Source organism: Anoplopoma fimbria, chromosome 15 (genome assembly GCF_027596085.1).
Source record: "Anoplopoma fimbria isolate UVic2021 breed Golden Eagle Sablefish chromosome 15, Afim_UVic_2022, whole genome shotgun sequence".
NCBI lineage: Eukaryota > Metazoa > Chordata > Actinopteri > Perciformes > Anoplopomatidae > Anoplopoma > Anoplopoma fimbria.
Window position 1 is genome coordinate 21,862,695 of NC_072463.1, and position 124,876 is coordinate 21,987,570.

At 38.5% G+C, this 124,876-nt stretch overlaps 7 protein-coding genes across 10 annotated transcripts; 4 read left to right on the top strand and 3 right to left on the bottom strand.

Annotated features, from left to right (window-relative positions):
* Window positions 1-7,282: 7,282 nt before the first annotated feature.
* Window positions 7,283-15,210, top strand: LOC129103253 (14-3-3-like protein). The gene is made up of 6 exons (XM_054613617.1): window positions 7,283-7,392; window positions 7,888-8,294; window positions 11,669-11,792; window positions 12,789-12,952; window positions 13,044-13,139; window positions 14,126-15,210. Exons 2-6 carry the CDS (start codon window positions 8,001-8,003, stop codon window positions 14,198-14,200), a joined length of 753 nt encoding a protein of 250 aa, XP_054469592.1. The 5' UTR covers window positions 7,283-7,392; window positions 7,888-8,000; the 3' UTR covers window positions 14,201-15,210.
* A 678-nt stretch (window positions 15,211-15,888) lies between these two features.
* adam17a (ADAM metallopeptidase domain 17a) lies at window positions 15,889-30,210 on the top strand. Its single transcript, XM_054613616.1, has 19 exons — window positions 15,889-16,097; window positions 16,317-16,449; window positions 17,348-17,481; window positions 17,753-17,841; window positions 18,011-18,200; window positions 19,503-19,633; window positions 19,910-19,996; window positions 20,752-20,877; window positions 21,474-21,618; window positions 21,781-21,872; window positions 22,358-22,510; window positions 23,183-23,382; window positions 23,524-23,627; window positions 23,777-23,911; window positions 25,646-25,776; window positions 25,944-26,022; window positions 26,178-26,266; window positions 26,446-26,505; window positions 28,549-30,210. The coding sequence occupies exons 1-19, from the start codon at window positions 15,992-15,994 to the stop codon at window positions 28,954-28,956; spliced, it is 2,592 nt and encodes an 863-aa protein (XP_054469591.1). The 5' UTR covers window positions 15,889-15,991; the 3' UTR covers window positions 28,957-30,210.
* Window positions 30,211-30,278: 68 nt separating this feature from the next.
* On the bottom strand, window positions 30,279-48,827 carry iah1 (isoamyl acetate hydrolyzing esterase 1 (putative)). The gene is made up of 6 exons (XM_054613618.1): window positions 48,712-48,827; window positions 48,551-48,603; window positions 48,228-48,376; window positions 31,205-31,366; window positions 30,975-31,096; window positions 30,279-30,691 (listed from the first exon to the last, which is right to left on the bottom strand). Exons 1-6 carry the CDS (start codon window positions 48,772-48,774, stop codon window positions 30,515-30,517), a joined length of 726 nt encoding a protein of 241 aa, XP_054469593.1. The 5' UTR covers window positions 48,775-48,827; the 3' UTR covers window positions 30,279-30,514.
* Window positions 48,828-49,080: 253 nt separating this feature from the next.
* On the top strand, window positions 49,081-51,592 carry LOC129103257 (uncharacterized). Its single transcript, XM_054613620.1, has one exon. The coding sequence runs from the start codon at window positions 49,114-49,116 to the stop codon at window positions 50,116-50,118; it is 1,005 nt and encodes a 334-aa protein (XP_054469595.1). The 5' UTR covers window positions 49,081-49,113; the 3' UTR covers window positions 50,119-51,592.
* A 103-nt stretch (window positions 51,593-51,695) lies between these two features.
* On the bottom strand, window positions 51,696-56,516 carry LOC129103256 (cleavage and polyadenylation specificity factor subunit 3). The gene is made up of 18 exons (XM_054613619.1): window positions 56,379-56,516; window positions 56,192-56,255; window positions 55,783-55,880; window positions 55,503-55,631; window positions 55,231-55,408; window positions 55,042-55,131; window positions 54,803-54,953; window positions 54,430-54,605; window positions 54,178-54,336; window positions 53,849-53,995; window positions 53,576-53,728; window positions 53,277-53,385; window positions 52,824-52,922; window positions 52,584-52,678; window positions 52,377-52,464; window positions 52,132-52,198; window positions 51,911-52,007; window positions 51,696-51,797 (listed from the first exon to the last, which is right to left on the bottom strand). The coding sequence occupies exons 1-18, from the start codon at window positions 56,447-56,449 to the stop codon at window positions 51,696-51,698; spliced, it is 2,073 nt and encodes a 690-aa protein (XP_054469594.1). The 5' UTR covers window positions 56,450-56,516.
* A 314-nt stretch (window positions 56,517-56,830) lies between these two features.
* itgb1bp1 (integrin beta 1 binding protein 1) lies at window positions 56,831-62,368 on the top strand. Of its 4 annotated transcripts, XM_054613624.1 has the most exons (8): window positions 56,837-56,873; window positions 57,024-57,076; window positions 58,186-58,301; window positions 58,399-58,477; window positions 58,560-58,690; window positions 58,780-58,872; window positions 59,209-59,358; window positions 59,443-62,368. In XM_054613624.1, exons 3-8 carry the CDS (start codon window positions 58,230-58,232, stop codon window positions 59,512-59,514), a joined length of 597 nt encoding a protein of 198 aa, XP_054469599.1. In that variant the 5' UTR covers window positions 56,837-56,873; window positions 57,024-57,076; window positions 58,186-58,229; the 3' UTR covers window positions 59,515-62,368. The 4 variants fall into 4 exon arrangements, with proteins under 4 accessions (XP_054469596.1, XP_054469599.1, XP_054469597.1 ...); XM_054613621.1 differs by lacking the exon at window positions 57,024-57,076 and having other exon boundaries at window positions 56,831-56,873; XM_054613622.1 differs by lacking the exon at window positions 56,837-56,873 and having other exon boundaries at window positions 56,898-57,076.
* A 21-nt stretch (window positions 62,369-62,389) lies between these two features.
* Window positions 62,390-115,524, bottom strand: asap2a (ArfGAP with SH3 domain, ankyrin repeat and PH domain 2a). The gene is made up of 28 exons (XM_054613626.1): window positions 114,937-115,524; window positions 97,657-97,729; window positions 91,780-91,925; window positions 90,725-90,799; window positions 85,195-85,244; window positions 80,499-80,628; window positions 79,964-80,049; window positions 79,702-79,777; window positions 79,486-79,572; window positions 78,113-78,216; window positions 77,150-77,219; window positions 76,612-76,699; window positions 75,280-75,328; window positions 74,711-74,877; window positions 73,328-73,461; window positions 72,689-72,783; window positions 71,550-71,739; window positions 71,271-71,356; window positions 70,811-70,926; window positions 69,456-69,523; window positions 69,241-69,348; window positions 68,241-68,475; window positions 67,259-67,411; window positions 66,391-66,493; window positions 65,824-65,879; window positions 65,579-65,658; window positions 65,046-65,165; window positions 62,390-63,016 (listed from the first exon to the last, which is right to left on the bottom strand). Exons 1-28 carry the CDS (start codon window positions 115,060-115,062, stop codon window positions 62,942-62,944), a joined length of 2,946 nt encoding a protein of 981 aa, XP_054469601.1. The 5' UTR covers window positions 115,063-115,524; the 3' UTR covers window positions 62,390-62,941.
* Window positions 115,525-124,876: the final 9,352 nt, after the last annotated feature.

A 124,876-nucleotide genomic window follows, 5' to 3' on the forward strand; every position in this document is an offset into this window, starting at 1 on the left:
TCTCGGAGCAGCTTCATAAATCATTATTGTACAAACTGTTTGCAAGGTGGAGTCAGGACAGTTGGGTTTATTTTCCCTAGTAAGGTTCAAGAAAACAAAATACTGCAACTGAATTGAGTTATAGGGCCTCTAAAAGAGGTCAAGAACACATACTGTAACTAAACTGAAAAGTAAGGGAAGCAAAGCAAGAAGTTAACTCTTCTAAAAAATCTTACAGAGACCTAGGGGAAACATGTATACCGGCTAATCGAACCAATAAACAGTCGCAGGGGAGGACAGGCATATAACATAACTAACACTTGATAAAATGAAACCCAGATCCCCCCCATGCTGTCAGAGCTTTTGGTATGGTCCATGGCTTGGGCCTCTATTGCAGGCCCTCTGCCTAATCTTTTGTTTAGCCAGATAGAAGGACTCAGCAGATAAATTAATCAATATAACTAGCAGTGTGACAAAACCGTGTAAGCTACATGTGCATGCTTCATCCAGAAAACAGTGCATTGTTTAAAAGGTAATAAAAAGATTGTAAACCAAACAAATTGATTGTGATTTATGTAGATTTAACGTTAAAGTAATTTTCACAATTTGAACATGTGTCAATGATGTGGGTGAGTGCGAGAAACCTCAAACCTTCTATTGTGTGACTGTAGCCTCGGCCAACACACGTCATTGTTATGTACTAGAATGCACCAATGTACTGTTAACCCATCAGTTTGACACAAAGCTGTCGCTCATCATTCCTACTTTTGGATGCTATTTTTCTAATTCTCAAAGACATAACGTTATGTCTATCAGTGAGGAAAGCATGTGTCGAAGTACAAAAGACTGCTATTGTTAACAAGCCACCATGGTGACAAATCTGTCAGCCATCATCGCCATCCCGAAACTCCTCCACTGATCTAAATATAAACTGCAGAGGTCATTGGTGTTTACATTAACTGCTAATAGAAATGTGTGTGTTTTATTCTGAGGTCACATTTGCTGCAGATATTCCTTTCCCAACAGGACGGCAGAATTAAATGTAACGTGCAAATCTTGGTGTGTCAAGAAAAACATTCATGACTGAAAAATGTGAAGGTCCTCCTGACCCTCTGGGCATTCAAGCACGATTACTCATCCGTCTCAGGTTGCCACAATATAAGCTGCATTCGCTTCCCTACAAGATTGCGAGGTACCGCACAGATTAACTTTAAAGTGTTATTATTCTAATTTAAAGACAAGAGGAGAATTCAGCTGACTTTGATGAAGGTTGCGTTGAAGAGTCATGGCAGTAAGCATGTCCTATATAGGAGAGGCCTATATGTATAAGAACACATCCACATATATACATATATATATATAAAGCTTTGGTGTGGGGAATCTCTACAGCAATGTGCACTTTATTGAGCACAGGTGATGCATTATTCATATAAGCAGTCAAAGAATGAGAGAGGGAATGCAACCTGCATACCAAGCTAACTAATACACACATGCATTAGCCTACATTAGGTCTTAGCACATGACCTCTGTCTAAAAGCAGTGGATGCAAATGTGCAGAAGCTGATTTCGAGCGTAAAGACAGATAAGTGAGAGGAAGCTCAGCGCCACCGAAATCTGTGCAAGCCGCGGGGATAAAAAGCACACTGACTTCACTGAAATGCAGGAGGAGAGTCTAAATCCTACTTGATAATTCAATGACGCTCTCTGTTGGATTTAATTAGTGCCTAGAACCTATTGAAATCCTGGTGTGTGCTTGCATTTGTGCACGTATGTGTCTGTGATGGAGGCAGAGAATGAAATAAAGTGTTTTAATTACCTCTAATTAGAGCTGAGAGATGGGCTGTGAACTGGTGCAGAGAGGCCTAATTGCCATGAGACAACCTCCCACCACTGCGCGGTGTGGATGGGAGACCACCTTCTACTCTTACAGTCAGTCATTTGGCAGTCAAAAGCCACTAAATAAACACAATGAGGTTCACAATATAATATACAATTACAAAATATATGTATTATATAAAAAAACGCAATTACATCTCCATTTGCCACTAAATTCATCACAACTTCATATTCTAATCAGTTTCTGCTTTACCAATGAAATGAGCGAATTATTGTTAAGAAACTGATTATTAAAGAGGAAGTTGATGCTTCTTAAACAAAGAACAAGAATCTAATGAGGTTCAGAAAATAGCTTCATCTCTCATCTATTATTCAACCTCAATCTCTACCTCCATCAGCAGCTGTGTGTGTGTGTGTGTGTCACACACACACACACACACACACACACACACACACACACACACACACACACACACACACACACACACACACACACACACACACACACACACACACACACACACACAATGTCCATTTGCAGTAGCACATTGACAAATGAGAGGAAGTATTAGTTATTAAGTGCTCTGTGTCTGTGTGGGCAGAGCAATGGTTGTGCGTGTGCACAAATTGCATGCAATTTTAATGATATTCTTCGAGTGGATTGCCACAGAATATAATTTGACGTATCTCTAAAATCGATGCCTCTTTATCAGGAGTTTCAGGGGCGCATTTTCAAGAGTCGTGCATCTCAGGCTGACATAACTACAGCTTTGGAGAACTTCACCACTGGTTTAGGAGACTCCCTCACTGGTAGCTTTGCTGCAGCTCTTCATCTACGAAAATAAAAATGCGAGAGTGCTGAAAAACTAGCAGCACTGGTCAAGAGTGAAACAAATAACAACAAAAACAAATAAAAACAAAAGAAAAATTAAGAACACAATATCATTTTAGTTGTGTTTTCTTCTGGTGTCATGGTCAAAGGCATAAATATTAAACTATGAATGTGTGCATTAAGTACTACTCATTTTTGGCTCAGACGTATAAACCTTGAAACATTAACAGCTTGTAAGGTCTTCTGTCTCCATCTGTACCTAAAAAGTGGCCAAACCTTCTTCCAGAACGCATCATGCAGAACTTTCATACACTGCTATTAATATAAACATTTACATTCATTTAAGTTAGGGGTGGGTGATACGGATAAAATTCTCAAAAATCCAATGAAGACATTCCTTCTCACTGATTTGAAACATTACACACAAAGTTCTAATGTACCCATGGATTATTTATGGAATGGAAACCAATGGTATGAATAGAACTCGAAAAGTGTATATAGTCCACCACTGCATTTTATTCCGTTTTTCAAATCTGATATTTGGCTGCTCCACATATCCAAGGAAACAACTAGAAATGTGAACTTGAGTTATAGAAGCTGCCATGCTGCTGGCTGATATTCACACAAGCAGCTCAAAACTAGAGCTGATGCCATGGGATTTCCCAACCTATTAACCATTACTATTTATAGCCATGTGGCCTACTGTCGACAAGAGACTCTTCATCTAACAGCGCCATGTCTAATGACAGAAATAGATGTCTTAGTTCTTAGCCTATGTGGTGTAAGTAGTAAATCAAATATGGACTTTACAGTTGAGGACCTGGTTGTGCTGGAAAGTCAAAAAGCATTTTTCACTGAAGATATTGAATTTGGAAAGACATTTTAGTCATAATGCAGATCCACAGGGTAGTAGTAGTAATAGTAGAAGTATAATTGCATTACAACTATTTTTTGATTATTTTTTTCTCTCTTGATGCAGTTGCTCTTAAAATGTGAATGGAAACTATGTAAATGACTAGAAGGCTTGTGTGATTAGGTTTGGTTTTATACAGGGTGTTAATGTTCTTCTGCTGCTGAGAGCAATGATAGTTGTCGTTTTGTTTCCTGATCTGCACCGCTGGCAGTGAACAGGGTCCTCGTGCACTGTTTGTTGTCTGCGTTGATCCAGCACACGATCAGGTGCTGAATCTAACTCTTGATTAGCTCTTTTCAGAAAACAGCTGCATGGCTTTTCCCAGCATGAGCGAATACTTTTGATGCGAAATGACTGCTGGGAGAGAAAAAAAAAGAAAGATTGGAAAAACATTTGCAAAAATAATAACACAATAAACACAAAGAGTCAACCCTGAATCCAAAGTAAAGTAAAATATTAATTCTCTACTAGCATGGTTTGATTGGAGTTATTGAACACAGGGTTGGCGTCAAATGCTGTTGCACCTCACCATTGGGTGTAAGATTAGGGTAACAAATCCATGATAACCCGGCATACATGAGCAAAGCATTTATTCTCATGTGGAGCTATATATTATTAATATTTACTACACTGGATTTTGGATTCTCTCCAATCTGGAAGAAAAATTCCAGATATTTTTCAGAGCTGGACATTTTATATAGTGATTAAATTAATCCATAATGGATAATGTATTGCCAATATTGCTTGCCTTAACTCTTCGGGCAACTATTCACAAACAGCAGGCAGGTTTGAACAGTTTGTTTTATCAATTAATAGTATAATATGCAAAAGAAAGATTTAGGTCTTTTTACACTTTGAAAATAATAACAAATATGAATATGTATACTTCATAATTCTTGTAAAATATGTGCATCTATGATTTGCATGAAAACATTCATCAATAATTGCTTTTTATACAATGCTATAACTCTGAAGACAGAGAAAAATGCACCAAAGGATACCCGCAATATTATCCAGCTTAGCACAGAAACAGTCCACTGTATGATGGGTGTCTACATCTGGTGAAAATCACAGTTCAAGTCACCTGTATTATAGTCTTCAAATGATGTTGTTAAAGTGACCAAGATAACACTGTGATTCAGTGTGAATGTTTCCTTAAATCACATGTGAGTCCTCGCTGCCAACAAGTCACCAGACCGCATCAGACAGCTGGCTTCACCATCGGGGAGTCAGTGCAAGAAGAGGCCTGCAGTCAACCGTGAAGAGGAAACGAGTCAAAAAGTATTTATTAAATAGGACAACAGCTTTTTTATAAATTAATTTCTCCTTTCTCCTAAGCCTGTTGTCTGGGTGAGACTCTTGTGATTCTGTAGAGATGCAATCCAACCATTAACATAAGGGAGAAAAATAAAGACAGCTTGTTTTATTTGTATTCAATCATGTTCATCCCTTTAAATGTACTCACACAGAAACAGAAGTAACAGCTACGGACAAGGACATGAAGATGGACATACAAAAATATATAAAAAGCCCCAATGACCAACTAAACAAATGAAATATAATGTCTATATACAAGTCAAGTGTTCTGTAAGTTTTAAACTATACAAATAGTGCAGAGAAATAAATACTGAATACATGGAATTGATGATTATGTACAGCATGTAAAGTACGTATCACGTGTAGGATTTACACGTGTAGGATTTATATTTACAGTGACAGATGACATGTACAGATTTTTTTTTTAATTGTTAAAAACTGTAAATTTATAATCTATGATGGCGGATATTTTGGTGTTAGAGGGAATATACACAGAGAATGGTAAATAATGCATCTATGGTGGTTTCCTTGGTGACGTATGACTCAGCACACAGTGATACAATTAGCTACCAGTAAATGAGCAGAATTGAGGCTGTTATTTATTATTTGAATGGCATGTTAACCGCAGTAAAATATACATTAATTTATCAGTAATAGATTTTACATTTTATATATAATTCATATTATAGGTCAGTCGCATATTGTGTACATATCGGTCATCATATGGACCAAAAACAACTGAAGGAGAGTTGTCGCCAGGTAGAAAGGTATCAGCTGGATACAACCACCCATAGGGGTTTCCAAACATAACGTAAGGCCACGTCTTTTCAAGACCTCGGCAGCTTGTCACTCTGACTTCCTCTGTGACTGAGTGGTTTCAAACTAGCACAAAGGTCAGAGTGAGAAGGTTTGAATTGTGTAAGCGAAGGAACAGGCTCTCAAAAAGGCTTTGAAGAGGGTGGCTGATGGCAAACAAGATAAACATGCTACCTGATGTTTAAGCCACTGTAAGCTGTGCACTGAATGTGTCAGTTATTAGAGGGAAGTATCATACATGAGAAGGGCTGTTTGACACATTGACATATAATGTAAAGTCAATCCATGAATGCACATACAAGGTACATCTGTTGTTTTTACAGCAACACAAATGAAAGGTTATCTCTGATGATATTTTGTATTTACCCATAAAATGACCAAACCCATCAAGGAATTGCTCCTAACAAATGTTATCACTGTAGCCAGAGCCAAATGGCACTGGGTGGCATGTTGCTTTAATACATTAAACATGGGAAATGTAGTTGACAAAACAATCTCATCTGAAAGTTTCTTTTTAAACTATAATAGAGCTTTTGACAATATCCGTTGATCTTACATGACTTTGCTTGGTTGTCACGGTTTAGAAAAGTTTGTCCTGCTTCCATTAATACTCACTTGAGCACCAAATCCACAGCTGAAAAAATTCCCCACTTCTGTTTGAGTAACATTTATATAAAAAAAATACAGGGACAAGCTGTTTAAGAAAATGACTATTTTGTGAGCCATTTTTAAAGATTGAGATTTAGGCCTTACATAGGAAAAATGGAGATTTGGGGCTGAGAGCCATGGTAAGGAAGTTGAAAGTGCTGTCGGTTTTAGTCTTTCATGAGATTTGAAAATACAGAATAATGGCTGGCACACCATCATGTGTGAGCCAATCATTGTCTGCTACAGCCAAAACGTTTCATAATTTCAGTTGTCCAGGCTGGTGGGGGTCGTGATTGTTGCTGGTTGACATTCCAGCATGGAAACTGATCCTTCTCAGGGTGGACGCAGGGCCTTTTCAACCCCTACACACAGTGTCACTGAGATACCTGGAGTGTGTTCATCTGTGTTTCTCACCTGTAAGAAATGCTACATACAAATATATGTTTTATTTAACAGTTTTTGTACAACATTGGAGGTCTAAGGCGCAGACAATTAAGCTGTACATTGAGACATTCATTATGAAACACTCATTATGATACATTCATTGTTGATGTTGTGACTGGTGTTTTTTTTAATCGAATTTGTTGTCTTGTTGGATATAAAACATATAAAACACTAGCAGATAATCCTCAAATGAACATTTAAGAAAGAGTAATGTCTAGTGTAGTGAGTGCCACACCCGCCCACAGTGCCAACAGCGTGTGAAGGCAGGGAGTGATTGGATGAGCATCACCATGGCAATGCGATGACGTCTTCATCCCTTGCTCTAATTGGAGGAAACCCCGTGGCCCCAGCCGCTGCAGCGTTCCGGTCAGTCAAACTATCCCCGAAGGACCGCCCCTTTCACCGCGCCAAACAACTACTGGTTTACGCCGCCAAAGCTTTCTGTCAATCAAGTGAGATCACGATTTATGATTGGACCGTCGTCGTTCGGATGAACCACACTTTATAGCACGTTGGGTTGAATTCTCACTGCTACTGCCGTTATTTGCCTTTCTGACCATCCTTCTCGAATCTGATCAATTTGTGGAGCATATTTGGACCTCCTTAGGTCAGAAACGATGAGTACTTTACATTTTTATCACTTAAGTAGGCTTTATGGTCGCTTGTGGATCGCTAAACGGAAGATTGTAGTCCGTTCGTGTTTAGTAGGAGTAGCGCTAACGTGACATTTTTTACTGAAAGGAGTGGCCGAGGTAGCTGAAGCCATTTAGCTTAATGCTAACTCCTAGCTAGCCGCAGCAGACAGCTTTGTGGCGGGTTGTCGAGCGAAACGGGCTCTGCCGTCACGTTAACCCGCAGTGTAAAGCAACTGTGTACGCCTAGTGCGGTGAACGCGGCCTGCCGACAGCCACGACGTTTATGTAGCCATTTAAGGTTTATTGGCCTTTTCTTTTTTTTTGCCTCGACCGTGTTAATCTCTGCTGTTTCTTAAATGGTTTCACTTTCCAGCTCAGACCAGGCGGATGCATGTTGTTTTCTCCTCCCGTCCGTGCTGTTGGGTGGTTGATCCACATCTAACCCTCTGACGTGCTTCTCTCCGCAGCTCGTCGCCGTGGGGAGCCCGTCGTCTACTCACTTCTTCAGCTCCACAGTCCTCATCGACACATAACCCCCCCCCCGGATATCCAGTGTATCGGTCCCCAAATAATATAAACTATGGCAAGAGCGGATCTTATTCAGAGGGCCAAGCTGGCGGAGCAGGCTGAGCGTTACGACGACATGGCGGAGAGCATGAAGGAGGTCACGGAGAAGGGAGAGGAGCTGACAAACGAGGAGAGGAACCTGCTGTCCGTCGCCTACAAAAACGTGGTTGGGGCGAGGCGCTCCGCATGGAGGGTGTTGTCCAGCATCGGGGTGAAGGCCGAGGGGTGCGATACGAAGCAGAAGATGGTGACTGAGTATCGGGAGAAGGTGGAGCAGGAGCTCCAGGATATCTGCGGCAACGTCCTGGTAAATCATTTTGTTTCCCCCCAGATGTGTTAAAGTCTGCAGCACAGATCAACGACGCCTGGACGCCATGATCACCTTCCCTGGAGGGGAAAAAAAAATCCAATCAAAACAGAGCTATCCTTATTATTTAACCGACATCAGTGGTGGCTATAACCGCAGTTTGGTTTAATTAATAATGATGATTGACTCGGATCCACCCTTGCTCCTGATGCAGGTGGTAGATGAGTGTTTAATTATAATAAAATAATGGTTTAACGTGAGCATAAAGGTAGACTTTGCTCTCCGGGCGCTTCTTAGCAGCCCACTGCTCCTCAGGGATGGGTTAAATGCAGAGGTTACATTTCTGTATGTATGTATGTATGTACATGACCAGTAAAGCTGATTATTATTATTATAATACACTTAGAACATGGTTGAAGAAACTACGTTTGCTCAACACTTTTCCCAGATGCTTGTCTTCATGACATCTGTAGTCACAAAATTTACACATGACACATGGTTTATTTTAGTCACATATTGTATGTGTGAAAATGGCATCTGCCCTGTTTCCTGTGAGCTCTGCTGTTGCACAAATATGGCCGAAGAGGACAAGGAAGTAATATGTAGTCCTCCCACTGCTCCTGCCTTTTGGGAATCTGGATTTAGAACAATAGGCTTGAAACCTTGTGAGGGCGTGAACTGACAAAAGGTCATAGTGAATATACCATCAAGGTGTGTCTGAATGGGTGGAGAGAGGACTCGGGGCACACACAGAAAAGATAAGCGGTATACTCTGTGTTCTATAAATCTCTGCTATGTTCAGTATCCACGTCGTCCCATCTGGCAGATAGAAGCCTAATGTGGTTAGCCAAGTGCAAGAATTTACATGCCTAAATGACTCACACTTTCTAAAGCCCAGTTTGTACAGATCATCATCATATAGAGCCACTTTCTATAACCAACAGGGCTGTGCTCGACAGTTAAGCTAAATGCATTCTCAGACATTACACTCCACATTTAAAAGCTTTACTGGAATACTAGGGGGGGGTAATACTTTCACCTCTTGTTTAATCTAATGCAACAGCACAGATTGGTGCTTTGCATTATTTCAAGCCTGCCTTGATAATGGATTAGAGGAGATCCGGGTGGAAGCTTAGCTGTAAGATTGAGATAATTTTCCTGAGCCGCACTGCAAAGTTGCAGGAGGCATTCATTTTCAACTAGCCTTCCATATGTTTTCCCAAGAATATGCATTTGCATAACAGCTGTGACTCAGCTTTCAGCATCTCTGATCATGAGAGCTGTCTAAGGGTTTGGCCGCAGAGGAGGGTGTGTCAGTCCTCAGGCCTTGACTTGTCTGCAGACACCTGTCAGGTTAGTGATGCACCCACAAAGGCAGAAGCACAGAGACTGCAATATACTAGTAGGCTGCTTGTGTTCACTCTGTCTAGATTTCCTGCACTGCGGACTTGGGTCTCTGCTAAAAGCAGGTCTGGAGGAAGCAGGGGCTTGTGGATGTTTGGGCTCCAGTTTCCACACAGGATGTAAATGTATGCCTTGTAGGCCAGACGGGGAGCCAGCTGAGCAAATTCAGGCTATTCACACTTGTAATAATATAGTTATCAGCTTTATTGGTCATTGCATATATACATGGAATGTCTTTACTGCATTTAACCCATCCCTGAGGAGCTGTGGGCTGCTAAGAAGCACCCGGGGAGTCACTTGGGGTTAAGTGTCTTGCTCAAGGAAACCTCGGCATGTGGACTGTAGAGGCCAGGGCTCAAACCACCAACCTTGTTGTTGCATGAGCCACAGCTTCTTCAGGACGCAACACTGCAGAGTTAACCTTGACATTTGGAGCTTCGAAACAGATAAAATACTACAAAGATGTGAATGGGGTTTGATTTGCCACCTTGGGCTTGTCAGATATGTTAGTGTTGGGACATTTCAAAATCAAACTCTTGTCACAGTTGACAGTCATGTGATTTTCCTGTTCCCTAATCCTCTTTGATCATCACATTTGCCTCTGATTCTTTGGTGGCACCTATGGCCATAAGAAGTAACTGCAGGTGTGTTTTTGGATCTCACTTCTCAGAGCTCCAAACAGTGTCGCCTTTCCTGGGAATGTCGCCACTGACACCTAGTTTGTGATACAGTAAATGTGAGGGCTTTCATCAGTGGGCTAGAGGCCCGATCACCATTTTGTTTCCTCATACGTTGATAAGTATTGCCTTAATAGACATTTATTTAAATCCTAATAACAACTAAGAACTCGCACACATAACCAGTCAGGCTTTAATCCAGAAACACTGTGCTTTCTTGTCTTTACTGGTGACTGAAATCAGAGCTTTGTGTGAAAGCACTGAAAGCGGAGCTACTGCTCTTCTTGTCTATTGTGCAGAGCATGCAGTGCAAAAGGAATGCTTGAGACATGCGCGTGTTTAGGCTGAGCCAATCTTTGTGTCAGTGGCTGCTGGGATGGGTTTGGCTCAGACATGGGCAGCTTCTTTCTCCCAAGGGTTATGAGGGGAGAGCTTTTTTCTTCAAAAAAATATGTATTTAAGGTAAAGTCAAAGAGGATGTTTATATCTAGACCAAACACCATATTGCCTCTCAGTCTGGACTGTCATTGGGGTTAAGGTTTTGCAAAGCATTTTTCAGCGGTTAATATTTCCTCTAAATCGTTTAATTTGCACATAATCCACCGTTTCACTGACACAGATTAGCTCTGGTAATCTTCACATGTAAATTCTAAAACGGATGATTTAATCACAGGATGTGATTTGTTTTATATTTGAGCTATTTTACTACGATTACTATACTCTTTAAATCCTGCAGCCTTTTCAGTGGGACAGATCACAATTATTTGTTTACAATGGAAGGTTGTTAAAATTAATATTTAATACCACTGTTCTGCTATATATTATGTGATTAAGTTCAAAATGTATGGGTGATCTAACAGAAATGGGGGCCAGCCGTTGCAGTAGTAAACGGTATATTTAACATCTAAGCTAAAATTTTCCCTCCAGCTGAAGCTGACACAGAGCAAAATGTTCCATCTTAATGACACTGGTTGAGCATGTGTGTACTTGGCTCCTGTTAATGCAGAACTGTACTCATTAGTCATCGAGCTGAGCCTCTATGCAGGGCAAAGGGAGTAGTGCTCTCTGGTGGATGGAGGCTAATGGGACACTTAAAATGGATGAGCCACACCTATTTTAAGTTTTGTAACATGACACTTAATTTGTGCTCAATTTGATACAGTTGGTAACTATTTTCTCTACATCTAGCATGTCTGCTGTTTCAGTGAATGCTTTTGTTAATATCATCCCTGTTCAACTGTTTTATATTTGCTCAGTGCACCTAATTTAATTGATCTAACATTTTCTTGGCAGAAACTGCTGGAGAATCATTTGATTCCAGGATCCACAACTTCTGAGAGCAAAGTCTTCTACCTAAAGATGAAGGGGGACTACTTTAGATACCTTGCTGAAGTTGCCAATGTAGATAATAAATCTGGTGAGTTCATAGTTGTACTCCATTTAATGTATTCATTTTTGGGTTTTTTTATCATACCAAAACGTAACATCTACAAACAAATCCCAATTCATAGACAGAGTGTGGGAAAAAAAAGTATTGTATTTCATCCTGGAAGGAAAGCTTTCATGTGAAATGTTCAGTGATTGTTTTTTGTGTTCTTACTACTTTACTTTTCTATGTAATGATGTAAGTTGCAGTGGGGGTACTTGAGATCTAGAGTTGTCCTTTTTATTTGCACGCATAAACTAAACCCCGCTTGTTAGAAGAACAAATAAAGATGGGCACTTTTTTCTTGAGGGATATGAGTCACGGCCTTGTGACCACAGGCCAACATCTCACAAGACGGTATAATATACATGGAAGCTCTCCAACATGGAAAATGTTTTTTGTCTTCATTAATGTCTACAATATTCAAGTTCCCAAAATAATTTCTTTCTGATGACCCCACCCTGGCTGTAGCTCTCAGCCCCAAACCATTGGGTTCTGATAGTAATCTTCAAAAACAAAATGCATATTTTAATAATTTAATGTAAAGAGAAGGCCTCATAAATAGTTTTTAGTTTAGTTAGTTAGTTAGTTAGTTAGTTTAGTTTTAGCTACATTTGCTAAAACAGGAGTAGTAGTACATTTTTGGGGACTATATCAAGCCCTGATAATTAGACATTTGGTGCTATAGTGACTTATCTCAAAATAAAGTGTGTGCCATAATCTGACACGTAACTGCCCAGAAACTCATAGATTAGTAATTTTTTTTCTCTTGAGTTTTTGTACAGTTGGACTATTGCTTTATTGTCATGTTTGATCCAATGTGTAGCTTTGACTTGAAATTGTAAAATGTTCCAAAACCATGTTAGTACTATATTGCCATATTTGGAAAAATTCTGGTTAAATCAAACCTTAAATGATTTAGGTAGACTTCTACCTCATCCTTGACATGCATACATTGACTGTTGTGATTCCTTCCTCTGTCTGCAGCCACCATTGCAAGCTCACAGAGTGCATACCAGGAAGCATTTGAAATCAGCAAGACTGATATGGACTCCACACATCCCATCCGCTTGGGCTTGGCGCTTAACTTCTCTGTCTTCTACTACGAGATCCTTAACTCCCCACCAAAAGCCTGTGAATTGGCTAAAGGGGTCTGCAGTCTTTCTTACATAAGTCTGTCACTTTCCCATGTCTGCAGTTGTACTATGTTGCAACTGCTAATTCTTTCTTTTTTGCTTACAGGCATTCGATGATGCCATTGCAGAGCTTGACCAGCTAAATGAGGAGTCCTACAAAGACAGCACTCTTATCATGCAGCTCCTCAGAGACAACCTGACAGTGAGTGCTCTTCTCTCACATGGCACAAAAATAAGCTTCACTGTGTAAGAAACAGGACTATGTTTGCCACAGCGTCTGTTTGATGCATACTCAGACCAGAAGACAAATTTGTTGAAATGGCCTCACTTGAAGCCGAGGACAAAAGCATGCTGATTTAGTAACTGGTGAGATGCGATGACCCACACAAATGGGTATAACTTCGCACACATCTGGACAGTCTCGTCATGGAGGCATTCATTCTGGTTAATGCGGTATTGAAAAACTTGAGGCATGTACCTGTATTCCAAAAGATGTGGTTGACACCCAATTTCATTCAAACTTTACACAGTATTCATGGAATGTTATCCTATTACACTACTATGGTTGTCAGATTGCCTTTTGCGGAAAGTCATCCCTGTGATTCCGCTGTCGGAAAGGGGGTTTAAATGCTGTTTAAAAACCTGACCAGGACTTTGTTTTAAGAATACCAAGTTGCTTCAGTATTTATTTACTGTCCAATGACCAAGCTTCTTTGTTTGCAGGATTCATTTTAAAAGAGAGGTTTAGTATTTGCCCTTCAAATTAGGGTTTTAAGATTTGGTAATTCTCTAATTAGGATTTTTATTTTTTCTTGATATGGCGATATGATTTGGGATATTGGTGGGAATGAAAACTGTTATATCATTATACTCCTTTATATTGAAAGACATATTTAAATGATCATGGTGTGATTCTTGCTGGGATCTGTACCACCAAACACAGCTATTTTCTAGCTCCACTTCAAATGTCTACATTGTTGGGTTAAACAACTTATAACAATGTGTAAACAGAGATGTGTCTAAAGTTGTTTTGCTCACCATGTTTTACATTGATTATGGGATTGTGCGCATTACGATAGAAAGTCAATTTGAACTATAATTCACCAAGATTCAGAAATGTTGAAGGAGTCTGGATATGTGCCTGTATGCCACTTTATTTTTAACAAATATCTGTGTTTCTATCTTCAGTTATGGACATCAGACACCACTGCTGAGGAGGGCGAGGGTGGAGACGGAGGAGAGCAAGGCGAGAATGAGAACTAAAAAAACAAAAACAAAAAAAAAAACAAGTCCTCAATGTTGGGGTCCTCTCCAAAAACAACAAAAGGAAGAAAAAAAAACTTTTTACACATCCTTCATTCCTTATTGCTCCACTCAAACATTCTACCAATGAAACCCATTGCTGAAAAGAGTCATGTAAGAAAATAATAATAATTAAGAAAAAATAAATTCTTTTCACAATGTTTATTTGGACAACTGTAGAAAAAAAGAAACCCTCTATTCGTTTGGTTTAGGTTTGTCCTGGCCTTCCCATTTGTGCAGTTTCAGCTGTAGAAAAGTGATCGATAGCTTGACATGGTATCAGACCTCCAACTCAATTTAGACACGAGGAAACGTGAGTCACAACGTTGGACAACTGTTATCTCAAATCCCACCTATTGAAACAGTTTGGCTAATTTTCCAACAATTATAAAAAGTAGTTTCCCCCATATGTTTTTTTGAGTGCATCTGTCTACACAGTTACGTGGTACGGTTACAGCAGCTTAAGTCCAACTTCAAACAGATGAAATTTTCATACTGCAGGGAAAGCTTGTGCACTTTACATGCTGGCAACAAATACTATAATACAGCCAAGTAGTGCCAATTGGTTTAACCCTCACTTTCTGCCCTGGTTATGATGCCACTCTTTCACTGAAGCATGCCTGTTATTTGGGGGGTGGGGATGGTGGGGCTTGTCTGACCAAATGCAGGGACCTTTTCAATGGGAAGAAGACAATTCTGTCATGCATGTCTCTTGAGATATTACACTGGAATGGGAACAAATGCTGTAACACACACAAGTCCAAGTGTCGAGTTTAGTGATTTTAAATGCAGGTTTGTACACATCCTACAAGTGGGGGTGATTTGTTAGTCTGTCCAGTGATTGTCATTAGAGATTTGGACCACTATTGTTTTGCTATTCATTCAATTGTTGTCCCCGAAAGCCTTGTGGAACTGTTTGAATCCCTATGTATCAGCTATGTTAACATGAATAAAACATTTTATAAACCAAGGCCAAGTTTGTCTTTCTGTTTATTTTATTTGCTTAATGTTCTGTGGATGTTTGTAAATTATCTTTATCTAGTTTGAGTTTACTGTAGTTAAGAAACCTTAGACAGGAATGAGATCGATAAATACATATACCTTTTTATTGTAAGGAATTCAACGTAATTTAACATGTCATTCTGCTTATATCGTTTGTATTAAAAATCTAGGTTTTTTTATGTTATTATTCTGCAGGGATATTTGACTATTAAAACATGTACTACTGGCTTTACTTAAAGTTGTAAAAGTACATTTATTTTAGATTATGCTTTTGCAATTTGAGTCTTTTTAATGCTACTATCACTACATTTCAGAGGAAGCTATTGTAGTTGAAACAGCAATAGACACTGGTCACTTTGCAGGTTAAGATTTTACATTAAATATATTTTGCATTATTTTATATTAAACTGCACACCTCCACCAATTACCATATCCAATAATGTGGGCTTTTATTTTGAAGGCAGGACAAAGTAACCCAGTCTATTTTTTACTTAGAGGAAGGGTCTCAGTAACCGAACTACTTCAACCACTGTCATACATGAACTATCTGTGTGTAGTATGGGTGTGTACCAGTGTGTGTAGAGTCTGAAAACATAAAATAAGCGGAAACTCAAAACTCAAAGCTCCCCTAAAAAGCGGATGTTAGCCACACGGTGCACTTCCGGGTAGCTCGGCTAGCTTAGCTGTCCAGAGAAACCGACTGAATGGTGACAATGACAGCACCAGCATAGCTGACTGAGCGGCCTGGACATGAGGAGCTTACTGCTGTTGGCCTTTCTGGCTCCTTGTTGGGTCAACGCTGCAATAAAGTCAAGAGTCATGAGGGAAGAAGAGCCCGAAGAAAACCCGGAATACGGTCAGTAACTCAGCGAGCTAACGCTAACTCAAGCTAGCGTTAGCCTACAATGCTACATGTGTTGTGTGTGTTTACTGTGATATCTGGTCATCTGCTGAACAAAACCACGTCATCAGGCGGGTTGTCAGCTCCAGGGTGTTGTTACTGGGGGTTTAAATGAACACAAAGGCACATTCTGCTCAGTAGTTCACCACTGTTGTCCTCCTCAATGTCTCCCAGATGCTCTGAACTCCATCCTGTCAGATTTCGAGGTGCTGCCACTGTCAGGCCTCCAGCTGCACTCTGTGAGGAAGAGGGACCTCCACGCCCAGTCCCACCTGGAGCGCCTGGTGAGCTTCAGAGCCCTGCACAGGTAATGTTACAGAAGCATCCTAATATCTGACACACTCATACCTCAAATACACATTTTATTATCTTGGGAGTGATGGTGTTGCTTCTCTCCAAATGCCTCTGACTAAGCTGCAGTCTGATGCATTCAGTGTGGGTACTAGTTTAAGAGACAAATACAGATACAAGTCTCAGAAACACACAGCTGGTGTGCAGTCAGCACAGTTTATGTTCAACTGAATAGTGAAATGCACAGTGACAGGATATGGCCATTCAAGGACATAGACTGTGCTGTGGTTGTGCCGCTCAGACCAATGGGGCATCGATCCTATCACAGCTGGCTAGTACCTTTTTGAGACAGGAGAAGTCCTCTTGGGTAAAAACCCTTAGTCTTTTGCACTCCAAAATTCAGATTACAGCCAAATCTAATATGATGGTTTTGCAGTTAGTCAGTGTGAATGGGTATTTCGAAAAATGTGTGTTTTTAGTAGAACATTCCCTCTTTTTCTTACTCCCTGTCCACTGCAACTTAGCAAGAAATACTATCAATGTAAACAAACAAAGATGTTTTATGCAACAGCAACTGTAACTTTGGAAGATAACCTCTTGAAGAATTGCGAATCATATTATCCTCAGCTGATCTTTGGGATGCATTTCACCCTCTCCACTTACATTGAAGTCAAGCTATGAACGGATTGCTTCAAAATCAGTATGGACAGGACAACAAAATAAACTTACCCAAAGCTCCAATCAAGTATTGTATAGAGATATAGGATTGAAACATTCAACGATCAGACTACAGCATATGATCAAATGATAGACATTAACGTTTTCATCCCATGTGACTCCTCACAGTATTGAAAGCAGCCATGTAATCATGTTTGGATTAATGTAAATATTGTGTGTCGTTTTATCTCTTTCAGACAATTCAAGCTTTACTTGACCACCAACACAGACCTTTTCACTGAAAACTTTAAAGCTGTCTTTGTTGATAAACACGGGAGGGAGGAAAACTACAATGTTAATCTTCAGAACTATTTCACTGGACATGTTGTTGGTAAGTGATATTCTAGGATTAGGTATTCAATAATGTTTTTGTGAATACGATTTTTTTTTTTTTTCCTGATCTTGCATTTCACAGGAGTCTTTGTTTGAGTCAGCAAGTAAATCTTAAGACACAAATGATTGATTTTTGAGACCTATTTGCCAAATATGAGCAAAAACTATAATGTTGGTCTGACGCAGAAACTGCGTCGTGAAGATTATATTGACTGACAGCATATGTCAATCTTTTAATACGAGTTACCTTATTTGTGTCGTGTTCGCAGGAGAGGAGAATTCACGTGTGCAGGCACACATAGAAGGAGATGAATTTTCCGCTCACATTCTAACTGATGAAGCTGAGTACAATGTAGAGGTAAGAAGTGACTGTAAAATCTTCTTGTCTGTGTAGAATCCATTGCCAATATCTTTATATATTCTTTCTCTTTGTTTGCACATTTCCCCCCATCCTCTCTTCTCCCTGTGACCCTCTCTGATTCCTCCTTTTGTTCTCTAATGCCACTTGTCTTCCTCTTGCCATTTAGCCTCTGTGGAGGTTTACAGATTCCCCAGTTGATGGCAGGTTGCTTGTTTATCGCTCAGACGACATCAAGAATCTGAGCCGTATCGTCTCTCCGAAAGTGTGTGGTTACATCCACGCAGAGTCTTCGGACTTTCTGCCAAAGACTTCAAACATGGATGGGGACGGGCAGGAGGAGGTGGACAAAGAAAAGGGTGAGCTCCGCTGTCTGTTTTCCTCACTTGGAGTGGAGAGTCTTGCAAATGTGTGTGTGGTCATATTTGTAGTGGAAATGTGTAGGAAGAGGATGGTATATAAAGGTATGGTGGAGCCCAGGCTCTGTGCTCTTGTTTGTGGATGGTAAAGAGTAGATTAAAAAAAAGAGTAGGAGGATAACAAATGTTTTAGATAGAGAGGAGGAGGCTCTAGTAGTGAGACAAAGGATGTGGGTGTTAAGATCTGTAACAGTCACTTTAATAAAATCCTTTTTATCTGTTACACCTATCCACAGTTATGCACATTCAGTACACACTGCTGACAAGTGGGTATTATGTAACATCCAAATGCCGTTTGATTTTTTTGTGCTCGAAATGTAAAGCATATAGCAGTGATACTGTGCCAGAGATATCTTTAGCACCTCTCACTGGCAGCTGGGTAAAAACACTCATTGGGGATATAAGTTGAGGTGAAGGTTCTCATGGAGGAGGCATTAAAATTCATGGAGGCTCTGCTGCCCAATGAGATGACTCTGCTTCGTCACTGGTCTCCCACTGCTTGTTGTAGAAGCCAGGGCAGCGCACACCCACACTTCTCAACAGTGTACAGCCATGTGTATGATGTAATGCTCTAATGGGGAGTCTTCCTGTTCTCCTTTTCTGTCATTCTTCAAGTAGTTCCTGTTTGAAGAGTTTTGTTGTATGAGGTTATAAGGCATCTCTCCAGATTTCCTCTATGCTTTTCTGTGTCAGATAACAGATCTTTACTTTCAAACTTTTAAAATGTAAGGATTTGCTGCTTAATCTATTTCTAAACAACTCAATTAGCATTTTTATGACCTCACCATGGGCTCTGCATATATAACCACAATTTCTCTTTATAGTGTAGTCGTGATAGTTACTGTGAAATATATATATATATATATATATATTTCACAGTAACTATCACGACTACACTATAAAGAGAAATTGTATATATATATATATTTCACAGTAACTATCACGACTACACTATAAAGAGAAATTGTGGTTTAATTTTCTATAAATTGACTTGAAGAACAGAAGCAGCTCTTAATCAGTTCACAGCCAAACAAAAAAGAAGACGTGCTGCTAAATGTGAAAATGAGGGCAATTAACAATGGGATACTGGAGCATGGCCTCATTATTTCTTTCTTCATGCATCCATCTTTGTTGAAGTTTACCCTTGTCAGTTTGAATACGGTAATGCTTTAAAAATGACCATTTTTCTTTATCTTCCCTGTTCCTGTCTCTCTCACTACTCCTGCTGATCCTTCCTCGTAGGTTACCACCACAGAGAAAAGAGAAATGTTCACGATCACAAGAAGAATACCTGCCCCCTGTTGCTGGTTGCAGATTACCGTTTCTTTAAACACATGGGCCGCGGACAAGAGAGCGTCACTCTCAACTACCTGGTGTGTCTTTATGATGCTATGTACAAAAGCAGTGCCGAGAGAATACACCATATCAATATTTAACAAGCATCCATAGGGTATTACATTTAACGGGACTAGAGCAGAATGTATGTTTTTGTTTCCAACAGTTTAGTTTTACATCAGATTGACACACGTATGATACCATTGCTTCGGTACCCTTGAAAAAAGTCAAAATAAGTGTGTGCTGTTGTCAATATATTTCTGTACATTAACAATTCTTGCTATATGCTTTTTGCTTTCCTTCTCTCACTAAAGATTGAGCTGATTGATCGAGTTGATGACATTTACAGGAACACAACCTGGGATGATGAATACAAAGGCTATGGGGTCCAGATCCATCAGGTGTGTTTGACCGGCTGGGTGTTGTAATTCACTGTAATATGATTCAATTCTAATTTATGGAACGATTTGTGGCGTTAAAGCATTAGACATCACTGCTCTTAGAAGCCCGATAGCTTTGTTTTACATCAAGTCACTCCCGGAAGTGGAGCTGAGAACAACACTGTCCCTTAGTGTGTTGAGAACTGAACTTTTAGGAGGAACTGAAAGCTTTTGTGTGTGCCCTGTGTGGGTAATTTAATTTGTTCCACAGGCTCTGGGAATGAATAGAGACACTGTTTGTCATACTGTGAGTCTCGTTTTTCTCACTGAAAAGATATGCACTCATTTAGCTGCTCTGAGTTATTGTCCAATTTTCCTCACCACATGTCAAGAAGAACTTGTAATGTACCGCTTTTAATCCCAATATCTTTGTAGGAGAAAAAATGATGACTTGAAACGCAAACCCCAAAACAGGATGCTGACTAAGAGTCACATGGTCCACTCAAACTATGATTTAAAGCTTTGTTTAAGCTATTACAGATTGAGGTCCATTCCTGAAAAACTATTATGCAGCTCAATGTATAATAATTCCTGTAATAGTTTATTTGTGATTTGAGGGAGAAAAATTAATCTTAAATACGTTTGTTAAACATCCTAAAATCTGGACTATGAAGTGTTTCACACAACATTAATTATGAGCCAGTACAAAGATTAGTTTAAATTCTTTGAATACAATTAAAAAAAAATGTTCATATGTCTTTGGTAACCTTTCTCAGATCATCATTAACAAGGAGCCTACAAAGCCTTCCCGTGGCCATGCTGGCACAGGATGGGTCCACTATAACATGGAGAACGGCCCTGTGAAAGGAAAAGAGGTCTGGGACGTGAAGAGACTTCTGGAGGTAGGAAAGGGAGACCAAGAAAAAAGATGTACGTTTGGGAAATACTATGGGTCCTTTTTCAGTCAAAACCACGGGACTGTCATTGAATATGATTTGGTGAAAATTATATTATATTGTCAACCAACTGAACATTACATGTTTTCAAAACAATGTGTAAAATGTACAAATGCACTGGACCTACAGAAACTTATCAAAGATATATCCATATATTTTGTTGATGAGTAACAAGAAAGGCCAGTTTAAAAAGGTCAACGATATGTTCAAGGTTATTTGTAAAACAAATAATTAATAAGCAAATATTTAAAAGTCCCGCTCAGTACAAACCTTGCTCAAAAACCTTTTGCCATAACACTGCAGTTCATCCTTAAAGTTTCAGAGTTAAGAAGTCTGATGTGTAGATGTGATAAAGGAGACTTGCAATGATGGTATTACAAATGGTTTCATATCTGAATGTTAATGTCCTTGTCTTAATGAGTTCATAAAGTTTTGAAAAGGGTGCGTTCTACATTGTTGCGAGTTCTTGTGAGAAACGGAATAAAACTTGTACTGACAAATACATATGTTGGTATATAATAAACTTGTCTTTTGTCCTTCAGCAATTCAGCTCAGACATAGCTGACAACGCCTCCACTGTGTGTCTGGCCCACCTCTTCACCTACCAGGATTTCGATGAGGGCACCCTGGGGCTGGCCTATGTGGCCCCCTCCAAACCTCAGGCCCTGGGCGGCCTCTGCCCAAAAGGTAAGGACACATCCCTCAGTGACAAATGGCTTTGTTTTGATAAGCTAATCAATTTATTTTTGATAATTTTCTCTTACATTACCAAGTGTTTAGTGGTGCCCTGGGCTTTTGTAAAGCAAAAGAGATCCTGACATTTTGCTGTGACTTTTGTCCTTTTTAAAGCGTACTACCCATCTCACTCTGTAAAGAAGCCAAGTTACCTCAACACAGGCCTGACCAGCACCAAGAACTATGGCAAAACTATCCTAACAAAGGTCAGATTTTTACCTTGTTTGTCAATCAATATCTTTGATAAAACTAATTACTAAGTACATTCAGTTTCAGTGTTATGCAACATTTCACCCTGCCAAATGTTGACTCTAAGAAGAGCAGACACACCTTTTTGTGTGGGTGTTATGAGTAATGATTTTGACACTCTTGCATTTTGACACATCAGTTCTCAGTATGTTGCTTGCTCCTCAGCACAGTTTACAGTTAAGATTCAAAACATTAATGTGAGCTGGGATGAAGTTTTGGGATTTGTATCTATAGTCTCTACAATAATATGAATGTTTTTTTATCAGTGAAATAAGTGTTATGATTGCGTAACATAACAGTATTTGTGAATGTGCAACAAGACAGTGTCAGTCCGGCATTTGTTGCTTGATAGAGTTGAGTTTTGTGTGATTTGTTCTTGATTGAAACAATAGTTCACTATATGTTTCTAACAAATAACTCTGGTTTGTTTGTGTCCCATCAGGAGGCAGACTTGGTGACCACTCACGAGCTGGGCCACAACTTTGGAGCAGAGCATGATCCTGACAACATCCCTTACTGTGCTCCCAGTGACGACCACGGGGGGAAGTTTGTCATGTACCCTATTGCTGTGAGCGGAGACCATGTCAACAACAAGGTACCCTCTCAAATAGTGAACAAGTAAAAAGTGGTATTCAAACTTAAACATACCATCTTACTGCTAGATATACAAACAACAATGTTGACAAGTTTGAAGATGAGGCTATGAGGATTCTCTGGGTTCATTCTGCATAGTGGGTTATGAAGTGTGAATTTGAGTTGCTTGATCTACAGGGTTGTGTAGATGTGAGGCACAGTTGTTCCTGTGAAATATAATGTACTGTACCTCCTCCGCACTGGCCTTTTACAGCTTATATGCATATGAGCTTTTTTTTAAGTGAAAGGTTCTGCTGTTTATTTGTTGTGACTTGTTCTGCACTTGAAACTAGGCCCTCTTAAAGATATCTGTGATGGCTAAAACAACATTTTGAATCACATCAGTATGCATTAGTGAAAAGGCATGCAATGGCAATAAAACTGTTTGTGTGGCTGTAAATTCATGCTACGCTTTGTCAAGATAAGAATCATAATTGTTTCACTTACTTTGCATTTTTTGTATGTAAATATATATTTAAGAAAATATCTTTTGATTTATTTTGAATCAGGAAGAGATTGACATCTGTTTTCATTCTTTAGCTTCATAGCAGTCCTTTGTCATACCGCTTTCACAGTTGAGCATAAAGCATCCACTCCTAGTTAATATCTAACCCTCATCTACTTCCTCCTAAAGCGCTTCTCCAACTGCAGCAAGATCTCCGTAGGAAAGACGTTACGTTTCAAGGCTCCCGAGTGCTTCAAGGAGAGGAACAGTAAGGTGTGTGGGAACTCCAGAGTTGAGGAAGGGGAGGAGTGCGACCCCGGGCTACTCCACCTCAACGACGACCCCTGCTGCTCAGCCGACTGCAAATTCAAACCTAGAGCACAGTGCAGGTATGAGATCAGAAAGACGCATAAACACTCTTCAAGTCTAAAAATAAGCTCAAACATTGGATTAATTTTAAGATGGCAGGAAATCTGTGTGGTACTAGTTTAAATCACACTTGCATTCCTATGTCTCTGTTCTCTCCCCAGCGACAGAAACAGCCCTTGCTGTAGGGGTTGCATGTATGATCTTGCAGGAAGGAGATGCCAGGAACCCATCAGTGCTACCTGTAAAGGCATATCATCTTGCACAGGTGGGCGCCTCCTGCTGGCCTAACACAAGATCTGCAGTGAACACTGGAAGGCTGCTTTCTTTGATGTTGGGTCCCTTTTTTTAAATTGATACAGTAAATTAAAAATATTTTTAAAAACTAGATATCTCTACCTTTCCCTCACATGTTAGGCAACAGCAGTCAGTGTCCTCCTCCAGAAAATGCTGATGACAACACTGTGTGTGTTGACAACGGCCGGTGTCACAATGGAGAGTGCAATCCTTTCTGTGAAGCCATGCAGAACCGTCAGTCCTGTGCCTGCAACGGTAAAGAACAGTTCATTTCTCACAAGATCAGGAAAAAATGATAAAGTTGTATGTAGATGCGGCAAATCTGAACTGTAAAACAGCAGATTACAAATGATAAAGGTGGTCCCAGAGAATATCAGACAGGCAAAATCAAGAAATTTGAATGACAAATTTAAACACATCTGTAATCAGCTTAAAACAATACATAGCCAACAAGACATACCATTGGTACACCAAATATCCATACCTGGAAACATTTTGTTATCACAAGCTAATAAAATGTAATAGTTTAATTTATGTCTTCAGGAAAATGTTGACAGTAATACACAAAGATAAACTCACAGGAAGACACTTTTCTATATTATGAAAATACTACAATGTGACAGCATACTCTACTATGACCTTTGTAAATGACTTTTTTATGACAAACTATATAGTATAAAAAAAATGTATTGTATGTGTATGCATACTATACTATGATGCTTTTTTTATGAGAAATATACTATACCATTTACCATATACCATGACTATATTATGACATTATTTATGACATACTATACTATGAGATATTTTATTGCGTTTCAGATGACTTTCTTTTACCATGACATTTTTTCTTTTATATTTGACATGCTATGCTTTAACATTTTTTGTAACTTTTATAACTTTTTGTATGGCATACTATTTTATTGCACTTTTATGACAATTATAAAATTATGAATTTTACCACTTTTATTATTTCAAACTAGACTGTGACATTTTTTTATGACATACCATGCTATGATATTTATAAAGACATATTTATGACACACTATACTATGACATTTTAATTATATTTTCATGATAAACTATAACCTTTTTTATGGTATACTATGACATTTTCATGACATGCTATACTATGACATTTTTATTTCCTTTTGATGACACTATACTAGGACTTTCTTTTTATGAACTATTTATTGCATACTATACCGTGACCTTACATACTATTTTATGATATATTTTATGACATACTTAACTTTAATATTTTTTATGACATGCAATACTATGACATTTTTAAGACACTTTTATGTCATACAATAATATTGCATATTCATGAAATGTTATGATGTACTATTATATGTCATTTTTTATGGGTATTTAATTCATACTATACTATATTTTTTATGATTTTTTTTTCTTATGGCATACAATAATATTCAATTTTTCAGGATATTGTTATGACTTGCTATACCATGTCATCTTTTAGGACTTATTTTAAATATGATTTTTTTTTCATCCAAAAGTATGGCATTTTTTATGAGATACTTTACTGTAACATTTTTTTGTGATATTTCTATATAGTTGTGACATGTTTATGTCAAACTAATCTATGACATTTTATGGTATTCAATAAAATGCCATTTTTCATGATAATTAGATATTCTATAAGATTTACATGGCATACTTTACTTTGATATTTTTACAATATTGTTATGATATACTATCACCCTTTTTAGGGTATACCATACTATGACAGTGTTCAATTTTATAACATGCTAGACTATGACATTTTTTTTTTCTTCTATCTATGATACATTATACAGGATTTTTTAGATGGCAGTGGCTTAATTCATTTTTTTTAAGGGATTGCTCATAGGTTTAGATGAATGTCTTACTCTCTGCTGTGTTTATGCAGTGCCAATGTTAATTAAGGGTATAGTTATTACAATTTTGCAAACCTATTAAACCGTTTATCCGCTCTTATCTTTGCAGAGACGGAGGACTCCTGTAAAGTATGCTGCAGGGGAAAAGGTGGCGCCTGCTCTCCTTTCATCCAGGCCAATGGCAGTTTTCTTTTTCTTCGCAAAGGGAAACCCTGCACTGTGGGCTTCTGTGACGAAGGCGTGAGTCATCAGTCTTTTATCTATTCACTCTGATCCTACCATGTTTCCACCATGCTTAGTATTTTGTTTTTATTCCATAACACAGTCCAACTCTGAAAGGTCTACAATGAGTTTGATTATGCTTTATTTGGCTTTGTGTCGAGTGTCAACTTTCTCTTATTAAACAGGGGAAGTGCATGAAGCAGGTGCAGGATGTGATAGAGAGGTTGTGGGATTTTATCGACAAGCTGGACATTAACACATTTGGTAAGTTGATTACAACATGCCACTTTGAAATCTCATCGTCTGTTTTTTTTTTTCTTCTAGTGGATGATTGTAGTAGCTGAGTCTTGTCACCCTCCTTACCTTTATCTTTCTGTTCTGTGTCTCTACCATCATCATAAATGCCACCTGTCCATCAGGGAAGTTCCTGGCTGATAACATAGTGGGCTCTGTCGTGGTGTTTTCACTCGTCTTCTGGATTCCTCTCAGTATCCTCGTTCACTGTGTGGTAAGAATATGCTGCATATTAATTTACACTAGTTCCCATTGTCTTTAGTGTGCCAGTAACTGCTCCTTTTTGGATTCTGGGTTCTGTTTGAAAGTACATCTCGTCTTTACAGTAATTACCTAAATTATTTTACTTTTTCAAATGCTGACAATCCTGTCCTTTTTGTATTTCTTACGCAGGACAAACGACTTGACCAGCAGTATGAAGATAACACAAAGTGCTTCTTCTACCCTCCAAGCGTAAGTTTCTCATCTCTCATGCCTATGTATGATCATGTGCCTTGCTTCCACACTAACCAAACTAATACAGTCCCACATTGCTTTTTTTAAGAAACTGTCATCTTAAATGAGGGAGGGAGGGAGAAGAAAGTATGAAGGTTTATTGTTCAGGTGGAGGCTTTTGCTTTTTTTCTGAATGTATGTCTAGATCCCTGCATCATTTGTCACCATTAAAAGAGGTGCTACAAAATGTGTTCAACATTCAACAAAAATAATAAATAGGTTTCAATTAATACCAATAAAATAAGGATTTACTTCTTGCATTTTTACCATCAAATGTTCTTCTGGTAAAAAAAAAAAAACCTTTAAAAATGGAGAACTGCGAAAATCAAGAATATTTACTATGAGCTAATATATGGCTTTTACAATCCTTTTTTTTTTTTTTTTTTTTTTTTTTAATTAAATTACCCTGAAAACATATTTTGTCAGTGTTTTACTCAGAGGGGAGGAGTAATACATGAACTTCTCATAATGTGCTGAAGTTAAGACGGTTCACATGATAAATCTTCACTTCAAACCGGTGAAAAGACAACAGAAATGAAAACAAGTACAGAGCTCAATTGGAAAAATATTTTGCGTACTTTTTGCGCGCCAATCAGGCTTAAGCATTATCGATAACAGTTATGGGGTTGTTTGCTTGTGCTGCATGATCAAACCTAATGCACACAGTACTAATAATTAGATAAGCTGAGCCTTTGAGTGTTAAAACCTTGATAATATCTAAGGATGTCTCTTTCAAAAACATAAGCTTGATTGTTGCTTATTTAATTATGAATATTTGATGCTACTGAGAAAGATATAAGGGGCTTAAGGAAATGCTTTTTGTGGCATCACAAGAGCATAATGCCTTACTTTTGTAATTTGACATCATTTATTGTCTGTTGGCTTAGTCTTATAAATACAGAGCAGTGAGTGAGTGAGAGCACAACGCCAATTCATTCAGAATCCGTAAGTGAGGGCCTCACTGCCAGGTTCACACTGCGAATGACCTGTACATCACTCTTTGCCTTGGCCCTTTCCATTCTCATTGGAACTGCAGCAGATGGTGGAAATTTGTAGTAGAGCTCCCGCCATAGGTGAGTGCGTGTGCCATGGCTTGGTGTTGCGTTGCCATTGAGTCAATGACGATGCATGGTCAGTGGCCCACGTTTGGAATACTCCTGCAGTCACTTACTCCTCGATGTAATCACTGATCAGGTTTCACATTTCCAGCCCTCAAACTCTCCTACTCCTTTAACCTAAAGAGATGAAGTGAGATTAATCTAAAGCTAATTATTGTGACTGGATATCTTTAAGTGTGCTCCTCTGCACAGAGTCATATCTGATCAGAAATTACCTCAAGAAAGCAAGATTGCATTGTAGGAGTATTCAAACAGAGAGGACTGAAAAGGTTGCACATTGTTGTCTGTTGTGAAATCGGATGCTGTGTGTGTCAGCGTTTTAAGTTTGCATCTGCTGCTGTTTAACGCCACAACAAGAAGAGGGTAATATCGTTCAGGTGTTTGTTATTTTGATTTACCTTTTCTTTTTCTTTTTGTAATGGCTGTGTGCAGTTTTTGTAGGTTTGATTGGGAACACGTGGAGACTGAGGGTACATTCCTCCTTAGACCTTTGTCATGGCAAACATTTTGACTTATAATAGCAGGAAAAAGCACAGGAGCAACTAATCACATTAATAAGGGCTTAGTTCCATTTAGGGGTGACACTAAGTCCTCAAAGTGAGCCAGCATGCACAGTATCAGGGCCCATGTGCTCCGAAATGGACTGCAGGCATTATAATTAGTTACACTTCTGTTTGACAACATAAAGTGTCCACTAAACTAAATGTCTGTTAGTATAATGGGCTTTGAGGTTTCCATTATTAATGTTTCACCATCATGAAATAGTTAATTATGAAGATTTGAGCAGAACGGAGTAAAAAGGGAATAGATCTAGTCAGTCAGTCAGTCAGTCAGTTTTGATGGGCTTTGGTTTTACATGTTTGTTTGTTTTTTTGCTCTTCAGAGTCAAGAAATGCTGAACAACCTCGAGTCAGCGTCCATACTCATCGTCAAGCCTCCTCAGCCTCCATCCTCCTACGCCGGTCAGATCGCGCCCTCCTACCTGCCCCCACAGCAAAGCCAGCTAGGGGACTCTCCCGCGGCCAGCACCAGTACCCATGCCCCCGACCCGAGCTGCGGCCCCACCCCGGACAGCGCAGGGGGGCCGCGGATGGCCACCATCCAGGAGGACACCAGCAGCGACTCTCACCTGGGAGAGGAAAGCCTGTCGGACGATTTCCCAACCGCAGGAGCCTCCTCGTCGGTTACGAAATCCTCCTACGAGGATCTGACAGAGCAGAACCCGTCAGCCAAGGATCGACGGCGCCTCAAGAGGCAGGAATGCATTGACACAAAAGAGACAGAGTGCTGAGAGTAAATCACAAGTACATTTTTGTTTTTTTGTTTAGTACCAGCTAGGCACCAACACATTCATGACGCCGGATATGTGGTTTAGGGAACATGCGAATACATGCAGCATCAAATGCATTTTTCTTATCGCTTATTGGGCCGCAACTGTTGCAAGCTAATGATAATCATGATGTGGATATTATTCAGGCAGCTTCAACCTGGATTGAACCACCACACAGATAATATATGAGTAGTCACAAATCCCGATGAAACAAAATATTTACAGAGTGAATCCATGTTTTTTCTTTGCCTGTGGTGAAATATTCCTGTGTCTTTTCTCAGTAAGATTGGGGTCCCTGTTTAGATCTGTGGAAATAAATCTACTGCGGGCTGGTTGCCCAAACATGTCATGAAGTTTGATTATCTTTTTTTTGTCTTAACCCACTGGCTAGATGGTTTGGGAATATGTACCTAAATGCTGGTACACAAAGTACTCTCTTCATGGCAATGCAGCCTCACTGGTTTGTTCCACTAACAGATGAACAGGTGAATGATTTAACATATCATTGATGATTGTTATGCATATTTTACTGTTGAAAGAAATTTTTCACACTCATGTTAAGCAGCAAACTTTGACTACAAAATCAGTTTTATCTTTAATCTGTCATAACTGCACTTTTGAGTATTTTTCCACATCACTGGAGAATTTAAATGTGTTTTACACCTGTTTTTACTTTGCTGTGTCATTAGTTGTTTATTTTAAAGATGTGCAGGCCTCTGAACATTTCCACCCCTTTGCACTGAGAATGCAACATTTGAATACTGTACTGGGATAAGTGTTGGTCTCTTCTCTAGTACACTTGTTTATCCAGCTGTTATGGAAGTTTAACTAAGAGAAGTCTATATTGTCCATATAAGGCAACATGTTGCCTTTTCTGATTTTGTGCCTAACCGTCCGACTTCCATTTAATGAACATGAATCTGAACAATCCTGAATTTAATTTTAAAATAACTTTGTGTGAGGTGCTCAAATGTTATTTTTCCGTTTGGTTTTCTGTCCTTATGCCAATGTGAGTTCTGCATCTTTTTATTTTTTGCCGTCTCGCCACTGTTGCCTATTGTATCACATGTTAAAACTGTAAAACATGTACTTACTGTAAGTCAAGGAGAAAGAAATAGTCTGTGTAGCCAACATTGACTACTGGATTGATTTAAGATGTTGTACTAGCAGATGTCATGTCATATATCTTTAATATTTCTATGTTTATGAAAGTCACCTTGAGTTCCTTTTTCTTTTTTTTTCTTTTTTTATAACGTTTCTTGCTTGGATTTCCTACACGCATCTCAAAATAAAAATCTTTATTGTGCATTTTAAACATGAATACATGGTCCCACATGTGACATACCGTTCAAAACAAATCACAGCTACTTCATTGTTTTGTAGCAGAGATGCAGTTCAGTGTTCAATGCCTGGACATTTCCAACAAATGCCACAAGAGTGCTGGTGCGTGCTTTATTCTCTACAGAAGATCCAGCCCTTTAGGATTTGAAGATGTCTCTCAAAGCCAACGTCCTCTTCTTCACTGGTCACAGAGTAGACTGCTCTCGGGGCTCTTTGCATCCACATCTCCCCAATAAGGCAGGATGAAGGGCAGGTCAGCCAAACGACTCTCCAGCAGCTCCCACAGGTGCTGGGCTACAAACTGGTTTCCCTTCTGTGAGAGATGCAGCCCATCTGACAGATAGACTCTGTAGTCCTGCGTAGCAGTGGACAAAACATTGAGACTTTTGTTAAATTAGGAATTTAAAAGAAGATATTGGGGCATTAAGAAAATATAAATACTAGGTTTAGTCACTTATTCAGTGCTTTCAGTTTATTTCATATTGAGACATTTAGGAACACCATATTGACAATAATAAAATTCTTAATATCCCCCCCCAGAAGAAAATGCTTACATCCTTCCCACCAATTTATCGGCTGATTCAAAATTCTACAGTGGCCTCTAACAACACGCAGCAGTGACCGTAACAATTACCCACCTGTCCATCTTTCTGCATGAGTGTCCAGAGGTCCAGGACAACCGCACCACACTGACTGGCAACCTGGACACACGCCTGAGCATACTGCCCCGCTGCAGAGTTGTGGCGATTGAGTGGACATCCTGAAATAAAGACCAAATTGGACTTATGATCTCTGTAGGTGTGGAATGTAATATTGGCCCATGTGACGTTACAAAAACAAGAGAGGAAAAATTGTGCCTGAGTGATACCTTTCAGAATGCACTCCTTCTCCCAGGCCGGCTCATCGACAGGTGGAGGGGTGATGAATATAACTCTGTCTGCTGGCACTCCAGCTGAAGCCAGAAGCCTGTTGATTTCCCTCAGGTTCTCTGAATACTCCTTCAGAGGGATGTGCTGTTGTGGATTTTTATCTGCATGACAGGAACAATCAAAAGAAGGAACAATCATACAGAAACAATAAAAAGCAATGATTCATTATTAGTACAATATTTTTTTTGAAGTTAAAACATTGTTTTAATTAGTCATTTTGGATAATCCTTAGTATTGCACTTCGATAGTTTAAGCGCTGTGCCTGGTAAATATTTTCATGTTCTAAGCCAGTTTGGAACATGTTTTATGTTTACATAGGGAACGTGTCAAATGTAGTATACAAAAAGATGTGCCATTTATGGACTTTATTGTCCCACAATTCAATGCACAAAAAAATAAAGTTTCTTTGTTGGTCATATAAAATTACCTGTGGGGTTTACAAGCAATTCTTGATCTAACGGCGCAAATATTGTGGTATATTTTGTTAAAATACGATACATTATGTAAAAAACAAAAAGTATAGTATAGTGATTCATAAAAAAGTCATAGCATAGTATGACATTAAATTTACGTCACACAAATTTACTAAAAATGTCATTGTAAAGTTTGTCATAGAAATGCATTAAAAAATGTGATAGTATTGTTTGTAATAAAAATGCAATACAAAAGATCATAATATAATACGCCTTCAAAAAGTTTTTTTAAAGTATGGTATAATCTTTAATGAATGGTCAAGAAAATGTCCTAGTACAGTATGCAATAAAAGAAAATCATAATACAGTATTTCATCATACAGTGAGTCATACAAAAGTAAAAGTTCATTATTCCATAAAAATGTCAAAAAATGTCATAATATAGTTTGCCATAAAAATGCCAAGGTATTGCATGTCACACAAAATGGCATAGAATAGTATGTCATAATAAAGTATGTCGCAAAAATGCATAAAAGAATGTCATAGTATAGTATGTGATTAAAATGCAATAATAAATATCATGGTGTAGTATGTCATAAAAAGTAAAAAAAAAGCATGGTATAATTTTTCATGAAATGTCAAAGAATTGTCATAGTAGATGATACTAATTACTTTTTGATGACATACTATACTATGACATGTTTTATGCATTTTGTGACATGCTATTCTATTCTATTTTCATGACATTTTTTATGGTTCACTGTTCTATGACATATTTCCTTCATAGAGTCATACAAAAGTAGAAGTTCATTATTCCATAAAAATCAGAAAAATAAATATGTCATAGAACAGTAAACCATAAAAATGTCAGGAAAATATAATATAATAGTATGTCACAAAAATGCATAAAAATGTCATAGAAAAGTATGTCATCAAAAAGTTAAATAAAGTAGTTCATTATTCCATAAAAAACATCATATAAGGTATACCATGAAAAGTAAAATAAGTCATAGTATAGCATGTCGAAATAATTCATAAAAAGTCATAGTATAGCAGAAATAATTCATAAAAAAGTCATAGTATAGCATGTCGAAATAATTCATAAAAAAGTCATAGTATAACATGTGGAAAAAAGTCATAAAAAAGTTATAGTATAGCATGTGGCGTAGTGGAGAGCAAGGTCAGAGGATCTCCAATCAGAGGATCGGTGGTTCAATACCCGGCTTCGGCAGTCGATGTGTCCTTGGGCAAGATACTTAACCCCAATATTTAAAGGCAGTATAGTATGGATGAGAAATGTTTAAAGTCTGATAGTAGTATGTCATAAAGCTCTGTCATAGTATAGTATGTAAAAAAAATGTATAGTATGTTGAAAAGTAAAAAAGTCATACTAAATATGTAAAAAATTTGTAAAAAAGTCATAGTATGCATTTCGAAAAAGTCATAAAAAAGTCATAGTATGTGATAAATTAATGGGTAAAAAAGTCATAGTATAGCATGTCGAAATAATTCATAAAAATGTCATAGTATAGTATGTCATCAAGTATAGTATGTCTGAAAATTTCATAATAGTATGAAAAAAGTCATGTATAGTATGTCGTAAAAATGAAAAAAAAGTTACTATTATTGTAATAGTATTGTATGCCATGAAAAGTAAAAAAGTCATAGTATATGTCGATAAAATAAAAATGTCATAAAAAAGTCATAGTATAGCATGTCGAAAAAATAAGTCATAAAAAAGTCATATAGTATAGCATGTTAAAAAAAGTCATAAAAAAAGTCATAGTATAGCATGTCGAAAAAAGTCATAAAAAAGTCATAGTATAGCATGTGAAAAATTCATAAAAAAGTCATAGTATAGTATGTCAAAAAAGTTAGTATGTGGAAAAAAGTCATACTAATAGTATTTTTGAAAAAAAGTCATAGTATTGTATGTCGAGAAAATTTGTCATAATATAGTATGTCGATAAAAGTAATGTATAGTATGTCATTATAGTATAGTATCGAAAAAAACATCATAGTATAGTATGTCATGAAAAAAAAAGTAATTGTGTAGGAAAATAAGTCCATAAAAAAGTCATAGTATAGCATGTGGAAAAAGTCATAAAAAGTCATAGTATAATGTCGAAAAAATAAAAAAGTCATAGTATAGCATGTCGAAAAAATTCATAAAAAAGTCATAGTATAGCATGTCGAAAAAGTCATAAAAAAGTCATAGTATAGTATGTTGAGAAAAGTCATAAAAAAGTCATTATAGTATAGCATGTCGTAGTGGAGAGCAAGGTCAGAAAATCAGAGGATAGTGGTTAATATCGGCAGTCGATATCCTTGGGCAAGAACTTAACCCCAAGTTGCTCCCGAAGGCTTGTCGGTGTGGACTGGATGATGAATGTTAGTTAGAGTCTGATGGTGGCAAAGCTCTGTCATAGTGTGTGAATGTGATAAATGTAATATACTAATGATTGTAAGTCGTTTGGATAAAAGCGTCTGAAAAACTGTAATAGTATAGTATGTCGAAAAAAGTCATAGTATCATGTGAAAAAAGTTCAAAAAAGTCATAGTATAGCATGTCGTCCATAAAAAGTCAAGTCATAAAAAGTCATAGTATAGTATGTCATCAAAAAGTCATAAAAAAGTCATAGTATGATATGATATGTCATGAAATCGTAAAAATGTTGAAATTAATTATTCCGTAAAAAACATCATAGTAAGGTATGCCATGAAAAAGTAAAAAAAAAGTATGCCATAAAAGTCATAGTATAGTATGTTATAATAGTATAGTATGTGAAAATAGTCATGTATGAAAAAAATAAAAAAGTCATAGTATAGCATGTCGAAAAAGTCATAAAAAGAGTCACAGTATAACATGTGGAAAAAAGTCATAGTATAGTATGTCGAAAAAAAAAAAGTCATACTATTGCATGTCGAGAAAATTTAAAACAGTCATAATATAGTAGTAAAGTAATAGTATAGTATGTCATAAAAATAGTATAGTATGTCATAAAAAAGTCATAGTATAGTATGTCATAGTATATAGTATGTCGAAAAAAGTCATAGTATAGTATGTTGAAAAAAAAAAAGTTGAAAAAAAAAAGTAATTGTGTAGGATGTGGAAAACCGTCCATAAAAAGCCATAGCTCCGTATGTGGAAAAAGACACAGTATAGTATGTCGGAAAAAGTCGAAAAAAAGTCATAGTATAGCATGTCGAAATAATTCATAAAAAAGTCATAGTATAGCATGTCGAAATAAGTTAAAAAAGTCATAAGTATAAAATGTCATGAAAAAGTCACAGTAATGTCGAAATGTCATAAAAAAGTCATAGTATAGCATGTCGAAATAATTCATGAAAAAGTCATAGTATAGCATGTCGAAAAAGTCATAAAAAAGTCATAGTATAACATGTGGAAAAAAGTCATAAAAAAGTCATAGCATGTCGAAATAATTCATAAAAAAGTCATAGTATAGTATGTCATCAAAAAGTAAAATAATAGTATGATATGATATGTCATGAAATCGTAAAAATGCTGAAATTAATTATTCCGTAAAAAACATCATAGTAAGGTATGCCATGAAAAAATGAAAAAAGTCAAAGTAAAGTATGCCATGAAAATGCCATAAAAAATATCATAGTATAGTATGTCATGATAATATCATAGTATAGTATGTCGAAAAAAGTCATAAAAAAGTCATAGTATAACATGTGGAAAAAATTCATAAAAAAGTCATAGTATAGCATGTCGAAAAAGTCATAGTATAGTATGTCAAAAAAGTCATAGTATAGCATGTCGAAAAAATCATGAAAAAGTCATAGTATAGTATGTCGAAAAAAGTCATAGTATAGTATGTCGAAAAAATTGAAAAAAGTCATACTATTGTATGTCGAATTTTTTTTGAAAAAAGTCATACTATTGCATGTCGAGAAAATTTAAAACAGTCATAATATAGTATGTCGAGTAAAGTAATAGTATAGTATGTCATAAAAAGTTATAGTATAGTTTGTCGAAAAAATTAAAAAAAAAAAGTATGAAAAAAGTCATAGTATAGTATGTCGAAAAAAGTCATAGTATAGTATGTCGAAAAAAGTTAAAAAAAAGTAATTGTGTAGGATGTGGAAAACCGTCCATAAAAAGCCATAGCTCCGTATGTGGAAAAAGACATAGTATAGTATGTCGGAAAAAGTCGAAAAAAAGTCATACTATTGTATGTCGAAAAAACTTTGAAAAAAGTCATAGTATTGTATGTCGAGAAAAGTTAAAAAAGTCATAATATAGTATGTCGATAAAAGTAATAGTATAGTATGTCATAAAAAGTCATAGTATAGTATGTCGAAAAAAATCGAAAAAAGTCATAGTATAGTATGTGAAAAAAGTTGAAAAAAGTCATAGTATAGTATGTTGAAAAAAGTTGAAAAAAGTCATAGTATAGGATGTGGAAAAAAGTCATAAAAAAGTCATAGTATAGTATGTCGGAAAAAATTGAAAAAAGTCATAGTATAGTATGTCGATCAAAAAGTAAAACAATAGTATGAGTGATATGTCGAAAAAAAGTCACACTATTGTATGTCGAAATTTTTATTTGAAAAAAGTCATAGTATTGTATGTCGAAAAAGTCATAATATAGTAAAAAAGTCATAGTATAGTATGTCATAAAAAAATAGTATAGTATGTAAAAAAGTCATAGTATAGTATGTCGAAAAAATTCATAAAAAAGTCATAGTATAACCACCGTGACTCAGTCGTAGTATAGCATGTCGAAAAAAATAAGTCAGTGAAATAAGTCATAAAAAAGTCATAGTATAGCATGTCGAAAAAGTCATGAAAAAAGTCATAGTATAGCATGTCGAAATAATTCATAAAAAAGTCATAGTATAGCATGTCGAAATAAAAGTCATAAAATGTCGAAATAATTCATAAAAAAGTCATAGTATAGCATGTAATGAAAAAAGTGATAAAAAAAGTCATAGTATTGTATGTCGAAAAAAGTTAAAAAAAAAAGTCATACTATTGTATGTCGAATTTTTTGAAAAAGTCATTCTATTGCATGTCAGAAAATTTAAAACAGTCATAATATAGTATGTCGAATGTCGAAAAAAAGTCATAGTATAGTATGTAAAAAAAGTTGCAAAAAAGTCATAGTATAATCATAGGATGTGGAAAAGAAGTCAAAAAAGTCATAGTATAGTATGTGGGAAAAAGCCCTTAAATAGTATAGTATGTCGGAAAAAGTCGAAAAAAAGTCATACTATTGTATGTCGAAAAATGTTTGAAAAAAGTCATAGTATTGTATGTCGAGAAAAGTTAAAAAAGTCATAATATAGTATGTCGATAAAAGTAATAGTATAGTATGTCATAAAAAGTCATAGTATAGTATGTCGAAAAAAATCGAAAAAAGTCATAGTATAAAATAAAAAAGTCATAGTATAGTATGTCGAAAAAATATAAGTCATGAAAAAAGTCATAGTATAGCATGTCGAAAAAATCATAAAAGTATAAATGTCATAAAAAAGTCATAGTATAGTATGTGGAAAAAAGTCATAAAAAAGTCATAGTATAGCATGTCGAAAAAGTCATAGTATAAGTCATAAAAAAAAGTCATGTATGTATGTCGAAAAATTTTTTAAAAAAAAGTCATACTATTGTATGTCGATTTTTTTTTGAAAAAAGTCATAAAATTTAAAACAGTCATAATATAGTATGTCGAGTAAAGTAATAGTATAGTATGTCATAAAAAGTCATAGTATAGTATGTCGAAAAAAATTGAAAAAAGTCATAGTATAGTATGTCGAAAAAAGTCATAGTATAGTATGTTGAAAAAGTTAAAAAAAGTAATTGTGTAGGATGTGGAAAACCGTCCATAAAAAGCCATAGCTCCGTATGTGGAAAAAGACACAGTATAGTATGTCGTAAAAAAAGTCGAAAAAAAGTCATACTATTGTATGTCGAAAAAACTTTGAAAAAAGTCATAGTATTGTATGTCGAGAAAAGTTAAAAAAGTCATAATATAGTATGTCGATAAAAGTAATAGTATAGTATGTCATAAAAAGTCATAGTATAGTATGTCGAAAAAAAGTTGAAAAAAAGTCATAGTATAGTCATGTCGAAAAAGTCATAAAAAGTCATAGTATAGTATGTCAGTGAAAAAATTGAAAAAGTCATAGTATAGTATGTCGATAAAAGTCATAGTATAGTATGTTGATAAAAAGTTATAGTATAGTATATGTCGAAAAAGTCAAAAAAGTCATAGTATAGTATGTCGAAATAATTCATAAAAAAGTCATAGTATAGTATGTCGAAAATAAAAAGTCATAATAAGTAGTATAAATGTATGTCATAGATGTCGAAAAAGTCATAGTAAAGTTAATTATTCGAAAAAACATCATAGTAAGTATGCCATGAAAAAGTAAAAAAAGTCATAGTATGTATGCCATAAAAAAGTCATAGCCGTAAAAAAGTCATAGTATAGTATGTCGAAAAAAGTCATAAAAAAGTCATAGTATAGCATGTCGAAATAAGTCATAGTATAGCATGTCGAAAAAGTCATAAAAAAGTCATAGTATAACATGTGGAAAAAAGTCATAGTATAGTATGTCGAAAAAGTCATAAAAAAAAAGTCATACTATTGTATGTCGATTTTTTTTTGAAAAAGTCATACTATTGTATGTCGAGAAAATTTAAAACAGTCATAATATAGTATGTCGATAAAAAGTAATAGTATAGTATGTCATAAAAAGTCATAGTATAGTATGTCGAAAAAAAAAAAAAAAGTCATAGTATAGTATGTCGAAAAAAGTCATAGTATAGTATGTTGAAAAAAGTTGAAAAAAAGTAATTGTGTAGGATGTGGAAAACCGTCCATAAAAAGCCATAGCTATAGTATGTGGAAAAAGACACATATATATGTATGTGAAAAAAAGTCATAAAAAAGTCATAGCATGTAAAATTTTTTTGAAATAGTCATACTATTGTATGTCATAAAAAAGTCATAGTATAGTATGTCGATAAAAAAATTATAGTATGTCAAAAAAGTCATAGTATAGTATGTCGAAAAATCGAAAAAGTCAAGTATAGTATGTAAAAAAGTCATAGTATAGCATGTCGAAAAAGTCAAGTGATAAAAAAGTAATAGTATAGCATGTCGAAAAATAAAAAAAGTCATGAAAAGTATAGTATGTCGAAAAAAAAATCGAAAAAAAGTCATAGTATAGTATGTCGATAAAAGTTTTTTGTCAAAAAAGTCATAGTATAGTATGTCGAAAAAAATCATAAAAAAAGTCATAGTATAGTATGTGTCATAAAAAAAAGTCATAGTATAGTATGTTGAAAAAAGTTAGTAAAAAAAGTAATTGTGTAGGATGTGGAAAACCGTCCATAAAAAGTCATAGCTATAGTATGTGGAAAAAGTCATAGTATAGTATGTCGAAAAAGTCGATAAAAGTCAAAAAAAGTCATAGTATTGTATGTCGAAAAAACTTTGAAAAAAGTCATAGTATTGTATGTCGAGAAAAGTTAAAAAAGTCATAATATAGTATGTCGATAAAAGTAATAGTATAGTATGTCATAAAAAGTCATAGTATAGTATGTCGAAAAAAGTCGATAAAAAGTCATAGTATAGTATGTTAAAATTCAAAAAAAGTTAAAGGAAGTCATGTCATAAAGAAGGTTGTCGATAAAAAGTAATCCTGTATAGACATGTCTAAAAAACCGTGTCATAAAAAAAAGTCATAGTATAGTCATGTCGATAAAAAATAGTATAGTATGTGATAAAAAAGTGATAGTATAGTATGTCGAAAAAGTCGAAAAAAAGTCATACTATTGTATGTCGAAATTTTTTGAAAAAAGTCATACTATTGCATGTCGAGAAAATTTAAAACAGTCATAATATAGTATGTCGAGTAAAGTAATAGTATAGTATGTCATAAAAAGTCATAGTATAGTATGTCATGAAAAAAGTCATAGTATAGTATGTCGAAAAAAAAAAGTGTATAAAAAAGTCATAGTATAGTATGTTGAAAAAAGTTAAAAAAAAGTAATTGTGTAGGATGTGGAAAACCGTCCATAAAAAGCCATAGCTCCGTATGTGGAAAAAGACACAGTATAGTATGTCGAAAAAGTCGAAAAAAAGTCATAAAAAAGTCATATTGTATGTCGAAAAATTTAAAAAAGTCATAATATAGTATGTCGAGAAAAGTAAAGTAATAGTCATAATATAGATATGTCGATAAAAGTAATAGTATAGTATGTCAAAAAAGTCATAGTATAGTATGTCGAAAATGTGAAAAAAGTCATAGTATAGTATGTATGTCGAAAAAAGTCATAGTATAGTATGTAATGAAAAAAGTCATAGTATAGTATCATTCGAAAAAAAAGTCATAAAAAAGTCATAGTATAGTATGTCGATAAAACTAAAGCCATTCTTCATAAAAAAGTCATAGTATAACCATACGAAAAAGTCAGTATAGTAGTCATGTCGATAAAAGTCATAGTATAGTATGTCGAAATAATTCATAAAAAAGTCGAAGTATAGCATGTCGAAAAAGTCATAGTATAGCATGTGATAAAAAAGTCATAGTATAGTATGTCGAAAAAAGTCGAAAAAAAGTCATACTATTGTATGTCGAATTTTTTTTGAAAAAAGTCATACTATTGCATGTCGAGAAAATTTAAAACAGTCATAATATAGTATGTCGAGTAAAGTAATAGTATAGTATGTCATAAAAAGTCATAGTATAGTATGTCGAAAAAAAAATTAAAAAAGTCATAGTATAGTATGTCGAAAAAGTCATAGTATAGTATGTCGAAAAAAAAGTATAAAAAAAGTAATTGTGTAGGATGTGGAAAACCGTCCATAAAAAGCCATAGCTCCGTATGTGGAAAAAGACACAGTATAGTATGTCGAAAAAAGTCGAAAAAAAGTCATACTATTGTATGTCGAAAAAACTTTGAAAAAAGTCATAGTATTGTATGTCGAGAAAAGTTAAAAAAGTCATAATATAGTATGTCGATAAAAGTAATAGTATAGTATGTCATAAAAAGTCATAGTATAGTATGTCGAAAAAAGTCATAGTATAGTATGTCGAAAAAAGTCATAGTATAATATGTGGAAAAAGTCATGAAAAAAGTCATTGTATAGTATGTGGAAAAACCGTTGAAAAAAGTCATAGTATAGTATGTCGATAAAAGTAAAAGTATAGTATGTCAAAAAAGTCATAGTATAGTATGTCGAAAAAAGTCGAAAAAAAGTCATACTATTGTATGTCGAAATAAGTCAAAAAAAGTCATAGTATAGTATGTTGAAAAAGTTAAAAAAGTCATAATATTGTATGTCAAAAAAGTATAGTAAGTATGTCATAAAAAGAAATAATAGTATGTCAAAAAAAGTCATAGTATAGTATGTATGTTTTTTTAAAAAAAGTCATAGTATAGTATGTCGAAAAATGTCAAAAAAGTCATAGTATAGTATGTTGAAAAAAGTTGAAAAAAGTCATAGTATTCATGTGGAAAATCCAAGTCATAGTATAGTATGTCGATAAAAAAAAGTCATGAAAAAAGTCATAGTATAGTATGTCGAAAAAAGTAATAGTATAGTATGTCGAAAAAAGTCATAAAAAAAAAAAGTCATACTATTGTATGTCGAAAAACTTTAAAAAAGTCATAATATAGTATGTCGAGAAAAGTTAAAAAAGTCATAGTATAGTATGTCGAAAAAAAATAAAAAAAGTCATAGTATAGTATCATAGTATAGTAAAAAAAGTCAAAAAAGTCATAGTATAGTATGTCGAAAAAAGTCATAGTATAGTATGTTGAAAAAAGTTGAAAAAAAAGTAATTGTGTAGGATGTGGAAAACCGTCCATAAAAAGCCATAGCTCCGTATGTGGAAAAAGTCATAGTATAGCATGTGGAAAAAAGTCATAAAAAAGTCATAGTATAGCATGTCGAAAAAATTCATAAAAAGTCATAAAAAAGTCATAGTATAGCATGTCGAAAAAGTCATAAAAAAGTCATAGTATAGCATGTCATAAAAAAGAAGTAATGTCGAAAAAGTCATAAAAAAGTCATAGTATAGCATGTCAAAATAATTCATAAAAAAGTCATAGTATAGCATGTCGAAAAATAATTCATAAAAAGTCATAGTATATATGTCGAAAAAGTCGAAAAAAAGTCATACTATTGTATGTCGAAAAAGTAATAGTCATTTATTCAAAAAAGTCATCCTATTGCATGTCGAGAAAATTTAAAAAGTCATAGTATAGTATGTCGAGTAAAAGTAATAGTATAGAAAAAAGTCATAGTATAGTATGTTGAAAAAAGTTAAAAAAAAAGTAATTGTGTAGGATGTGGAAAACCGTCCATAAAAAGCCATAGCTCCGTATGTGGAAAAAGACATAGTATAGTATGTCGGAAAAAGTCGAAAAAAAAGTCATACTATTGTATGTCGAAAAAACTTTGAAAAAAGTCATAGTATTGTATGTCGAGAAAAGTTAAAAAAGTCATAATATAGTATGTCGATAAAAGTAATAGTATAGTATGTCATAGTCATAGTATGTCTTAATAAAGTCATCGTAGAGTATGTCGAAAAAATTGAAAAAAGTAGGATGTGAAAAAAGTCATAGTATAGTATGTCGAAAAAAGTCATAAAAAAGTCATAGTATAGCATGTCAAAATAATTCATAAAAAAGTCATAGTATAGCATGTCGAAATAAGTCATAAAAAGTCATAAAAAAGTCATAGTATAGTATGTCGCCATTCTTCCTGTATAGTCATGTGAAAAAAAGTCATACTATTGTAAAATTTTTTCAGTCATACTATTGTATGTCGAGAATTTTTAAAAAAGTCATAATAGTATGTCATAAAAAGTCATAGTATAGTATGTCATAAAAAGTCATAGTATAGTATGTCGAAAAAAGTCATAGTATAGTATGTTGAAAAAAGTTAAAAAAAAGTAATTGTGTAGGATGTGGAAAACCGTCCATAAAAAGCCATAGCTCCGTATGTGGAAAAAGACATAGTATAGTATGTCGGAAAAAGTCGAAAAAAAGTCATACTATTGTATGTCGAAAAAACTTTGAAAAAAGTCATAGTATTGTATGTCGAGAAAAGTTAAAAAAGTCATAATATAGTATGTCGATAAAAGTAATAGTATAGTATGTCATAAAAAGTCATAGTATAGTATGTCGAAAAAAATCATAAAAAGTCATAAAAAAGTATAGTATGTCGAAAAAGTTCAAAAAAGTCATAGTATAGTATGTGAAAAAAATTCATAAAAAGTCATAGTATGTCGAAAAAAGTCATAGTATAGTATGTGGAAAAAAGTCATAAAAAATAGTATAGTATGTCGAAAAAAAGTCGAAAAAAAGTCATACTATTGTATGTCGAATTTTTTTTTTTTTGAAAAAAGTCATACTATTGCATGTCGAGAAAATTTAAAACAGTCATAATATAGTATGTCGAGTAAAGTAATAGTATAGTATGTCATAAAAAGTCATAGTATAGTATGTCGAAAAAAATCGAAAAAAGTCATAGTATAGTATGTCGAAAAAAGTGAAAAAAAAAAGTAATTGTGTAGGATGTGGAAAACCGTCCATAAAAAGCCATAGCTCCGTATGTGGAAAAAGACACAGTATAGTAAAAAAGTCATAAAAAAGTCATACTATTGTATGTCGAAAAAATTCATAAAAAGTCATAGTATAGTATGTCATCAAAAAGTAAAAAAAGTCATATATGATATGTCATGAAATAGTATAAAAAAGTCATAGTATAGTATTCCGTCAAAAAAAAGTCATAGTATAGTATGCCATGAAAAAATGAAAAAAGTAAAAGTGTAGTATGTGGAAAAATGCCATAAAAAAGTCATAGTATAGTATGTCATGATAAAATCATAGTATAGTATGTCGAAAAAAAAGTCATAAAAAGTCATAGTATAGTATGTCGAAATAATTCATAGTCATAGTATAGCATGTCGAAAAAAGTCATAAAAAGTCATAAAAAAGTCATAGTATAGCATGTCGAAAAAGTCATAGTATAGTATGTCGAAAAAATCATAAAAGAGTCATAGTATAGCATGTCGAAAAAAGTCATAGTATAGTATGTCGAAAAAAGTCGAAAAAAAAGTCATACTATTGTATGTCGAATTTTTTTTTTGAAAAAAGTCATACTATTGCATGTCGAGAAAATTTAAAACAGTCATAATATAGTATGTCGATAAAAGTAATAGTATAGTATGTCATAAAAAGTCATAGTATAGTATGTCGAAAAAAATTTAAAAAAGTCATAGTATAGTATGTCGAAAAAAAAAAGTTAAAAAAAAGTATATTGTGTAGGATGTGGAAAACCGTCCATAAAAAGTCATAGCTCCGTATGTGGAAAAAGTCATAGTATAGTATGTCGAAAAAGTCATAAAAAGTCATAAAAAAGTCATAGTATAGCATGTCGAAAAAAGTCATAGTATAGCATGTCGAAAAAATCATAAAAGAGTCATAGTATAGCATGTCGAAAAAAGTCATAGTATAGTATGTCGATAAAAAGTCGAAAAAAAAAAAGTCATACTATTGTATGTCGAATTTTTTTTGAAAAAAGTCATACTATTGCATGTCGAGAAAATTTAAAACAGTCATAATATAGTATGTCGAGTAAAGTAATAGTATAGTATGTCATAAAAAGTCATAGTATAGTATGTCGAAAAAATTTAAAAAAGTCATAGTATAGTATGTTGAAAAAAGTCAAAAAAAGTAATTGTGTAGGATGTGGAAAACCGTCCATAAAAAGTCATAGCTCCGTATGTGGAAAAAGACATAGTATAGTATGTCGGAAAAAGTCGAAAAAAAAAGTCATACTATTGTATGTCGAAATTTTTTGAAAAAAGTCATAGTATTGTATGTCGAGAAAAGTTAAAAAAGTCATAATATAGTATGTCGATAAAAAGTCATAGTATAGTATGTCATAAAAAGTCATAGTATAGTATGTCGGAAAAAAAAAATTTAAAAAAGTCATAGTATAGTATGTCGAAAAAAGTCGAAAAAAAGTCACACTATTGTATGTCGATTTTTTTTTTTGAAAAAGTCATACTATTCATGTCGAGAAAAGTTAAAAAAGTCATAATATTGTATGTCGATAAAAGTCATAGCATAGTATGTCATAAAAAGTCATAGTATAGTATGTCGGAAAAAGTCATAGTATAGTATGTAATTAAAAGTCAAAAAGTATAGTATAATCATTCGAAAAAAGTCATAGTCATATAAAGGTTGTCTAGCCCGGGAATAGTGAAAAGGCCATAGTATAGTATGTCAGAAAAAGTGCTAAAAGTCATACTATGTATGTCTAAAAACTACACCATGTCGAAAAAACTCAGTCATAGTATAGTATGTCGATAAAAGTAATAGTATAGTATGTCATAAAAAGTCATAGTATAGTAAAAAATCATGAAAAAAGTCATAGTATAGTATGTAATTAAAAGTCGCAAAAAAAGTCACAGTATAATCATTCGAAAAAAGTCATAGTCATATAGAAGGTTGTCTAGCCCGGGAACTGAACCCCGGCCATTCTTCCTGTCAGGCGACAGTGCTAACCACTACACCACCGTGACTCAGTCATAGTATAGTATGTAGATAAAAGTAATAGTATAGTATGTCATAAAAAGTCATAGTATAGTATGTCGAAAAAGTCGAAAAAAAGTCATACTATTGTATGTCGAAATTGTTTTGAAAAAGTCATACTATTGCATGTCGAGAAAAGTAATAGTATAGTATGTCATAAAAAGTCATAGTATAGTATGTCGAAAAAAAAAAGTTAAAAAAAAGTAATTGTGTAGGATGTGGAAAACCGTCATAAAAAGTCATAGTCAGTATGTCGGAAAAAAGTCATAGTATAGTATGTAATTAAAAGTTGCAAAAAGTCACAGTATAATCACTAAAAGTCATAAAGAAGTCAGTCATAGTATCTCATGGGATAAAAGTCATAACCCCGGCCCTTCTTATGTTGAAAAGTCATAGTATAGTATGTCGAAAAAAGTCATAAAAAGTGATCAGTATAGTATGTCGAAATAATTCATAAAAAAAAGTATAGCATGTCGATAAAAGTGATAAAAAAGTCACAGTATAACATGTGATAAAAAAGTCATAGTATAGCATGTCGAAAAAGTCATAAAAAAGTCATAGTATAGTATAACATGTGAAAAAAGGAAAAAAAGTCATAGTATAGCATGTAAAAAGTCATAAAAAAGTCATAGTATAGCATGTTGAAAAAAGTCATAAAAAAGTTATAGTATAGCATGTGGCGTAGTGGAGAGCAAGGTCAGAGGATCTCCAATCAGAGGATCGGTGGTTCAATACCCGGCTTCGGCAGTCGATGTGTCCTTGGGCAAGATACTTAACCCCAAGTTGCTCCCGAAGGCTTGTCGGTGTGGACTGGATGATGAATGTTAGTTAGAGTCTGATGGTGGCACCTTGCATGGTAGCTCTGTCATCAGTGTGTGAATGGGTGAATGATATGTAATATACTACTGATTGTAAGTCGCTTTGGATAAAAGCGTCTGCTAAATGACTGTAATGTAATGTAATGTAAAAGTCATAGTATAACATGTAAAAAAGTCATAGTATAGCATGTCGAAAAAAGTCATAAAAAAGTCATAGCATGTCGAAAAAAGTCATAAAAAAGTCATAGTATAGCATGTCGAAATAATTCATAAAAAAGTCATAGTATAGCATGTCGAAAAAAGTCATAAAAAAGTCATAGTATAGCATGTGAAAAAAGTCATAAAAAAGTTATAGTATAGCATGTGGCGTAGTGGAGAGCAAGGTAGTTCTCCAATCAGAGGATCGGTGGTTCAATACCCGGCATCGGCAGTCGATGTGTCCTTGGGCAAGACACTTAACCCCAAGTTGCTCCCGAAGGTATGCCATCGGTGTGGACTGGATGATGAATGTTAGTTAGAGTCTGATGGTGGCACCTTGCATGGTAGCTCTGTCATCAGTGTGTGAATGGGTGAATGATATGTAATATACTACTGATTGTAAGTCGCTTTGGATAAAAGCGTCTGCTAAATGACTGTAATGTAATGTAATGTCGAAAAAAGTCATAGTATAGCATGTCGAAAAAATTCATAAAAAAGTCATAGCATGTCGAAATAATTCATAAAAAAGTCATAGTATAGCATTTCGAAATAATTCATAAAAATGTCATAGTCATCAAATGTCATCAAAAAGTAAAATAATAGTATGATATAATATGTCATGAAATCGTAAAAATGTTAAAATTAATTATTCCATAAAAAACATCATAGTAAGGTATGCCATGAAAAAGTAAAAAATATCATAGTATAGTATGTCATAAAAATATCATATTATAGTATGTTGAAAAAAGTCATAAAAAAGTCATAGTATAGCATGTGAAATAATTCATAAAAAAATATATAGTATGTCGAAATATGTCATAAAAATATCATAGTATAGCATGTCGAAAAAAATCATAAAAAATGCAATGTCATATAAAAAAGTCATAGTATAGCATGTCAAAATAATTCATAAAAAAGTCATAGTATAGCATGTCGAAATAATTCATAAAAATATCATAGTACAGTATGTCATAAAAATATCATAGTATAGTATGTCATAAAAATGCATTAAAAAATGTCACAAAAATGCAATGTCATATAAAAATGTCATAGTATACTATAAAAAAAGTTTTTAAAAAGTCAAAGCATTATTTGTCATTAAAATAAAAACAAAATATTATAGTATAGCATGTCATAAAAATGTCATATTATAGTATGTCCCAATTGCATTCAAAAATATCATAGTATAGTATGTCACAAAAATGAATTAAACATTTTCATAGTATAGTATGTCATAAAAATCCATTAAAAAATATCATAGTATGCCATAAAAACATCAAAATAAGTCATAGCTACTATATCATAAAACATTTTTTTTAAATTGCAATAGTATAGTATGTCTTCAAAAAAGTCACAGTAAGTCATATTATAGTATGCCATAACATTTTTATTTAAATGCCATAATATGTTATTTTGGTTGACAATGTGTTAGAAATTCAATATTTTCACATCTAAATAAATCTATAGCTGTTAAGTGCCCTTCTAGTTGGGTCCCCTGGCCCAGGTTGCCTAATGGTACAGTCTGCCCCTGGTGTTCTTTCACATGAGCTGGAGTGCATTTCACCATCTTTTCTGACCGTGAGTAGCCACAACTTGGATGTGTGACGCAAAAGTATCATGGTAGGTGTAATATTTCTCAGTACCAAAGGAAGCAAAGAGATGGATGTAAAGTTGTTTATATTAGCATTTTGGGGATGGTTGCAAGCAGAAACCCACCAAACCAGGCATTTGGCCCGTTCTGAAAGGCTATGTTTTGAACGGGCACTGCACTTGTATAGTCAAAGATGCCAAAAAACTACTACTGTTTAATCACACTGCAATATTAATATGCAAAATATGCAGAGTGCCCATTTAGAGATACATACTTCTAAGCTCAGATACAGAGAGTTTGCAGCAACGTAATCATCTATACTAAACATAGGTTGTGTCTGTGGAATAGTACCTTCCAGTGCACAGTCGTTGGCTCCAAAGAAGACAGTGACAGCAGCTATGTTGTTGTCTGCTGAGTTTGTGCTGATGAGGCGAGGAAGAAGTAGTTTAGCCCATCTGGAGTTGTAGCCAGACAGTCCTCTGTTTACAACATCACCCTTTCTAAAAGGAAAATATGTCAGATTCAGATATAAGTCAAACGCACACCAGTTTAGTTTGGTTGTTTACATGACTTGAACAAAATAAAAATAAAATAAAAGCATCATAAATAATCTGTTCTGAACCCTGGACGACTGTTACTAAAATGTATTGTTTATAGGAATTAAAGATACTCACCTTGCTAGTTTGTTGGCAATTTCTGCCCCCCAACCATTGGCTTGAAATGAAAACTGAAAGAGTCAACAGCACTGCGTTATTCACTGCAAACTTAAGATGGCAAGCTAGCAGCTAATAATAAAATATGACAGTCTTTAACATCGATTTTTGCATGAGCTCACCTGTGTGATGGAGTCCCCAAATAAGATCACTTTGGGCCACTTTACCGTTTTGAACTTAGACATTATAACTGGCTGCACCGTACACGGTATGTAAAAGGCGCTGCACCAGACTGGACTTCCGGTTAGTCGTGTGGGCGGATGTTGTGACGTATCACCACGCTTCACAATAAAAGTTTTAACATCATTACTTTTTTCTATATTCAGCTAAATAATGCATTTCTAAATATTACCACTATATATATATACAAATATAATATCATTAGAAAATAAAAATCTGGATTTAAATCAGTAAAAGCTTAATAATAATAATAATAATAATAATAAATCGAACTCTCGCGATAGAGCGAGAATAGCGAGAATAGCATCCCGGAAGTCAGCTGTCGTCTCTCGCCCCCGTCAAGCATGGCGGAGGTCAGGTTGCGTTATGGAAGGGGAGCCTGCAACTTTGCACACAAAAACTGTAGTCGATACCTACTTGAAAGTCAGTTTAATCAAGTTAACAGTTCAAAACAGGCTTCAGCTCTCTCCACGGGGTTTAATGTCGCTGATATTCAAAGTGGAGAACTACACGGAGCGGACACTGGTGGAGTTTCTCGGGACAGTTACACAAGGGTAACACCGGTGTGCAGTAGTGTGGGCAGTGTTTGGGAGGTCGTCGCAGAAGACAACTATTATCTCAACAAAGAGTATTGTCTTGATGAAAAGCCCCAGGTTCAGCATAAAGAGAGAAGTCTGCCTCTGTGCAGGATTAACGCCACATGTCGGAGGACTGTCTGGTCCGCTGGGCGACAGCAGAGTCTCGGGTTGTTTTGGGGGCAGAGACAGTCTGTGTTTGTCAGAGCTTACAGCGACAATGGCAAGCGATCAGAGCCCCTCTACAAAACCAAAACAGGCTACTATGAGATCCTGCAGGTGTCCCCCACTGCCACTCAAACCCAGGTAAAGACGGCCTACTACAAGCAGTCCTTCGTCTATCACCCGGACAGAAACGCCGCCAGCAAGGAGGCCACCGTCCGCTTCTCCGAGATCAGCGAGGCCTACACCGTGCTGGGCAACAAGGCACTGAGGAAGAAGTACGACCGGGGTCTGCTGAGCCAGTCAGACCTCATCGCCACAGCCAGACCCTCCTCCAAGGACACCGGGAGCTCCACCAGAGACCAAGCCGGGAGCCGACGGTCCGTGGCCGGCGTGGATACCCGAGGAGGCGTCTTTGACTTCGACCAGTTCTTCAGGGCTCACTACGGCGAGCAGCTCCAGAGAGACCGAGACATCAGAGTCCGACGAGAAGAGATGCTGAGGAAGAAGCAGGAGACGATTGCGGAGAAGAAGATGGGCAGGATGATGGAGATTGGAGTTGCGGTGCTGATAGCGATGGCCTTGGGGATAGTGAGCACTTTAAAGCGTTGATGAAGGATGTTGTCCTTTGTTAGGAATTCTGGACTCACTTGAATCATCATCACCATTAACACTACAAACAAACTAAACAACAACACACCCTCTGTTTTTGACACTGTCTGCAAACCTCGCTTTGCTGGGAGACAGATTGAAATAATGGAATATTGTGCAGTGTGGATGACTTGACATCATCCTTTGGGTCAACGGACACGTTGCAATTAAAATAGGATCACTCTGTGAGTTCTCTGAAAAGCTGCAAATCAAAGACTAAACTGTAAAGTGCATTTATTTCAGTCTCTTAGTCTGTAAACCTGCATCTCATCACAGTAATGTATACTTTCAATCTGTCTGTGAACACTGTATGTGACTGTTTTTTGTCACATACAGTCAATGCCACTCCCGGCTGTAAGGATAACTAGTCCTGGCATTGTTCAGTTAGCCATACAAATCAGAATAAAATAATTATTTTAATCAGTAATTATCTGATTAAATAATAAGTAAAAATATGATCAACTTTGGCTTTTATAAAGTCATCTGTCTTGCAGATTTCTTTATTTTTAATGATGACATACATTGATTATGGTTTCATGTATTGGTATTTATTAAACATTTTTAGCAATGTAAGGGATGTGTATCTATGCACATTATGCCTTGGGTGATATTTATTGTTCACATTGTTCAGATGTTCAACTAATAAAATACATGGCCAGTGCTTGGCAGAGCACAGTGAAACAAACATTGCTGGAGTCTTTTGTTAGCACCATTGACAGTCAACATCACACCAACACTGATTAGCTATAAACCTAATTTAAAGGACATTTCTGACACTAGCTGGTGAAATATCTTATCAAACATAACCAATGGCATTCGGATTCAATAGTCAATGGTTTGTAAAATAGTTTTTGAATATATAATGAACACAAACATTTAGTGCATTTTGAAATTCACAGTTCACATCACAGTTAAAAGTCAACAAGTCATATCAGTGCACATTAGTAACCAACTCTGGTCAAACAAAACCTACAGTGCATTACATTAACACAGTAAACGTATTAAATATATTATAATTAAAAGTGCTTGCATAACAAAAAATGAACACTACAATCCATGAAAACAAATCCTATCTACACAGCTTATTAAATTACCTTTTTTTTTTTACATGGTAGTTCACAGGTCATAAAAGTTAAGTTAATTATTAAAAGGCCAATCTAGTCTTTAAATTCCATTCATTAAGTGGGACTGGGATCGGTTGTTGAGGCTTTCCATTACACCAAACTAGACATGGCAAATGCGTTATGATTATAAACTATAGATAGATGAATTTGCATTGTATTGATTTTTAAAAATACTGTATAGATCCTGGCAGTGTGGAAATATTGATGTCGTACAAGTCCCAATGATTCTTAGGAACGCCTTATCCCATTTTTAGCAAACTAATACAAGCAGATTGTTAACTTTAAACACTGAATTTGTAGAAATGTTATTTGTTTTTATATCTGTAATGACTTAGCTGTAGAAACTCTGTCCCTCGTTAGTTTAAAGGTGATCTTTAAGTGGTTTTGACGAACAGTGCAGTCCCATCTCCGCTCTCAGATGACCGGGTTTAGGGCGTCATAGAGCCGCTGCACTGCCAGCTCAACCATCTCTCTCAGGGAGTCGTCCTCTGTGCATTCATCCTCGTAGCACACCGACTGATCGGGGGAGAGGAAGTCAGCAAGAAGGATTAAAAAAAAAAAACACAACAACAATCCTACACCAAATACATTGTTGTGTGTCTTGGTGCGACTGGCTAAAAGCTTCTCACCCTCGTTTCCAAGCAGATGTGAACCGCCTTCCCGTCTACTGTCACAGAGATGTTTTTATCATCACTGAAATCAACGCATTCCTCTCCAAACATGTCCCTAAAGACAGAGAGAGAGGCCAGATATATTAACTTATTAAAGTAAATACAGTACAGCTTTTAAACACTGTGTTTCCGTGTAAACAATATTATAAACAAGTTCGTATGGATAGTGTTTCACTCACTGCAACATGACTCCTAGTCGGGTTTGGAAGATGTCCATGTCCATAACGGCACTCTGGGTCTCCATGGCTGTTAATCATGAATCACATTGAATAGGAATTCAGATAAACAAAGCTCATGACAATAACAAGACACAATGCATTACATTTCCTTTTGAAACCACAAGTAATTTGCTTCCTACAGACAATAAAACATTGAAAACTAAAGATCCAGATGAACAACAAACACAGAAGATTGCCAGACAGACCTTTCTGAGCCTTTGGGTTTGACTGGACTTCCAGCACTACGGTGGTGACAGCGTCGGCATACATGTCATTGAGAGGGTTTGCTAGCCACTGAGACAGGAGATGAAGACAAAGGGTGGTTGGGTAAATGAGCCGGTCTGAAGAGTAGCAAAGTGTTGCTGTCCTGCATCAGACTTAGCAGGAGCGCAGCTAGATGCCTGACCTCTCACCTCCAGCAGCACCATGCCAGCCTCGTGGACCAGAGTGATGTTTTTAAAAACCTTCAAGGTGTTCTTCTCGGTTCCATCCAGTTCCTCTACGTCACCTGAGTCATGAGAAAAAGCAGACAGCCACAGTCAGTATGGTCTAAACTCAAACTCAGTCAAAGTGAAAACAGCTCTGTTCATTATGAATGGACCAAAATCAATCATTTAATTTTTTTTGCACCAATGTAAAAATGGTGGTCTTACCGGTGAGGTTCCTCAGGTGGCAGACGAGCAGTGAGTAAGGTCCAGTGAACGGGATGGCCTGGGTTTGTTTCACTGTGCTCATGGCCAGCTCTGTGTATGCTACAAAACAGAAGCATCAGCTCAATTCATGATGCCGCGCTACTTAGTCGAATATTTAAAAGAATGGGCAGCAGTTTGCGTAAATGAGTAGGGAGGCAGCAGGCAAATGAAGAGGCCGTTTCTTCTTTAAGACATGTAACTTTCCTCATTATTTTAGTTGAATATTTCAAGCATGGACTTGGCTAATGAAAAACTGGAGCCAACATGACCAAAATTACTTGTTTTTTGTCTTGATTCCCAAAGTCGCCGACTGAAAATTTACTCAGATTCTCAAATTAATTGCAGCCAATGAACTGGATAAACTGGGGTTGACTACCAACGCACACATGTGGTCCTATGCTAACTAAAACTTACTAGAAAGGTCAGAGGGATTGAGGATGTGGTAGTTGAAGTTCTTCTTCACCAGTATGCCTGACACCCTCTGGCCCTGGACAGACTTCTTATCAGCCAGAGAGCCCATCACCTGGAGGAGGATTAATGTTCAGTGACTTCATTCTAGATTCAGCATTTATAACAACAACAACAGCACAGGGTCATGTCCTACATGCAACCATCATTACTTCTATTATGGCATTTTTTTGCCATGGAGACTTCACACTATAAAAACTAGAAAGAAGAAAAAAGGGCAGAGCCAGAACAGGCAGTTTATTGACCTTGGCCAATTTCTCTCCCCTGAAGTTAAGGGTGACAGCTTCTGTGTTGCGAGGGTTGTGGACTTCGATGTGAACCTGGTCGTTATCCTCGTACTCCCTGATCAGTGCAGCCTTAAGACGGGCCATTTCATTCTGCTCCCCATGGACCAGGATCTGACAATAACGTGCAGTGAGGAAGGTCAAGGATTTTTGTTTATAACTGATATTACTGAAGGGTACAAACAACTGAAAATTTTAAACACAAATCAATGATTTTCTTTTTTCCTCTCCTACCACATGAGGTGGCTTGAGGGCCCTGATGAACTCGCTGGTCTGCTGGTAGTCAGTGTGGGCAGAGAAGGAGATGTAGTCCACCGACATCTTGAGCTGCAGCTTCTGCCCCGACATGGTGGTGATCTCCTCCGGCTCAGACATGATGTGCTGCAGGGAGCACACAACACATCACAGTAAGATGCCCTAATAATACATTCACTGTTTCCACAGACACAAATCCGATTGGAGTTTAGTTGGCCAAAACTTGCTGAAATGATAGCACTCTTTTTCAGGAAACTTAATGATCTCTTATTAGAGAAACACCGTCTGGTATCCTGTTGTAGTCTGACCTTGGCCAGTGTGCCCTCTACACAGTATCCAGCGATGATGACTCCGTTCCTCTTATCAGTGCACCAGCTCTCAAAGAGCTCTCTGGAGAGCCCGCTCTGCATCATACCAGGAGATGCCATCACCACACTAGGACCGATGTCATCAAAGTGATCCATGCTCTGGAAAAAAAAAAACACAGACACCTCAGTTATAGATATTCAGCAGCAGAAATATATAACAGTCTGGGAGTCTGTATCTGTAGAGCTCTCTACCTTGAGGTTGCTGATGTGCTTGAAGACAAAAGGGTTGTTGATATTGATGGCTTTGCGGATCTTGTCGTTCATTGCGTTGACGTAGGTCTGGTACACAGCCATGCACTTCTTGGCCAGGGATGAAGCATAGTAGATGGGGATGTCATGGAGCTCTGGGTGGTTCTGCCAGTACTCATCTACAGGAGAACATGAGACAAAATCATACAGACTCTGAATGACACATAATTGAATACAGATGCAACAGCTCATGTAAAACAATGCAGATATTAGGCAGAGAAAAGGGTCATAAAGATGATAGCATGGTGGCTAATAATGTTCGTGGAACTCTGTCAGAGGCTTCATCCATATCAGGGTGTCACACACAACTTCTCACCCAGAATGAGCAGCAGTTCTTGGGCCCGCCCCAAGGCAAACACAGGGATTAAACAGCGGCCTTCTCTGTTGACGATGTCGTGGACTGTGTTACAGAAGCGAGCTTCTCGCTCCTCCCTCTTCTCATGGATGTGAGTGCCGTAGGTAGACTCCTGCAACAGAATAACAGCATTCACCACATTGTGATCAGCCAAAGGTCCATTTAAATTACTGTACAAGGTGAGTGAATATGTGGCTTACTATGATTAAGATGTCAGGTTTGACACTGGGGATCTCTGCTGCCATCAGATGCCTGTCTTCCTGCCGGGAGAAGTCTCCTGTGTACAGCAGCTTCGGGATAGAAAAAAACAGGCCAACAATGGTCTTGTTAAGTGAACTTAGTTTTCATGCATCATTTGATCTCTCGGAAACATAAACCAGGTTCGTTACCTTGACTCCAGCTATTTCTATCATGAACATGGCTGCTCCCAGCACATGACCTGCGTGGTAGCACCAGAACTTGATTCCTGCTACCTCCTTGACCTCGTGGAAGTTGATGGTCTCGATCTTATCCATGCTCTCCTCCAGGTCAGTCTCAGTGTACAGCATGTCATCTGCAGAAATGTTGCTGCGATAAATCAAAGACAAAATGATTTTAGGTACTGTAATATTATTTATTTTTATTATTTTTATTCCATAATGATGACGACTACTCCTCCTACCTGACTTTAACGTAGTCTGACAGTAGCCAGCGGTAGATGGCCTTGGTGGCGTGGGTCATGAAAGTCCTGCCTTTAAAGCTGGTCTTTTGTAGGAACCAGGGCAGAGCTCCACAGTGATCCAAGTGGAAACTGGTGAGAGGATACATACATCATTATTAAATGACATATCCTACAATCAAAGTAGAATACGAGCAGACGATGCATTAATAAAGAGATAACCGATACAGAGGATACTTAAAAAAAGACAGTTCAACACATAAAGGGAGGAGGAAAGACTCACTGGCTGATGAGCAGCAGGTCTATCTCAGCTGGGTCTATCAGGTCTATGTAGGGGAGAGCATCCATCCCCTCCAACCCCGGGTGGATACCACAGTCCAGCTGCAAAACACAAAAATGACTTTATTTGTTTCACCTAGGATAATGCACTCAATATGAATACTGCTTTTCAATGAGTCCGGGGTACACCAACCGAACACAGGACTCTATAAAGCAACAAAAAAATAATTAAAACATATAAAATAAAAACTACAGACTGCATATTGGAGCCAAAGAATGACATGTTTTAATAGTCATTGCTGTTCTATAATATAGATTTGTTGTTGGGTTACACAATATTGTTAATTATTTTATCTATTTAGAGTGATGTACACATACACAGCAGCATTTAGAGTTAAGATAAAAATATTGACCATAATTTTCCTTCCTTTGAACTCCAGGATGATGCATGACCTCCCAACCTCCTGACCAGCGCCCCTGTAGTTAATAAGAAGATTTACATTTATTTATTTATTGTTGTGTATGTTTGCATATAGAAGCAACCACTCAAAACCTTTATTCATTAAAAAAAATAAAAAAATATATATATATATAACTCACAGTGGACGAATTAGGAGCTGGTCACTCTCCTCTGCGGGGACAATCACCTCTATCTTTCGCTTTGTCGCCATGTGTGTTAATTTTTTTTCCACGTAAAACTGAAAATGGAATAAATAAATGCGGTCATGCTGCACTGCCACTGCATGAATGAGAGAGGGGGCGGGGCAGAACCGTGTGACGTCACACGTCCGGTGTTGTGCCAAAATACAACCGACCAGAAATTCAAAAGCGTGACACACAAAGTTCCGTTTACGGTAATGAATTGACATTAAAGAATATGACCTAATATTTCAAAGGACACATCGTGAATATATTATATATAATATATTTAAAACACATTTGGGTAATCTAAACCTTTGTACACACTTAAAAAACAAGTTCTCGACGCCAAATTCAACTTTCTTTTGGAGGGGTTTAGTACTCCGTCGCGGCCCCTTTAAGACGTGTTGGGTGTAGGCTGCGAAACTCTGAAGGCAGCTTTGAGTCAAACTGAAGGTAAACAAAGATGTTCCTCCAAGAACATTTATACTGAGACGGTTAAGATACAAAAACAAATGTGTATGTCTTGTGAAAGCCAGCCAGCGTTAAATCTACTGAAAACATAAATATCTTTTTGTTTGCCAACCCTCCGCTTCTCAACTTCAGTGTGGAAACAGACGTGTTGGGATATTTATAGATCTGCACACAGCACATGCAGTGTAAGTGTCTTCTGATGTGTAATGTAACCTGTTGAGTCTGGTCATTTGAGTCGTACGGTGCTCTACATGTTTTATGCCCCCACATCCTCACCCCGGTCCGGCTACACCCTCCGCCTCCATCACACAGACCTGCAGCAGTGTTTCAGTCTGACATGATGGAGGTTATGGAGTAACTTGTTACAGTAGCAGGTGTAACAGGTTTCACATTTAACTGGTGCACATCTGGGACTTCATCAGCAGTCTGCAGAAATACAGCCACACAACTCCTCTGTCATTTCCTCAGGAGAGGCACCACACAGATAGTATGTATTACTGTGTTATGGTATTGTTATTATGTGCAGGTAACATCTAGGTTCATGCTTTCTAACACTTGTGACTTCTGGTGACTAGTAGTTCTCCTGAATACCTATGTTGAATACACTTATTGTAAGTCATTTTGGATAAAAGCGTCTGCTAAATGACTGTAATGTAAAACAGCCTCCAGCTGTTGAATGGAGAGGTGCATGAGATGGTCAGTATTTCAAAAAGGCTCAATCATTAATGAAGAATTGTCCATTTTAAAAGGTAACTCTACTCTGACAACATGAAAGCATGGTTTGAAATTATAATAATGTGTTTACGAAGAATATGTTTCCAGATCAGTTTTTTTTTTGTTGAAAATATATAATAAACTTTAGCAGACCTTCTCAACAAATTTGGGATTCACACTTTTATATTGTAAGGCTTTGCTGAATAAGTTTCTTAAATGTTTATTCACATTTGTGGTTAATTATTTGTGTGGGTGAGGACTGCTTTGTGTTGTTCTCAGGTGTCTCTTGCAAAAGAGATCTTGATCTTAATGAGACTTTGTGAATAAATAAATAAATAAATAAAGCATAACTTACTAATACTCCTATATTGTGAGTGACTGTGCAGTTGTCACAGTAAAGAAACTGAATAATGCAAAGGATAGCTAAAGGATTAATATGTAGCTGAATGTCCACTCTCATTTATCCATTATTCAGAATTTAGACTACGCTATGTTCTCCATTCAATTATTCATCATCTCTATTGGGGTTTGAGAGGGCAGTACTGTGGTGTGTTTAACACTGCGGTTCATGATGATTCAGGTTCGGTGAGGCTGGAGGGCTGGATGCGGTCGACATGGTGAAGAATGTTCCGGAAAGTCAAAAAGCGCCACAGCAGCAGCAGCTCGCAAAGCAGTGAAATCAGCACCAAAAGCAAAGTAAGCAAACAACACGTACACACAATCATTAATGTTATGATAGAGCTATTTTCTCCTTGTTGAGCCAACACCGTCTCCTGTCTCTGACTCCATGTAGTCTGTGGACTCCAGTTTAGGAGGGCTCTCCAGATCCAGCACCGTTGCCAGCCTCGATACAGACTCCACCAAGAGCTCAGGTCAGTCAACTAGCACATGGAAGTCGACAATTTTCTGCTTCTTGTCTTTACTAACTGATTATTTGATGTTTGCCCTTTGAAGGAAACAGCACATCTGAAACATGTGCCGAGTTCCGGGTGAAGTATGTGGGAGCCATCGAGAAGTTACAGTTTGACATGAGCAAGACCCTCCAGGAGCCTCTGGACCTCATCAACTATATTGATGCCACCCAGGTAAGAAGCTGCAGGGGCACACTTCAAGTACGCTTCCAGCAGTCAATATCAAATCATTCATTTATGAAGACGCTATAAATATTTCACAGCAAAATGGAAAGCTGCCCTTCGTGCCTGGAGACGAAGAGATGATTCTGGGAGTGTCAAAGTACGGAGTCAAGGTGGCCTCGCTGGACCAGTGTGTGAGTAGAAAAGCGATTGAAAAAGTGATATACTGTACTTCATCAGTGCCTATTGATCAGACTGCAGTATTGCTTGGTCATCAATACAGCCAAACAGCATAGTTATGAACTCAGCACCAATTTATAGTTTTGACATGGTTCTTCACAAAGCTGCTGACTCAAGTATTTCAGCAATTCCCCTGATGTTTGTAGTAAATCACTGGTATAATTCTACACTAAAAGATTACATTTTTTAAACAGATTGACCTCTTAAACCACCTTGATCGGTGATGGTTATGTAATACAAATGAAGAAGAAATGTATGCTTAAGTACTTTTGATTATACTTCTGTTCCAGGACGTGCTGCACCGCCACCCGTTGTACCTGATCGTGCGCATGCTGTGTTACGATGACGGCCTGGGTGCAGGGAAGAACCTCCTGGCTCTCAAAACCACTGATGCAGAGCAAGAGGAGTGCAGCATCTGGGTGTACCAGTGCAGCAGCTCGGTGAGTGGGATAAAGTATCAAATGAAACAGTTTTCTGGGTTTGAGGTTATTTCCTTACATGTGATATGTCACCTGTCTGAACAGGAGCAGGCTCAGTCCATCTGCAAAGTGCTGTCGGCTTCCTTTGACTGCGCTCTGACATCAGTCAAATCCTGAGAGCAGAGAGAAGGATGGGAGCTGAGATCTGTCAATAATAGAAATGAAACAACTGCAAAAACAGCAACAGCAAATCAGATTGCCAAATAATTGCAACCATTTCCCTTTTCTTTAACTTTGTTTTGTTTTCTTTAGGAGAGATTAACTGGAAGACAAATCCTGTGTGTTTTCCATGTAAGTTTGCAGGAAAGCCTTTTGTATTAATAGCAGAGTCACGTCACGCTCAGTTTGTTATACATATTATCCCCTTCCCATCAGGTGAGACAGAACTACTATGAATTTGTCTGAATTATTTCCTTTGAATTGGTTTCTTTACCTCACATGCTCTTTTGACCTTTCACATAAAGTAAAGAGCAAAACTCGAAAGTAAAAGAAAAAAGGAAATTGTTGCACTTTTAACACATTGGAACACAGTTCCCAATGTACATTAACCATATTTAAGGCAAACAATGGTAGAAAATGGTACATAATGTTGTAACCCATCACCTCCAGCTGTGTCAGCATGTGTTAATTCATGGGGGACATTCACCAGTGGAGAAACTACAGTACCAGTCAAAAGTGTGGACACACCTTCTCATTCAATCGTTTTTCTTTATTTTTATTTTTATTTTTTTCTACATTGTAGATTAATATTGAAGACATCCAAACTATGAAGGAACACATATGGAATTATGTGGTAAACAAACAAATGCTCAACTAACCAGAATATGTTTTATATTTTACATTCTTCAAAGTAGTTGAATGAGAAGGTGTGTCCAAACTTTTGACTGGTACTGTATACGGTACACAAATTTCACAATATTTTGTTCTCTTCATGTGGAAACTATTCAGATCCCTTGTTAAGTTTAGATATCCTTTTGTGTGTTTTGTTGTGTTTTTCACAGAAAACAGTATTGGTACAATAGCAGTCACTTTTTGGACTCAAAGGTACATTATTCAAAGATGCCTTGACTGTGTGAGAGGAGACTTACTTTTTTATTTTATTTAAGGGATTTACTCATTTCTAATGAAGGTTTTGACTTGTTTTGTATCTTGTTTTAAATTTGTTTATACTGTACTGTTTCTTGGTACCAAGCATTTGAAGTGTTTTCTGATTAGTTTACTCCTTGTTTTTATGTAGTGATTAAATTGCGTTAAATCTATTCACTTGCTGAAACCACATAAATAATATAAAGCTTTAGAAACACAAATAAGATTTCTGAGGAAAAACATGTTTACAATAGTGGTACTTACATGACTTCACCTTGAACATAATAATAGCCCATTCTCTATTTTCTGTCTTCCTTTGAACATGGCCCTGTTAAGATTGTGTTGAAAATGTTACATTTAATAATTAGATCTAATTGCGACAAGTTGACTGATTAAAGTGTAATTTCTTTTTTTATTTCAGTGTCTTTACTTTAGAGTCTGTTTTTTAAATGCTTTGTCTTTTAATTATCAATCCCTGCAGTTTTTGTGTGAGTTATATTGCTAATAATAATAATGATATTAATTCCTCCAAATATCACAATATACATTTTTACACTGCAGCGCTCTCTGAAACTTGGATGCTAACACATTGAAACATTCCCCATCAGAGGGAGCTCTTGACACATCACAGGATCACAAACTCCTTCACACTCTTAAGAAACAGACAAAGGCCTTGTTTTATTTCATCTTTTATTATTCCAGTTTCATTTTCCCATTTGCTTTCACAATAAAGTTAAGAGTTGATGCAGTAATCCACAGACGGTTAATGAGAATGAATTACATTTATTGTCCCAGTGTGTGTGTGTGTGTGTGTGTGTGTGGACTTGTGATTTCAGCACACACAAACACAGGTCCAGCTGAGGTTGTATCTGTGACTGCTCATCACCACAGACCATTAAAAGACATTTAGTGCCCCGGTTAACTCTTCTTTTTACATATAAATATCAACAAAATCAAATCTATTTACAAGAATAGATTACTAAATCTTCCTGTTTCCAGTGAGTTCATATTAAACATGATGAAGAGTGTATCAGCTATGATTCACATGCTTCTCGTCATTCACAGATCCAAGGAAGGCTCTGGTTTCAGGTTAAATGCCTTAATATCAACATTATGAACAGAGAGAAAGTTGCTCCACAACCTAGATGAAGTTAATTACAAACAATGTTTGATATTTATCTCATAACACTATTGATAAACTCAACTTTCTACATGATTGGCCCCCAGAGATGTACAGATATGAGAGGCTTAAGCTGTAGGAAGGATATTTTCTTTCTCTGTATAGAGTCAATGATAATTCAGCTCATTTGCAAACAACATGTCCGCCTGTCAGAGTCTGAGTGCTCTCAAAGGCAAGAGGAAGCAACAAGGTCAGATAAATAACTCCTGCTTCTCATTACATTCCCACACTCTTTTTATTTTTTTTTTATTTCTTCCAACTTCAATATTATTCCATTCTCAGCTTATTCTGTGCAGACGAGACACACGCGCACACACACACACACGCACACACACACACAGACACTTCCTGTTCCTCTAATAAGGCAGATGACAGGCAAAGACAGCCCGAGGTGTCAGACTCAGCATAAAGGTAATTACTAGCTGCTGCAGCTCAAGTCAGTGTCAGAATTATACCTAAAACACTACGGGAGGAAGAACTGGAGTGTTGCTGTTGAATATTATCCTCTCATATGAAGCAGTACAGGAAGAGTGTGCGTGGAAAAGCTGCTCCATCACTCTACACACCCATGAGTATGTGACTTATCCCAGGTGTGATGAGTCTGAGGCTATTTTTAAATTATTTTTGACCCCTTTCGACAGGGAAGCGCTCCCTCGGGTGCAACTTCTAGCATATTCCGGGGTTAACTTAGCACCATTAGAAAAACCTCCAAAAGGCCTACCACACTATAAGCAGGTAGGCATTTAAAATCGCTCATGCACAGAGGTGGAATGTAAGCATGTTGCCTTTGTCTACATTTATATTTGTTCAAAAAGTTAAAATACATTGCTGTAGTCTTCGCAGTACTATCTGTACAAGGCAGCTGAACAGAAAATGGATGATGTGAACACTGTACAAATTAACCTTCATTATGTCACATGTCGTCTTATGCTGTAACAAGGATAAAGACAAGCAAAGTGCGTTTATTGCGAGAGGTCATAGACTACAATCATTGTTTTTAAATCCTAAAGAGACTTTGTCAGAACAATAACAGCAAGCATTAAAACCACATGCAGTCCCACGAGGCCTCGCAACAAGGAGTGACTCCCGGATGTGGCAGCCGAGGCGACGACATGGCAGTGACACTTTAAGAAGCTCGCTGATGATGAAGATGATGATGATGATGATGTCGATAACAAACACTGGGACGATAGTGGATGTTTGCTGGCTGGCTGAACAGACGGGTGAAGGAGGGACGCTGCATCCCACGACACTTCCTGAGACCCAGAGAGGAACCTTTCAGTCAGCGATGAAGTGTACAAATGTAACAGGGAAGGCTCCTCTTCTCATCGGATCGCCCTCGATGTGGCCCAGCTGTGAAGAGAGAAGAAGCAGGTGATGTCGTCAGGCTGGGTTTTATTCTGTTGGGAGGGTGTACGTTCACTGAAACATGAAATAATTTGACAAAGAAACAAGTAATCTGTAGCACAAACACAAGACCAAAACACCACTAAACATAAGGGCTGGGTTTTCTGATTGATCGCTATTGAAATATTCAATATGGATTCTTAAAATCACAAGACTGATCTGCCTTTTCTCAGTGGACATGTGTGTGCACTAAATATTATGAGTAGGCTTGTAATAAATGTTAAAGTTAGGATGCATATTGTGTAGAATGTCTACATAGTGGTTATTACAACATACAGAAAGTTCAGTTCACTTTAGTTAAGTCAGAGAGTAACATTATTGATAGTTCTATGTGTATATATTTATATATATATATATGTATATATATATATATATATATATTTATATATATATATATATATATATATATATATATATATATATATATATATATATATATATATATATATATATATATATAATTTAAAAATAATATATATTTATATATATATATATTTATATATGATAAAAATGTTAGGATAGGATAAAAGCTGACAACTGCTTTTATATTTTTGCAATATACAAAACACAAAGAAGAAGTGAATCAGGAGATCAGTGAAAACAGCTAGCCTCACTAAACACCAACTAATGGAGCACATCGTAGACTATGAGAGGCTAAAACACTGTTAACATCTAAATAACATTTAAAATAACATTCCCACTTTATATTACCTTAGCCGATAAAGAAGACAGAACTTATTATGTCCATTTAAGTCATTTTAAACGTCGTCTATACCTGAAAACAAAAAGCTAGTACGTGTTTTTGCTCCAACAATGTTGATACAAGGCTAAAAGTGAAACACAACAAGCCGTTGAGGAAATAAATACAGAATAAGAAGCAATTTGTTCATATAGTCTAAACTGAAAACTACGGTGGCCAAGAAGTGTCTAATGAATGCAAAAGCCACACACAAAGGTAAAAGCTGAAACTGGGCAGACTATTATTGCTGGAGGACTATTATTAGGCTCGCTCCAGATGAGCCAGGCCTGCGCAGGATTGATCACTTACAATCGCTGCAATATGCATGCCGGTTATATTTGAGTACAAATTGATTCCAACTTACGCTGACGTCAAGCACACAATGGTAATGATAAACTCACAAGATCGAGACGGAGGCAGATTTTTGAGCCAGGCGCCTAACTGACCCCTGATCACAGAGCAGATCGGCTCTTTAATACTCTATATACCACATTTGAAGAAAACCCTAAATTTACGTGATTTTAATATTTAACGCTAGATTCTAGGCTACTAGTCTCATGTTGTACAATGATAATATTAATGATAAAGCTTATTTATATAGCACTGATCAAAACGAGTAATTATAAAGTGCTAAACAAGGGTGAAGAATAACAAAGGGTAGAATACAATGCCAGATTCACAAACACATGTCAACATATATTAAACTTTACATTCCATTGTGGCTTTTGCATTCATCTGACACTTCTCAGCCACCACAAGAAACTTACTTCTGTCATTTATTTGACTTCTCTTATGAAATATCTTAATATAAAACGTCTTAGTTGTGATAACGCTGCTGATTGCATGACAGAGAGGAACCATGGCAGCGACCCCCGGGGAACTTTAGGGTCCATGCGGGGACAAACGGAGAGAGAAAGTGACTAAATACGGTCATATCTGCAGAGGTGGCTCAGAGGAAAACAAGTTGCAGCTGGTCGATGTTCACACAAGGGGCTCCAGAGAGGAAGCAGCAGCAGGCGGAAAAAGAGGAGGAGGGGGGATATCAGCCCGAATGAGGTCATGGCTTTTTGCTTGAGCCGCCATGGTCATCGAGTGCACTGACATTCACATGGTGAAAATGGGACCATAGTGGGACAGGAGTTGGACTAGGAGCGCTTTGTGCTTTAATCTGAGAAATATCAAAAAATACAAAAACACTCTTGTAACATTCAAATGTGCAGCGTGTGGGATACTGACCCACCACTCCTGGTCCTCCTCTCCATCCACCACGATCACCTCGCCCTCAGAGAAGGTCAGCTCGTCTGGGTTGTCGGCCACACAGTTGTAGATGGCTTTCACTCGCTTCGGCCTCTGCTTCTGCGAGACGGAACAAAAGCACACAGACAGGTTTGATCAAGTTTGTGCAAAAGAGAGAGGAAATGTGTAGGCTGCTGCATGATGCTTTCATTCTCTTTTTTCCTGTCTTTAATGTTTGTCTTAAACTATTGGAATGTTTTTTTATCATTAATACTGGGAGCTAAGGCCAAGTTACACAGAAAGGATGAAGTTGGTGAGAGTCATCACTGTACTGTGTTCCATTACTTTGCCTGTTAGAGTACAGGACACTGGAAACACTGAGACAATAGGTCGACCAGCAGGGTAATGAGGGGAATTGCACAACGCTTATAGCTAAATAAACCATGACTTAGGAGTCAGCGGCCAGTGAATGAATAAGCGCTTTACAATCGACCCTAACTAGATGATGATGAGTGGAAGAATGAGCGACTCACTGGGTAGGTTTTCCTCTGCGTGGGGCCTGGAGGCAGAGACTGACCTATGGAGTTCTGGGGGCATCCTGGCACTTCCTTAGCTGGAACAGGAAGAGGAAATTATATCACAACGACAACAAAAAATTCCACGTTTCCACAGAAGAAACAGGACCTGACAGATAACAATGTGAATGTAGACTTCAGTACACTACACAGACACACATTTAACTGAACTGATTTTTGGTCTCTCTTATCTGTGTACTCACCTGGTCTTTCAATAGATACCGTTCGATTTAGAGGTCGGTTGAAGCTTTTATCATTGCTGAAAGACAAAAAAGGGAATGTACTCTCATCAGCAGTAAGTAAAAGTCATATATAGTTATACAAAGAAACATCTAACAGAAAACTGTCCAGCTCTCCAAGCCTCTCAACAGCTTTGTTACAGATTTATTGCAGCACTATAAGCCCTGAGGGAGACAAAACGACAAAGGGGGCGACTGCGGAGGAGAGTTATCGCTCGCCTGGCTCCATGCAGAGCGCAGCCTGAGAGCTAATGAAGCGGCTAAACAGCAGCCATGTAGGCTCATTCCTCTTGTGGAAAAATACACCAGATTACAAGACAAGCATTCAACAGCAAGATACACAACCCTGGGGTAAAGCAGGCTCCTTTGTATGTGTAGTGAATTATATAAATCTATTGTTTTTCTGTCTTGCTGATGAAGCTGCAAAAATGCATCTGAGCATTGATTATAGACTAAATCATGTTTGCATTACACTTTAAAAAATTGTATAAGCAGTTTGAAAACTTATTTTTATTCCCCTTTTGTTCTTACCCCGCAGGAGATTTAGGGGGCACTGCTCTGGACCCCGGTGGTCCCTGGCTCGACTTGGACTGCATGCTCATGGACTCCATCTTGGCCACAGGAGGACCCAGACCTAGGACACAAAGTAACACAACTTTATTGTATTTTTCGGTCATATCTTTGCAAACTGAAAACATCATGCATGCTAAATGATTAATCACAATGAAGAGATGAATAGAATAAAAAATAATCATCAGGTTAAGCCCTGGTCTTGAAGCTGCTAGTCCCCTCAGTTTTGTTTAATTTTTTCACATATCATACCATATAGAATGTATCCAAAACATATTTATAACAATTTATAGATATCAAACTGGTATTCAAAACATTTTCAACTGGAACATTAAACTTCTATTGTAACAATCCATCCATCCATTACTTTGGTTAAGCAACAGATTTTTGTCCCTGTAGATTCAAAGGGACGAGATATCAGTCTCTAGATACTTCTCTGTCTTTTTGTGCAAATAACAACTCCCTCTATTTTTAACATAGTGAATTTGTTTTTATATCATTTTGGCAGATGTAATCAGACCTTGAGGGCTTTTTTCTTCTCCCTGCACAATTTTCATTGTTATGTTTATGTAATTTATTTGATTTTAATTTGTGCAAATAAACAAAATCAAACTCAACAACTGCAAAGAATTAAAAGCGAATGCCCCTCGGTTAATGTAAGATTTGGGACAGACAGACCAATACGAAAATGAAACATTTAAATGCCTCTTTACTGTGACATATTTAGTAAACACGGACCTATGACTACTCTCAATCTAAAACACTATATTAAATGTATACGCCTACACTGTGGCCATTGTCCAGTTTAATGGGTGTGTTGTGTCCATACCTGCAGTTGAAGTGAGTCTCAAAGGGGGGACAGGGGGGTGCATGTTGGGGGGGTCTGAGGAGGACCTCTGTCGCCCAACCAGGTCTAAAGAACCGGGCTTCCAGCTGCTTGACCCTGAAGACTGACCGATCCCCCCGAGGCTGGATAACTGGACTGAGACAGACAGACAGAGAAAGAGAGGGATTATTAAGATGAAAAAAGAGACTCATAGAGAGAGAGAGTGCGAGCAAGAGGGAGGGAGTGCACTGCACTTTGCCAGAACCAGCGTCCACTTTAAAAGTCAAGCTGTTTCCATTGGAGAGTAATTGGGAGCGACAGTTAATGGGTGGAGGGAATGTGCAGGGGGCTGCAGCAAGGTGAGGTGGGCAACACAGCTGGTTGTTTCTCCTCCGCACCGTTGGCAGCGCTCCAGACGGCCACTTATGTTATTAAAGACTGACTGTGGTGATTGTGTCACAATAAGTTGGTTAGCCTGTAAAGTTATGATGAAGTCGTTTTTTGTAGCAGCATGTGCACAGACTTACATCTGTGAAGGTTTTATCAATTGTTTTTCACCAAGTAACCTTCATAACACTGAATTAAGTATAAAAAAAAAAAGGTATATTATTTTGAACATAAAAAGAAATCCTTCCCTTTAGATTTGAGATCATTTGGATAGACGAGTCTAACTTCACATAGTAAAGAGAGTCAGAGTGTCTGTAGAGACATCTATAGTGATGAAACAGGTAAAAAGGTCACTTACACATAGTAATTAACATAAAGGCTTTGGAAACCAGGGATTCAGGGCCAAATGAGACCAGATCCTCACTGATGCTGTAAATTAGGTTTTTCCTCTCAGGCATATTTTTATAAATATCACTTTCCCGATTAACCATTCATTCATATAAAACTGAAACATAAAATAATGATGAGACATTCCATTATGCTTCCATTTACATTAGCCTTCCATTCTTCAAGTAGTTGTTGCTGTGTTTGAGCTTACCCAGGTTTCTCGGGGGCAGAGGCGGACCGGAGGTGGTGGCGGACTGAGGCTGGTTGGCGTTGAGGATGGTGCCATAGGTCTCGTTGTTGACCAGGCTTGGCATGTAGGCCCGCGGCTTGTCCTTGGCGAGGCCGATGGCATCGCGGCCCGCTGAGCCCAGACCGGTCTGTAGGTGAGAGTTACTGCTCGGGGTGTAACAGCTGACTGGACGCTCGTCTCTGCGATGAGGGCTGGGCTGGAGGGGCAGCGTAATGTGGGAATGTTAGACATATTCAGACATGGCTCACCAGATTTTCCCCTCCTCGCTGTATGTTTTTACTACGTAAAGTGTACATTTTAAGAGAACATGTCAGTCACTTTTTTGACTTATTTTCTAGTTTTGTTTACGACTTTACTAGTCAGTCACTACCGTCATTATCTTTAAATAACCTTAAAAAGAAACAAATTAAGCCCCATCATCATTATTCATTCAACTTAAACTTAATTTTTCAACATGAAATCTAAAATTGTTTGCCTATTAATCACCGCACACAAGTTTCACTGAAATATTAAACTAAAAAGCCACCAAAGGCCATGGATTTTAAAGTACAAAGGGAATAATGTTTTCAGCTTTTTATTTTGGAGGACAAACTATTTTCTTTATTAGCAACAAGACAAAAAGGAGATGTCCATTTGCAGATGATATCTTCAGGTTGTTGTTTTAGGTTTCATCATCCTCTGAGAGCCACTGAATTTTCCCTTTCATTTCACTTTTCTTTAGAAAAGAAAACACCACCCACCACTTACTTAATCACTTAAATCTGTGCTAAAATTAAAAAAATATATTTTTATCAGAGACCTTCTTCAGGGTAAGAATAGGAAAGAAGTGAATGTAGCAGTACAAAAACGTTCAAGGAATAACACTTCTTTAGAATGTGTTCTTTTTATTTTCTTCATTATTCTTGTTTTCTCGCCTAACAGATTAGCCCTTTGTAAACTTGCATACCAAACTGTCTTTCACCTTCTCATCCAGATCTTCATCACTTTCATCCAAGTCTTCATGCTGCAGGCACCATTCATATTCAACATGGACGTGGGCGTTGAATTTCCCTGCCAGCGCTTGGTTCAACTAGAAACAAAAAAACAAATCCAGACACACGTAAACACACAGGACTGACAGATCAGGAAGTGATATTGCTTGCAGGCATAAGTCAAGCTTATACAAGGTGTGCTCACCAGCTCTTCACACTGTAGGTGTTTGAGCCTGCGGGCAATATCCAGTGGTGTCTCCCCGGCCTCATTAGCTGGAGAGAAAACGACAAACATGCAATCATTACTGTATCCACATGCCGCATGAGCACAAACACACAGCCCATTTTCTATCCTCCCATTTCACTGGGACATGAGAAATGTGTAATTAGACTGTTTCCCACACTGAACAACTCTCTGGTTTCTCTCTGTCCTCCTTCTATCTGTATCTATTATCAGGCTGTTTTGTTGATGTCACAGCGGAGTAGAAAGATTAGTGTTGTGAGAAAGAGTTGCCGTGGTCTTTTGGCAGAGCACCGTGCTTCTGGGAACTGAATCTGAAAGACTTGAATCAAGGGGTGTGTGTGTGTGTGTGTGTGTGTGTGTGTGTGTGTGTGTGTGTGTGTGTGTGTGTGTGTGTGTGTGTGTGTGTGTGTGTGTGTGTGTGTGTGTGTGTGTGTGTGTGTGTGTGTGTGTGTGAGAGAGAGAGGATGCAGCAGCAAGAGAAAACATTTGTGTGAGACAGTGGTGGTTGAAGTATGCAGATCCTTTACTCAGTGAAAGTAATATAATACTGCAGTGATGTAAAAATGCTCTGTTACATGTTAAAGTCCTGCATTCAAAATTTGACTCAAGTAAAAGTATTAATAGCTCAATGTGACGTATGAAACTTATAAATACTCATTGTGTAGAATGACCCCTTCAATGAATGTTACTGCTACCTACTTATATTCACTTTTGTAAACATATTTAAAAATAAATAAAAAACTTGAATCCCAGATTAAAGTGACTTGATACATTTGTGTTATTGTGTGACTTTGATGTTCTAAAGGGTTCATTCAGATTCAGCAAATTCACACAATACCACAAACAAACTACGGTTTTTTTTCAATGCAGTCTTGTGGCTTTGAATAAAGTAAAGATCACGGCTTTGTTTCCCTGTCGGAAAAGGCTGGTATGGTGAAGCGGTGAAAATGTTCTTAATATAACGTACATTAAAATGATATAGATTATTTTAGGTGGCTAAAATATGTTTTGCTGCTGCCCCCGCTCACAGCGATACACTGCTTTACTCCAGTGCTGGTGCTTCTGTCTGTTTCTCCAAACTGGGAGTGCGCATCTACCGTAGGTAATACACTGACTATGGATAAGTACCTCATACAACCCAACCTCATACTAAGCTAAATCACTAGTTTGAAGCAAGAGCTCGAGAATGACTTTACACACAAACTTTGCAAACAAATCCAGGTGTAAAAAAAAAAAGGAAGAAAGAGAAAAGACGAAGGAAAGAGTGGGACAGTGAAGGCATCACAGCCGTCCTGTTTGCTGGTATGTTCCCTTACCAATGTCTATTGAGGCCTTCCCCCGCAGCAGTAGTTTCAGGCACTCGCTGTTGTCGGTCAGGCAGCAGTAGTGCAGCGCTGAGCTGCCTTTGGCCGTCTGCTTGTCCAAATTCAAACTGCAGAGGGACACAAACAGAGAGCTTTAAATCCCAACACAAGAGGAACCAAATGAAGCCTTGTCTTGTCAAGCCCCAACAATAATTGTAAAATAATGTATTTTCAGACTGTTGTTTTGAAGTTGTGTAATATGTAAAATATTTAAACAATGTTATCTTGTTTTAATAAAGTAAATAACAGAAAATCCAGCTCAATATATTAAAGTGAAACAATACTGTATGATAATATAGAGAATTGTTTAATTAAAAAATTAAATATTCGAAAAATCCCTTTCAACAAATTGCATACTGTAATTACCAATTAACTACTGTGAGCTGCAAATGTATTGTCCGGCTTTGTTCACCTGTTCTGAGTGAGGAAGTCGACGATGTGAAGAGATGTTCTATCCACCAGTCTGACTGCGAGATGAAGGGCCGTCTCCCCTTGTTCCTGGAATAAAAAAACATTTGCACCATTATTTTTAATAGTCCCCTGGGAATGTTTATAGAGAATCAAGCTAAAGAGCAAGTAGAATGCAACATTTTTGTATGAGAATAAGAAGTCAAACTCCTGGGTTAAAGGTTCAGATCCCCATTTAAGGACAGACTCAACATCACATAGGCTGAACATTTTGTGTACTGACGTGTCCGTTGGCCAGAGGTATGGGCTCCATGAGGTCGACTCCCTCGGCGTAGACCTGGATGAGGGAGAAGATGTCCCGGGCCTTCACTGCGTCACACAACGTATGGAGCCGCGACGGCGCATCGGGACACTTCTTCCTAGCGAAACGTTTCTCTGTGTATTTGGCTGTGATGAAGTCTTTCCTCGCCTGCCTGGTTAAACATGTGAAGAGGCAGCTGCTCAGTCACAGCTGCATCACTTATGCTCTTTATGTGATGGGGTCAGAAGCCACTGATCATAAGTGGTCAATAAACACACTAAATTAGATTTCTATGATTACTATTTTGCTGATTACCATTTCAGTGCTTGAAAGCGTTTCTTAATTAGGTTTTAATTGCAAAGAAAAAGCAGTCACATATAAGTCAACAAAAGCATGAAACAAAAGTATCACACTGATGAAAGCTGAAAACTATTACTTGCCGTTGTGAATATTTTGACAAAGCAACAATAAGCAACACTCTTCTATTCTACAATAATATATATTATGTTATACTATATTACTACATTTCACCTTACATTATATCTTTTATCCCATACTATATTACACTGACCATTATGCTGTATTATGTTAATATGTTACACCATTATTAGTCATATACTATAATATATTTATATATTAATACAGACAAACCTTAAGTATCATTACTTAATCATCTGATATAATATCCTGGTACAAGCCGTTTGCATACACACCTTGCTCACTTTTTTCCTACTAATCACACCACTGTCACTCTTCCTTTGTAATTTGGACTTTGATTGCTGTTGTATAGTTTCTATTTTTATTTCTATTCTAATTTTTATAATAATTTATGTTTTAATCCCTCTGTTCATCTGAATTTATTTCTCATTTCCGGTCATTGATCATGCCTATGAGATCGGTGACTCGCCAGCCATACTGAATTGGTAATCAATCACATTCAGAAAACCTGATCAGTACAACGTTGGTTGAGATGTGCTAATATGTCACAGTGATGGTGTCGACAATTGTTGAGTGTAATGCGATACAGGTGAGAAGAGAGAGAGCGCTAGGGTCCAGGGAGAATGGTATGGCGGAGAGAGGAAGGGAGAGTAGTGTGAGGGAGAGATGGATGGGTGACTTACATGTCACTGGCTGGGTTGGGTTTCACCACATTTTCAGCACTTAAACAAGCCTCCATGATTTCATTAAAGCCTGCATTCCCCACATTCTTGGCCAGCTGTGGAGCACACACAAGGACAAAGTCACAAACACACATATTAACACTATTTATACATTATACAAGACATTTTCTGCACCACATGCAGTACGGTAAAAGTAGTCATCTTTGCCTGACCAACTCACACCTCTGGATGAGGTACTTTGTGTGTGGAGCCTTATAAACTGCACAACGCCAATCTGATTGTGGCCAACGCGACTGGCGTCTTAACACCCAGGAAAGCAATCATGACTGGAAGCATTTAATCCCTCCTGTCCCACAGCCGGTAAATCTCTACACCAAACAGTGATTAAAAAAAGCCATAAAAAATCTCAGCTATTCTGAGACTTCCAGAGGTCTTGGAGAATAATGAAGCCTTGGGCTCCTCTCCTTCCTTCCTATCTTGACGTCCTGTCCCTCTTGTCCTTATTCCCTTTCCTCCTCATTCTTCCCTCCATCTTTCTATTCCCCCTGTTTTATCATACCTACAGATTCATACGGACTAATCTATACAATCAATACGTGAGCTGATTCAGAGAGATGACAGACGCGATCAATGATTTACCAAGAGCTCTGAGGTGCTGAGTACGTCCAGAGTGAGGGACTGGATCCTGGAGTAGTGGACTCCAAGCTCCCTGTGGATCCCTGAACATTCAATACAGGTGAGGATGCCCAGGTTGGTGGACAGCCACGTCGGGTCTGAGAAAGACGAAAGGAAAATTGTCAAGAGAGTGGATAGAAGATGAGGTAAACGAAACATTGGGAAAATGAGGGAGGAATGATTACAGGTGACACGCTGTCCTTGGGCAAAAACCACCAAAGCTAAAGTTATTTCTGCTGCACGTGAGCCAACTTTGATGTGTCCTTGTGGAAAGTGGTGTGCTCTGGAAATTTAATAGCTGCCTGGAGGGCTTTTTGCTATCTCACAGCACACAATGTCAGAGGAAAGTGACCAAGCTGAACTGTTTCTAAGTCTGGCCTAGATATTCGGTGTATGTGTGGACATATTGTGTGTGTATGCCATACATTGAAAAGTGCATACATTTCTGCATCAGGAAATTTCATGGGAGTTGAGAAATTTTTATGTATTTGAGGAAAAACTGATTTGAAAGTCATGACAGAATATCTACACGAAGAGGATCCAGCATTTTTCTGAGCCGAGGACTTATCATATCAAAACCATACCAGTCGAGTAGCTCATAACTATGCATATACATGACTGCTAACACCTTCCCAAAGCATACCATACATTTTAGTCTGATTACCAGGCAGCAAATTATTTCTGGAAACATGCTTCAAATAATCCATTACATTGTACATTTTGTTGGCTTTATTTTCTTACAAAGTAAGGAATTCAAAACTAAAGTTGAAGGATTTTAAAGTAAATAACTCGTGTTTATTTATCACTCTTTCACAGGATTTCTAGCCATAAATGAAAAATAGATTTTAACCCTTAGAACCGTGGATAATTACTGTTAGAATCTCATTATCATTGTTCCTGTCCCGCCGTTGTGAGATTTACATTATAAATTAAGTTTCCGCTGCTGTGTGTGTAAAATGTGCACAGCACAGCTCTTAATTTAGAAATGCACATATTGTTCCAGCTGCTGCAGGGTGGCTACAGATATTAAATTAACTCAAGGGACAGAATCCTTCCCACAAACCGATGTGGGTAACAAAAAGATCATCTAAATTGACATAATTTCCAAACCTCAGATTACAGTGACGCAAATGTGTTACAGTGTTACAATAATTACTGCATCTTAAGGTTGGAATATAGCAGTTACACGATAGTGTTAATCAGGTTTGGGGGAAGTACTTCATCTTTAGTACGGGAATACAAAGGCGCACATTATGCTAAAATCCTGGGTAAAACAATTATTTAAACATCATGAAATTAGTTTTGACACCGTGCTGTCAATCATTTGTCTCTTTTTTCCCCACTCACTGGGCGCCCCGCAGTCGCAGCACACGTCATTTCCCGTCATTCTCTTGACCTCTCCCAGGATCGCCTTGGTCAACTCCTGCACGATGTTGTTTTCTCCGACATGCTGGTCCCCTTTGAAGGCCTGATTCAACGCCTCCTCCTTACTGTTCTGTAGCACCGAGATCCAGCTGGAGGAGGGAGGACAGGAGAAGAGACGGGAGGGGCGTACAGGAGAAGTGAATGAAAATTTGAATAATTTGAATAATGACAGAGGAAGACGGAGAGGTAGAGGGAGGAGGAGGTGAGAGTTGATTGAGAGGTGGAGATGAGAGCAGGCGAAGCAGAAAGAAAGGTGAAGACAAGGAGAAGGGTGTTAAAAAGGGAAGAGAAGACGGGAGTAAAAGGCAGTTAATAGTCAGGAGGTGGAAGGTAAAGACAAGGCCAAGCATCTGACCGGGTGTGAGGTAGGAAGTGTGTGGAAAGTGGCCGAGGTGGTAAACAGGATGCACTTAGGCACAGAACTAAACACATGCACACACACACAAACACACAAACAATCACACAAAGGGAAGGAAGGAACATGCACTTACATCTGACAGTCCTGGTCGTCCTCTGCCTGAAAATGATACGTTCTGTCGTCTGAAACAAAAAAACAAATGTATGATACAACAGAAGGGAGAAGTGGGAAAGGAAAGAGGGGAGAACATGAATCAAAGAGCAGTGTAGACAGGAAAAAGCTCAGAGCGACTCCCTGCAGAGGGCATTAAAGTATCAGGTCACACCGAGGGTGAACTGCTGAACGGAAAACAGCTAAAACACTTTTTAAAGCCCTTATTTCTGTCTTCAGGTGTGAATCACTTAATAATAACCAAGTAGAACTTTTTTACACCAGTGAATCCAAAGAAACTGAAATCATGTTGTGTCTCCTGTGGCTGAAGCTTAGCTCCTCCAGCTTAATGCTATTATCTCTTACAGTTGTTTGGATAAACTGGCCAAATCTTAAGCGAACCTCAATATTAGTTACATCTCACAGTCCAGTCAGAAAAGACAAAAGCCTGTAATTGGCTATTGATTCAAGTCAAGTCAAATTTATGTATATAACGTAATTTCACAAATCACAGATTTGCATCAAGGGGCTTTACAATCTGTACAGCATACGACAGCCTCTGTCTTTGGACCCTCGCAGCGGGTAAGAGAAGACTAACAAAAACCTTCAGAAGAAGGAATGGAAGAAACCTCAGGAGGAGCAGAGTAGAGATCCTTCTTCAAGGACGTACAAATACAATATATGTTCTTTGTACAGAACATAGCAAGCAATATAATGAAATTATAACATTGCTAATCCACTTGACAAAAATCATACATAAAATGTGATTCCTTGTGGAAAATCCTGCAGAGTGTACAGTTTAACAAATGCTGTTACTTAACTTAATGTATTTGACAGAAAAGGACTATTTAGGGAAGAACACACTAACATAGTCAACGATTATATTACATCATAATCAATTAATTTGCAGATATTTTGGGGGATTAATGTCAATAGTAAAAAATGTCAATCACAATTCCTCAAACACTGAAAGAAAAGTAGTTATAGATTCATTTTCTGTCAACTGACAAAAGCTTTTTGTTCACTTTTAGCTGCCAAATGCTAGATTGAGATGTACTGGGTGTGTTAATATATATATATTTAAGAGTCGACTCTTCTTTGGGTTGCTGCTGCTTTCTAATAGAAAACATTTAAAATCCAACCTGTTGCACTACAAATCTTAAACTGCTGCTGTCTGGATGAATGGAGCTAATTAAAATGAGGCATTGAAGTGAAACATATACAGATTAGGGAGAGAGAAAACAGTGAGTACAGACAAAAAGGTAAGGAAAGTGACATATAAAACAAGAAGGCAAAGAGAGAGGGCTGAACTCACGGGATATGAGGTCGAAGCTTCTCTTCTCTTCAGGATTGTGTTTCACCTGGCAGGTGAGCAGGTTGAGTTTAGCTGGCGGCCGGTTAGCCTGACAGAGAGATGAAGAACAGAGAGGAATGACAACAATATAAATAAGCAAGAGTGTTGTGTTTAATCATATCTGACCGCTGCTGCAGCCAAATGAAACATGTGATAAGCTGCTACGTGTAAGATGAGCTGAGTCAGTGAGAGGAGTTGAGCGGGCCAGAGCTAAATCTTTATATGGGAATAAACACATTTCAGGTTAAAAGAGTCTCAGCTGAGGGAGATGTGAGGAGAATGTTAACTAGTGAACACGGCCTGCTGCTTCCTGTTAATGTATTCATGGTTAATGGGTGAAGATAATGTCCGGCTGAGGAGAACGACGCTGTAATGTGTGTGAGACTAAATGAAGCATGTATGGAAGAATGTGCACACGCATCTATGTGTGATTTGTTTTAATCACAACAACCGCGTAGATCCTGTCTTGTGTGACAAAAAGGCATTATTGTTTTCTTACTGTGCCGTGTGAGATGTTCAGGTACCCGTTCTTCGCTGTGCACTTTCTCTTCTGCCAAACTTTCCTCAAGCTATGACACACAGAAGACAGTTAGTTTTTAAGTCAAATACACAGTGAACTCTGAACTCAAAGAGCAGACACCTATAATAAAGTATTAAACATGATCACGTTATAATACAGAAAATCTGCATTAGTTATGACAAGCAGGCTGAACATTGCAATCATATCTTTAATAAGCCAAATACATCATGCGTTTTATATCATTGTAAACAGAAAATCTTTTGGATTTGGATGGTTGTTTGGTTAAAACAAGCAATGGGCTCTGGGGACTTATGCTGGGCACTTTTCACTAATTTGGGTAATTTATACTTAAAAAATAAGTATAAATTACTTAAAAATAAATCGACTTAAAAACTTAAAAATAAATCGATAAAGTGCGATTTAAAAATAAATCTTAAAAATAAATCGATAAAGTGCGAAAGTAATCAGCAGGTTCAATCATAATGAAAAAATTGTACATTTACAATCAGTTCCATTTCGTTAAGCTCGTATGAATTTTTTTTATTTAAAATATGTTATTGTAATATTTATAAAACAATTGTACAAAAGAAAACTCCTACAATTATTATGTACAATATTTTTGGGGGGACTTATTTAATCCATACATTGTTTCAACAGGATACAAACTAATTTAGTCACATGCCATAACATTAGCATAAAATCCAAAAGCAGTATTTTATGTGAGGGAAAAGAGCAAAAAAACAAAAATATCAGAAATAATAAATAAGTACTAATAAAATTAAAAGGTGGATGAAAGCTGATAGCGAAACAGTAAAAAGAGAAGAGAAACTACAGAGTATGTTATCATAATAGTTCCCCCTACTCTGCTTATGTACAGAATACTAGTATTTATTTCATCTACAGTACTACAACTGATCTTTTAAAGTTATTTCAGATACTCACCCGTCACTTTTTTTGTAAAGGTACCCGCTGCGCTCAGTGCCGTGCTCCTTGTTACCCCGTGGTTGGTGCAGGCTGTAGGTGGTGCTCTGCCGCACCTGTGAATCCTGGAAAAACACACACAAACCAACACAGACAAGAAATCAGAGCCTTTAAAAACATTTTTAAAAGCAAAAAGCAGGCACTGCATGTGGGATTTGCAAATTCAAATTGCAGTCGAGTGGGAGCCACTGAAGCGTTAAATGGCTCAGATTCACGCTTCTGAGTCTCCTGCTCCTCTGAGAATTTGGAAGCAAGAATGAACCGACGATAGATGATTGCTGCTGTGAGACTGACTTTTTTACACATGGGGATAAGAAAATAAGAGGAACTTTTACACCTCTAAATCAGAATCTGCAACAGTAGATGTCAAAAACCTGCCATTTTATTCTCACATGCCACTCTGAAAGGATCAAAAGATGAATCACATTTAGATTAAATCCCAGGATGCAGTTTTAACAGATTTAACTTTAACTAGAATAAAAATGAACCTAATTTTTATTTAGGTCTTCAGGTTTGACTGCAGTGTAAAATCAACCGCCAAAAAAAGGGACCAAACAAAGGCCAGATTTTTGTATGAGTGATGTAATTTCCTGTCTGGAAACACTACGGGAAACGGAGAGGAAGACTTCTGAAAGCAGGCTTTGACGGGACTTTAATGACTTTATTGGTGTGTGCTGTTATCAGCAGACAAACACACAGCCAACAGGAATGCAGCTCCAGCTTTTCTCATTTAAAAGTTGTTACAATAAAAGAAAAAGCACAACTAAAATGAATCAAAGCACTGAAACATGGCAATATATTGCCATACATATTTGAACAAAAAAATATGCTGCTGTAAAATAAAAGTTAAAAACTATTAGACTAGCACTACAACAAACAACCACAGAAATGTTTTTCCTTTTTTTTTTTTTTTTCTCGAGAGAATTCCACTTACTCTCCTGGACTTGTTTCACAAAAGACGGAGGCAGCGAAGGAAAGAAGAAAAAAATCATCAGGTGAGACCAGGAGCTGCTGTAGCCTGCAGCATATTTAATGGTACGCTAAGATCAGGACCAGGTTTGAATATAAATCAAATGCCCTCATCGGGTGGGGGTGAGAAAGTGGTTAATAGCAATGCATGTATGGTCCACAGACAAATTGAAGAAAGATATTTTATAGAAATTTGCCCTTAAAACAGCTGATATGGGGTAGTGTGGAAACAACCCCAATAGTCCTATTCAGGATTGTCTATATGAAATCTAATCTGATTTAAGAGCAGATATATAGGAACTAGGAATATTAAAATGTGATATCTCACTGACATTGAAAGGTCACAGAGGACCTTCAGTGCTCACCTCTTTCTGCTCCACCTGTAGCGCTGTCTTAAGGACGTCTCGTAACTGAGTCAGCTGCTTCCTCTCCTCATCCTGCACCTGCTTTATCTGTTATAAAGGAAAGATCGAGAAAACAGGAGAGACAGAACTGAGTAGAAGCACATGATGACGTTCATATGAAATAAATGTCACCGTCAAGTGGAGGAAAGAAGAAACCAATGCAGCTGGTTTTCTCACCGTGTGCAGATCTGTGGCCAGTTTTTCTATGGAGGGTTTCAGGTTGTCCACAGCTTTCAGACCATCTTGAAAGAAACTGAACAGGAAACATGTGAATATAACAAATCACGAACACACTAGCACCGCAGTGCAGCCAAAAAATGGGTCTGTATGCAAAGCCTTATATTGTAAAAACAGAGTCTTTTCAGGTCGAATAACAACATTGCATTATATCAAATCAAAAGCAAAACACATTTCTCTGTTTTTCATTTGTCTGTCTTACTTGCACTGTGCGTGGAAGTATTTGATTAGGTTCTGCAGCAAGTCCACGCCCTTCTTGATTTTGATCTCGTTGACTTTGAGGAGATACTGTAAACATATTGAATACAGATTTAGTCAGACAGGGTGAGGCCAGGTTCAGTCAGAGGAAAAAGGCAACTCAGACTCCATCTCAAACACATACATCCCTTTCATCTCGTATCCAGATGCTTCAAAGTAAAAGTCTTCATCTTTCAAGTAAACCTTCATTTAAATAAAACATCAAAGAGGTCCAGACCGCACAAATTCCAAAAAGGCTATACACCGTTTTTGAAATATACAACCTTTACCTAAGTTTGACAGATCTTTGCAGGACCTACTCAGTAAAAAAGTATTTTTTTCTCCAAACCTCTTCTACCTGTTAGACACAATTTCTGAAAGTAAGAGTTCCATTTTTAACGTTTTACAGTGCATATTCAATTTTACAATTAAACGTTCATTATAAATAACTTGTTACAATAAGCCATTTAAACTGCCATTGTTATGACATTGTGACTAACCTCACACATCTGCAGCTGGAAGAATCTCCTCTCCTTCTCCATCTCCTCAGCGATTTCTGCCCCGCTGATTTCCGTCCTGATCATCCCGTGCTGCCTCGCGTGCTCCTTCTTTTCCTTCTCTATCTTGGTGCTGGTAGGAAGTGACATCACAGGGGTCAAAGAGTACACCTAACATCCATGACAACACCATGAACATAGGAGGGGAAAAATGTGTGGTATGGTGTAAAATCAGCCCTGTTGCTATCCTGCAGATAGAGGGGGGGGCCTTGCTGGGGGAGCAGGTCTATGGTTTCTAATTGTTAGAGATGGTTAGAGTTAGCTTTCAGGTTAGAAATGACTGGGATTTAGAAGGTTAATGGTGTAACAGTAACGTTGATGTATCTGTTCAGGTATAAGCAGTCTTATAACTTCAAAATGAGACTCAAGAAGAGCTAAAGAAGCCTTGACAACAAACAGTCATCATGTATTTTAGAGTTTAGCATTTCCAGATGTACAATGTACTGAAATAAACACAATAAATTGGCCCATCTGGCTAATTGCACTGAAACAGTTGTGGAAAAAAAGTTATATGTTGCCTGGACCTCTTATATCAGAATTGTCAAGCGGGGTTAAACTGCACTAAGCTCATCAGAGCTTTTGGAAGGTGTCCAATGGAAAATACATAACTCAGCTGTCTTTATTCACTGAGTTACTGTCTGTTATAATTATTTCTATGATTTGTTGGGTAATCCTAAAGTGAAGGTATTACACCAAGAGATGATAAGGGTTAAGTTTTGGTCTAGGTTTTTAAAGGGATTGCACAAGCAAATTATATTAGTAGTTAAAGAATTTGATCACTGTTTCACACAACAGGTTACCGGTCAGTCAGTATTCTGGGCTGATTTTTCCCAAATACCACAAACTCTGCATTCAGCATCTCTTACAGGCAACATACACAACCGAGGGGAGGCACCAGACCATGCAACAGGGCATTCTTTTCCATATGCTGTGTTTTCTGACAGCATATCACCTACAAAAAGGATGCACTAGTTTGTTCCCTCCTCAGAGAGACGGGACGGTATGTCGCTTTCCGCAAGCTGTTCCAGAGCTGTTCAGCCTGGTTCATGTGCATCAAGACAAATCTCACTCCCTCATGTTCAACTGTGTTATCTGTTTGACCTGCAGCTCGGCTCAGTACAATGTGTGACGAAAACAAATACATACAAAAAGGTCATTCCATTAGAGGGAAAAATCAAAGTGAGGGGGCTGCATGAGCAATCTACTCAAACATATTGTAATAATATAAAACCACCAGCTAATCATAAAGGAATAAGCTACTAAAGGAAGGCATGTTATTTTGCTTTCTTGACGAGAGTTAGATGAGAATTACAGTGTTTTTACAAACAAGTTATAGCATGTTATTTAGTGAGCTTAATCTGTGATTCGTTGATTTTTGACAGAGCCAGGCTAGCTGTTGTTCCCTTATCTTTGTCTGTATGCTAAGCTAACTGTCTCCTGGCTGTAGCTTCATATTTAAAACAAAAAAATGCGTGGTAACTATGTTCTCATTTTACTTCGGCCAGTAAGCGAATAAGTGTTTTTTGAATTGTCAACCTATTACTTGAACATTCCTTCTAAACTGCTACCTTTATATCATGACTCATGATGTATCACAACTTTAAAAAAAGGAAGCAAAAGAAAAGTTCTTCCTCTGTATTATTGCTGTTGCACAATATCTAGTGTCATGTGTCATTTGGCATGTGCACAAAGGCTCTGCACGAATGCCAACTTTGACTTGAGGTTTATTTGTTTAAGGTCAATTTATTTTTCTCTTTATGCTTTTCCAAAAAACTAATAAAGCAGTTTTGTTTTTTACCAAGGTAATAGTCTTAGATATGGTCAGAAAGCCAGAGACAAATGGAGTAAGTTCCGACATACTTTAGTTTTGGTTGTATATTTGCTATTTTGCCAGTGCTTAAAGCCAAATTTCATGTCATTATGAGAAAACTGCTGGCCTTTGTCAGCACATGAATCTTAAGCCCTGACAGCGTTACAACATCATCAGAGCTGCAACTAATAGAGAGACACATGTTAGCCAGGCTGTTTGGCAGCCAGCCAAACTGACAGTTGTTCAACTGATGATCGAGCTGAGAATCCAGTCACTTTCAGTTCTCTCAGTTCAGGAAGTATTTCACGAATTGGGAAATAAAGACAAAAGTCACTGGAGTTTTTGAAGACACATTCTACATTCAGATACCTTGGAGTTATCTTTGATCAGGATCTGTCTTTTAACTCTTATATAAAACAGATCTCAAGGACAGCCTTTTTTCATTTACGTAACATTGCGAAAATCAGGCAAATCCTGTCTCAAAGCGATGCAGAAAAACTAGTTCATGCATTTGTTACCTCTAGACTAGTTTACTGTAACTCCTTATTATCAGGCTGCTCTCATAGGTCTCTTAGATCTTTACAGTTGATCCAGAATGCTGCAGCACGTGTTCTAACAAAAACTAAGAAAAGAGATCATATTACTCCAGTATTAGCTTCTCTGCACTGGCTCCCTGTTAAATCAAGAATAGAATTTAAAATTACTTTACTTACCTACAAAGCTCTAACTGGTCAGGCACTGTCTTATCTTAAGGAACTTATAGTTCCATATTACCCAACTAGAAAGCTGCGCTCAATCAATGCAGGGTTACTTGTGGTTCCTAGAGTATATAAAAGTAGGATGGGAGCCAGAGCCTTCAGTTATCAGGCTCCTCTTCTGTGGAACCAGGTTCTAGTTTCAGTCCGGGGGGCAGACACACTCACCACTTTCAAGAGCAGGCTTAAGACCTTCCTTTTTGATAGCGCTTATAGTTAGGGCTGGCTCAGGTTCGCCTTGGCTCAGCCCCTAGATATGCTGCTATATGCCTAGATAGCCGGGGACTACCTAGGATACACTGAGCTCCTCTCTCCTCTTCTCTCACTCCCTCTTTATGTATTAATCTCCTATTTATGCACATTACTGATTTTGCTTCTTCCCCGGAGTTCTTGTGCTTTCTCGCCTCGCAGGTTCCCAGGAATCGGTGTTATATTTTGACTGTCATCGTGCCACCTGCTGGCCCCTGCTGACACCCACTACTACTACCACTATCATTATTAGTCACATTACTATTATTATTGCCTGTACTATTACGCTTATTGACTTGCTTCTACCCTGGAGTCTTTGTGCTTTCTCGCTTCGCAGGCTTCTATAAATCGTGGCTGTACCTAGACACGTGGTCGTGCATCCTGCTACGGCCCTGCTGACACCGACTGCTACCACCATTATTATTACTAGTCACATTACTATTACCTGTACCATTAAGCATTTTAGCTTTACTTCCACCCTGAAGCCCTTTTTGCTTTCTCGCTCTGCAGGTTTCCATGAATCGTTGTGGTACCTGGACCGTAGTCGTGCCTCCTGCTGTGAGCCGACTGACACCCACTGCTACTTCGATTATTATTATTAATCACATTACTATCCCTATTTTCATAACTATAATTCTACTGTAATAATTGCTGCTGTTATTATAAGTAGTCTTATTATATGAATCATTTATGTCATATACATTGAATGTGTTGTATCTCTGTTATGCTGTTCATTCTGTACACATGACATCTATTGCATTCTGTCCATCCGGGGAGAAGGATCCCTCCTCTGTCGTTCTCCCAGAGGTTTCTTCCTTTTTTCTCCCTGTTAAAGGGTTTTTTTAGGGGAGTTTTTCCTGTGCCGATGTGAGGGAAGGACAGAGGATGTCGCATGTGTACAGATTGTAAAGCCCTCTGAGGCAAATTTGTAATTTGTGATTCTGGGCTCTACAAAATAAACTGAATTGAATTGAATTGAATTCAAATTTAGGAAAGATTTGTCTGATTTTAGTAATTAAAAACACTCTTCCTGAACCAACAGCCTTCAAAAGTGAGACAACACACAACCTTGAGACTGAAAACTGAATTCAAACGTGGGTGTCATATGCAAAGAGCTTGCAAACCAAATAAGGGAATCAGAAATCAATGCTGTGTTGAGATTTTTGTGTCTGAACATATAAAACAGCAGACAGCAGAGATGTCAGAGAAGACCAGAGGATCATTGATGAAGAAGAGCTGCAAGATAAAACGGCGTGTTTTGGTTGTTTTCCAATCAGGCAGAAAACTGGAATCTATTGACGGCTTCTGTTCTCCATCAATAGAGTCAAATCATAGGAATAAGTCGGGAACAGTCACATAGCAACCGGCTGGACTCTCGATGTCAGTACAAAGCCGGTACTGTCTGACCGAAACGGTTTGGAGAGAAGATGTATTACCCTTTCAGTAAAGAATGTCCTTTGCAGCTTGCAAAATATATGAAAGTGCCATAAAATGTCACGTGTTCTTTGCATGCACAATCACAAAGGTTTGACAGTGGAAATGGTGTCTAAATGAGGAGGTGGAGCGGTGATGGTTATTCACATTATCAAGGATGTGTTGACAGAGATTATCACAGGGGGGAGAGCGGTTAGTCAAGACAAGACACAAACTGCACATATATTTTAACATAGTCACTGAGTAGTTAAGACTATAGATTGATCTGCTGGTGAAATTTTAACTAATGATGACTGGGTCATGTTGCACACTTACCCAATCAACTAACAAACTAGTTCTATTTATGGAAAATAAATTAAAAGCTGTTGAGTATACACATAATATTTCTTACACTTTTGTTTCGTAGTCCTTCCAGGCTTTGTCAAAAGGCTTTTTCAGATCCTGTAAAAACAAGCAGAAAGCTTAAATTAAATCAACAGAAAATTACTCAACTTCATTTCTTGATATTACAGAGAGCTCTAGAACAGCTACTTAATGGACCATGTGGTGAGACAATTTTGTCAACTGTTGCAGAGTAGAGAATGAACTTTACTCTGCAAAACACAATTTTCAAATTAGATTCATTGTTTCAATTATTTATTAATAAAAAGCATTCTAGCATCACAAATGTGGAGATTTGCTTCTTTTTCTCTGTTTTATATCATTGCAAAGTGAAAACCTTTCGGGTTTTAAGAAGACACTTTGTGCTCTGGGAACTTGTCATCACTTTTTGTTTTTTTTACACTACGTTTAGGAATAACCACCACCATAAGGCAACCAGGAATTAAAATGATGTCACTATCTTCACTCTCACTGCTTACCAACTGTCACATGTTCAGAAAAAATACTTTTCCTACTCAACCACTAATGAGCAAAGCAGTGTGTGTGTGTGCGTGTGCGTGTGCGTGTGTGTGTGTGTGTGTGTGTGTGTGTGTGTGTGTGTGTGTGTGTGTGTGTGTGTGTGTGTGTGTGTGTGTGCGTGCGTGCGTGTTTGCAGGTGTGTGTTTTAACACGATATGACTCAGTAAGCTGAATCATCCTCCTCACAGGTGCAAAGCAGCCCACAGCTGTCTCAGCAGGGAGCTGGGAGAGGTAACTGTGGAGGGGTTTTCTGAAGGAAGCGAGCGCGTTGTAATTGTTTTTGGCATTTTTAACGCGATCCCTCTGGTCACATCGCAAAGGCAACGCTGATGTCTCATCATCATGGTTGTGCTTTCAACAGCTGCTAGAGCAACGTGCTTGATTAAACAACATCCCTAACACCGTGATGCTCATTAAACAGGGATTGTGACAAACAAAAGCAGACATTACTGGGTGCAATTGGCCGTGTCATTCCCTAGAAAATGCATTTCAGCAGAGCCAGGACGCCAAGAAAATCTCCTCAACAGCATGCAACAATAACAACAACAACATTCAACTAAAACATTTTTTTTCCAAAAACTAAAGTAAACACCTTCTGCATCCTGTTATGGGCAACATTTAAACCCTAAGCCGAACTCACATCTGACTTAATGTGCATTTCTGTCCATGAATGTGATAAGCACACAGATATATTCCGGTTTGGCTGGACAGACAGCTAATGGCTTCAGTTTTTTTGTTAGAGCTCCAGAGAGGACTGTGATCCCGCGGTTGACCTCCACTTCAACAGCAGAGGCTCAACCCGTTAGCCCACTACATCACAGTCTGGTTCACTGCTCCAAGCCAATGACCACTCTGCTATTCAGCCAACCAGCTCAAGGGCAGAAACCACTAGAGGAAAGAGAGCATAAAAGACTATAAAAATACAAAAAAACAAACTCAACACCAAAGTGAAAGATCAAGCCAGTGAGGAAAAAAAAAAACAAAGCAAACGAGGAAGCCATTAAAAAAAAAAAAAAAAAAAGTAACGTGGGTCAAGAGAGAGCCAGAGAGAAAAGAGAGGCTGAGCGGAAGGAAATGTCAGAGCCAGAGAGAGGAGAAAATGGTAACAATGGCTAAAAATACCAGAATCAGGCTTTGCAGGGCTGGGAATGGCTGTGCAGAATAGGCCAAGGCACGGGGCAAATAACTCCCAGAGAGACCGGCGAGCTCTTAGCGTCCTGGTTCCCTGTCTGGTTGAGTCCAAAGGAATGTCATGCCCTTGACAGTGGCCTCCATCGGCAAATGTATCACCTCTTCCTACCTACGACCACACAGGTCGTACACTCAGGAATAGCACTTCCTGTTACACATTCCACACACCTTTTCCCACTGCAGTAGTGAATGGACTTAAACTGGTCAGCAGTAGTGAAGGCAGAGTTTAGTTTGGATCTGTAGCACTTTTGCATTTGAACAGCTATAAGAATCAGTTCATCCACATTACAAAAAAATAAACACTTTGTGAAAAGGCTTTTTCTGTCCAATTTAATATCACGGAAACCGAAACATCGAATTGTTGTAATTTATATCTTGTCTGTGTGGTAAATATCGAGGACATTTTTACCAGATTTTGCCATTACATTTTTTAGATGTCCTTTTTCATGCCACAATATATCACCGTCATATTAGGAGTGGAGGCAGAAAAGAAGGCGACTAGACATCCCAAAACCTGAACAAATAAAACAAACATCTGCAAGGCTAGCAGTAAGTGTGATTTGTTATAATTAATAATATAATTTTATATTATTAATTAAATTTTTTTTTTTATAATTTTGACTGAATCTGAATCTGCTACTTCTGCTGTTTGCAAATCCCTGGTTCAGTAACTTGAAAAACTACTGATGCTGCTGATGTCTTAGTTGATAGAAGAGTGTGCAAGCCAATGAGGAAAAGCCTCGATTCATAATCTTCTCTTATCTCAAATCTCACTCAGCGAGCATGAGAAAGGATGCAGGACCCCAAACTCCCCCTCCTCACACTCCGTACTTACAAAAACACAATGGCAACTATCCAAACACTGTAGCTGAATAGTGATAAGCTGATATGACTCATGGTGGGTTAGAATCACAGACTGGTCAATGAGCAGAGGACGAGCGGGTCGGCTGCAGGCATGACATCATGCCGGCATCCATGCTGAAAGTCCGCTGTTAGCAGAAATGTTTTGTGGACTCAGCACTTTCCATTTTCACCCTGACTGGAGTGTGTGTTTATCTTCAGTAAAAACACCACTGGGTCTTCCAGGGACCCCACCCCAGCCTTTTAATGCGAGTGCTGCACTAACTGAGCTGTGTCCTGAGTAAAGTTAAATATTTATGGCAAACAAAAGCTTTTTGCAGATATTTCACAGAAACCTTCGGCTATGAAAATACAAATTCCCCTCTGTGGTGAAATGACCATGGGGTTAGACGAGGTGGAAAATGGTAGATTTTTATCTCAGTAACAGCAGTGACAGGTTGCTAGGTGGTAGCCCTCTAATCACAGAGCCATTAGAGGCTGCCTCCCTCGGGGTTAGTTCATCGCACTCATTGCCAAAGACGGCACCGGTAGAATATTAACAAGCTCGGAGGGAACAACGGCCACCAGAAACCCATTAAGTCCTGAGCTAAATCAAACAATAGGACTGGCGGCTATTTTAGCTGCCACATAGCTGCAGTAATTGCAGAGCATTTAAAAGATACCAGATTGCTATTTTATGCATTGAAGGGAAATTAAATATTTGAAACGTACTTTTAGACATTTATATGCAGAAGAAGCATCTCAACAGGTATATAAATATATACATGTAGAATACTGACATCTATTCAATTTGTATTTTATCATTATTTCACACAAAAATCGTGTTTTGATTTGTGAACCATGAAACACACACTCGTCATCAACGTTGATACTAATTTCTCTCAATAGACTCTTTTGAATACACTCCTATTTAATGAAATTTATATAATCCAATTACTTCATCCTACTCTCTTTCCGTCTCTCACTGCTGTCTAAGCAGCCTTTCATGCAGGTCTGTACTTCTTCCTGCTTCCCTCTCTCCTAACAGGAAACTTCCCCCTGGAGAGGACAGGAGTGAAGAAGCAGGATAATGACAGAGGAGGAGGAAGATGATGAAGGGGAAGGGATGGACAAGGGGAAAGCCTCGGGCTGTGGAGGTGAGCAACAGGTTAGGAGACGGGTGTAGTAGTGAACAAAGACAAGAAATAACCCATCATTTCATTTCTAGATGTCTTTTTTCTCTCCCTTCTCCTTTATGTGCTTTATGTGAGGGTGTGTGTGTAAATGTGTGTGTGTGTGTGTGTGTGTCCTGAGGTATGAAATAACCAGCAGCTCATTAGCCACCATGTCACTGGGGTGATGAGAATCATCAGAGGGCTGATGAGCAATAAGTGGGTAAGCATTACAGATATGACTGGCTGCCAGAGCTTCAGTGGGCGGGAGGGACAGAGTAAAGGAGACAAAGGAGGGGAAGAACGATGGAGACAGACAAGAGGTGTTAAGAGAGAGATCGAGAAAGGAAATCAAGGAAGAGAAAATCCGATTGAGGCTTGTACGAAAACATCACACTTGAGAGACGAACAAAAGAGTAAGAGAAAAACAAAAAGAGGACAAACAGTTCAGAGGTCAAGACAGTTTCACAGGGACAACCAAAGTTTCTATGGCAACCAGCCTCATTAGAGAGCTGGCTTAATCGCATCATACCTCGTTGGAGGCTGCAGCCAATCATGTGCCTGGAGAGTGAAAAGGTCACAGACAGCCCTGGACAGTAACGAGTGCCGATTGCATTACAGAGCTACAGAGGCTGTTAACGTGCATCTGTCTGGGTTTAGTCTGTTTGGTTGATGCACATGACCGACTGTCTGACTAACGGCTGTGTACTGAACCACAGGACTTTTTTGGTAGAGATCGTAATGTGTCTGTAGCATCAAGTATCTGAAACTGTCACGTACTAAAAGCTGGTCAGTTTTGCTGTTTTGTTTACGTATTCTCTGATTAGAAAGAACTAAATGTTGTCACCCTGGTTGCCTTTGGGTTTAAGGCACCATGAACTGTAAAGTCTGGACAAGGAGAACAGTTGCATGTTATTCCCCATCCTTCTCTACCGTCGCTTCCTGTGATCTCCATACGGTCAGTTCTCAAATAAAGGCATAAAATACCCGCAAAATGGCCAATTTCCTGACATTTTTGAGCCAAGTTCTTTACGCCCGTTTGTGTTGTGAACTCTGGATCCTTTGCTAAGAAAAAAAGAGAATGATTTCATAGAAAAAGCATGTTTATACTTTTGAATATGAGGTGTCAAAAGAGTTTTGCAATTGCTACTGAAACTTAGGTAGTGTTTCTGTTAGTCCTTAGAGTCCAAGACGCTCTAAAATAAATCAGATTTGGGATAGGGTAAGTTATGGGTAAATGGCCTGTTAACCAACCTCAAACAATTATTTTTATGTATTTGTTTCTTTATTTTGATACTTCGTAGAGCCAACTTGGGCTCAGGGTGTTTTAAAGAATCTTTGGTGTGCAGAAATTCTTCCGGGCCAATTTACCAATTCATTGACTGGATCATCTCCACGCTAAACCCCCCAATACATTGATCATAACCTTAGTGCCAGTCCCAGTTTCGCATAACTTCCATAATGCTGAGTTATTGTAGGCACCATGCGTATGTTTTAATACACATCGGTAAGTGATGGGTGAAGTTTTTGATTTTGTAGATTCATAAAGACGAATGTATTCTGTCAACTATTTTATTGACTCTCTACTAGTCTCTACTTTTACTTTCTCTGTCCTGAGGTAGATCAGAGAAGCTTGTTATTCACCTCCTCAGAGAGGCAGCAGGACTTCAAGGTTGGCAATGATTGTCAAGGCTGCATCAAACCACTTTGAAGCAGCAGATTAAACTTTACCACAGAGATGAACTCAATTCATCTTCAGGTTTAACACTTCCTCTGAGGTAGAAAAGTAACACAATACCACGCTGTTTGTTGCCTTACCCCTTTGACTCCCTTCAGGTCTCCTTTCAGCAGGCTGTCCAGAGGAAACGTGATGATGTTGTTCATGTTTTGGAACTGGAGGAGGGTGAGGAGAGAGACAGATAAGAGTTGAAGGGTTACATCAGAGGATTTAAAACCAGCAGGTAACTGAAAGTCAGGGGAGCTCGACGCCACTGAGATGTAATCCTTTAGTGTGTTGTGTTTGTGTGTGTGCTTGTGCTGTGTGTCCAACAGGGAAATAGCTAAATGACAAAGGGGAGGCACTTAAGGTAGAGATGTGAGTGAGCTTTCCTCTCTTGTGGTCATCAGTGTATTATGGTGTTTAGATGTTGAAAAAGCTAAATGAGGGACAATGGGTTTATTATACTTTGCCATGTTTTTGCTTATCTCTAACAGTTTGCACCTTGAGCAACATCTTTTAATTGCTTGAACTTTCACATCATTAAAAAGGCAAAAATATAAATGAACCATTAAGAGACAAGTAACTCCCCAGTTTGCACGTCACTGTGAGCCTCTGTGTGTAGTGCTGCACATGTTTTTTAGGGAAGCGAGTGCTTGCTCAAGCCTGGAGAGATTACATCTTCACATCCAGGTCAGACTGCAGCTCATATTTCTTTAATATAAGGTATTGAGATAACAGTAACATAAAATCCCAAGCTCCTGGCCTCTGGGTGAGTCGATACAGTGTCCAGGGGGAAGGGACAGACCTCACATCATGGCGTCAGATTTTTCTAATAAAGCTTTGGCCTCCATACAAACCTGGATTTAACAGATCAGGTGGACTTAGATCGAGCAGATATTTGGTGTTGTAGCGGCTCGTTGGCCATCTAAATGGAAAAACTAGAGCTACCTCCCTGAGGGCTTTAGGTTCCTGCTGGACTCGGTGTGTGAGTGTGTTAGAGAGCACACATAGTGACTTAAGGGGATACAGACAATTAGGGAGAGGATGGAAATCTTTTTTTGTCCCAGAAGATTTTTCCCAATCCTTTGACTAACAAATACACACATTAAACCACACGTTTACAGAGACACACACACCACCAGATAAGACTCACCAGGTTTTTGAAGAGCGCAGTGAGCTCCTTGGTGAAGACGGAGAACTTGAGGAAAGCTGAACCCAGATCAGGATCATCTCTGTACACACAGTTTTCTCCAAACTTCTCCAGGGCCTGAGTGTACTGCTCCTCATTCTCTACATGGGCTGGAAACACACGCACACAAACAGACACAAACAGACACAAACAGAGGTCAGCTTTGACAGGTTGTCGGAGTTAAACTAAGGGGTTTCACTCTCTGATCGTTTCAAGTCAAAAATCAATCACTGGATATTAATAATGTATGGTAGACTTTCAGTGAACAAAGATCCACTCTTCCGGCTGGTCGGTTTTCAACCAATGATTGAACCATTTGTCTCTACTTTTCTCAACTCTTTCACCCCACTTTGCAAGATCCTGCTCAGATGAATTAGAGTAAATACAATGTGATCTGATTCTGCTGAGCCAAACAGACAGATCATCTTGTCAACGTCATTATAATGTGCAAACTAACTGATGAGAAAACAATAGCTATCAACATAAGAAGTGAAAATTATGAGAATGGCTGCTTTTCTCGGTTTGATGTCACCGCAAATTCAATATCTTTGGGCTGTTAGTTGAACCAAACTAGCAACAAAACAAACAAACCCGTGGCTTCAAAACCAAAGCCCACAAACCAATAGGTGATGTCTCTTTTTCTATACAGTGTATGGTTGTCATCCTACTTCTGAAAATGAAAATGAACAGAGAAAACTGTAAATGTGAGGGCTTCTAGTTTATTTCTTGTTATGTTTACATTTATCCACAGTTTCGATGGTTATGATCTTGAAATATCTACCTCCATTACCTTCTCCAACCTCACCTGTATTTGCTTTTCAATGTAATGTTTCTCTTAAGGGACAGGAAGCACCAGGGATTAAATAATATTTTGATCAAAAAACAAAAGGCCGGAAGAAGAAAATAAATATTCACTGTGTCGGCCCCAAAACTAAACTAAGTCTCCTTGCGTGTCTAAAGTCGACTTAATCTATCACAGGGTTAGGCCTAGATGATTCCACTTAATTCACTCCACGCCAGACTAGGCAGCTGATAACAGCTAATGCCACCGGGACAGCAGTGGAGCAAGGGATGGGGCACTGGGGACTGTTGCTATGACAACAGTCACTAAGAGACGTGACAGAGGCAACGGAGGGGTATTGACGGTGGCGGGCAGCATGAGGGAGGGACTCGAGGAAAAGGAAAAAAGAGATGTACATTAAAAAGACACCTGCTGCCACATCATGACTCAGATTTCCATCTGCAACACCTACACACACACACACACACACACACACACACACACAAAGAAAAGCGACAGGTTCACAGATGTGGCAGGTTTATATTAATCAGCTCTTGTCTCCACTGCAGAGATATGTATCATGTTATTAAAAGGGGAAAGCTGAAATCCTCTGAGTCACTACCTGCTGACCTCCTCACATCAGACAAATCCAATTTAAAACCACAGCTGAGCGGGATGATTAAGCTGCTACAAGACTCACAGCAGAGTTTTGAACAGCTTCTAGTTTGAAGTACCTGAGACAGTGTTTCTTTTCCCCCCAATACGGCTAGATAAAAGACACACAAAGATGCCTATTTTTAACAAACAAACCAAAAAGTCCATTTTTAATAAATATTTACTTAATTAATATAAAAGAGAGAGAAACTTGACTTATGAAATGACTTAATAAATAAAAAAAGACTATTTAACTGTTAAATATTAACTTTTTGTAGATCATATCTAAATTATTGTTTGAGACTTTAGCCCCTTGGTTTTTTGATTTTTAACGGAATGATAGACTCAAAAGAATAATTTGCATTTAAACTGTATTTCTTTTTTTAAACATACAAGAGGCTGGTCACATTTAAGAATACAGAAAGAAAAAGTTTCTGACCCAAAACATAGAAATTGCAAATAAGATGATGATCCATAAAATGATGAGTAATTTTTAAGCAAAATAAACTGTCTAAAGCTTCTCCAACGTAAATATCTCGAGGTATCTTAGTCTTCCAGAAAATGAAATATCGTTGGGTTGTACATAGTTGGTGAGACAAAAAGAGCATTTTGTTGACAATTAAATCAATTTTTTTTTTTACTAAGTCCTACTAAAAACAGCTTCTGGATCAAAGCAGTGTAATGTGTCATACAGAGATAAAAATAAACCTTGATCGTGTGTCACGTGTCAGACGCCGACCCTCACCACATACCCGCAGCCTACTAGCCTAATTTACACATCAGCTCTAGCTGTTTGGCAGTGGCTCTGCTGGACTCTGGGCAGACAGGGCGGTGGCCTGCCGTTGTTTTTGAAGTGGCACATGAGAGCTCTCAGCTCTGCTATTCAGCACCATCAGCCCAAACCCCCCTGGACTGCTTAGTGAGTTACATGTGTATTTGTTGTCACATGACCTAACGCATCACACATGCAGTCTGCAGCAGAGAGCACCTCTGGACTGCAATCGTCGCCATTTTCGGCTTGACATGCTGAGCTACTTTTACGTAAGATGGCAGAGAAAGGAACCAAAAGCAGTGAGACACGAGGACAGAGGCGGCTTTTTTCTTTAGTTTGCACTGAAAACAAAACCTGCTAATTGAGTGCTGCTCTACATGTTGCCTAAACATCTCCAATACAGTAACCTGGTGTTCAGGGGCTTTCTTAAAGAAACATGGGCTTTCCATAGTTATACGAGAGTCACTCTAAAAACTAGACCCTGTTAATGTTATATGCTTTTTAGTAAGACTAAAATACTCTATTGCATATAGTTTTTTTTTAGCTTGCAAGTGCTTAAAAAAACAAAACTCTTAAAACTATTTCTACTTGAGACCCCTTATCATCAATAAAATAATAATAAATACCTTTAGACCCCATGTTTACTGGAGGACAGAGGCCATGACGCATGAGAACACACATAAACACACACTTTTACACGCATAAAGGGCCTGCTAATATCCAGTTGTGTACAACATCCTTTACTGTCACATCCCTCTCTTACACACATGGAGAAAAAACCCCATAATATATTGTTTCCAGGCTTGTTTTGCAGCATCTTCCATCGCTCTCCCTTACTCACAGACACAGAGACACAGACACACACACACACACACAGTGTTTTAATCACCAGATAGCAGACTGGCCTCTGCTTCCTCTCTCGGACTCTCCCTCACACTCTGGTCTGCTGACGCTCTGACGCTCACTATCAGAATGTGCGGCTGACCTCAGATCAATTCCATATCTCCCTACGTCCTAAGAAAACCACACTGGACTCCATGTCCACTGAACAATATGGCCACCGGCAGTGGGAAAAGTTACCTTTTACCCACAGGAGAATGCTTTGTTTCAGTGTCTCATCTGATCTTTTTACTCAGACATGCATCCAGTTTATTACATTTAAGCTTGTGGGAGTCTCATTGTATCTGTTACCTTGTAGTCAAGAGAGGAATGTATGACCAGAATGTCAAGGTCAGCCCAGATGCCATAATATTGAGTTATGTTATATTGTTTTCCCAATGCAACATTGTTCAGCGACTCCATCCTGCTCAGCTATAGGTACAGCAGCAGGGACACAACGTTCACTCGTCTGCCTTGATTCGTTATCTGTTCGGCAGCTTTGGCAGGTCCGTCCAAGCGGCTCTGCTCGATCCGCTACAGTTTTTCTTCGGGGGTTTGAGATGCTGCTGCTGGTTTATTCATCAAAACCCACAAGCTGACAAGCTGACAGCCGCCTGCAGCAACATGGGGCTCTCTTGCTCATCTGTACAGTTTTCCCGGTATTTTTCTCTCCCATTTCCCATCTTTTTCTGACTCTCTGCTATGAGGTCACTTCGCTTGCTCAGCCTCTCCCATTCTAACCAAACCTCATTCTACCCCTCACCTCCTCATCATTAGTATTCCTCATGTAAGAGAAGATAAAATATGCTTCCATGGTTTGAGCTCGACAGCCAGTTCTACCAGGACAGAGTGTATTCTCTGAGTATTAAGGCAGTCAGTGTTGAGGCTCCCTGTTGTGTGCCTCAATATTCTGGATTCATCCGAGCATCCTCTTTGAATAATATTAATACAAAATCTGTGCTCTCACTCTTTGCTTTGGATTTGCCTTAGATGCTGTAACACATCTGTTTTTTAACATGTCAGCATATAGAGTTATGGTATGTTGGCATTTACTCTCTGAAAGTAAAATGTACCTACAATCTTACCTGTATGAATGAATGTTTTTTATGCAATGGTCAGACTATCAAGATTCCCTGAAAATACTGATTGATTCGCGGGCAATGACATGTCTAGATAGCTAGTTTGTCCTGTTGTGAAACATACTCTCACATTTCATTTAGTGATTCTTAACCGTACACAATGTCACTGACTTTGAATCTTGTAAGCATAGCTTTAGCTTTCTGCATCATAGAGGAGACAAAGGTTTCTATGAGCTGAGCGGACTAAAAATGACCTCCTGTTGCCAAATCGTAACTAAGGTCTGTCCTATTTACCGCAGCAGTCAATAATGTTTCCATTGCATAAGAATTATATGGGATGGTACTTCTTTTTTTTCTTTGACAATTGACCATGGTTTAAGCGGGATTATGCCCTTCGAGGTGTCCATTTTCAGCTATTAATGGACTTAACACAGAGGGTTCTGGCCTCCACGTCGTCCATTACTTCCTGATAATGGATACATTTAATCAAGTTGCAGTGTTTATATATGAGCTCGTATTTGCTTAATGGACCTTACCAGTGTATTTGCAAGTTTTAGCGCCTAAAGACTTCAAATCTTTACAAACCATTTTCAAATGCATGATACACAATTTATATGTAATTACACTGCTGATCAATTTGAAAAGTCTAAACTAAGAGAACTAGAATTGATTATATTACTTTAACCCACTTCCATTGTTAATATCGATTAGTGCCATTTTAAATATGCAGTCACTGTATAAAATGGGCTGAAACAGCAGACTACTCAATAATTGGAACATATATCATAATCATAAATTTTCATTCAAGTATATGTGTCATGTTCTAGAGATACAGGATCGACACAGGCATAAAACAGAGGGCTTCATTGAATAATTTTGCTTATATTCAAAACAGTCTGGGTGGCTTTTTCTGAATGATAACAAAATGTGACCTCAGGCAATGCCAGCTTCGCATAGACTAACTGTAAATGACCGCATTCAAGTTTCAGGCTTGAAGGCAAAAAGGTTGATTTGCTTCTACGCAATTTTTCCTATCTACGATCTACGATCTTGTTCATAATGGAAACAAACTGCCTGAAACACCTGCAATTCTCAAACACGTGTGTGTGTGTATTCTGCTGCACTAACCACACAGATTCAAATGAAGGTAATTCATCACCATCAGGGGGGTTCATTTTGGCAGCTGAACAGGGTGAAAAAACCCTACAGGTTCATCTTATATACACAGACATGCACATACACACTCACAATGTCAGCCTTTCATGTCACAATAGAGGTTCTGAGTCGGGTAGCGACAAAAAGGCACCTCATGTATGTAAATGCACAGTGAGGTGAAAACGTGAGCGTGTCCATGCCTCAGCAGCCACACACAAACACAGTGGGTGCCCCTCCCCAGCTGTTCCTTTGGGGGTCTGGATCAGACAGCTGTCCCTCTGGTCTGAACAGAGCTCACACTGTTCTGAAAAAGACATGCTCAGCACATTGTTCAGAGGTCTCTATCCCTCTCTTTCTCTCTCTCTCAGCAGGGTTTCTATCAGGCAGGGCGGACAAAAGACGCTGGAAACACCCAACACCAGCACAAGCAGCCACAATGACCATGATAACATACCAAAATAAATTGGTATACTATGTCTGCCTCAGCAAAAGAAAGATAGGAGACAGATAGGAGAACTCACCCAGACCAGACGTGTAGATGGCCTTTACAGACTTCTTCATCTTGTAGAGAACACTTCGGTCCACATCCAGAGCCTGTACAGACAGACACACAAAGAGGCACACATTGAGATGTCAGCACTCACGTTAGAGTAGATGTAATATTATTTTGACATACATTAATGCATTTTGTGTTTTTCAAGTTGATTAAAGAAACTTGTCCATTTAAAAACAACCTGCGTCAATGTAAACCATTTTTGTCGCCATTTTTCTGACACAATTTCTCATGAACGTTGCTAGGTAGCTTGCCATGTATGAGGATGACATCCCCATTTTTTAATCCCACATTCAAAGCTCCGATTGGTCGAGCTGAGCGCAACATGAGAACTATTAAAGATGTGGCCAACGATTCAGAGTTATAGAACCAGATTAGTATTATGTAGGGCTGTCCTTGACCAAATAAATTCTTAGTTGACTAATTGATTAGTTGATCTAATCGACAGATCTGTAAAACAGATTTTCTCCATAAAGAATCACACAAAAGCCACTTTTAAACTTGTGTTTACCATACATTTGCTGAAATGTTTCTTGGAAAGGAGTCATTCAGCATGAAAAAAGTCAACTGAGACAAGAACAACTCATTTGTCAACTCATCGACTTAGAGATGGCAGCCCTAATATTCTAATATGACAGCTCTGCAGTGATAAAGTATTTATCTACTTTGTAAAATTGATACAATTGAGAGAAGAGGATGTGGATTTCTGAGGTCCCAGTTTGTGTTGTTGCTGTCCTGAGTTGAATTGTTTGGTGCTCCTGCTATTTTTGTCCACACCCTGACTGCAGGCCTCCATGTGGTGGGTACCGTTTGTGTGTGTGTCAATGCCACCTCCATTCTAGCTGCAGTTGATGAATTATTCAAGGCAAAGCTAAGAATAGAACTGTGCTCCATCATTGGTTTTTGTGTTAGTGTGTGTGTGTGTGTTTATGAGTATAATAGCTCGTAGGGCAAGAGCAGTGAGCATCTGCAGTCTCTTACATGAAGGACAATTTCCCTGAGATGTGTATGTACACACACACACACACACACACACACACACACACACACACACAATTACCCATAGTTGCACAGACTTTCACATGCATTGAGACTCACACACTAACCAGTACAATCACTGGGAGGCCAGCTGAGACAATGCAGCACTGTACCAGTGATGAGTGAGGGAGTCTCTCAGGATGAGGGGGATTTGGGGAAATTAGTTTTTAGGGACTTTATTAAGTTCGTCCTCCCTAGCGGGCCAGAGCTGGCGCCACTTTTCCTTTCCTTACTCCCGATCCAACTGAAACATATCAAATCCCAAACCCTCTGAAAACAAAATCACACAATGGTCCCCATTCAGCTGTAACATACACACAAATACTGTACACACTGTCCTCTAAGCATCACCACTAGATATAGTGACAAACTGTTAAATCCATAAATCTTTGCTGTATTAATACCCAAGATATGAGCGGTTTGCAATCGCAAAATGGAAGAACCACTGAGCACTTAAATTCCCCCAGGGTCATATTTCTCTCTCACACACACACACTTGCAAAGATGCACAAAAAGAACAGAGAGAAAAAAAGACTGACATGACTTTAAAGGGGAAATGAGTGTTGCTGCTAGAGGACGGCTAGAATAAAAGAAGAACACAGAGCTCAAAGAAAATACCAAAACAGTTTGCTCTGGCATACTTCTAATTTATCAGCAAGCTTACAAACAACATGTATTATAACATTTTCATTAAATGCAAGGCTTGTTAAGCTTCAAGGAAAACGAGTTGTGGCGCTCAATCACACAGCAAAGGACATCTAATCTAACTTTAAAGCAAAGAATCTCTGACTGTCTGTCCTTCACATATCTGGAGAACCGTTCATCTGATCTACTTTACACTAGTGTGTTGCTGTTGAGGCAAGTACGTGCAGTGTCGAAGTTGGTGCAGTTCACTCTTGCTGCTGGATGCTGGATATACTAACTTCACAACCTGAAGTCAATGGGCGATGAGCTGTTCTTGAGTACGCTGCAAGCAGCAATTACGGGGCCAAGCAATGGGCTCGCTCAGAACGGTCACCTGCCCCCGACAACGCTGCAAGCAGTAATGCCAAGAGCTATACAATCTGCCGATACAGAACAGGCACTGCATTAGGGTATTTAATAGCAGACGCAAATGTGTAAATAATCAACCATTGACTACATTTACTCTGTTTAATCTGTCTGATTCAGCTCAGTAGTTCATTGGAGTTTTTACAAGTTGGGAAAATAGATAAATAGACATGTCACAGTAGGGAAAAGCACAGGTGTAATTGATAAAGACTGCATTCCATTTAGCTTCTTCAATTTCAGGGTCCTGGTGTTATGCATGCTCTCTAACTGTCACAGTGTCATGGCTGACCAGGACACCACATCTATGTTGCTCTACATAGCTGCGTCAAAGTTATTCAGAAACATTGAAAATGAATTCACCGTTGATTCATTTTCCAGCTGTACTACTTCTATATCTTTCAAACCTTTAACAAGGACGCTTAAGATTTAAAAAAAAACATTTGCGCAGGTTAAAACAACCATTTCCCAACAAATGTGTTTATTTCTAGACAGCAGTACTTAGTAAAAGTAACACATACTAAAAATAAAACCTGATGGGAACTGTGCAAATTAAAAGAAGCCAACCAGAACCTACTTGTTCCTCTGAACAAAAGTTAGAGTCACAGTGCTGTGGTTTTAGTTCCTTTAAATCCAGTTAAATGACTCATCTGGTACAAATGCCATTAGCTCTGTCTGGCTCGGACAGATCCCCGAAACTGTAACTCAGGCCCCACACAGCCATGCCTGTCTGTATGCTGTTAAACAGGTATTTAAAAAAACTAACACAGAGACAACAAGTGAGAAAAATACAGCCACGGAGAACCATCTCTGTCTCCACCGCCAAACCAATCCAACCACACAAAGACTTTTAGAGGGTAACTGGAGACAGACGCTGAGTGTTTTCTTAGCTGAGCTGACACCACCTTGGGCCCTACTCTCTATATTAAAATCTGCTCTGAGTACTCGGAGCGAACACCTTCGAGGAAACTGAAAGCATTTTTGCAGGTAGCTGAGCTTCTGTTAGTAGAAGGCTCGACAATGTGGAGTATGACTTTAGATATACAAAATTGAGAGAGAGATGGCTGATGGCTGTTCATATTGCATGCATATGCAATTATTTAATAGACTGATATTTCACAGAACTGCATTACCACTGTGTATAAGATAAGATATGATAATCCTTTATTAGTCCCACAGCGGGGACATTTGCAGGATTACAGCAGCAGAGAAATAAGTAAAAAGATCAAAACAAGTATTATAAATAAGTAAATACACAGTAAAGAATAATAAATAAGTAAAAAACTTTAAAAATCCACAATAACTAAAATATTATATAAACAGACAGAATGCAGCATGCAATTTCTAAACAAGCCTGTCAAACCTACTTAAAACTGTCATTTATTTATTGATTATTTGATGCTGTGACTGTGTTTGGTGAGGAGGATGTGAGGTCAAACGAGGGTGAGCTAGTTTGAAAAATCAATAAGCTTCCAGAGTGTTTTTAATTCAAATTTCATACTAGAACAGCAAAATTGTGCATGGCATCAATGTTAAGTTCATCACAATGTACAAAAAATTAAAAAAGAGGAGGAATGTAAAAACAAAGCACTCTCACCCACTGAGCTTGGCTCCGTGGCAGTAGCATTGATGTTTTTGTGGAGGAAGACGAGCTAAATTGACGAGAGATTTATGGCGATCTGTTCACTTTGTAACTAAAGGGTTTGGTGCATACGCTGCATCAGCTATGTGTTCTGCTCTAGGATCATGTAACTGCTTGGGGACTAGAAGTTCTTTGTCAGCGACATGCAGCAGTACACTGCAACTGTGTAACCCTTCTTCATTAGTTGGTTTACATTCAGATAACCTCATGATAAAATAATAATCATGAGCGGCCTTGTGACCCAAAATGTATCAACTTCAACGAACATTTTTGAATTTTATTTATTCTTGGAGAGGTAAACTTTAGCCGCCTCAAGGGTCAAACCTTTGCTGTACCCCAAATCCAAACTACAAATAGAGGATTCTATGCAGGTTTGGAGTGAGTAGCGGAACGTAAGGTCCATTCAAATAAGTCATATGCACTGAATCTGCTTGAGTTTGGGGCGTCCCAAAATGCAATGCACAAAGGAAATGGTGAAGCTACTAACAGCTGCAAAAAACACAAAAGCAGATGTTGGTTTAGCTGCTCCGAGCAGATCTTGGAAAACAAAAAAAACGATATATTTCCATTACTTTTTGTTTACGACCTCATGTCCAGTTAGTATAAAATGGCAAAGCTATGGACCCCTTTTTTTATTGACTAAAACTGTCTACAGGCACATCGGCAGATCTAAGCCTCTGTTTGACCTCCACATAACATCAGTAATGAGCCTGTGAATCAGTTTGACCAGTCAAAGCCTTACATGCACATTGACATCACAGCTCCCATCCAGCCAAGATCACACACACACACACACACACACACACACACACACACGCACGCACGCACGCTCTCCAGCAGACCCTTTCAATCTGCACAGAGTTGACTGAGGGGGAAAGGGGCGAGACAAGTGGGGGACAGACAGGCGGGGTAATAAACCAATCCCTGTTGAACACAACAAACACACTGCGCTAAATCAGTCACACTCTCACATGTATACACACACACACACATACAGGTCTCTTTAATCACTTTCACACATTTCCACTCTGGCGTTCATCAAAGTGACTCTTCTCTGAGCACCAGGCCACACAATGTGCCAGCCCTCCTGTTTGTAGCACCCCAAAAACTATTCACAGCGAGAGGGGAATTCCTCTGCCGTGTACACTTTCAACAGCGCGGGATCAGAGCTGAATCCTCGCACAATAGACCCGGCCTCTGAGCCTGGAGCTGCTTCACAAGCACACTTCACATGATGCTACTGCAATGTCAGCATTTTCCCTCTCCTGATAGCAGCTCAGAGTAAACTAACCAGAATGGCTCTTTACTCCCTTCCTGCTGCTTACTGACCATTTGGGAATTTGGATGAAGCAGGAGGAGGAACCCCAAACCGAATTGAATAAATCCTCGTACTAATGCATGACATCATCATGTCCATCATCGTCATTATCGTGATTACAATCAGGTGCCATCTGCCAATCCTACACAGACTATCACAACACTGCTGGGTCACTTATGGTGGTGCACTTCCCGGATAGTAGCAAAACGTGTCAGGTTACTGCTCTCTGTGAGCACGGTACAGATGGACAATATCTAATGTGTGTGCATGGACAGATAGGGAGGGAAAGAATACACTGTAAACCCGATTAATGCTGAGGATGCTCAGATAGATTACAGTATGAACTTAAGTTCAGAGGCAAGCAGACAATCTTTCCATTCTGAGAATGTAACAGTTTGGTCGTCTGAATGAGAAGGTAGAATTATATTAAATATGATGACTACAGATGAATAATGTGAAACAACAAAAGGAATAAAGACAATAAAGAGATCCTTAAGAGACTATCCTCTCCCACCTCCTGTTGGCCCTGGAGTTACCACAACCACCTTTGGTATAAATGTTACTTTATACTCTGTATAAAGTAACATTTTTGACTGCTGTCACAAGGCAAAGCTCAGCTGGGTAAGCACAAAGTTCAACTACAAGGACCAAGACAAATTAATCCAATATGCTTGGTCGAGCAATTGACATGGTCTTCAAAATCAAAACAAGAAGGGAAACTCAAGCAAGACAGGGGCAATGAGTCTTCACATAGTGCAGCCATTGTCCACTTTCTGAGTTGTTCACATGAAACATTGAAAGTCACTTTATACATCTACAACCTAAGAAGAATACAAAGCTAATTCTGGATACCAAACACGTGTTTTAGATGGGTTTCCCCTAAAAAATACTAATGAATTCATTGTTTGGTCTATAAATAAATTAAGAAATAATAAAAAAAATACACGTCAAAGTCAAAGTTAGTCCTGGATGAGGTCTTCAAAAGCCGTGTTTTGTCTGTAGCCAAAATATTCAGTTTACAATCAAACAAAATTGCTGATTATTTTTCAACCAATCAAATCCTAATTTTGGCTCTAGTGGGACTGAAAAAAGACAGAGAAACAAAGGGACGTTTGTGTGTGTTGGAGAGATGTAAGCATCTTTAAATCATTAATTATATTTTAATAATGAATTTTTTTTCATCCCTTAAATAAAATAACAATCTGGTCTTCCTAAACGGCAAAAGGCTATTTTAAGTTTTCAACACATGTAAACCGAAGGTGACCTCACATGAAAACAGAAGGACGGGGAAAGAGGGCAGGACGCCGCTGACCGCAAGAAATTGTAGTGTTCTCCACCTCTTCCTCCGCTGTCTGAAGAAGAAAGACATTCCTGCATGATTGCATGCTGGAGTGACTGACAGACAAGACAGAGAGCCAGCCCCATTGTTCCCGCCGACTAACTATCTGCTGATGACAGCATGTCTGCCCGACAAGACGCTGCCCCACTTTTCTCAGAGGCCCCATCACTACACAGCACGCACACATGTTCAGTTTTAACAAAACACAATCCAAGCAATCGTCTCCCTCTGTAGTATTACTACCATCATCACCACACACTTTTTTTTATAGCTGACACACACAAAGACACATGTGGGTTTTGTCTTGTGTCTCTTTATAACTTGTCTACTTACATTGCCAAAGCCTTTAAACCTTGCATCAGGGAGAGTTATGCGAGGAAACAGGCCGCATAATGTGGAAGTCGGGCAATAAGAAGGCTGCAGTCTGGGATACAATTATCTAATTTATTTTGTGCATGTGTGGGCACAGGATCTGTGATAGCTGTGGTTGGTTGTGATCCATGTTTTATGAAGGTACCAGACGATCAAACTTCAAACCCAAACAAACTTCACTCCTCAAAGAAAACTACTAAAACATCTGAGAGTGTATAAAACTCCAACACGCTCTCACCCAGAAGGAACATAAAATAAAGAGCCCTGGTTTTGATTTGTAAATTATGGGCAAGACTTGACATCCTGTTAATCGTATTTATTTCAACACAGCGGTGAGGACGGCCCACAGTTTGGAGAAGCGTCAAAAAGTGAAACTGATCTCCCAGCGAATCCATTTGTCCATCATTAACTGCACATTTAGAAAAAAGGGTTCCAAAGGGGTTGTTCCCGAAGAGCTGAGTCTGAACCCTATTTTGAAGAAAGTGGTCTTCGAGGGTTCTTTTTGAGACTAAAGGTCCCATCAAGAACCATTTTAATCGAAAGAACATTTTTGCAAAAAAGTGTTCAAGGATTGTTGAAAGCATGGATATTAACTGGGAACACCCATAACCCAACCCAACCCAGCCCACCAACCCCCCAAAAAACTATGATTGTGACCATGATTGTTGTGGGTTGCACACCACATCAGGCCCGGCCCTATGAAGGTTCCAGATAAAACCATTGAGATATAAAAGGACTTGGTGGGTTCTTGTTCATACCCATGGAATATGAAAGGGTTCACGGTAGAAGCCCGTGGGTGGGTTCTTGTTAGCACCTGTAGAAAGTGGAAAGGTTTTGGATCGAGAGGATTCCGGGTGGAAACATTACACCATTACAGTATAAATATAGCAGTCCATTATTGGGATGTTCAATATGGTTGCCCACATAACCCTGCCTCCTCCTCCTTCTTGCAAAACAGCAGCAGCACACAGCATCACTGTAGGGTGTTAATGGGGAGAAACCATAATAATAATATGGATGTAATACACCACAGCCTTGTTTTCCTGCCAGCAGTTATGTTAAGTAACCTGAAAGCAATCTATGGAGAATTTCCCTGTGGAAAAATAAATACAACACCATATCATTAGTAGGCAGTCTTGACCACTACGTTAAAGAATGAGACACGTCAGCAGGTGTGGCGTTAAAGTGGCCGCCTGGTGCTGTACATATATACTGCTGGCCAGTTCTCAGGCAGACACATGGCTCCACATGTGGCACAGTAAGGGTAAACACAGGAAGGGCACTCTCTCTCTCTACCTCAACATCCACATAGGAAAAGCTGTGAATCATTCAGAACATATGTCAGATATACAGTTCAACCCTACAGGCATTAAAGAGGAGGAAGATCCCAGAGGAAGCTGTGCCCGACTCCAGCTGTTCACTCTAACTTCTACTGCTACAGTTTAGGTGTTGTGTGCTTAACATTGTACTATAAGACCAGTCGGGGTCCATTCAATGGACCCAGAACTACAAATCCACTGTAGGAAAGTGAAAACAACCTTTCAAGTGTTTCATTCACAGCTCATCTCAGTGCTTTGCTGAGTGAGTAAAGTAAATATTGGGATAGAAATGGGTTCCGTCGAGCCGAGCGCTAACAGGCCATGGTTGCAGGGTTCCTCTGTTCTCTAAGACAGCTGAGATGTGTGTAGTCAGACTGCCCCAGGGGCCGCGTGGAAAACTCCAGCATTCAAGTTCAGTAGGAGTGTTGGTCAGAGAGAAAGGGAGGGGGAGGGGGCTTTTTACTATGTCATAAGACTGTCTGACACAAGCTCATTAACAGACATAAACGCTCAAGCTTGGCTATTGAAAGTACTTTGTTAGACTGAACTTTGACATTGACTTCATAGTAGGAGGTTGTTTTTTTTTTAAATTCTGTTTCTGTGCTGGTTTTTCCAGCCTGGCTGCACGTTTTTCAATTATCCCATCTACCTACAGGCCTTTTGGTATTTTAGCACAGGGACACTTTGGGCTTTCTTGCTCCTCAGTGAGAACTACAAAGACCACTGTTGGACCAGAGCCTTGACCACCAGCTGCTAGGAGTCACACTGGGATGACAACATCAACTGCAGTGCCCAAAGTGTTAGAGAAAACAAACTTTCATGTTGACTGCTGATGTGTTTTTCATGTTGCTTTACAAGGAGAGAGAACTTTTGTTTCTGGTTGGTTTCATCAGACAGCTGGTGATAATACTACAGTGGCGAGGTTTTTCTTTTTGTGTCTAGTCTGATGACACTAACAAAGTTTCAAACGTACTTCTTCTTGCACTTTCAATTGTTCTCGTTTATACATTACGATTTTCTCACTACCTCCATTTCCTGAACCACTTTAAAAAAAAATGAAATAAAAAAGGAGGGTAACACATGTGTCAGGCCCTGAAACGCAATGAATAAAAATCACAGTGGAGAGTCTGGCGCCAAGTTTAAAACCTCTTAAAATGGTCTTCCCGACTTTGAGGGGAGTCTTTAATGAAGTTTGTAAAACCAGCAGGAGACTGTTAAACACCAAGTTAGGAGGAGGGGCCGGGAAATAAAGACCAAATGTGCTGCGCTTTGAGGGGGAAAAAACTATTTTGGAGTTTTTCACCATGGAGTCTCTCTTTGGCTCTTTTCACTTAGACGCACGTGTCAACCTCATGGTGTCAAGGCAGTACCGCCAGAGGAAAAGTGCCCAACAGTTACCGCACAGTTCTGTGTGATGAAGTCTGAGGGACGGAGGGAAAATGACCTGTTTTCTCCTGGAAAACGCTGCAGTAAAACACTACAGAGAGCACGACTATGTGTCTGAGTGTGTGTGTTGTGTACCATTGAGGGTTTGAGAGCTCAATTCAATCGCACAAAAAGGAAAACATTTCAAATGAGTTCTTTTGAGCTCCACTGGGGAAACTTGAAACATGATAAGAGTTTCTCTTGATGTAAACCCAGCCCTTCAGTGCTACAGAGTCAATCTGAAGGGCTGAAGATTCAGGAGAAATTCACCAACAGTCTCTTCAGATATAACTTGAATGGATAAAATGAGAGCAGGTTTCATTTCAAATATGTGTTTTTGGTATAACAACTCTTGCAAACTCTTACAATGCTTTTATCAGACTATTTAGAATGTTAAATAAATCATTACAAAACACAGACTAATTCAAAATGATGATGAGCAAATAGTGCAGCACCATATAACTGATCTAGTTTGGTCCCAGCTGAGTCAAAAGCAATCTGAGTAAAGATCCCCTGAGAGCTTCTAAGGAGTTCAAAACATTTCCCAAATAGAAAAGAAGAAGTCTGGGCCTGTTCCCTGTGTGAAAGTGACAGCAGGACAACACAACTGTGAGGATTCAGCCCTCCCACCACACCCTGGCCCCAAGCAGAGCGGAGTGGCAAGGACTACGAATCAATGGGTGGAGTTCATTAATGGAGAGGCAGGGCCTGTGGGGGAACAATAGCCGTCAACAACAGCCGTCTCGGACAATCTGGGCCAGGACACTCTGATGGATGAGATGAGCTTTAAGGTCCTATTTACCCCCACGGCCCCTAGTGTCCAACCCCCTAACCTCTGTGTCGGACAGCCAGTCTCGTCTTCCACCTCCATCCCCTCCCCTCCACCCTGCTGGACGGAGAGTTTCACCATCCTCCAAACCAAACAAACCTACCAGGACTAAAAATAGCTAATAAGTGCCACACAATCGTGGTAATACATTCATTCCCTCTCATCTGCACTCAATGAGAATAAACAGTGTTCAAGAGTGAGTAAAATCATATCACACCAAAACAGTCACAGGCCAGCAGAGATAGGAGAGATCATGTCTTTGAATCGATTGGGACAGGACCATGACCTTCGACCTTGGTAAATCTATGGGGAGAGCTGCTGCATCATAATGAGGGCCGGGTCAGAGCCTGTCTCTGGGTGATAACACAGACCCTGCTCTACCCGGCCCTGGAGGCTGGAGGGACACCTTTCATTTCAAACAAAGATCCCGTTTGAAACACTGAGGTCCCACATAGAGGATAAAAAGGGGCTTTGCTAAAAACCAATGAGTGATTCAGCACCGAATCTGAAAAACCAAGACTAGGTGCGTTGTGGTGCAATTATTCCTTCCTTTGTACAAAATATGAGTTCAGTTAAAACAATCCTGAAATGTATCAAATGTTCCTGTTCAATTGCCCTTCTGAACCAAAAATATCAATTTATTATAGTCCAATTACTGTTCAGCTATTGGCATGTGTACAACATAAATTAAAAAGTGCCAGCCAAACGTACAAGGGGCCACAATAAATAAAGCTTTTGATCAACGCTCAATGCATAAAGCTATGGTGCATCACCATTTTGGGATAATTTCCAAGAAAACAGCATTCAAGTAATTGCGGGACAAAACTCTTGCTCTCTGCTACTGTTTTGTGCTGAAATGTTTCAAAGATTTATGGCCGATGTGCTTACAACAGAAGGCAAGTGTGCTCTCTTCTCCATGTGTCAGTCTGCCAGCTTGTGTTGATGCTGGAGTAGTTCCCGAGCCAAGGGGAGACCTGACCTTCTTCTGCCCCGATTCCTCCCCCCCATTCCAGGCAAGGTTGGCGTGAACGGCTGTGGCCTGGCTGGGGACAACAGCTGCCCCCCACCCCCCCACCCCCAGCAACAGGTGGCCTGGAGGAAAGTTTAAACAAGGCTCCAGACAGTAGGATTATCGATGCAAGGACAATTCACATTTAATAGCTTTAGGGACACACTGATGGATCTACAAGCTCTAACGCACACACGGCTTAGCTGGGCAGTCTGGTCCAAGTGATCGGCCCAAACACCCAGCCACTCCGGACAGTCTTCAGTATACCACCTAAGAAGCTTAATGCTTCCTGTAATTGAAATGGGATTTCTCGCAGGATCAGTGCAGTTCTTTCTCCTCCCTTCACCCTCACTCTACATCTACTGTCCCAACTGTCACTTGACTTTGGTGCATTAACTACAGCAAGGCAGAGTCGGACAAGTACATTGAAGCAAAGGCAGCCTCACATATTCTTACAAGTCCTGAGCAGGAACTCTTGGTTTTGAGGTAAGAAGTGTTCATGAGTTTTGTTATTTAGGTCTTCCCGGTGCATTTATGTCTAAGAGTGAAAAGCAAGTTAGAGTCAAGCTGGATAATAAATGAATATCATCTTGTGTTAACAGGAGATATGGGTTTGTGTCAGATGAATGCATTTACCCGAAACAACTGCTGGCCTGGGATTAGGATTAGAGGCGCTATAAAGAGATGAGAGGCTAAAGACGCTCACAGCAGGCACTCAACTCCTTATTTAACACTCAAGTTCATTGAGAATCTACTTACCATTTTACAAGCATCATTACATTGTTGTACACCAATATTAGGAATATTTGAAATAGTCTGTGAGAACCAGACTGGAGGCTGGTGTGGCCTGCTCCGCCAATGCCAACAGCTGCCCATGGATGCTGCTAATACCGTCGCCATTCCCAGAGGCATTCCCTATTTACCAGTCAAGAAGCAAGGCAGCGTGCCATACGAGTGCATAGCTTGCATACCAGTGTTATGGACCTCTTTTGGATGAAATAAAAGCAAGATGGCAGACTAATGACGCTGGCCTTCAGGACTGAACCCCCATCAACACCAGTAATGACCCATGAAACGATGACTGGGCTATTAATAACCGTTATTCATGGGTGAAAAATGAATGAACTGGACACAAGGATATGGGTCAAGGGGAGAGGCCTACTGGATGTGTGGGTTTCTGGAGACTATATAAGGGAGGTTATAGACCATGCAGCAGCTCTGTTTTCTCTCTGGGGATGCAGGCCTACGATTAGTGCAGGGGTGTTGATGGTCATTTGGGCTCATGTAGGCACAGGATCCAAACATTCAAGTCATTTCTCCAAAACATCCTTTGGAGAGATGTCTCTCTATATTTGATATGCTCTCAAAAGGGAAGGTAACTCAAAGGGGATCTGAACAGGATCATTTGAAACTCCATTTTTTCCAGTTTTTTTTAAAAGACACATGATCAGTTGCGTTTCTTGAGATTTTTTGTGGTATTCTGTATTGTATTATTGTTATATTTGGGCTGTTTTGTATGTTTTTCTATGGAGCTGTGTGTATTTTGACAAAGGCGCATCTTGGGACAAGTGTTGCCAAGTAGCTTAGTTTATAAATGCTGTGGTATGTGGTGTGGGTTGATGCAACAATAACATAAATAATATCCAAGTCAGCATTAATACGATGCACTCTACTTGTGAAGCAACTGTAAATTACAAAGCAGCTGTAATTTAACAAAACATATTATGTCTCTGTCTGAGCAACTATACGCAGCTGACAGACTGATCAAATGGCTTAACTGCTGACAACACAAAAGCTTGTCTTGAATGTCAAGTAGTGAATGTTGTTTTGCAGCCACAAGCCCTAACACTCAGCAATCTTCTGCAGATTACTGTACGAGTCAGATCCATACTCATTGTATTCAGTTCAAGGGTTGGTGAGGTAATACACAGTGATCCCAATAACTGATCCACTCTGGCAGAGAATTAATTCACCATTAAAGCTTTGAATACCTACCACAACTACTCAGTAAGGCGTAAGTGCCACACCATGATATAACACCAATGTGCTAGTATTCGAACCTGAGCTAGAAGTGGATGCACTTGAGATTTGTTCAAGGAGACATCTTTATTGATTGCATAATTATAGGAGTCTCTCTCTGCCAGACAGGATTCAGTAACTGGGTCATAAAAACAACCAGAAATGCAAAAATAGACCTAAGATGACTACAATGTGTGCCAGTTTCTGGCCTCAGACAGACATCCTGCAGACATCCTCATGAGTTTTTACTGGGTGAGACAAAAGCACAGCTGCATTTTCATCAAGATCAATACTAACTTACTTTCTCATACACAGAGGTCAGCCCAGCCCTCGGGCCTGATACCTCCTTCAAATATGGAGAATGATTTTGTTAAACGTTAGCATATCTCACAAAGTATCCATCAAAGTTATTACTGGATTGGATCGTAGCATTCCCAGTGTACTAGAGTATTCACCAATGGCCATTCAGATCATTTTGAATCAAACGTTTAGGTGAAAAACAAATTCCTTTTTCTGAAAAGTCTTGACCCTGGGCTCCTCAGAGGAAAGTCAACACAAATGTGGAGGAAGAAGAGCCATGTGGCTCAGGAGCACAGAGGGGGGTCATGACACAAAGCCCTACATCCTCTTACTGGATAAACAGGGTTTTTATTGCTGTGGTTTTACCACACTCACACACAAACAAGTACACACACGCTCTCCGGATGGCCTCTTAATAGCCAGCCGTTTAAAACTACTTGCCTAATTAAGGTTGTGTCAGATGCAATTAAGTTTAGAAAGAAGTAATTACACAACATTTGTGCTCCCATTTACATGAAACCTCTGAGTGCTCCAGTCTCTGCCGTCAATGTGTTTAAAGGCTTCCAGTAAACAACCAGGTCCACAGGTCAGTTTTAAAGGTCTTTAAAGAAGGTGACGCTGTAAGTGCAACAGCTATTTTAAACAAGCACAAGCTCCATTTGGAAATACAGACCGCTGGATGCACCATCAGTCGTATATTTGGGGTGAGATGTCAGATAAACATGTTAGGCTGAATGAGAAAACGTGCTGTTGGATTTTTGGTTAACGCCTACTATATTGTTGACATACACCACACTTATTGTATTTATGATCGGGCACACAGTGCACAGGTACGTAAATGGTTTGTATAGCAGTGGTAACAGACTGACCAGCAGAACCTGTATTTTGTAACACATCCTTCTACTAACAAACAAATCTCACTTGTCATCAAGATAGATCCAAAAAAAGTGATCTTGTGTCAAAACTGAACAGATGTATTGATGATTTAGAGCATGACCAAATGCAAGGCTTTGCTTAAAATGGGAAATCCACTGATTTCACACATCAAAGTCTGTTAACTGGTCTTGGGCAGTGCTATTTCATATGTGAAAAAGACTGTATGAAGCATTGTGAGGCTCCAGAGGGAGCAGAATGATATCTAATAAATGATATCTGTAAATCTGGGGTTGTGGAGTTAAAAATAAGTGAGCTTAACAGAACTGCGTCATCAATTTTAACCATTATTCATTGAACTATCCATCATGAGTCCAAGAAAGTTATAGGAGTGTAATAAATGGAGACTTTTTAATAAAACAATGTCAATGGTACTCTACAGTTGCTTGATGGCTGCAGTTTGAAAATAGACCGTAATATGCATAAGTAAATATATGCACAGGACATTGAAATCTTTATAAAACACCCTGTATCACTTGATATCATTATGATATGCAGAATATGTATTTAACGAAGAAAAAAAACACAATTGGGAAACAGAAGATTGTGTGAAAAAATATTGAAGCCAGCAATAAAACACACATTAAAACTCATAGGCAGAAGCGTCTTCTGAAATGATACACCAGCCCAGTGGAGCATCACAGAACACTGTGCGTCTGCAATCCGCCAGTCCTCAACTGTCAGTTGAAGGGGAAAAGCTAAAAGTGAGAGCGTTTATATAAAAAAAACTGAAATCTAGAGAAGGTCAGAGCCAGCACAATGTTTGAAACTCAGCACAATGCTGAAAACAGCTAAATCTGATAGTCTTTGAATATACAGAAAATGGTTGCACCATTAAACTCCAGGGTGAACGAGTCATCCTCTTGTTGGTTTTTCAAAATATTCAAGAATTGCAAGTTGATTTCTAAACTTCATGAAATACCAGCTACTTGTGGATGCATGTTTACTATGTAAATGTGCTTTTGTTTGCATGCATGCGTGTGTTTGACATTCCATGCAGGCCGGCAGACAATGAATGGAAGTGTTCCCGGTCCACTGCCGTGTTTAATTGGTCAAACAGACCAAAGTGAGCGAGGTCTTGTTGTCCCAACAATAAGGCCTTGTGTTCCCTGAGGTCAATGTCAAACACCAACACACGACTCCACATCTCTGCAACAGAAATTCAGCAGCTTCAACTGTAGCTCATGACTAAAACAAAGCTGCTGAATTTAATTCTCAACCAAACCTCACAAACCAGCAATTACTGCTGAGCTAAGATTAAAAAACAGTTAAATCCACACACTTTTTTTTGTACTTAGTTCCACAGAAAAGCACATTCCACTCTAAGCAGTGCTGAAATGCTTTGCAATAGAAGATTAATTGCTATTTTAAAACCAGCAGCAGCAGAGGCATGAATGAAACAGTGCGCAGCCTGAGCAGGTGTATGTATGGCTCAGCCCTCCACAAACACAGGTTAAAATGAAGTAGGCGTAAGGCTGCCATTAGACACCAACAGCTTATCACTTCTCTGAGTAAATAATGCATTTGGATGTCTGTTTCTACTACAGAAAGGTGTAACAAGCAAAATTGTCTGACATGATTCCATTCATATGAAAGGGGAAATCAGGAGGGAACTTTCCTCAGAGGACACGCAACATCTACAAGCGTACTCTAACCAACAGAGCAGAGACACACTAACACGCATAACACGCCAAGCTGCTCATGTGGGAAATTCTATTTTTACCATCAGGCAGGGCGAGGCTCTACCATACAGCACACAAAGTAGGGAAACTATAACAAGGGAGGGAGGGGAGGCAGGGGAGGACTGACAGGGAACAAAGCGGAAGTGTCCTTCCTCCTGATGACCTGCAACACAAAGTGTTCTCTGTGCACATACAGTGAGATGCGGGCTGTAAACAACGGAGTACCATTTCTCCCTCTATCACTGTGGGAATTCATTTTCAGCCAAAACACTTGCATTGATCGCAACTGAAAAGTAATGCATGTATACATCTCACTTTATTATAAATATTTTTGCAGTCTATTGTCAGTTTGTTTCTCAATGTTGCTCCTGTTTGTTTTTATTACGCTGTGCAAAGACATTGCAAGTATTGCATGTTTGTCTGTCCTGGAAGATGGATCCCTCTTCTATTGCTCTTCTCGAGGTTTCTTCCTATTTCCCCATTTAAGGGTGTTTTCTGGGAGTTCTCCTTACCCAAATGGAAGGTTTTTGGATAGAAGGGGTCATACGTTAAAGCCCTTTGAGGTAAATTTGTTATCTATGATTTTGAGCCTATATAAATAAAACTGATTTGACTTGACTATACCTGCTCCTGCTTGCTAATCATTGAGGGGATAGAAATAATTATAAAGCTACTGTATGATGGCACACTAGAGGTCCAGGACAGTAATACAAATCTTGATAAACAATGGCTTAACTGGTTAGAACAGGAATATAACTCATGAGGGATGAGTATGGTGCAGAGGATGGCAATGTCTCTTTCAAATTGTATAGAGGTGACCCCTAACTCTGAGCTCAGATGCATCTTTAAAAATTAAAAATACTGAAAAATACTGTAAATATTCTGGAAGGATAGCCCAAGAGAAACGTGTAATCCTTATTATAGTCCTATCAGTGTTTATTGGGACTACACTCCCAGTCCCACCAAAGCCACTCACCTCCTCCAGAGCAGCCACTGTGTTCCTGCAGTGGGACATCCTGGTGGTGAAGTTAGAGGCTGTCGGCGATTTATAATCTTCATTAGTCTCTGCCACAAACTCTGAAACTGTGATTTGATCCGGCATAATTAATCCTTTATGATGGGCTGTGAGGAGAAGAAGCACTTTTTTTTTTTTTTTTTTTTTTTTTTTTTTTTTTTTTTTTTTTTTTGTAATTCCCTTTTTTATATTAGGACAGAAAAGTTCACAGCAGCAGTAGTAGTAAAAGAGTCTCTGAAGGTCCCCGCGGGTAGTAAACCATCTCTGGGTATGTTTATGTCATTCCCTTGTTTGCTCCACACTATCCAATGCAGCCGCACCGCACCGCACCGCACCGCACGCTGTGTTACAAGGTGATGGGTTTGTTATATCCTTCCCAGCCTGCAACCCACTACTCTCTTTCCATTCAGCTTCTCCGATCGTCGTCTAGTCACAGAATAAAAGTGAAGCTTCCCCTTATTAAAAGCTCTCCGGTGATCCCAAAGCCTCCTGCGACGCGGGGTGAGTAACTTCTTCCTCCTCGCCCGGAGAAACAACAAGCAGGCGTTTCAACGGGAGCGCAAGAAATTGACAAAGGTAGAGGAGGGGATTCAATGGACGCGCAGCAGCCAATCAGGAGCGCCGGCTGGTAATTGAGAGCCAATCAGGATTCATGGAAGGCGTGGACGCATGCTGCCTTCAGGTGCTCCTCGTACACTGGTCAGTCCTCACAGCGATGTGTGGCATTCAAGCCCTCAACTACCTAAATCAATCAAAAGACCACAGGAAAAGTGGCTTAAAGCTGGTATGTGTAATGTTATTTAAATTAAGAGAACTTAACTTACACTATTAGTTAATACTACTAGTTAGCAGCATTTTTCAGCATACAATTTGTGCTGGTCAGTCAGCACTTGAACAAGAAGGTTAGCCTGTATTTGATTGAAACACAAGAAGAAAAAAAAAAGGTGGTCAAACACGAAACACAAAAAAAGTGTTTAGGACTTTGAAAAAAACAAAAAATAACATACCAGAAAAATTGTTAACGTTTTTCATTTAGTGTTTTCATTACTTTTCTCTAAACCCCTTTGATTAAGTTCAGGTAGACCTATGCACTTGGTCAACTTCCAGCCTTTAGTAGTGTGTCTTAAAGACTTTTTTGTTTGTTTTTTTACAACTGCATGTAAACTGTTAATAGTCTGAAACTATTGTAGTGCATATGAACAGGTTGTAGTGCATATAAACAAGAAAAAAACCTGTAATTTGATTTGATTTTGTTTGATTGAGCTTGTTATCAGCATGATACATATCCCAGGAGCAAATAACGGTGTCTTTGTCTGTCGACAATAAGACAAATGGTGTAAATGCCCCCATTAGTATAAGCTTTCAAAGAACTTTTGGTAAAAAAAAAATTGAACCTGTATTTGAGGCTTATTTTTGTAACAGTATATTTCCAAAATCAATCAGCACAGAGTGACTTTCTGTTTTTAGAAGAAGAAAACATACATGTCACGAAAAAATATGCAAAATGCAAAATATATATATATACAAATATATACAGTACCAGTCAAAAGTTTGGGCACACCTTCTCATTCAATGGTTTTTCTTTATTTTTATTTTTCTACATTGTAGATTAATATTGAAGACATCCAAACTATGAAGAAACACATATGGAATTATGTGGTAAACAAACAAATGCTCAACAAACCAGAATATGTTTTATATTTTAGATTCTTCAAAGTAGTTGAATGAGAAGGTGTGTCCAAACTTTTGACTAGTACTGTATATACAATAGTAAACTCTATCAAATCTTAAAACCACACCCTCCTTACTCTAGGAATCACAACTCATTAACTCAGGTGTGTGACAAATTTCCCAAATCTATTATGCACTCATTTTTGGCGCTTGATGTATCTATTGCACATCAGGCAGCGTGTAATCTAAATATTTCCGACGGCACTTAAAAGCAGCATCTTGATTACAGCGCTCGTTTATTTCTTAAGGTGGAGGCAGGAGAAGCAGATGGGAATGATGCATTGTCATAGTGGAAGTGTGTCTAATTCCGTGCAAAAATGATTAATGTATGTTTTTTCTTTCTGTTATGTTAGTTGTGAAAGGCACATATAGTGTATGATCTGTACAGCCATTGATAGTGTCAACCATCATTAACTGTTTCTTCTGGATAAATTAATGATTGTGTGGAAATATCATGTATCAGTACAGAGTCCACCACAACACAAGCTACTGCCTAATCATGTTACCAAAACTGCTGAACAATACAGTAAATAATGTATCTGTCTGTGTTATTTTCTTGCATGTCAATATGTCTGTGTTAACATTTAACCAGACAGCTGAGTGGAGATCATTTTTAATGAGCCCAGATTTGTCCCATCACAATGTATGAGAAAACAAAATCTAACTATACCAGTAATTCGCAGAGGACTGTCAGCTTTGTTTGTGTGTGCTCCAGAGTTTAAATTAAGGTAGCTACATCATTATCTTAGAATATGTTTAGTTGTTTTTTGTGTGCCAAAGCCAAGAATAAATGTGAATTTAAAAGGAAAAAATCCGTTTGGGAAAAGGCAGAGGAGAAATAAAGCATTCAATCATTAGTCGCCCCCTGAAACTTGTGAAGACTCTCGCCCGTCCCTTAATTTTTGTCAACAGGAACTTGAAAAAACTGCAGCCTCTGCCCCCGGGGAGCTTGTGTTTTTCCTGGGCTTTGGGAGGAAAAATCTGCTGATGCTTCCTAGCTCATTCAGCCCCGGCAGGACAGCTACCGGTATAAATAGTATCACAGCGGCTGAGGCAAAACCCTGGGCAGCCTTTAAATCACAAACTGGGCAGTGTTCACACATTCTTTCAGCTTTGCAGCGTCTCCTGGCAAGCTGTTAAATGAAGAGCCCGAGACCCAGGCTGACCCTGACTGGCTGTAGGCCTCAACTCCCTTATGAAATGAATACACACACTCCCAGTGAACATCTGCTATCCAGAGACAGAGCGGCTCAGTCAGTGAGGTCGGCAGAATCAAACCCTTCTCTTCACCACTGACATGGTATCATATATTCAGTAACATCTGCCTTTCTAAATGCAGGCTTTTTCCTTTAAATCAAGACAAACCAGCCTAAAAATACCCAAACTGTCTTTCTGTTGCTGAAGATAAGCACTGGAATCCAAGGTGAACAGGCTCATCCAGCAGGTTCAGGTTGGGAACTTATTATGAATAGCACATTGTTTAATATTTTATGGGGCCTTGAAGAGCACTACCATGCATTTCAATGAACGATCATAAAAATGCAGCTCAAGGAAACACTGTTAAAATGTACTGTGCGTTGTTACCTTTGCATAAATAATCCATACTCTACTTTCATTGTATCATATAATAACCAAAACCTCATAGAGTTTTGTTTTTTGAATTTTATAACAAAGCAATATTTGTTTATTTGATGCAAAAGCTGTAGCTTTCTTCTGCTTTATCAAAATGAACATAAGCCTCATTCACCAGCATCAAACACACTCAATATGGACCTTGTTTGCATACAAACATCTTACAGCCTTGAGCAACAAGTCAGAGTGGTAGTTGTTGGATTTGCTGTGGTCGCGGCTGATTAATGATTTAATGAGCCATCAAACTGAAAGTGTTCATATTATACACTGCTTTGGTGCACAATGTGCTATTTTCAGTTCCCTTTCCTTTAAAACCAAAGCTTATTTGGTAATAAAAAAGTGAAACAAAATTCAAGCAGACAACTGCAGACAGAGCAATAACCGAAGCAGAGGTCATACTGTCCTCAGAGACCCTCTTTGAACTTGTAATTTGTTTTGAGACCTTCACGAGAACAGAACAGAGGGTGTGTCAGTACACATGCATATTATATACAGATCTGAATGGTAGCAAAACCAGAGAGCATTTCATGGCAATAAAGGGGACTGAGTCACTTTTTCCTAATTGCGCTGCCATGACATCATGATTGTGTAACAGGTGGGATAACTTCACAATCCAGCCTCTTAACTTTCATATAAGTGGATTGAATGACTTCTTTGTTGAGAATAATAAGGAACTAATGCCAAACATTTTGCAGCTGGAACTTTCCAGCATACAAGTGGATGAAATGGCAAATCCTTGGCAAAGCTCCTGTCCATTACTCAAACATTCTTATCTCAGCTTCTCATAGATCGTAGAGCACACTACTATCTGAATACTACATTATAGAAGAGCTTGTTACCCAAATTAAGTGGCTGCACGTGGGCAGGAACTGAACAAGCAGTGCCTGGTGAACCTGAGCGGTAGCTGCACACTGAGGGACTCCTAATGGGAGAGGGATGAAGAGAAGAGGGGAGGGGAAGGGCAAAGGGACAAGGGGAGTGAGAGGAGGGCAGTGAACCGTAACGAGCCAAGTCTTTTCTCCAAAACTCTGAGAGGAAGCCCAATAATCAGTTAAGGCCAAACTGTTCAACCTTTATGTGAATGGATGACCTGCACAGGCAAGGCCCGAATGAGATGAAACTAAAACAAATAACAACATATAATTCAGAATCCAATTAACTATCGTTACCGAGTGTTAGGTCTTTGCAGTATTCATTCCTGAATGTTGTATTGACATATTACCAACCACTGTTCTGATGACCTGAAATGGAAGGACAACTTTTCTACTGATACTTTTGTGAGTTTGATTCATACCAGGTCTGCCTCCAGGAAATAACTATTTGATGGCATCAAATACACAACAACTCGAAATACAATATATATATATATTCTGATGTCCAGACCTGGGTATACAAGGACAACAAAACTCAAACTCAGGGTCAGAGGTGCTTCTCACATTGACCACTAGCTTCGCTAAACTTTGCTTAGTAGTAACCCAGGGTTACTTCCAAGGCGGGCAACATTTCATACTACATTATTTTGCTATATGGTTACAAGTTACACAAAAAAAGTTTAAATCCACTGTGTGGCATCCAAAAAGACAAGACAGAAAATAATAGTTTTCCCCATGTAGTTACAACTATAATATTTTGTAGTAATTTAACAGTAGTGGTACATTTTAATGCATTCACTCACAGAATCATACACTATTTTCAGGCCAGGTGAAAGCGTCAATAGCATCAAAGGTCAGCGTTGGATGCAATTACACAACGTTCAATCCACAATGGAAATTCAATTAGCTGGTGGGGATTAAAAGTTCTTCTTTGTTATGTGGCTGACTGTAATATATTACCAGAACGCTGCAATGCATGATTGATTGTCTTCATTTTCTCTTTACTGAATAGCACACAAAGAAGGTCACTTGATCATTAAATCATGTTGAAAATCAACATAACGTTCATAGCGTTCTACACTCCTCATCCCACAGAGTGCTACATTAAAAAAAGCCTGAGCACCAGGCCCTTCAACCAGAGGAATGCTCTGGCTCACAGCTTTCGTTTAACCTTGCCACCCTGAAGGACATCCAAAAATAATAATATTATGTGAAATACTTGCATGACATTTACAGCCAGTCCCCCATCACACACTCCCATCTGAGTGATGGTCGCTAAGGTCCGGGGGTCTGCAGCTGCTTCACTGTCATCATTAGGAGCAAGTGGCTTTTAGTGGAATTATCGCTCCTCTCAGGATTTGGCACTATGAGCCTGAACATGTCAAGTGTCCCTGCACTTCATTATACTCTGACAGGCCATGTGTCAACCTGCCCCATCTTCTCTTGGTTTCACTTTACAATAACACACCTAATCATGCATTTCACTTCTCATTCCCACCCGTAAAAAATGACCACAGTGCAGGAACATACATTCTTTCTTGCAGACTGCTGGAAAAAATAGTTCAGATTATATTTCATTATAGCACAGCATCCCATTTTACTTTGTGTCCCTTGAGACAGTATGATGATGAGGACACCTCTAGTGAGCTCTCACCTTCCCCTAAGAAAATGTTGAGTGGCTTTGAATTCCCCCTCTGCTGTATATTGCTGATCATCTCCTCTAGTCCCCCTGTGATGTAAACCACAGGATATTAATTGCCACACGACAAAAACACAAACACACAAACAGATATTGATCTCTGAAATCTTATCAACTCATTCCCTTTGCCCCTGTGCTGGGAATATACATCTGCACACTATCATTACTGTGTATTAAGGAGGTAAACTCCTTATGTACCAAAGAATACAAATTTAAATTGACATTACATTCATTTTGCAGGTGCCTTTGTCCAAAGCAACTTACAATAAGTGCATTCAAACTCAATAACAGCAAGAGTCAGATGGCATCAATAGAAATAACCAACAAATAAACAATTAAAAGTGCATGTGCAGACATTTCACAGCACTAGACATTACAGTGTACAGTACAGGATCATCTTAAACATTACAAGGTCAAATTAAATGTATTCTGACCATGCAAAACATCTCCTTTATCACAGCATCATGCATTTCAATGTCCACAATTAAATATTCATTCCTCATCTTCATTTCAGCTTAACAGCCAAACAGTGCAGGTCCAGTGGCTCTCCTGAATCAATTTGTGTCAGGATTAATGGAGGACAAAAGGGAGATAAGCTTTGTGAGACAACAATCGAAAAGGGGGCACTGTCGGTCGCTCCTGATTTAAGTCACAAAGGAAATACACATTCCTGTACTCAGTACCTCTGGGAGGCACTCAGTCAGGCTCTTGAGCTGTATCTCTCAGCTCATCCACACACATTTAATTTAACCCAGGGTTAAACATTTACCAGGCAGCAGGCTTTGACTGAATCTGCACCTCTGCTGCACTGTGAATCCATATCAGCCTCTTTGACAGTCGTCCAAACTCCCCGAGCAACTGTGCAAATTCCCAGGGTTGGTTGCATCTCCTCTGACACCACAAGAGACGGGTGGAAAGCCTCTCCGGCATTTGAACTAGCTGTGCTAAAGAACTAGAGTGATGGAAGGACAAAAGAGTATCTTTAGATTCTGCTCTGTTTTGCCTAAATGAGACAATTAAGGTCACAATCTTGTATCTCGATTCTCAAATTATTTATAGTGTCTGCAGAGTTTTAAGAGAATGACGAGTCGACTCTACAGTTTGGTGTAGAGGAAATAATAAAGTGCAACCAGCATCATGTGTAGAGTGATCTGTGGGTATCCTCTTGTGAATGCTAATGGCGGGGCAGTGAGTTCTGTCCGTGTAACTCAATGATAGTGTCTGTTCCTCCCAGAGGGAATAGTTCAGACAGACGCAGAGTGGAGCTTTCACATCCATCTCGTTCATCCATCTTCCTGGCTGGATGGAAATTTAGACATACGGGAAAGCTAATCGTGTAAAATCAGAACTGCTGTATACAGCAACAAAGAACACGGAGAGCACGTCATAAATATAATGTAGAAATGGAAGCGTATCCTCTTCTCTATGACTGATCAATACTCAAACCAGGGGAAACATTTTACATCTAAAAAATATCAATGATAGATGACAGAATTAGGCTGATTAGGTTAGCCCAAAGATTAGTATGTGACTGACATCAGTTGAACCTCTATGATAAGTCTTTGCCTTATTGGCCTATTGATTTTCTGCTAAAAGTCACCTTGAAACAAAAGCTGGTTATCTGCCATTAATCTTAATCCGTTCACTTTATCGGAGAAAAGCATCAATGAACACCAGAGCTGTTTTATATTGCCCAATTCACAATGACATTTTAAAGAATAGTTAGACATTTTTGGTAATATATTTGGGAAATATGCTAACGCACAAAACCCCTGTGAAAGTACAATGATTTTTGTAATTACAGGAAAGAGAGTGGATGAAACACAACAAAGGGCCACGGGTCAGGATCGGCTCAGGGCCACTGCCAAGGTCACCTCCACCGGGTGTGCTAGAGGTCACCCCTCCACTTTGATTTTTGCACAGATTAAACAAACATGATAATTTATTGAGCTTTCGAGGGGCAGGTCTTTGTGCTAACATAAGCTAATCGGCTGCTCACTCTGGCTCGTTTATGAGCAAATAATAATAACAAAAAAAAAATTCACTGTCAATTCAACTGTAACTATATACATGATTATCAACAAAATATAATTTTGACATTAAAATTTTAGGTCAATAAGTATATGTAAAATCAGCCTCCTTAAATTCTGCCATGCTTTCTTTTAATCCCCCTGAGTCCTCCATTGTGTGTCCACTTTGCATGCTTCCTTGGTTTGTGCAGTGCTGCCGAACTTTGGTGCACTGGCCATGGAGTGACTCTCATCTAATTCCAGTTTGGGAAAACATAAAACTTATGTCTGAATTTACCTATGATGTTAGTATTTTTCTGTTTTTGTTGCCATATACAATCGAAAAATACAAATAAAAGGCAAGTGATTACATGGAATAGATGGAAATCAAAAGTCTCATGGAACATAAACCTTTTTGATCCTGGAAGTTATTTTTATTAAAGCACCCTGACGGAGACAAATGCACCGGCCATATTAATTGAGAGAGATGACCTGAGACAAAATACATTTGAAAAACCAAAATAGAAAAGACAAATAAAAGCATTAAGATACATAAGGTCGTACTGTAAGAGAGGGAAAATGAACGGTTACCTCGCCCTTCAGCCAACTGTGGGCAGAAAATGACACAATGAGCTGACAGAGCTTGTGTTTCTGCCACTGAAATAGATGGTGGTCACGGCTTTGACTCCACACTTTCCAAATGTATTGTTGACGTGGGAAAAAGGACGGGCATGTGTGTTTCTACACACAGCGGTCTAGTTGGGTAAAGCATGTAACTGATGCGGGATGTAACTACTACAATCCTCCTCTCCTCTCTGTGCTGGACAATGCTGTGAAATAAAGAGAACACCGTGGCCAGCATAATGTCAGGGGCCCTTCACTGCCTCATTTATTATTAATGTAGAGTAGTATAAGCCTGTCTCTTAGATATTGCACTACACTCATTCACAGGATGCTTCAACTTTAAAAGGAAGTCTTTACACGGACATTCCCAGTAACCCAAGGATGGGATTTGTCAATGAGAGAGAGCATATTGATTGTCTTAACAAACAGCTCCCGCAGGTTGTGCTGCTGGACTATTTTTAAGTGATGATGATAATGTGCTCCCAGAGAAATCCCAGTGGGATTGCAGAAACCATTAAAACAGTCTGCTTGCTAAGTAAGCTTTCTGTGTCTGCAGCCTTTGCTAAACCAAGATGGAAAGGAAGAGATGGGAGGGGAAGAAAAACAGTGCATTACGAGTCATACCATGTTTTATAGACATAGTTGTGGTAAATAATCACTGTTTTTTCCATCTCTATGACGTATTTCAGAAAGCCCCGTCCACTGACCCCCAAACAAAAAGACACTTCCTGTCCGATCTGTAAAGAGAAAGGCTGCATGTCCCTGGAGGAGTAAGCCTGAGTGCAAAACATGAACTACTGACTATATAAGGAGCTTATGGACTTTGTCACCACAATATACAGATCAGCCATACAGCCGGGATTATAAACAAATGTGAGTCACACCATGATGGGGAGTATTTTTAAGAGGGAAAAAAGACAGAAGAAAAGGAAGAGAAATGCGAAGTTATCACACGTGTGTACACTTGTGAGCTGCCCGGCCTTCATTATGAATGAGTGGGAACCTCCGGTAGCTCATCCACTCATTCACATACTGCTTCAGCCTTTTAAATAGATTAGCGGAGGCTTTGTCTCGCCCTGCACTTTCTCAACGTTCCCTTTTCTCTGAGCTCTTTAGGTTGAGTATCAGTCTGTGAGAGAGGCGGTGAGGAAGGGGATGGGGTTGCCATGACGATGCCAACTTAACGAACTGTGTCTCTCTCTCTCTTGTGATTGTGGGTTTAATTGGATATCGTAGAGGAAGAACAAAAAACACAGTTGAGTGGATTGACATGAATGCAACAAAGCTTTGTCTCCCTAGCTGACTTAAAGTCATACTCTTTCTCTCTTTGAGTA

What these genes read in the sequence shown, in the direction of transcription:
- iah1 (XM_054613618.1), bottom strand. Translation starts at nt 48,774, where the DNA reads ATGTCTAAGTTCAAAACGGTAAAGTGGCCCAAAGTGATCTTATTTGGG. An exon ending in ATTGCCAACAAACTAGCAAG is followed by an intron (nt 48,377 to 48,550) that starts GTGAGTATCTTT and finishes TTTTCCTTTTAG; the next exon opens with AAAGGGTGATGTTGTAAACA. An exon ending in CAACGACTGTGCACTGGAAG is followed by an intron (nt 31,367 to 48,227) that starts GTACTATTCCAC and finishes CCTGTCATGCAG; the next exon opens with ATAAAAATCCACAACAGCAC.
- LOC129103253 (XM_054613617.1), top strand. Translation starts at nt 8,001, where the DNA reads ATGGCAAGAGCGGATCTTATTCAGAGGGCCAAGCTGGCGGAGCAGGCT. An exon ending in ATATCTGCGGCAACGTCCTG is followed by an intron (nt 8,295 to 11,668) that starts GTAAATCATTTT and finishes TTTTCTTGGCAG; the next exon opens with AAACTGCTGGAGAATCATTT. An exon ending in CCTGTGAATTGGCTAAAGGG is followed by an intron (nt 12,953 to 13,043) that starts GTCTGCAGTCTT and finishes TTTTGCTTACAG; the next exon opens with GCATTCGATGATGCCATTGC.
- adam17a (XM_054613616.1), top strand. Translation starts at nt 15,992, where the DNA reads ATGAGGAGCTTACTGCTGTTGGCCTTTCTGGCTCCTTGTTGGGTCAAC. An exon ending in AAGCTGAGTACAATGTAGAG is followed by an intron (nt 17,842 to 18,010) that starts GTAAGAAGTGAC and finishes CTTGCCATTTAG; the next exon opens with CCTCTGTGGAGGTTTACAGA. An exon ending in ACGTGAAGAGACTTCTGGAG is followed by an intron (nt 20,878 to 21,473) that starts GTAGGAAAGGGA and finishes TTTGTCCTTCAG; the next exon opens with CAATTCAGCTCAGACATAGC.
- itgb1bp1 (XM_054613621.1), top strand. Translation starts at nt 58,230, where the DNA reads ATGTTCCGGAAAGTCAAAAAGCGCCACAGCAGCAGCAGCTCGCAAAGC. An exon ending in ACTATATTGATGCCACCCAG is followed by an intron (nt 58,691 to 58,779) that starts GTAAGAAGCTGC and finishes AATATTTCACAG; the next exon opens with CAAAATGGAAAGCTGCCCTT. An exon ending in TGGCCTCGCTGGACCAGTGT is followed by an intron (nt 58,873 to 59,208) that starts GTGAGTAGAAAA and finishes CTTCTGTTCCAG; the next exon opens with GACGTGCTGCACCGCCACCC.
- LOC129103256 (XM_054613619.1), bottom strand. Translation starts at nt 56,449, where the DNA reads ATGGCGACAAAGCGAAAGATAGAGGTGATTGTCCCCGCAGAGGAGAGT. An exon ending in TCAGACTACGTTAAAGTCAG is followed by an intron (nt 55,409 to 55,502) that starts GTAGGAGGAGTA and finishes GATTTATCGCAG; the next exon opens with CAACATTTCTGCAGATGACA. An exon ending in AGAACTGCTGCTCATTCTGG is followed by an intron (nt 54,606 to 54,802) that starts GTGAGAAGTTGT and finishes GTTCTCCTGTAG; the next exon opens with ATGAGTACTGGCAGAACCAC.
- asap2a (XM_054613626.1), bottom strand. Translation starts at nt 115,062, where the DNA reads ATGCCGGATCAAATCACAGTTTCAGAGTTTGTGGCAGAGACTAATGAA. An exon ending in CAGTGGCTGCTCTGGAGGAG is followed by an intron (nt 97,730 to 114,936) that starts GTGAGTGGCTTT and finishes CTGTCTGTACAG; the next exon opens with GCTCTGGATGTGGACCGAAG. An exon ending in GAGACTCACTTCAACTGCAG is followed by an intron (nt 66,494 to 67,258) that starts GTATGGACACAA and finishes TTTGTGTCCTAG; the next exon opens with GTCTGGGTCCTCCTGTGGCC.
- LOC129103257 (XM_054613620.1), top strand. Translation starts at nt 49,114, where the DNA reads ATGGCGGAGGTCAGGTTGCGTTATGGAAGGGGAGCCTGCAACTTTGCA.